General features: G+C 48.1%; 2 protein-coding genes across 3 annotated transcripts; both read right to left on the bottom strand.

The window, feature by feature from the left end:
• Positions 1-20,030: 20,030 nt before the first annotated feature.
• CD101 (CD101 molecule) lies at positions 20,031-42,542 on the bottom strand. Its single transcript, XM_068144690.1, has 9 exons — positions 42,432-42,542; positions 40,437-40,814; positions 38,564-38,980; positions 36,996-37,379; positions 35,396-35,779; positions 34,101-34,505; positions 28,517-28,921; positions 26,310-26,690; positions 20,031-22,264 (listed from the first exon to the last, which is right to left on the bottom strand). The coding sequence occupies exons 1-9, from the start codon at positions 42,535-42,537 to the stop codon at positions 22,068-22,070; spliced, it is 3,057 nt and encodes a 1,018-aa protein (XP_068000791.1). The 5' UTR covers positions 42,538-42,542; the 3' UTR covers positions 20,031-22,067.
• Positions 42,543-54,562: 12,020 nt separating this feature from the next.
• PTGFRN (prostaglandin F2 receptor inhibitor) lies at positions 54,563-140,940 on the bottom strand. Of its 2 annotated transcripts, none has more exons than XM_068144689.1 (9): positions 140,695-140,940; positions 106,256-106,621; positions 104,946-105,365; positions 101,718-102,095; positions 96,696-97,121; positions 85,467-85,886; positions 72,912-73,019; positions 61,250-61,555; positions 54,563-58,067 (listed from the first exon to the last, which is right to left on the bottom strand). In XM_068144689.1, exons 1-9 carry the CDS (start codon positions 140,747-140,749, stop codon positions 57,901-57,903), a joined length of 2,646 nt encoding a protein of 881 aa, XP_068000790.1. In that variant the 5' UTR covers positions 140,750-140,940; the 3' UTR covers positions 54,563-57,900. The 2 variants fall into 2 exon arrangements, with proteins under 2 accessions (XP_068000790.1, XP_068000789.1); XM_068144688.1 differs by having other exon boundaries at positions 101,718-102,101; positions 140,695-140,938.
• Positions 140,941-143,693: the final 2,753 nt, after the last annotated feature.

The raw sequence follows: 143,693 nt of genomic DNA, 5'->3' as shown, positions 1-143,693 counted from the left end.
TAACTCAGTCCCTTCAGAGTGTGATGGGCCATAACACTTGTGAAACAGCTGCTACATGCTGAAATAATAATCAAGGAAGCAGAGAGCGGAGCTGATAATTGACTCTGGTAATGTGCAAGTTGGGACTTTGAGTTATTGATCAGATGTGCTCCGGTGGCTCAGCAAAAGCCCAGTCCTCCCTGGCTGGAGGTTATTGACTTGGATATTACCAAAAAGGCATTCATCTGTTCTCCCTACATACTACCCCTTTTCAGATTGTCACCTACTCTGGATTCAACCCTGTGACTGGTCTAACATAGACCCCTGACACTGCCCAGCAAAGCAGCTATGCCCCTGCTGCTAAGCTGCTGGAGTCCTACAGACCCAGGACTTAAGTATACAATGCTGAGGAGACAATTTCGTTCATCCCTAACCTCTTTCTGTCAACTCCTTTTCCTTCTACCTTCCATGTGAATCCCCACCCCCTCAAGGTCTTCCACCCACCTCCTCTCTTCCTTTTTGACTGACCTAAGCTTCTCTGCAGCTTTGTGCTTTTCTTCCTGTCCCCAAAGGTTGCTGTACATTGATTGATCATGGTGCTGCACCGGCACCTCATCTGTCACACCACCACTGACCACCTTGCTTACCCACCTGCTTCCCAGTGTTAGAGCCATCACAATAAGCCACTTCATCCACTGTTAGCTGGATGTTTGCAGCCATATTGTGAAAGTACCCTTGCAAAAAGCCTGCTAAAAACGATAAATAAATGATGTCAGACAGTGCTTCTTTCCCAGCCAACTCGCTAGTTTGTTCAAAGAATCATAAAATCAATGAGGTTGGAAAAGACCTCAGAGATCATCAAGTCCAACCTGTCACCCAGCACCTCATGACTAACTAAACCATGGCTTCAAGCCCCCCATCCAGTCCCTTCCTAAACACCTCCAGTGATGGGGACTCCACCACCTCCCTGGACAGCACATCCCAATGGCCAATCTCTCTTGCTGGCAAGAACTCCTTCCTAACAGCCATCCTAAACCTCCCCTGGTGCAGCTTGAGACTGTGTCCTCTTGTTCTGGTGCTGGTTGCCTGGGAGAAGAGACCAACCCCCACCTGGCTACAGCCTCCCTCCAGGGAGTTGTAGAGAGCAAGAAGGTCTCCCCTGAGCCTGCTCTTCTCCAGGCTAAGCAACCCCAGCTCCCTCAGCCTCTCCTCACAGGGCTGTGCTCCAGACCTCTCCCCAGCCTCATTGCCCTTCTCTGGACATGTTCAAGAGTCTCAATGTCCTCCTTAAACTGAGGGGCCCAGAACTGGACACAGGACTCAAGGTGTGGCCTAACCAGTGCTGAGTACAGGGCACAATGCCTTCCCTGCTCCTGCTGGCCACACTATTCTTGATGCATGCCAGGATGCCATTTGTCTTATGGCCACCTGGGCACACTGCTGGCTCATGTTCAGCCTACTATCAATCAGTCACTTACAAGAGTTCAGGAAACAAGGTTTCTTTTGTCAGAACCTCTGCAGGCTGCTCCTCTGAGCAGTGTCACCTGTGCAAGCTGCACAGCCAGTTCTCCTAATTTGCTAGGCTCTGCATTCATTTGCATGCATGTCAAACAGGCTTGTAATTCTTCAGATCATCCCCAAAGCTGTTAAAAATGTGAGTACAACATTCTCCATCCTTATCAAATACTGCTTTGGGTTGGGATTTTTTGTATGTGGCTTTTTTTTTTTCCCTTCAGTGAGAGAAGCAATGTCTCTTTTCAAGATGTGGCCCTTTCATCTTTGTGCTCCAGAGAACTCTTGACCTAGCAGCTTAGTGGCACTTAGACAGTCTGCTTATTCCAGCTCCTCCTCTCTCAGTCTCTGATACTATCTCAGATTCATAGAATCATAGAAACAGTCAGGGTTGGAAGGGACCACAAGGATCATCTAGTTCCAAGCCCCCTGCCATGGGCAGGGACACCCCACACTAGATCAGGCTGGCCAGAGCCTCATCCAGCCTGGGCTTAAACACCTCCAGGGATGGGGCCTCAATCACCTCTTGCTCTTGTTGAACCTCATGAGCTTGGCTTGTGCCCACCTCTCCAGCCTGTCAAGGTCCCTCTGGATGGCCTCCCTTCCCTCCAGCGTGTCTGCTGCACCACACAGCTTGGTGTCATCAGCAAACTTGCTGAGGGTGCACTCAATGCCACTGCCCATGGCACCCACAAAGATGTTGAACAAGACAGGTCCCAGGACTGATCCCTGAGGGACTCCACTTGTCCTGGATTGGTCCAGAAAGGTTTGTGTAAGCACCTCCAGAACCACCTTTGTAGTGGAAACTAAAGTGAAGAAATTATTTGGCCCTTCAAGAAAGCCTTTAGTTGCCTTAATTGCTCTTTTTGAAGTACTAGTGACTCAACCTTGATTACTTAAGCATATCTCCTTGTGTGGCTTACTTGGGAAATCCGTATTTTACACATCTAGGCTTCTGCACATATAAACCAATTCTGATCTTCCAAGACTGGGGAAAACGCTGTCCAGTGAAGGGCATGATGAGCTTAGCCTGGGTGGCACAAAAGCACTTGTGAAACGCATTCATCAAGTGCCTTCCCAGAGTCTGTGGAGAAAGGCAAAAGTGGCTGAAAGTGAGAGTCAGACAAGGCCTATCAGGAGTAAATGTCATATGCTCTTAGCTGGAAAGATAATTATCCACTACAGCTCACTCCAAGTGGAGGGCTGGAGTCTCTCCATCTTTGTATCTTCATCACAGCAACATTACTCAGACCAAACATCAGACCTCCGGGTGAAAATCTCTTGTCCTGACCAAGGTCAGCCAAAATGTTCTGGCGGCGTTCCTGACTACAAGTCCCACACACAGGCCTCCTGATACACATCATTACACTCCACCCCTGCTTCCTCCAAGACTCCAGCCAGACCAGCTGCTGGGAACAGCCATGCAATGTGATTAATGGCCACACAGCACCTGACGGAAGCCTCACTCTCCTGCACCACCCTGAAGGAAGCTGAAGAGGGGCAGGCAGTGCCCCCTGCCACTATCCCAGTGCAAACAGCCCTTCAAGGGGGACCTTGCCAGGCTGGACAGATGGGCAGAGTCCAAGGGCATAAGACTGAGCACATCTAAGTGCCAGGTTCTATACACTGGCCACAACAACTCCAGACAGTGCTACAGGCTGGGGTCAGAGTGGCTGGACAGCAGCCAGGCAGAAAGGGACCTGGGGGTACAGGTTGACAGTATGCTGAACATGAGCCAGCAGTGTGCCCAGGTGGCCAAGAAGGCCAATGGCACCCTGGCCTGCATCAAAAATAGTGTGGCCAGCAGGAGCAGGGAAGTCATTCTGCCCTGTGCTCAGCACTGGTTAGGCCACACCTTGAGTCCTGTGTCCAGTTCTGGGCCCCTCAGTTTAGGAAAGACGTTGAGATGCTGGCAGGTGTCCAGAGAAGGGCAACAAAGCTGGGGAGGGGTCTGGAGCACAGCCCTGTGAGGAGAGGCTGAGGGAGCTGGGGTTGCTTAGCCTGGAGAAGAGGAGGCTCAGGGGAGACCTTCTTGCTGTCTACAACTCCCTGAAGAGAGGTTGCAGCCAGGTGGGGGTTGGTCTCTTCTCCCAGGCAACCAGCACTAGAACAAGAGGACACAGTCTCAAGCTATGCCAGGGGAGGTTCAGGCTGGATATTAGGAAGAAATTCTTCCCAGAATGAGAAATTTGCCATTGGAATGTGCTGTTCAGGGAGGTGGTGGAGTCCCCATCACTGGAGGTGTTTAGGAAGGGACTGGATGGGGTGCTTTGTGCCATGGTTTAGTTGATTAGACAGTGTTGGATGATAGGTTGGACTCAATGATCTTGAAGGTCTTTTCCAACCTGGTTAATTCTGTTCTGTTCTGTTCTCAGGGCCAGCTGATGTGCAGCCATGGCTAACAGAGACCCCCAAGCCTCTGTCTCACTGGGAAAGTTTTGTAGAGGCGACGCAGAGGTGTGACTTGTGGCAACAGAGTGAGAAAACAACCACAGTGCTGAGCTGTCTGTCAGGCACCAGCTGCAAGTTCTGCCACCAGAGACCGAGCCAAGAGCTGTGAGCTGCACTTCCCCTTCCAGCACACGCAGCCACCATGCTTGGTTGACCACCAAGGATGTGGCGCTGCTGGTGCACAGACACACCAGCAGGAAGAGGTCTCAGGCACTAGCCAGGAGAGCACAGGACCTCTGTCTGGTGGGGAAATAACCACATTTTATGAACCAAGCTGTAGTGAAGGCCAAGAGCTTCACTGAGGGAGAGAGCAGGCACCTCACAGTATGCCTCTCCTGACCTAGTGTCACCTTCACTGAGCACTGAGTACAGAGCAGATGCTCTTCCAGAACCAGACAGAGCTCCTTGCAAGGCCCGCAAAATAATTCTCTCTCCAATGCTTGCTCCTGAGGCTGGAGGTTATATTGATTTTCAGATACAAACCCCATCAGTCAACAAAGATGTGGCAGAATCCTGCTGGTAATAATGTTGCTTATGAGCACTAAAAGCCCATGGTGGTTCCTTCTAGGCTTATCATGGTCTGGTGATTTTCAACATTCTGAAGCAAGAAATTGTGGGGTTAATTCGACTCTCTTGTACATCTCCCTGCAGCCTTCTTGTCCATCTCTTAACCAGGAAACCCACAACAGCCTAGGCTTCCTTGGGTCACTTCTAGCCGTTCTGTGGGCTGTGGCCCAGGGGCCAGTGTCACAGATTTTCAGGCCACCCTTCTTCAATTCCTCTTAAACAGCACTCAAAACCAGAGGCTCATCCTAACCCAGAGTTAGATTTCAAAGGAAAAATGAAGAATCAACAGTGAACAGAGCTGGCAACAGCTAACATGCCTCAGGTGGAAGTCTGGTACTCTTCCCTGACCACCATCATAGGTAGGGAGGATGGGACAGGTCAAACTCTCCAAAATCTAGCTGAAGAGTCCAAGTGTTGTGCCCACTAGATGACAGCCATCCAATGAGCTCTGCTTCCCCTCTATCTGCAGAAGGGGAAGAAGATAACTTCCCATCCCACCAGAAGCTGCCAGATGATGTGGGATGTGCCTGTGTTCCTACAGCTCTGTATGGCCCTTCTTATTTTCCAACCAGATCCACCTGCTGCCAGATATTGCTCACCTTTTTGGCTCTGTAGGTCATGCAACTGCAAGATTTTCACAAAGGTTCAGAGTTTTCACCAAGAAGAGCAGAAAGTTGACAAGATGTTTGCAGTTTTGCTGTGGCCGACAGAGTGCTGAGTTAAAGCAAGGGAAATGGGAAGGCTCTTGTTCAGCTCACTCCCATGATGCATGAAAAGCTAAGAAAAATTCAGGTAGGTAAGAGAGTGACAGCTGCAGATGGAGACTCAGGATGCTGAGAGTCAGCTGTGCAACTCAGCAAAGTGGAAAATCAGGATTTGAAAAACAAAAAAGGCATTTTACAGAAATAGATATAAAGAGTTTCCACAAAAGCAGCAGGAAAATATTTTCCAAGAGCCATGCCCACTGGACAGAGCCTCGCCCGGAAGATGTGTATGCACAGAGCCCGTGGCAGCAAGCAGCAGATCTGCAAGGAGGAAGCCACAGCTTCCCCCAGCCCCAGCCTCAGCACTTAGAAGCATAGAATTGTTAGGGTTGGAAAGGACTTCAAGGATCATCAAGTTAAAACAGAATGGGATACAATTAACCAAATTGGAAAAGACCTCAGAGATCATCAAGTCCAACCTATCACCCAACACCATCTAATCAACTAAACCATGGCACCAAGTGCCTCATCCAGGCTCTTCCTAAACACCTCCAGTGATGGTGACTCCACCACCTCCCTGGACAGCACATTCCAATGGCCAATCTCTCTGTCTGGGAAGAATTTCTTCCTAACATCCAGCCTAAAGCTCCCCTGGCACAGCTTGAGACTATGTCCTCTTGTTCTGGTGCTGGTTGCCTGGGAGAAGAGACCAGCCCCCTCCTGGCTACAACCTCCCTTCAGGGAGTTGTAGACAGCAAGAAGGTCTCCCCTGAGCCTCCTCTTCTCCAGGCTAAGCAACCCCAGCTCCCTCAGCCTCTCCTCACAGGGCTGTGCTCCAGACCCCTCCCCAGCTTTCTTGCCCTTCTCTGGACACCTTCCAGCAGCTCAACATCTTTCCTAAACTGAGGGGCTCAGAATTGGACACAGGACTCAAGGTGTGGCCTAACCAATGCTGAGCACAGGGCACAATGACTTCCCTGCTCCTGCTGGCCACACTGTTCCTATTGCAGGCCAGGATGCCATTGGCCTTCTTGGCCACCTGGGCACACTGCTGGCTCATGTTCAGCTGGCTGTCAACCAGTCCCCCCAGGTCCCTTTCTGCCTGGCTGCTCTCCAGCCACTCTGACCCCAGCCTGTAGCACTGCATGGCATTGTTGTGGCAAATGTGTAGTTCCAACCCCACTGCCATGGCCAGGGACACCTCACACTACAGCAGGTTGCTCACAGCCACATCCAGCCTGGCCTTAAAACCTCCAGGGCTGAGGCTTCCACCACATCCCTGGGCAACCTGTGCCAGTGTTTCACCACCCTCATGGGGAAGAACTTCTTCCTAACATCCAATCTGAATCTACCCATTTCTAGTTTTGTTCCATACCCCCCAGTCCTATCATTACCTGACACCCTAAAGAGCCCCTCCCCAGCTTTCTTGCAGCCCCCCTTCCAAGAAAAGCCCACTTCCAAGAAAGGAGAAGCTGCTCTGCAGAAGTGGGCAGGTCACACGTACCTTGGCTTCTCAGACTTCCTGACCAAGGCTACAACTGCTTTGTCCACCCTCAATGTGCAAATAATCTCTGCTACCCATGCTTGCTGGCCACCTCCCCACTCCCTGGGGGGATAGGCAAGGCACTGCAGCATGGCAGCCAGCCAACTTGTGCAGTACCCCTTGCAGACAAAGCATCTGCCCCCAAGGGGATCTCCTTTTAGTTCATGGAGGTGTGGGGTACTTAGGGACCAGAAGCTCTTGATAGACAAGCTGAACACGTCAGCAGTGCATTGCTGCAGCAACAAAACCAAACTGGCTCCAGAGCTGCATCCACAGGGACACTACTAGCAGAGGTAGGGATGTGATTATCCCACTCTACTCTCTCCTTGTCAGGTCACAGCTAGCATATTGTGCCCAGTTCTGGTCCCCACAATTCAAAAAAGATGTGGACAGACTGCTGTCTCGGTCCAGAGAGGGAAAGAGCCTCAGTGCTATTGAATATTCCTGTGTTAGAAATTAGAGGCACAAACGAGGCCAAAATATCAACAGCCCTCGAGGCTGTTTATTAACAGAATGAAGTGGCTGGATCAGAAGGAGAGAGGGAGAGAAAATATAGAAAGAGAGTGAAGAGGGAGGGAGAAGAGTAAAGGAATGATATTACCACACCCCTCACCCCCCAAGACAGTTTGGGTCTGTGGAGGAAGGCTGCTGCAGCTTTGGCATGGAGGAGAGGTCATCCTTGTTGGCTGTGCTGTCCTCCAGCGGAGGAGGGGAGAGAGAGATCCCAAAGTCCAAGTCCAAGCCCTTCTCTGAGCAGCCTCTTCAGCTCCATGAGTTGCAGCAGGCAGAACTTAGGACATGGAGAGAGGCTTCCTCCTGGTCTGCTGCCTCCAGGCAGCACGGTAATGTCTTTTGCTGCTGTGTCTGTCCTTTTCTCTCCTGGTATTCTCTTCATTTTCCTTCTGAGCTGCATTGCCCAGATCTTTTCCTTTTCCCTAGCCAGTAGTTGCTCAGATCTTTTATACAGCTTTTAGGTATGTGTCTGGGTGGTGACTATGCATATTCCAGAGAGTATCCATAGCAGTGGCCTCTGCCCATTATTTCAGGGCAGCTGCAGTCCGGTGAGCAATCTTTATCTATGCACATTCCAGAAAGTCATTATCCAGTGGCCTCTGCCCAATACCCATCAGCTATTGTCTGGGCCAGCAGCAAAGGTGATTCTATCTTTGTTGAGTCACATCAAGAGAGACAAGATTTAGTCTCTCACAACTGGAGGTGATCCAAAGAAGGGTCACAAATGTGATCAAAGGATTGGAGAACCTCCACTGAGGAAAGGCTGACAGAGTTTGGTCTTTTTTGATCAGGGGGTACCTAATCATAGTTTTCTGGTACCTAAAAGGTGGCTACAAATTAGACAGGTGCCTGCTTCACAGGGAGCAACATGAGGAGGACAAGAGGCAAGGACTGCAAGCTATATAGGAGACATTTCATCTTGAAGTAAAGTTTTTACAGTGAGAACAATCAACCACTGACACAACCTTCCTAGGGATGTGGTGGAGTCCCCATCACTGCAGGTTTTCAAGATGTCACTAGACAGGGTGCCAAATACTCTCACCTAGATTCCATTTCCCATGAAAACTTGGACTGGATGATCTTTTGAGATCCCTTCCAACCTATGCTTTCTATGCTTTCATGAGACTCATCCTGTCTCCACATCCCAGAATTCTATTCACAGCTTGTCCCCTGTGCAGCTCACTTCCCAGGCAATTCTCACAGCATCACAGTATCACCAAGGTTGGAAGAGACATCAAAGATCATCAAGTCCAACCTGTCACCACAGACCTCATGACTAAACCATGGCACCAAGTGCCACATCCAATCCCCTCTTGAACACCTCCAGGGACGGTGAGTCCACCACCTCCCTGGGCAGCACATTCCAATGGCAAACGAATTTCTTCTGCTACCCAGGGATGCTGCTTCCAGCCATTCCTCTCCTCTCCCCTGCCTCTCATGAGGGTGAATCATGACTGAACTGTCCCCAGAGAGAATGTGTCCTTGACAGCAGAAGTGTTCAGTGTTCTCTTTGCCAGCAGGGTGCTGCTTCTGCAGAAGGATTTGTTCCCTTGCTCATCCTCCCATCTCCTCCTGAAAAAGCAGAGAATAAAAAGGGAGACTTTTGTTTTGGCCACTTTGTTGCCCCGAATCAGAAGGGTGCAGGGAGCGAAGTAGGCTGCATTTAGGAACACATCTGAAGGATTTTGGGTAACCTCCTCACAAACCTGTTCAGCTGGTCGATCCAGACTCCTGTGTGTTTTATCTCAGCCTGTCCCCTTGTGGTGCACAACAATCACCCTTCTCCATGAGATCTCACAGCTTTGACACCCACAGCAGCACCAGTTTCAACCCTGTCCTGGATAAATCACAGCTAATCTAGCTATTGTAGAGGAACAGGCAGCACATCACCCACTGACCAGAGACAGCCAAGGAAGTGCTTTAGGAAGAGTGCTGCTGTATTGGTTTAAGCTGAGTGGCCCCACTAGAAGGGACAAGGGGTAGAGTTGGCTAGGGCTAGGGCTACTCCACAACTCCCCACAGCAGTGCAGTGCAAGACAGATTGTTATTCTACACCCTGCTAACAGGGCAGGGCACATGGGACTTGAAGTATATTCTATAGTTTGTAATGTTTTCTGTTCTGGGCTTTTCATGTGTTGGGGTTTTGTTGTTTCCTTGGGTTCCAGGCAGGGGTGCCTCCTTTTTTCTGGTCCTGCAGTTTCATGGGTATGAGTGGTTTGCCTTTTGTCTGTTCCCCAGCTGCTGCACACACTGGTATTTCTGTCTTCTTCTGTGCCATCTGATTTCCCTCCCATAGAGTAGTAATTTTTTCTTATCTCAACTAACATCTCTGCCTCCTGGATCCTTTTCCTCCTTGCCCACCTGGAGGGGAGGGAGGGGGGCAGGGAGAAGGATGTCATGAACAGACTGCCAGGGCTCAGCTGCCAGCTGAGTTAAAACCAGGACAGCTGCAAACTGTGCCCAACATGGAAACATAGACTCCAGATGCCAGGCAGCTCACAGCACTGGAGAAATGGTGCTGGTAGTTACACAAAGGTTTCATCACATGTGTGTGTACCTCTGTTGCCCATGCTGCCCTGCCTGAATTCAGCAATAGCTCCCCTCTATCTCAGCAAGGAATGTTTCTACATCATTGTTTCTAGCCATCATGTCAACAGGGACCAGATCTGGGTGTTCTGTTCTGGATTCTTCATCCCACTCCAATGGCACCTGCAAAAGGGATGGAGGTGGAAATGGCTGACCCAAGCCTAAAGCAAATTGCCTTGAAGTCTCAGAACATGCTTTTGGTTCTAATCCATTACTAAATGCTGGGAAGTTCAGAGTGCCTTACAAGCCTGCTAATGAAGCAAGTGCAATAGGGAGAGAAATACAAATGCCACTTCTGTGCCAAAAAGTGAATTCAATTTTGTAGAGTAACTGCATATTCAATACCAGGCATCCTGTGATCACTCGGTTCCAGTCTGCTCTTTTCCTTCCCTAACAGGATTTTCCCAGCTCTACTTACCTCATCAGCCTTTCATTGCTACTAAGCCAGGATTCCCAGACAATCTGTCTCACTGCCTCAAAACAACTTTCTGTCTATCACTAACAGATCTGCAGTGCCCATATGTCCTGTAGCCTCCACTGCTAGCAGCAGTCTTAATCTTCTTCCTTAAAGCTGGTTATCAAAGTAACACTCTGAGGCAGGAATAGATGCCACATTTCAGATCATTAGCAGAAAACAGAACCCATTATGGAAAAAATAGCCGAGAGTCCTTCTCAATACTGCAATTTGGCATGCAAACACCAGGCACTGCAGGCTCAGAAGGAAAATGTGCCTGGACAGGAGGCTGGCAGTGGTGGCCTGCCTCATGTCTGTAGTGTGAAGAAAGGTATGTGCAGCACCACAGCTTAGAATCAAAGAATCAATAAGGTTGGAAAAGACCTCAAAGATCATCAAGTCCAGCCTGTTACCAACACCTCATGACTAAACCATGGCTTCAAGTGCCATGTCCAATCTGCTCTTGGATACCTCCAGGGATGGTGACTCCACCACCTCCCTGGGCAGCACATCCCAATGGCCAATCTCTCTTGCTGGGAAGAATGTTCTCCTCACCTCCAGCCTCAATGTCCCCTGGTGCAGCTTGAGACTGTGTCCTCTCGTTCTGGTGCTGGTTGTCTGGGAGAAGAGACCAACCCCTACGTGGCTACAACCTCCCTTCAGGGAGTTGTAGAGAGCAAGAAGGTCTGTCCTGAGCCTCCTCTTCTCCAGGCTAAGCAACCCCAGCTCCCTCAGCCTCTCCTCACAGGGCTGTGCTCCAAACCTCTCCCCAGCTTTGTTGCCCTTCTCTGGACACCTTCCAGCAACTCAACATCTTTCCTAAAGTGAGGGGCCCAGAACTGGACAAAGGACTCAAGGTGTGGCCTAACCAGTGCTGAGTACATCTTCCATCTCCCTGCCAGAGAAAATGCTGAGAAAGAATAGTTTTGGTGGTAAGGGAGAACCAAAGTCCAGCAGTGCAAGGGAGCAGTTTTGGCTGCTGCTGCCCCTCTACTAACAATTCAGGTTCCAGCAGCAGCTTCACCATCAGCGGCTGTCACCACCCCCATGCTATCGAGAGCCCAGGGCAGTGACAGCACTGGTGGCCTGACAGGTAACAAGCCAGGGAGATTGTTCATAGGGACTCCACAGCCAGTCAATAGCTTCCACGTGGAAGGCTACATTAAGATGGATTGTTTACATGCCTTGAGAGTTTATTTTGGCTGGGACAGGCACAGGAGCTCAGGAGAGGGAACAGGAAAACCAGATACAATTTCCTGGAGGACTGTTTGTTCTTCAGTATCTGAAGAGAATCCTAAGGCACTGTCATCAGTAGGCTGAAATTCATTATGTGGGACTACAAAGTGCTCCTTAGAAGTGTTTCAGGGTGGTCTACAAATAGGCACTTCCCCAAATTAAAAGTTTAAAGTCAGTGTGAAATAGAGAGGGATTGATAACGTGAACAGTTTGTGTGAAGAATTGCCACAGCATGCCCCCACAAAAGCTTCATCTAGTCCAACTATAGCAAATGGAATAGAACTCTGAAACAGACCATATTTGTCCTATTAATTTGGCTAAGCATAAAGTCACAACAGAGGGGAGAAAAATATGCACAAACCAGTCGTAAATAGCTTAAACTGAACCAAATAATTTGCCAGCCCACAGTCACAATAAAAGCAATTAGCATGCAAGATATTAAGAACCTATCTCGTCTTTAAAATGTCTGTGAGCCACAAACAAAGGTACATCAAAGATAGATTAGGAACAAATTTCAACCTCTTATGTCATCAGTTCTCAACTTAATTCTCTGATAATCACCATGGTGTTCATTTACAGAATAAATATCTCCTGTAACTTTAAGTCCGTGTGTAAATAGAAAAAGAGTTAGTTAACAATAAAGGATCCAAAAATATAAACACTCTGCTGACTTCACTTTCCACTAGAGAGTGGAGTCTGCTGAAAGGGACCTGGGGGTACTGGTTGAGAGTAGGTGGAACATGAGCCAGCAGTGTGCTCAGGTGGCCAAGAATGCCAATGAGGGAGTTGTTAGCTGTTGGCATGTGCTGCTCAGGGAGGTGGTGGAGTCACCATCCCTGTTGTTCAAGAGGGGATTGGATGTGACACTTGATGCCATGGTCTAGTAGGCATGAGGTCTTGGGTGACAGGTTGGACTGCCTGCAGGTCCCTCAGCCTTCCCATGTCTGGCTGGTCTAACACAGAAGCTTGCAGAGCCACCCAAGCTTCTGAATACTCACATGAGATATACAACAAACTGTCTCAACCCATGAGGAGAGGCTAAGGGAGCTGGGGTTGTTTAGCCTGGAGGAGGCTCAGGGAAGACTTTCTTGCTGTCTCCAACTCCCTGAAGGGAGGTTGTAGCCAGGTGGGGGCTGGTCTCTTCTCCCAGGCAACCAGCACCAGAACAGGAGGACACAGTCTCAAGCTGTGAATCGGCTGCCCAGGGAGGTGGTGGAGTCCCCATCCCTGGAGGTGTTCAAGAGGGGATTGGATGTGGTACTTGAAGCCATGGTTTAGTTAGTCATGAGGTGTTGGGTGACAGGTTGGACTTGATGATCTCTGAGCTCTTTTCCAACCTTATTGATTCTATGATTCTATGAATCCTAGGACCCAAGAGCCTTGTGTTAGTGAAGAGTGTAATAAATATCCCTTTAGACATGCAGTCTTCAAAACAGGTCAGATCTGTGCCCAAAACAGTGTTAAGAAGATGTGGTTGTCCAGGGTGAGCTCTCAGATTACTGCTTCTGGCTTGATGACTCCTTTCCAAGGAGCCTCTGGGTCTGCCACAAAACAGCCTCATTAGTCACAAGTTTTGTCTTGATCAAGTAGAATAGAATAGAATAGAATAGAATAGAATAGAATAGAATAGAATAGAATAGAATAGAATAGAATAGAATAGAATAGAATAGAATAGAATTAACCAGGTTGGAAAAGATCTTTGAGATCATCCAGTCCAACCTAGCACCCAGCACCATCTAATCAACTAAACCATGGCACCAAGCACCTCATCCAGTCTCTTCCTAAACAATTCCAGTGATGGTGATTCCATCACCTCCCTGGGCAGCCCATTCCAATGACCAATCAACTTAGGCCCCCATACTTTTGTCTCACCTAGGGAATGCACCAAGTTGATATTCACACTCTGAGACCAGGCAGCAGGATGCCAGTGAGCAGGATGCCTCCCACAGGACATGTGCCCTAGACATGTAATAATACAACAGTACGTTCATAGCTCCTCTCTAGGCACAGAGTGGCTATGAGCTTAGCCACAGGTATAGCTTCCCAGGGACAGAAAACACTGTCAGTGGCAAGAATTACCCTGTGACATCCTTACTCTTCCCTCCCCCCTCCATCCCCTCCCTCGCTGTCTCTTTAGACCTTCAGTAATTCCTCTGTGAATTGCTTGCCTCTCCTGACACTATCAGGCAGAAGCGTACGTCCCACTTCATTAAGCCTGTAAGCCACTCGCTGGCCGCTATCTGACTCGCATCCGTTTGCAATTTCAAACGGGCATTTGCTTCACATCAAAGCGGCAGCGGCGGCAGGAGCAGGAATTAGCATCTCACGGGCTCCCTCTCCCCGGCTCCGCCACCACAGTGTGTCTCCCTCATTACCGGGGAAATGAAAACGTCTTTACAGTTCAGGCTGCCTCTGCCTTTCATCCTGTGGCCCCTGCGTGGGGCACGGCTGCCACATTTAACAGCAATTGGTCATAGCCCTCCTGTTTCAAATGCGACAGTGAGCCTCTCCTCCCCATTAGCAGCCCAGGAGGGGGCTGTGAGGAGACGGGGTCCCTCATGGTTTGCCGTGCTGCTCCCAGCACTCACCCATCCATCCCCTCACGCTTAAAGTGACAATAGAACCCACCGGCTCCCTGCCTCATAGCTGAATTTTTGTACTGGGTTGACAGTCCCAGAAACAAATGTTCCTCCCACACTCCTACATGGAAAGTAGACAAAAATTAAACAAATCACTCTTGGGTGTGGAAAGGAAAACAAAAGATTATTCTAAACAAAGTCATTGGGTAACTATCTGGAATAAGAGGAGCTGTACCATAACAGTTCTGCCCTCTCCTCTTTTGATCTCTGGCTGTTTTGCTTTGCTCAGGAGAGATAATCTGCATGCTTTGGCTGGCCTTGGCTAAGTCTAACTTCTCCTTTCTCTTGTCCCTTTTGTACAGGGGGGTAAGGGGAGGGGAGGGGGGGAGAAGCTGGTAGCTTCCCCTGCTCCTTGGCCAGGGGGGTCCTTGTGCTGTTTATTAACTGTAAATACCTGTATAATATTGTAACTCCTGTCTATTTTGCACATATTGATTGCATTCCATTGTAGAGTGTAGTTTTGGCTTGTAAATACAGCTCCATTTGCTTCTAACTGAGCTGGTCTGGCAAAAGTTAATGCTGGGGGGGAAACTTCAACCCACCACAGCAGGTAACAGCACACACAAGGCCAGAGCCAAGGCCATCTCCTGCTTCACAGCCACTCCCACCATGCCTTGCCTTCATGAAGGTCCACAAGGAGGGGTCTGAGGACAGTATCCATCTCAAGGACAGACTCCAGGAATGCCAGAGGAGCAGCTCCCTTCCCTCTACCCTCACTTTGATCAGCTGGCAAGGCAGACAAATGAACACAATGGCAACTAGAAGACAAAACATGCCCTGCTCAGATTATTCTGTTAAACAAAGCTGCTGATGGAGGTTAGTGGTTTGCAAAGGCAGTAGCAGGGTTACACCCACACATCCCTGGAGAGCTCGCTGGCACTGCCTGTAGCGGAGGGCTCAGCTCTCTGCCACTGTCACTTACATAACCCTCCTTAGAAACATACAGTAAAATAATGTAATGAATGAATGGAACTAGATGGCCCTTGTGGTCCCTTCCAACCCTGACTGATTCTATGATTCTAAAATCAAGAAAGCCCAGATGAGCACATTTGAATTTGCTGCTTGTGGTGTTGGTTCCTGTTCGAACTGCAGAAGCAAATCATGTCTGGACCTCACTTTGTAGTCTGCATTTCTAAGTAGAAGCTGCCAGGAAAGCACATTTGTGTGTGGTTTGAATGGTGCCCACGAAAATAGTTTATCTTTTGTAAATGCCCAAGCAGGTAGGGGATGATTAATCTTGTTAGCCTCACACCACCAGAACCAGGCTCTCAGCTGGTGAGTGCAGCTGGCTGAAAGGATGCTGACTTGGTCTCTACCGCTCGCTGCTGTAGCAAAGCAAGCCAGATGCCACATAACCTCTCACACATCCTTCCCACCTCAAGCCTCACAATTTGTGCTGCTTGGGCCTTAGAAAGCATCACTCTAGAGCAAGGGCTGCCTTTTCCTGTGCTGCGCAACAGGACTGTAATCCCATATATGCTGAAAGAAAAGAGGGCGGAGGCAGGAGATTGGAGGAGAAGGACCAGAAGAAACAGCAGTGGGTAGATACAATGCAGCAGTTTCCTAGTGGTTAAGAAAGTTTTGGAGTCTCAGGTGCCAAATACCAAGGTCAAAGGACACACAAAACAAGCAGATGCTGCAAGAATCAGCTGGGATGCAAAATGGCATCAAGTGAGAGCAAAACACATCAAAACCGTGTCTTTTATTTCCAGTTTTTAAATACTGCATCCCAGGAAGAAAGTGGAATGCCAGATTTCAAAACCAACTCAGAGTTAACAGGAAGGAATTAAGAGACACTGCTTGAGAGGGGATGTCCCAGAGGAACCCCAAGTCATTTGTTTGGAAGTATTTCTTGATAGTTTGGCAACCTTCCTCAACAACATTGCCCTGGCAGTACAGGTCAGCATGCTGCCTCTGTGCCCACTTCTCCCAGGGAGCTGGACAGGCCAGGAAGCACTGAGCCACTGGCTTCTAGAGGATGCAAAGTATCTCCTTTCTTGCAAGCCTATTCCCACTGCCCATGTGCCATGACTAACTCATCACCCACCCTCCATTCTCACAGAACAGAGAAGCCTTGCAGCAAAAGATCTCCTGCCTTCAGGTGAGAGATTGACTGGTGTGATCCTTTGTCCCACTGTGTGTTGGGTAAGCACCTCAGTGGTCACTGAGTACTGGCCTTGCTACTGCCCAAAGGCAGCTCCCTTCAAAGTATTCCAGGAAGGCACTAATGTAGAGTGCATATTCCCACCCATCCTGCTCTCAGCTCATCCGTTTTCTGAACACTGAGGGTCTGCCAACCTGCTGAGCTGTGCTCACTTGCTTGAGTTGTGCTCTCCCCTTGCCTTATAGTTTCCTTACTTTCCTGCAGAAACACAAGAGCACAACACAGCTATGCAACTGCTTCCCAGTGGATTGATTCCTCTTATATCCAGCTCTGCATTGCCCAGTAGCCCTTTCAAGCAGCTTTAAATACTATGAAAGGACCCTGGACCTCCCCACTGGGCAGTGCCCTCAACACAAGATGTTACCTGGGCAAGGGCACATCGAAGAGACTGTATGTGGTGGTGACTGTTGTGTTGCAGAGTCTGTGCTGTTACACTGCTTTTCCCCACAGAGCTATAACAGGTAGATATACATGGGGGTACTGGTTGAGAGTAGGCTGAACATGAGCCAGCAGTGTGCCCAGGTGGCCAAGAAGGCCAAGGGCATCCTGGCCTGGATCAGGAACAGTGTGGCCAGCAGGAGCAGGGAAGTCATTGTGCCCTGTACTCAGCACTGGTTAGGCCACACCTTGAGTCCTGTGTCCAGTTCTGGGCTCCTCAGTTTAGGAAAGATGGTGAGATGCTGGAAGGTGTCCAGAGAAGGACAACAAAGCTGGGGAGGGGTCTGGAGCACAGCCCTGTGAGGAGAGGCTGAGGGAGCTGGGGTTGCTTAGCCTGGAGAAGAGGAGGCTCAGGGGAGACCTTCTTGCTGTCTGCAACTCCCTGAAGGGAGGTTGTAGCCAGGTGGGGGTTGGTCTCTTCTCCCAGGCAGCCTGTGAGACAGTCTCAAGCTGCACCAGGGGAAGTTTAGGCTGGAGGTTAGGAAGAAGTTCTTCCCAGCAAGAGAGATTGGCCATTGGAATGTGTTGCCCAGGGAGGTGGTGGAGTCACCATCACTGGAAGTGTTTAGGAAGAGATTGGATGAGGCACTTGGTGCCATGGTTTAGTTGATGAGATGGTGTTGGGTGATAGGTTGGACTCAGTGATCTCAAAGGTATTTTCCAACCTGGTTAATTCTGTATTTTTATTAGTTGTTCTAATTTACATCAGAGGACTTGGAAAAAAGTTGGTGTGGGTGGAGGTGGCCAAGGGATCCAGCCATGGGTCTCTCTCCCTCACTTTCATTTATCTCAGCCGAGTAAAACATTCTCTTTGAAAATAGGAATCTTTTGGAGCATTTTATTTGGTAAGTGACAACTCTAAGTTAACTCCTGGAAAAAAAAAATCCTAAAAAATTATAGCTAAAACACTTGAGGCTTTGGGGGGGGGGGTGGGTTTGTTTGGTTGTTTTTTCCCACTGAAATAAAAAAAACCCAAAACCCAGAACAACAAAAAACTAAGAGAAATGAAACCCCACCACTGCAAAACCCCAGGCACACTTTACAAACTTAGATTAAACCCTCTAAACCTGCATGAATAGAACTTTTCCACTTACACAGGCTTCTGCTTAACTGAGTGAAAACCAGACAGAAGAAGGAAGTGCTCTGTTGATGAGAAACCTCCCTCCCTCTCTCTGCCCAGCTTCTTACTCTTGTCCCCTAGACACACAATCTCACATTGCAGTAGAGCCTGCAACTTTAATCATAGAATCAATAAGGTTGGAAAAGACCTCAGAGATCATCAAGTCCAACCTGTCACCCAGCAACTCATGACTACTAAACCATGGCTCCAAGTGCCACATCCAATCCCCTCTTGAACACCTCCATGAAGGGTGACTCCACCACCTCCCTGGGCAGCACATTCCAATGGCCAATTACTCTTTCTGGGAAGAACTTTCTCCTCACCTCCAGCCTAAACTTCCCCTGGCACAGATTGAGACTGTGTCCTCTTGTTCTGGTGCTGGGTGCCTGGGAGAAGAGACTAACCCCCACCTGGCTACAACCTCCCTTCAGGGAGTTGCAGACAGCAAGAAGGTCTGTCCTGAGCCTCCTCTTCTCCAGGCTAAACAACCCCAGTTCCCTCAGCCTCTCCTCACAGGGCTGTGCTCCAGACCCCTCCCCAGCTTTGTTGCCCTTCTCTGGACACCTTCCAGCAGCTCAACATCTTTCCTAAACTGAGGGGCCCAGAACTGGACACAGGACTCAAGGTGTGGCCTAACCAGTGCTGAGTACAGGGCACAATGACTTCCCTGCTCCTGCTGGCCACACTGCTCCTGATGCAGGTCAGGATTCCTGCATCAGACTGAAGATCAGACTGCACCAAAGACTCCTCGACTGACACCACAGAGTAAGGAGGTGGTCAAGCAAGGGGCAGTGCAGGCCTTGGGGATGCACCAAACTCATCCACTCACAGGGCTTGCACAGTTCATGAAGCCTGACCCACGTGTGATTGCTGCAGCAGGGTAGAGGCTGTTCCCTGCCCCCACCCCAGCACTCTAGTAATGAGTAACAACCTCATAGACTTTTGAGCAGAAGGCTGATCTCGATGAGGTTCATTCTAAACCCCACAGAACCTGGGCTGTCAAGCCATCTGTTAGTGGCTTCTGTGGCTTCCCCTGAGGAGGTGTGAGTCACCAAGGGATAAGAAAAGGGCAAAAAGAATCTTAAAAAGATGGGGACAATGAGCACTTGCATCCTCTTAACTGCAATTCTTATGGAGATGCAGGCAGAAAGTTCTTAAAAGCAGCTAGAATAATGGAAGGGGACAAAATAAACTTCATTTTTTGTTTGTTTTAAATGAAAATTGAGCCTCCCAGACCTGTCTAATCTTCCCCTGAAGAAGGCTGCAAGCCTTGTGGGAAGGGCTAAGCAGTTGGTGTCACATATTTTGCCAAGGCTTGTGAAGTGTGGCCTCAAGGCACTCTTATGGGCACATTAAGGAAACAATCCAAACAAAAACCCCAAAGAGACAGCACAAAACTATGTGCACAGCTCAATTGTTAATAGCTTATCATCAAAAATAGTTCCATTTCCTTTCCTATGTCCTAACACACCCACATCTCCTTTCTGTAGCCTCTAATTACAAGCTGGGTGCCAGACACCCACTGTATGGCTGGCCTGGGACTGGCCAGCAACTGACAGTGCAGCTTTCCCTCGGTGGGAAAACTCTCCTGCCCCCTCTCCTTCATCCAGCTACCACTTGTATGAAACTTTCAGAAGTTTAACGTCCTGGGAGCATCTGCCTGTCTGTCTGAACAGGTTGAAACCAGTCCATGAGTTAAAACACTATCAAGTCAGGACTAAGACAGACAGCAGGATCTCTCACAAACTGGTGCAGAAAGCTGTTCAACATCCCCACGTTAACAGCACCTCAGTTGGACAGGAAAAGTCAACAGCCTGAACACACAGTGGAGAAACAACTTGCTAGACAGCAAATCTGCATGAGAGAATCCTGCTGATGGCGAGCCAAGTGCAAACAGTGCTGTGCTGGCACACGCTCACACAAAGCCAAACATCCTACTGACATGTGTAAATTGGACATAACCCACAAGGCAGGGGGGAAACCTCTGCAGAGCCTCCCACGTGTGCCTCTGAGCACTCAGGCCACAGGAGAGACGGCTGGGGTCAAGGCAGCAAAGGGAATACCATGGAGTTCAGAAAACACAACCCACAGGAAAAGGCAGAGCAAGATAGAGCCAGCCAGTTCAGATGGAGGTGGCTGAATAAGGAAACGAGCTGCAGTCTTCAAACTTGTGCAAAAAGTGCTTTTATTTCAAGGAGAAAGGGACTGAAGCACCTCCCAATTTCTTGGGATACAGGCTTGGCAGCTTTTCTCCTGAAGGGAAACTCAAATACTTAAACATCTAGAGGAGCTGTGGTGTCCTCAACCCTCCCCCTGGTCAAAGGAGGCAGGCTCATAAATACCTGCCGTGATTGGGAGCTTCTGCCTAAGGCTGCTTTTGTCTGAGGATACCTCTCTGCATGACCTTACAAATTCCTGGGACCACATCCCACTTTGCATAATTAGGGGCTGAGTATTATCCCTTGTCTTATAGGAACAGATCAAAATCTCCTTTCCTCTAATGCATCAGCCAGCCAAACTTTGGGCAGTAAAGCTCCTCAGCCTTGAAAACAATGAGCCTGAGCTGGATCTCAGAGCACAGAAGAGCTGTCCTACAAGCACAGACAAGACTTTTTTATTCCATAGTATAACCTGGAGGCATTTCAGTCCCAGCCATGCAGCTTCCTGACCCACAGACCATCTAGGCATGAGAAGCTTGATGCTGTCTCCTCCTACAGTGATGTCAACAAAGGGAGTGGCTGGAATGTCTTTGTACACTCATCTCAAAGATGGCTTTGTGTCCACTTCTTCCTTCCGGGACTCAGGAGGTCTGGAGCACAGCCCTATGACGAGAGGCTGAGGGAGCTGGGGTTGCTTAGCCTGGAGAAGAGGAGGCTCAGGGGAGACCTTCTTGCTCTCTACAACTCCCTGAAGGGAGGTTGTAGCCAGGTGGGGGTTGGTCTGTTCTCCCAGGGAACCACCAACAGAACAAGAGGACACAGTCTAAAGCTGTACCAGGGGAAGTTTAGGCTGGAGGTAAGGAGAAAGTTCTTTCCAGAAAGAGTAAGTGGCCATTGGGATGTGCTGCCCAGGGAGGTGGTGGAGTCCCCATCCCTGGAGGTGCTCAAGAGGGAATTGGACATGGCACTTGGAGCCATGGTTTATTTAGTCATGAAATGTTGGGTGACAGGTTGCACTTGATGATCTTTGAGGTCTTTTCCAACCTTGTTGATTCCATGACTCCATGCCAGTTACGCTGGGTCAACAGGATTCAGGTTTTTTGAACAGCTGTGGTACCCCTGCTACAGACTTTCTTTAGCATCAGTCACCGTAATGAGTCTTCATGTTCCTGCCGCAGCTTTTGTGAAGACCCATTTCCTTTTGAGAAGATGCTTTTTGGGCACAGCCACAAGAGGACACAGTCTCAAACTGCACCAGGGGAGGTTTAGGCTGGATGTTAGGAAGAAGTTATGCACAGAAAGAAAAGTGCTGCCCAGGGAGGTGGTGGAGTCACCATCACTGGAGGTGTTTAGGAAGAGCCTGGATGAGGCACTTGGTGCCATGGTTTAGTTGATGAGATGGTGTTGGGTGATAGGTTGGACTTGATGATCTCAAAGGTCTTTTCCAACCTGGTTAATTCTGTATTCTGTATTTGAAATTCTCAGGACAAGGTGTCTGAGAGCTTCACCAGCAAAGGCTGGCCAAATGCAAGAGCAGCACCTTCATTAATAATCCCTTTCCAGCTCTGCCTCTGGTTTTGTTTTGGGGTTTGGTTCGTGTTTGGTTTTTCTGCCAGCACATCACATGGATTTTGTCAAGTACCTAAAATGAGTAACAGTTTGATACTTCTGTGTTGCAGTTCAAAAAGAGCTGATTTTTCCCTTACCCTTATAGAGAAATGACACCACTTCCACCCACAGTGGGAGACACACACAGCAAGGGTGTCAAGTATACCACAATGAGCACAGTGTGAAATGAGTGGGTACCTAGGCTCAGAGAGAAGAACACCTGTTATGAAAACAACTGAAAGCTGCTTTGTTCCATTAAAAGTAAACATGCAATTAAATGGATTCATTGCAAGAGCTACCATAAACCAGTAAAACTCACTCCCCTGCAAGCAGTTGGTCCTTTCTCAGCTGTCCAGCTCTGCTCCTTCAAGTTACATCTGCCATTACTGGCCAGCTAAGTTTTCTTGACCCCTCCAGCCCCTTGCAGTTCCATCAGCTCATCTCCTGTGCTGCTGCCCTTCTTGTTTTTTCTGAATTTGAAGTACCAGCAGAAGACAGCAAGGGCCAGGAGAAGGATCAGAACCAGTGGTAAGGTTAGGATGAAGTTCAGCAGCGGTGGGGATGAGCAGATCCTAGTCAAAGCAGTTAACTCTGGAGGGGGAAAAAAGGGAAATAAATGTGAGGCCTGAAGGTAGTTTTGAGCTTCTCTCCTACTGTTTCCATAGGTTATCTTCTTATCACTTTCCTCTCAAGCCTCAACAGCTACCAATTGTTTAAAATTCATAGAGGCTACCTGAGGAGAAGGGAGAGAGAAAAAGGAGAAAACAGGCAATTTGCCTCAATTTCTTGTTTTGGGAGGTCAGACAGAGCCCCATCTTGTTCAGCTAAAATTTCCCAGCTGAAACAGCTTGGCTCTTCAGTTAACCTATTCCAGCCTGGGCTCGCTAAGGAAAAGCCAGATATCCTTCATGTCCTGGGTCCTTGCTGGGCACCAGTGATGGCAGGGGGAGATAGAACTGTATCAGTGGCTGCACCACCAAACAAGGAGGGACAAGGGGAAAGCAGAGGAAATCAGATCAAGGAGTCCCTGTCTCCCGCACACAACTGCTCCTCTTTGCTTCTACTGCTTTGCTATCTTATTTCAGCCATACCAAGCTGCTGGCAGCTGTGAACCCTGCCCCTGGCAGCTCCTACAGGACAGCTCTCCAGGTGAAGTGGAGGCTCTCTGTACTGCTGGAGAACCCTCTGAGTACTTAAGAAAAAACATGATTGATCAGTCATGCTAGCTGAAAAGGTCTCATTTGCAGCCCCCACAGTTTAGGAAAGATGTTGAGTTGCTGAGAAGGGCAACAAAGCTGGGGAGGGGTTTGGAGCACAGCCCTGTGAGGAGAGGCTGAGGGAGCTGGGGTTGCTTAGCCTGGAGAAGAGGAGGCTCAGGGCAGACCTTATTGCCCTCTACAACTCCCTGAAGGGAGGTTGTGGGCAGGTGGGGGTTGGTCTCTTCTCCCAGGCACCCAGCACCAGAACAAGAGGACACAGTCTCAAGCTGTGCCAGGGGAAGTTTAGGCTGGATGTTAGGAAGAAGTTCTTCATAGAGAGAGTGATTGCGCATTGGAATGTGCTGCCCAGGGAGGTGGAGTCCCCATCACTGGAGGTGTTTAGGAAGAGCCTGGATGAGGCACTTGGTGCCATGGTTTAGTTGATGAGATGGTGTCGGGTGGTAGGTTGGACTTCATGATCTCAAAGGTCTTTTCTAACTTGGTCTATTCTATTCTATTCTATTCTATTCTATTCTATTCTATTCTATTCTATTCTATTCTATTCTATTCTATTCTATTCTATTCTATTCTATTCTATTCTATTCTCTCAATTTTTGCCCTGGCCACTGTTTAATCCTGGCCATCAAAATCTTCTTACTTGATGCACAGCTTTAACACTACAAACTGACCCCAGATGCACCTGGCCTACCATGAGTAGTCACATAAACTCCTTTGGGTCTGTTTTATCCATCTCAAAGTGTTGCTCCTTGACTGTCTTCTTTTTACCCAAGACCCATATGCAGATGTTTTACACTTGCTCTGCAAAACCATTCTGTCTGCTGATCTTGAACTGTCCATGGGGGCTGCACACAGCTTGGTGGGGTAGGTGTGACTTTAGGGGACAAACCAACCTAGGAACTACTCTTGACAGTGAAATTGGCTTTTTTACCTTTCTACCTTGGAAGCTCCAGGCCTCATTCATACAGATGGAAGTAGCATTTACTCTCTCACAGGAAAGCAGGGAGAAGACTCCACTACATGAATGGCTCTATCATAGACTCAGAATCAACAAGGTTGGAAAAGACGTCAGAGATCATCGAGTCCAAGCAATCACCCAACACCTCATGACTAACTAAACCATGGCTTCAAGTGCCATGTCCAATCCCCTCTTGAACACCTCCAGGGATGGGGACTCCACCACTTCCCTGGGCAGCACATTCCAAAGGCCAATCTTTCTTGCTGGGAAGAACTTTCTCCTCACCTCCAGCCTAAACTTCCCCTGGCACAGCTTGAGACTGTGTCCTCTTGTTCTAGTGCTGCTTGCCTGGGAGAAGAAACCAACCCCCACCTGGCTACAACCTCCCTTCGGGTAGTTGTAGACAGCAAGAAGGTCTCCCCTGAGCCTCCTCTTCTCCAGGCTAAACAACCCCAGCTCCCTCAGCCTCTCCTCACAGGGCTGTGCTCCAGACCTCTCCCCATCCTCGTTGCCCTTCCCTGGACACGTTCAAGTGTCTCAATGTCCTTCTTACATTGAGGGGCTCAGAACTGGACACTGTAGTACTGGGGAGCTAACGTCTGTGTTGCTGGGGAAGCACAGACATAAACTCCCAGCCAATTAATCTCTTGGGTTTTGTGAAAACCACAAAAATCAATCAGCAAAAAAAACTTAGACAAAAACTGGAGGAGAATTTTCCAGCAATTCCTGAGCAATTTCAGCAATTGCTACTGCATCAGTAATGTGTAACAAGAGACAGAGGGAGCTAATGGAGGAGAAATCTGAGATCTAAAGGGAGCTGTGATGGACAGCAGCAGGAGCATAACAGCAGGGAGACAAAGCGCTGTCAGTCCTTCCCTCTGCAATTAAATCCAGATTAGCTCTGCTGAGGGTGTAGAGGCGTGAGAGTGGGCTCCATGCCTGCCTGTGCCAGTAGCAGGCACAAGGGAGGGCCCTACAGGTCCCACTAAGATCTTCCACATCAGTCAGCGTTTGTAATTGCTGCAGAAGCTATAACCACACTTAGGCACCCAGGCTGCCCCTGGGCACGGCAGCTACAGAGAGGAAGGCACAAGATCCGCAGCATTCTCTCAGCTGGGTGCAACACCATTGCTTTCACAGTTCATATTTTTCCTTCCACATGGGTCATTTGAGCCTCCAATATCCCCAAACAGGCAACACAAGGGTACCTTCTTACTGCTTGTTACTCCCCTAAAAAGAGTGCATCTGGCTGAAACCTTTGCTATTGTTAATCCAAACTTCTGCATGCAGAATCCAGCTCTGTCTTTGCCCACAGCATGCACCCCAGCTCCTGCCAAGAGGATGAGGCTCTTTGTGGAGACATCACTGGAGATGGCTTGCCATAAAAAAAAGCCAAAACACACCAAGAATTTTTTCCTCAAAAGAATGAGAATTCAGGTCACAATGGTGCACCTGAGTTTGTGCCCACAATCCAGCAGGGAGCTCACAAGCTGCAATGCGCTGCAGAGACAAAGTGCACTCAGTGGTATTGCTGGGACCACACGCCTCACAGTCACAGCTCTTGGTATCTCACCTCCAACCTTTACAATGACAAGCACCTGAGTTTCAACCCTGGCAGATCAACAGCACTGGAAATGGGATCTCATTGCCTCCTCCCACCAGGCCTATAGCATGTGTCTCTTGAAGGGCTCCCCTCCCTTCCCTGGTTCCCAATATAACTCTGGCAACCTCCCCAGCACTGAACCCCTCTGCATCCTTGTTATTGCAGCTGGCACCATCAGCAGAGAGCTGCTACTATCTCCCCCGCTGTGGTGGGTTAACACCCATCATGAAAAATACAGGGGGGAGGGCTTGCGAGTGCTTTGCCCTCCCTGCAGAGTGTTTTCCCCCTGGGAAACTGAGTCTGTTCCGCTCCCCCCTCCCTGCCCAGCTAGGGTATAAAAAGTAGGACATTGCAGCCATTAGCTCTCCTTTTTGGCTCCTGCCTCTCCTGGACAAGAGCTACTGCAGCTGCCTCTCCTGAACAACTGCTACTGCAGCTGCCTTCCTGCTCTTCTGCCACATGGTCAGGCCTGATCCTTCTCCCTGCTGCCTCTGTGCCTTTTCAGAGAGAGACTGGTTTTGTATTCTTGGTTGTTTTTTCCCCTCCTATCCATCCTTGTTCCTTGCCCTTGTGAACCTGACCTGTTATTGTTATATATATACTGTTTAAAGAAAACTCTGTACCTCTCTAATTCCAAGCCAACTCCAAATTATTGCTTGGTGGATTTGCTCCCTCCCTTTCCCTTTATTCCTCTCTGTTGGGAGGGAGGAGAGGGGGGCAAGGGAGAGATTCTCAGCCTTGCCCCCATCTGAGCTGTTAATTCCCAGTTAAGGCTCAAACCCCTACACCCCTAGAGCCCAGTATGGATAAGGGTGAATCGGTGTGGGGTGAGCAGCCCCTCACAGTCAGAAACATTACCTGTTGGGATGGTAGTGAGCTGGGTGTAGCCTGAGCGCGCCAAGGCTTGCAGAGCCCAGCCCTTCTCCTCACTCAGCTCCTGCCACTCCTCCACCTGGCAGAGGTAGACCCCAGCATCGTGCCCCTCCACCCTGCTCAGTGTCAGGCTGAAGTCACCGGCAGCAGGGCGGCGGAGGTGCAGCCTCCCTGCCAGGCTCTCCCAGGGGTACTCGATGGTGCCATCACGATGGAGGGTGAGCAGCCTGTCCTCACCCCGGAACCAGGTGGCAGAGAGGTGGGTGGAGGGCAGTCGGGCACCTTGCAGCAGGCAATGCAGCGTCACATCCTCACCTTCCCTTGCTGAAATGCTGTGGTTTGCTTTCTCCAGCTGCAGCTGACGCTCTGGGGTGGGATGCAAGCAGAAGGAGACGTTGTGTTGTTGCATTGCCACAGCAATGCTCCTGCCTGCACCAGCAAGCAGTGAGAAATCTTCAGGATTGGGGATTACGATGGCCTTTTGCAAGAGCCTTAGCAGGACATTCACAGGCCCCTTCCTCTCATGACTCCTTCTGCCTGGGATGCTTTCTCCCCTCACCATCATAGAATCATAAAATTGTTAGGGTTAGAAGGCACCTCAAGGATCATCCAGTTCCACACCCCCCTGCCATGGGCAGGGACACCTCACACTAGTTCAGGCTGCTCAGAGCCATATCCAACCTGCCTTTAAAAACCTCCAGGGATGAGGCTTCTACCACCTCCCTGGGCAACCTGTGCTAGTGCCTCAGCATTCTCATGGGGAATAATTTCTTCCTAATATCCAATCTGAATCTACCCACTTCTGGTTTTTTTCATTACCCCCAATCCTATCACTCCCTGACACCCTAAAAAGTCCCTCCCCAGCCTTCTTGTAGCCCCCTTCAGATACTGGAAGGCCACAATAAGGTCTCCTCAGAGCCTTCTCTTCTCCAAACTGAATAACCCCAACTCCTTCAGTCTGTCCTCATAGGAGAGGTGCTCCAGCCCTCTGATCATCCTCGTGGCCCTTCTCTGGACACCTTCCAGCACCTCCAGATCCCTCTTGTAATAGGGGCTCCAGAACTGGACGCAGTACTCCAGGTAGGGTCTCACCAAAGCTGAGTAGAGGGGAAGAATCACCTCCCTTGACCCGTGGCTATGCTTCTCTTGATGCATCCCAGGCTCTGGAGCTTCTCATCCACCAGCACCCCCAAGTCCTTTCTTTCAGGGCTGCTTTCAAGCCAGTTGCTGCCCAGCCTATATTGGCGCCTGGGACTGCCCAAACCCAGATGCAGGACCTTGTACTTGGTCTTGATGAACCTCATGAAGTTGTCATAGGCTCACCTCTCCAGCGTGTCAAGGTCCCTCTGGATGGCCTCCCTTCCCTCCAGCTGTCTGCTGCACCACACAGCTTGGTGTCATCAGCAAATTTGCTGAGGGTGCAACAAAGATGGGATGGGGTTTGGAGCACAGCCCTGTGAAGAGAGGCTGAGGGAGCTGAAGTTGCTTAGCCTGGAGAAGAGGAGGCTCAGAGGAGACCTTATTGCTCTTTACAACTACCTGAAGGCAGGTTGTAACCAGGATGGGGCTTGGTCTCTTCTCCCAGTTGCTGTCTACAACTACCTCAAGGGAGGTTGTGGCCAGGTGGGGGTTGGTCTCTTCTCCCAGGCAACCAGCACCAGAACAAGAGGACATAGTCTCAAGATGTGCCAGGGGAGCTTTAGGCTGGATGTTAGGAAGAAATTCTTCCCAGACAGAGAGACTGGCCATTGGAATGTGCTGCCCAGGGAGGTGGTGGAGTCCCCATCACTGGAAGTGTTTAAGAAGAGCCTGGATGAGGCACTTAGTGCCATGGTTTAGTTGATCAGATGGTGTTGGGTGATAGGTTGGACTTGATGATCTCGAAGGTCTTTTCCAACTTGGTTAACTCTGTGTTCTGTAGTCTGTAAAAGCCATAACTGACTTTCATATGAAGCCTTAGACATCACCTGCCAGTGGCAAGAACACCAGCCTGGTTACTTTTGGAGAACGTGGTAAATCCTCCTCATTCTTTGTTTCCCCTAACATCTCCTGCATCCCTAAGTCAGACCCAGTGCTGGAACTGCTGCTTCTCCTAAGGCCTACTGGCTTAGGGGAGGCCTCGTGGAGGCTCCAGCATAAATGGATCCACCTTTCTTTGGAGACACCTCTACAAGAGAGAGCTGCCTGCTCACCTGGGAGCTTCAACTCCAGCATGGTTCTTCCCGACGTTCCCTCTCCGAGTTGGTACCAGCCATCACCCAGCCACAGCCACTCCTCCACCACACAGTAGTACCTGCCCTGGTCCCTGGGCCTTGCAGAGAGTATCTGCAGCCAGAAGGCAGAGCTGGACGCTCTCTGACTCAGGAACCGAGACTTCTGTGCAGGAGATCTGAACTCAGCCCCATATTCCAGTACGCTGCTGTAGTCAGCCCTCACGATTTGCAGGGGAGCTGCCCCTCCTGGAGGAGGTAGGAGGTACCAGGTAACAGCCAGCTGAGAATTGTTGTGGGCAGACAGGATTCTGCACTCAATGGCTGTGTCAGCACCGGCAGCAGTCTGCACAGAGCTCTCTTTCGCAGCCACCCGAAGCTTGCTTTCTGAAAAAGGAGAAACAGACCGATCAGGCTGGCTTCAGCTGCCAGCACGTGGATGAGGAGAGGAATAAGGCTGCTCTGAGAGATCTGCTGAAAGAGGAGGGACAATGAGGTTGCTCAGAGGAAAAAGACCCTTTAGGGGATGATGGAGCAAGAGGGATGGGGAAAGGAAGAAAAGAGTAAACCCACACAGCCTTATATCAACTATGGAGGGGTGCTACTGGGCAGGGCAGTGGTGGAGGGAGCACCTGAGGGACCATGGGGCAGGAACAGGGAGATGGAGACAGCCACTTTGTTGGAGTTTGGTGGTAAAGTGTCTGAAGCAATGTGTGTGTCTACCACTGCTTCTGTTAACAGGCTCACACCTAAGTGACAAAACCAGCCCACAGCTTGGGAGGCTGTGAACAAGTGTCTTATCTCAGACTGACTATAGAGCCTGCATGAGGTTCACTAGCAGTCACCATCTTAGGGTTTGCTGTGGTTGTTAATCAAGAGGCATGGAACACAGTCCTGAATATCTGCTGCCATTACACCCAGAAATTGTTCAGCTTAGTGCTGAGCAGTTCAGGAGAGCTGTGGTGCTGTCCCCCTACCAGAGTATAGAGTTACTCCCACTGCTCCTGTGTTGCTCCTGGTTTGAGGGACTAGAATAGACTAGACTAGACTAGACTATAATAGAATAGAATAGACCAGACCAGGTTGGAAGAGACTTTCAAGGTCATCACATCCAACCTATCATCCAACCAACCTAATCAACTACTGTACATTACCCCCTCTCCTCCAGAAGCAGCAAAGCTGCAAACTAGTTCCTTCAATGGGCCTCCAACCACCTGCATTTCCCCTCAGCCCTCCCCTCCATGCTGAGACACCATCTCTGTCAGGTGGGGACAGCAGTCAGGTGAAGAAGCACACACAGAAAGCTGCCTGTTGGTAGATACAAATTTCTCAGCACAAGACACCATCAGGGTTTTAAGGGACTGCAGGCTGAGTTTTCATTCTTGACATTTTCCTTATGTATGAGCAGGGCAGCAGAACACCCTGTGCCACAGAGGCTGGGGGCAACCAAGCTCCCTGGTTTGGGGACAGGCTGCAGAAGACATGCAGAGATGCTCCCACAGAGTGTCTCAGCCCCGTGTTCTCAGCAGCAGGCCAGCAGGGCCCTCTCCTCCGTGGTACATCCCTGAGGGGAAGCAATAGGTGAACTGATCACCATGGAGAAAACAAAGCACTTGGCTGTTAACTTCAGTTGCTCAGTACAGGGGAGTATCACACAGCCTGCTGAAGTCCAGGAGCTTTATTCAGGAGCCTGGAAGTGAGCTCTGAGAAAGGGAAAGAAAAAAGACTCCAGTATTTTAACTGAAGAATTTACTTCCTTTTCAAAGGCCACAGGAGAGGAGCAGACAGATGTCAGGGATGGCTTTCCTTATGTGCCATCCCCAGTCACACCTACCAGGGAGACCACGCTGGCAGAGCAGCTCCACTACTCATCACAAATAGCTCTGTCACCTCTCCCAGCAAAAAGGAGCTTCAGGGAAGTCAGCTGTGGGGCTATGCCAGACCAAAACGTGTGCCTCCCTCCACCTGAGCTCCTCTGAGCAGCAGTGCAGTAGTCAGGGGCAGGCCAGTAAAACCCAGGGACTTTCCCCAAACCCAGAGAGGCTTCCAGCACAGAAGACAACAAACTGCCTGAGGCATGGGTCTCTCACCAGTGGGTCTGGCACCCACTGAGGTACAAAATGCTACTGGAGCTTAAAGAGGAGCCATGGGAGTCACTGCTATGAGCACTTGATTTCAATGAGAAAATTGCTGTTGTGCTCTTGGAGAAGATCACCTCAAGCACTAGGTGCAAAGCTCCTTTGCTTCAACCCCAGGTCTCTTCTCCTTACTGCTAAAGATCAATTACTGAAAAGGGCAGAGCAGCTGCCTCCCTCTTTCTCTGGCACAGAAGGATGTGGTGCTGTTTTTCTTTCATTTTCAATTTGATTAATCAGCTGAGCCTCTAGCTGCCCAGCTCCCTGTGAGCCCTGCCTACTGACACCACAGGCAGCTGCACTCAGGGAGCATCCCCTCTAGGGCTGGGCAGCAGCTGGCTGTCCAGGGCACTAATGATGGGAGTCCACCAAGAGCTAGATGCTGAACTACTTCAGAAGCCAGAAATGGGAAAGCTCTGTCTCCCTTCACCTCATGTTATGACCTTGCACACATCTCCCTCCTGTCTTCAGACAGATCCAGATCCACAGTGGCGTTTAAACTCCTAAAGCACCGACTGACACCGAGTGGTAAATCAAGTGCTGAAGCAAAAGTCAAGAGCTCCAGTAGCTCTGTAGGCTTCAGGCATAAGGTTTTATATATGAAGAAACAGGCTGGTGGTTTTCATGATTTGCAGCTTAATTTTCTGCAGCTTTGCCTCATCTCAGTGCTGCTAGAGCCAGCTTCCTTCCCAGACTTACTTCTCAAACATCCTTCACTGGTTCTTGCTGCATTTCCCAGGGAGATGGCACTAGAGCAAGCAGAAGCCTCCCATTGCACATCATCCCCTCCCAATTCCCACCATCTGTACAGTATCCAGTAACACCTGCAACACATATGGAGGCAAATGCTGTAATATCTCACTGCTCCATTGCTACTATCTCCTCTGGGTAGAATCATAGAATCCATAAGGTTGGAAGAGACCTCAAGGATCATCAAGTCCAACCTGTCACCCAACACCTCATGACTAAACCATGGCACCAAGTGCCACATCCAATCCTTTTTTTGAATACTTCCAGGATGGGGACTCCACCACCTCCCTGGGCAGCACATTCCAATGGCCAATTACTCTTTCTGGGAAGAACTTTCTCTTCACCTCAAACCTATTGGGTGTAAAAAGGAAAATAATGATAGTTCTAAACAATCCAATTGGAGAGACAATGGACTAAATGATGGCATTTAACAGGTCCAAGTGCCTGGTGCTGCACTTTGGCCACAACGACCCCATGCAGTGCTACAGGCTGGGGTCAGAGGGGCTGGAGAGCAGCCAAAAAGAAAGGGACCTGGGGGGACTGGTTCACAGGAGGCTGAACACAAGCCAGCAGTGTGCCCAGGTGGCCAAGAAGCCCAGTAGCATCTGGGCCTGCATCAGGAATAGTGTGGCCAGCAGGAGCAGGGAAGTCATTGTGCCCTGTACTCAGCACTGGTTAGGCCACACCTTGAGTCCTGTGTCCAGTTCTGGGACCCTCAATTTAAGGACATTGAGACTCTTGAACGTGTCCAGAGAAGGGCAACAAGGCTGGGGAGGGGTCTGGAGCACAGCTCTGTGAGGAGAGGCTGAGGGAGCTGGGGTTGCTTAGCCTGGAGAAGAGGAGGCTCAGGGGAGACCTTCTTGCTGTCTACAACTCCCTGGAGGGAGGTTGTAGCCAGGTTGGGGGTTGGTCTCTTCTCCCAGGCAACCAGCACCAGAACAAGAGGACACAATCTCAAGCTGTGCCAGAGGAAGTTTAGGCTGGAGGTGAGGAGAAAGTTCTTCACAGAAAGAGAGACTGGCCATTGGAATGTGCTGCCCAGGGACGTGGTGGAGTCACCGTCCCTGGAGGCGTTCGAAAAAGGATTGGATGTGGCACTTGGTGCCATGGTTTAGTTAGTCATGAGGTGTTGGGTGACAGATTGGACTTGAAGATCTCTGAGGTCTTTTCCAACCTTGTTGATTCTATGATTCTAAAGCTAGTAAACTATCTTCTTTTTTTGCTCCTTCACTCTGGGAGAGAGTAACTCAATTCTGCTTGGCCTTGGCTGCACTGCTCTGTTGTGGCTGGTATTAAGAACAACTTCTCTCTGCTCGCTTTTCTCTTGTCCCTCAGGGGGGTTAGGAGGGGGCAGGAAGTGGAGAATCTGTTGCAGTTCCCCTGCTCTCTGTCCAGGGGGGTTCCTGTGCTGTTTATGAATTGTAACTATCTGTAAATACTGCAAATGCTGTGTATTTGCACATATTCATTGCATTTCATGCTAGATTGTAGTTTTGCTTGTAAATACAGCTCCATTTACTTCCAGCTGAGCTGGTCTGGCAAATTTAATGTTGGGAGGCATTTTCAACCCACCACAAGAAGAGAGGAGCAGCAGTGGAGCAGGAGGGAGAGCACCATGGAAACCAGACAGAATAGGGAAGGAAATGTGTCAGTTTATGCTACCACAAACCCATCAGATGAAAAAAAAAAACACAGAAAATGCTTCATTTCAGTTTGCTGGGGTGTGATCCCAACATTTCAGGGATTAGAGGAAGGAGCACTTAATGCACAAAGAAAGAATAAGAACACTTTTCTGGCAGAACAGACATGAGGGGGGAAATAACCAACCACATCCTTACACTTGCCTCCACAGAGTCAGGGGTTTTGGACATAACGACCCCTTCAGTTCCCCCAGCAGCCCCAGCCGTGAGCAGGACAAGCCAACACCATGCTGCTGCCAGGGGTGGTGGGGAGCAGGCACACAGCAGGCTGGCTGGCACAGGCTGTGGTGCATTTGCAACATCTCTCTTCCATAACAGGACACGACTCCCTGCACAAAGCTGGCAGGCACCGTGGCAACACAGACACTGCCTGCAGAGGTGGCCATAAAAGGGAATCCTGGGCAGGTCCCCCGGCTGTGCCATCCAGCCATGCCTGGGAGGAAATACCTCCACACAGAGCCCCTAGCACCTTGCAGCTCAGTGCTGGCTCCCAGCCTGGCAGAGAGCCCTGGTGCTTTCTCAGCGCATCTCAAATATCCCAAGGGAAGCTCAGGGGGACACAGACATATCCTCGTACCAGCTTTAGGGGCTGGTCTCTCTTCATCACTCTCCAACCCGTGCAAGCCCACACCATGTGAGGCACCTCACACTTCCAGCGTTCAACCGGGCTCCTTGGAAGGGACTACTGCTTTCCAGAAGCAAGGCTTGAACCCTAGGAGCAAGGCCGTTCCCTATATGTTTGGCATAATTTGCGAACAATTTGACCTTGCCACTGCCCAATTCCACATTCGCCTCCAAGAACATCATCAGGAGCTGCGGAAGAGCCAGGACAGGCAGCACCATCTCATGTGGCCCTGAAAGGTGACCCTACTGGGGACACCCCAGTCACCAGTGGTTCTGGTTGCTCCTGTTCATGTTTGATTGATTTAAAGTTGCAGAAGGAGATACCTGTGCTGAAGACATGCCTATGGCGCTGCTTACCTGGCAATACCACCTTTATCCCTACGGCATTGGACCTGGTGGTGGCTGCAGGCTGCCCCAATGGCACAGTACTCCTCCTCCAGACCTCCACCTCACACCGGTACGTTCCCTCATCAGCAGCCATGGCATTGTGGATGTGTAGCCTAAAGGAGGGAGCTGTCTTCATCAGCTGGGCTTTACCCTGGAAGTGTGGCTGTGCTGCCCCCCAGGCCACAGCGCCACTGGGAAAGACCTGGACCAGCTCATAGTAGAGGCCAGTGGGAGGGCTGGGCTGGAAGAACCACCCCACAGACGTTGGCACTTCTTCGAGGCTATAGTTGGCGCTCACTTGGCAGACAAGTTCAAAACTCTTCCCATACGTGACGGTGGCAATTCTGCTTCTCAGCGTGGCTTGCAGACCAAGACCTGCTCAGGAGGAGACAGTCCTTGGTGCTGGGACAGAAATCCGGCCCCTTGTCACCACCCTTCCCAAGCAGCACCAGCCCCACTGTCCCAGCCACCTCAGCCCCATGACAGCCAGCAGCCCTGCTGCTCCTCTGCCAGTGCTGTTCTTCTTCAAGTTGCACTGTGCTCTTCCAGCCTGCCATGGCACCTGGCCCTCTCATACCCCCACTCTCCATTCCCCCTACAGCAACCTTGAGCACCCTTTCTTTCAGGATCTAGTCCCACCCCACAGCAGGGAGCCAGCAATGCTCTACTGATGCTGCTGCCCTGTTAGCTGTTTCTTTTCACCCTCCACACAAGCCTAATGACTCCTGAGCCCGACTGGCGCTCTCAGGCACACAGCACAGCAGTAAAAAAGGTAAAATACCGCAAAACACAGCTAAAAGCTGCCTCTCCATAAAGACAACCATTCCAGCAATCAAAAGAAGAAGCAGTGGGGGAATTGCATGCTGGGGAGGTTAATGGCTCTGTGCTCAAACAGGAAGGTAGGAGAAGCAATTAGATAGACCAGAGGTGTATCTTTGACAAGGGCCATCATGCAACTCCACAAGTGCCTTTGCTGAGCTTAATTACTGTAAGTAATTATGCAGCTAGAATAGATGTTTTGTATTTCAAGGAGACAGTCAGAATGACCTGCTGAGTAAGTCACTGCCTCTTAGCTCTCTGGTCATTTTAGACATTGTGTCCCACTTGTCTGTCACAAAATCTCTCATTGTCAGGTCACCCCACACCGGCAGTAGAGGTCATGGCACAGAAGACCTCTATCCTACTGACAAGTGTCCACTGGCCTCCCCAGCCTGCCGCCAGGGTGGCCATTCTGAAAGACCAGAGGTAGGGGTGGCTCAACTTACCCATGGAGCTGACTCTCACTGCTGTCTCCCCCTCCTCTGTCCAGCTCTGGGCTCGGAACCATTCTGTTGCTTTGCACCAGTACTGGCCGCCGTCGCCCTCATCCAGCGTGTTCGGGATCACCAGGGTGAAGGCGCCGGAGCTCGCTTTCTCCAGCCGGAGGCTTCCCCGAGCCCTGCTGTCCCGGTAGGTGCTGCCCAGGCTCAGGGTGCCGTCCTGCTCCATGGTGGCCACCAGCACCCGGGCACCTGGGTGCTCCGGTGGCAGGTGCCACCACTGCACAGACACAGGGCTGGTTGCTCCTTGCACCTCACAAAGGAGGATCAAAGCATCTCCAGCCACAACCTGCGGAGTACTGGTGGACACGGAGAGGTGCATGCGGCTCTCTGCAAACGACAGTTACTGCATGGGAGGGGACATGGCTGTGCTCCTCAAAGCAAGCCAGACATACTCTGCCATTAAAGGAAGAGGCTAGACAAACCTCGGCTTTTGAAAAGGAAAGGAATTATCTAAAACTCTTAGTCAGCCTTGTCTTAAAACTCTGGAGAGGACTTTGTGGTTGCTTTGTTTCAGGGTTCTGTTGGGGGTTTGTTTGTTTTGTTTTTCTTTAATGCATTTCCTCAGACACTGATACATAAAGAAATACTTAAGGAATACAGAATTAACCAGGTTGGAAAAGACCTTTGAGATCATCAAGTCCAACCTATCACCCAACACCTCATGACTACTAGACCATGGCACTAAGTGCCTCATGAAGTATCTTTTTAAACACTTCCAGGGATGGTGACTCCACCACTTCCCTGGGCAGCACATCCCAATGGCCAATCTCTCTTGCTGGGAAGAACTTCTTTCTAACATCCAGCCTAAACCTCCCCTGGTGCAGCTTGAGACTGTGTCCTCTCGTTCTGCTGCTGGTTGCCTGGGAGAAGAGACCAACCCCCACCTGCCCACAACCTCCCTTCAGGGAGTTGTAGAGAGCAAGAAGGTCTCCCCTGAGCCTCCTCTTCCCCAGGCTAAGCAACCCCAGCTCCCTCAGCCTCTCCTCACAGGGCTGTGTTCCAGACCTCTTCTCAGCCTCACTGCCCTTCTCTGGACACATTCCAGCAACTCAACATCTTTCCTAAACTGAGGGGCCCAGAACTGGACACAGGACTCAAGGTGTGGCCTAACCAGTGCTGAGTACAGGGCAGAATGACTTCCCTTCTCCTGCTGGCCACACTGTTTCTGACCCAGGCCAGGATGCCATTGGCCTTCTTGGCCACCTGGGCACACTGCTGGCTCGTGTTCGGCACACTGCTGGCTCGTGTTCAGCCTACTCTCAACCAGTACCCCCAGATCCCTCTCTGCCTGACTGCTCTCTCTTACTGCAAAGCGACTGAGATAAAGGTTTACACTTTGTTGACAGCTGTTGCACATCATGCTAATGTTTGCCAGAACAAGTGCTTTTCCCAGTATTGTCTACCAAAACCCCCTGTGGTGCATTTACACTCTTGCTGTGAGCAAGTGTGTTGCCCCTGTTGAGATGAGGCCAGACCTGAAGCATTCTCCAGTTAGGGATCAGTGCAGGTGCTCCCAGAGGAGCAGCCATTAGGATTCACTAACCTTTTGGCTTCACATTGACTTGGATGCCTGATGACAGATTCGTTTGGTAGCTGTGAAAGTCTCCAGGAGTACTCATCTCAGACACAGAGCACTGGTACATACCATTGTCCTTCAGCCCCACCTCAGAGATGGTGAGGACATAAACCATATTGCTTTGCTTGAATGCTCGTACTTGCCCCAGCTTGGCTTTCTTCTCATATTCTTCCTCCCAGACCAATACGCCCTTGGGGTCCACCCTGGCCACTTCCATGCCATCAAGGAGCCAAAGCACTTGGAAGTGCCTGCTGCTGCTCTTCTGGGATCCCACTGTGCAGTGCAGCTGCAAGGTATCACCTTCAGAGAGGGAGCTTTGGGCAGCAGCAATGTCCACGGAGAGGTCTCTGCCTGTGGGCAATCAAAAGCAAAGCAGGTGCTGGGTGGCCCTGCCCATGTTTCCCACCCTCCAGGCAGCACCAGTGGCTCCCCAGGGGGAAATGGGAGGGAATTCTCCACTGAAACATTTTCTTTCACAAGAAAAGCAACGAAGATGGAAATTTTGCCCATGAGGAGATGGTTGCTAGCTCCAGGCACTAATCAACAGTTGCAGGTGAAGTCAGAGTCTTGAGGAGCTGAGCTCCCCCCTGTCAGAGCAGCTAAATCCCCCAGAGCAGAGCACCCGCTGGGACAGCCTTAGGCCACAGTCACCCCCTGCCCAACTCAGTCACCTGCACTGAGTGCTGTCCTAACCCAGAGGCCTTGGGTGATGCCAGAGGGAACAGGAGGTGCCTGGCAGAGACTGAGTAGAGCAGGGGTGGATGGGCAGCACTGACAAAGGGCTATTTTTCAAACTTCCCGATTTTAATCCATTTCACATGTAGTAGCAGGCCTAAGTCTCCTCTCTCTAAATACCTAATATGTTTTCCTACAGCATAATCCTGGAGCTTGGTGTACTCACTTCAACACACAGTCTGACTCACAGTCCTAGTGCCACCATATATGAACTACTTAGGAGAAGACACAAGAGATGGTCTAAAACCCAGCACCCATTGCTCTGGAGGGCAGCAGACTCATGATGGCACAGACAGACAAGCTATCTCCAGCAGGCATCAGAGCCATGCAGCACACACAGCCTGTCCTTGTATTCCACAGTGCACATGACTGAGGCACTGTGACAGGCAGCTGACTGTTATCTATCTCAGGTCCTGAGGCCGTGAGACCCTCAAAACAATCCAACAGTTGAGGTTTTCTGCATGCTGGAGCTTAACATTGCCAAGGAGCCAGCCTGCTGGGGGCACATGTTCTCTCTGCTAAAACCTCACGTAAACCCACAGGGTTGCATCATCACTGCCAGCATTCTAGATTCCCCTCCATGAACCTCCAAAGCAAGAAACACCAACAGCTCCTGAACCAGGGGCTGCTACGGCCTCAAGCCTAGTTTCCTGCCCTCAGTGCCCACAGGAAGTAGCCAGACCCACAGGTGGGACCCTGGGCTGCAGTAGAGGCAGGCAAGAGCCACTGAAGACTGCTGCTATAGAACCTTATATGCACAAAGTAGTTGAAGTGAACATGTGAGTTTGCAAGGGCCTTACCCCAACTCATGACCACTAGTGAAGTCCTCCCTGTTTGCTTGTGGGAGATGTCCTTCCACGTCTCGTCAGGATCCTCAATCCACTCAGCTGCCTCACAGTACAGCTGCCCCTGGTCACGCAGCTGCACTCCTGAGATGAAGAGCTTGTATGTGGTGTTCCCAACCTTGTTCAGCCGCACGTCTCCTGCCAGAAACCTCTGCAGGTAAGATGGTCCTGGGCTCAAAACAAAGTCCTTGGAGAGGGTGAGGACCTCCTCAGCATGGTGTTCTCCTATTCCCTGAAGATGGTACCAGCCAACAGAGAGGTGTGTGTGCTGGGCAGTGGACTTGGACACCTCACAGGTGAGCTCCACCATGTCCCCTTCAGTGCGGGTGAGGACCTGGGGTGCCATGGAAGCTGAGAGGGTGTCTGCAATCACTGAGCACAGGGAGAAAAAAGAGAGTGGAAAACATGGGAAAAAATCATCTCTTGGCCTCAACTGGCAACCTGCCACTCCAAAACCATAGCCAGGCCCTAAGGGATCTGTCAACATCGGAGCAATAGCTGACTGACAAGGCCTCCATCAGCCTATGCCAAGGCATGAAGTGATTAAAACCACAGCAGGGAAGAAAGCATGGTAAATATCTCTGCAATAGCCTCTTCAGTCAAACTACAGACAGTATTAATTAGGCAGCCCTAAAGAGATTAACATACAGCCCCTCACAATGTGAAGTGCAGTTCTGTACGACACCAGAACACAGGAGGCAGCAGGAGCGAATACCAAAGTGGAAGTACCATACCACCATGTTGACTTGGCTGCCTCACAGTAGGGCCTTTCACTTTTCCTTTCCATCAGGTTGCCTTCCCTCTCCCAGTGCTCTGCAAGACCACTACTTCCCTTTGTCTGTGGGTGTCCTGCTTGGGTCAAGTCCTGCACCCTGCCCTGAGAGGACATCAACAACAAATGCACAGGGACCGAAAATTCCTGCTCTCCCACGTGCTTGGCTGTGAAATGTGGTGGTTTTGTCAGTAGCTGTGACAGTTTAGGCTGTGCTTTTAAGAAAAGGATAGCTGCAGAATTCTCTAGCTGAAGGTTTGGGTGTAAAAAGGAAAACAAAGATTAATTCTAAATGAATTTCATTGGTCAGACATGAGATGTACCATAGCAAATCTCTCTCACATTCTTTTCTCTCACTCACTCCAGCTTCTGTCTTTTCTCTTGGCATGTGTGCTGACCCTAGACAGAAACTGATAAGATAAGCAGCTAACTTCTTAACAACTGCCTTAAGCTAACTGAACTTCTAATGTTTTTCTCCTTTTCTCTTTTCATCTAATTAACTGGAGGGGAAAGGGAAGGGGAAGAGAGGTTGGGGGGAACCCGAGGTGGAATTCTCCTGCAAGGAGGATTTCTGTGTTGTTTTCTTTCCTGTATATTCTTGTATGATATCATAATTACTGTATATTCCTGTACATAGTCATTGCATTTCATTATTGCTTGTAAAATACAGCTACCTTCGCTCCTCTGACTATGCCTACCTGAGTTGTGTTGGTGCGTGTGGGCTAAATCATCACACCACTACAGTAGCCGAAGTTAACATCAGGCTGTGAGGCAGCAGAGGCTTCCTCTCCCTTCCCTTGTCCTGTCTTGGAAGCAACAGCCAGAGCTACCTGCAAGGGGGCATCTGGGCATCCTTAACTTGGCTGCTCAGAAGTAGGGTAGCAATCCCTCAGTAGGGAGAGAAGGAAACTTTGTGCTCACCAGTCCCATTAATCACCCCTTTTCCCACTGCCCCTCTGTCAGAGACCTAGAGATGAGCATTTCTCCCCAGGGCAAAGGCAGGGGCAGCAGCAACCTGCCTGCAGCCTGCTGAGCAAGGGCTCTGTCAGGACCCACCTGAAAGATTTGTCTTGGCGCTGTAACTCCCGAAGTACCTCTCGTCAGTGTTGGGCGTGTGGCACTCGTACTCGCCAGCATCCCGGTCCTGCAGCTCAGTGATGTGCAGCAGGACAGCGTCCCCCTGCACTCGCTCCACATAGATCCCTCGGCTGCGCACGCGCTGGGTGTAGATGGCGTAGGGGAAGGAGGGGTCCACGGTGCTGACGATCTGCACCTCCCGCTCCGGGGCAGAGGGCAGGTAGATGGACCACTGGAAGTTCTGCTCTGATGGTCCCTGGTAGCCGCTCACCTTGCACCACAGAGTGATGTGGGACCCCCTCACACGGTAGAGAGGTCCCTTCTGAACAGTCACCACCCGTTGGCCAGTGCTGAAACCTACCAGCAAACAATCAGCACATGTGGTGTTTACAGGAGTAGATGGTACCCAAGGGCAGCATATGCTACCCAAAGCAGCAGTGGATCTGGCCATGCAGGGGACTACAGCATAGCACTGGAACGAATTAGTGTGCAGCCTCAATTCTTTGAAGCACCCCTTGCTGGTGAGAGGCCTCGAGCACAGCCCTGTGAGGAGATGCTGAGGGAGCTGGGGTTGCTTAGCCTGGAGAAGAGGAGGCTCGGGGAGACCTTGCTGCTTTCTACAACTAGCTGAAGGGAGGTTGTAGCCAGGTGGGGGTTGGTCTCTTCTCCCAGTGTGGTGGTGTAAGCCTTAACTGGGAGTTAAGAGCTCAGATGGGGGCAAGGCTACACCCAGGCAACCAGCACCAGAACAAGAGGACACAGTCTCAAGCTGTGCCAGGAGAAGTTTAGGCTGGAGGTGAGGAGAAAGTTCTTCATAGAAAGAGTTGTTAGCTGTTGGAATGTGCTGCCCAGGGAGGTGGTGGAGTCACCATTCCCTGGAGGTGTTCAAAAAGGGATTGGATGTGGCACTTGGAGCCATGGTTTAGTAGTCATGAGGTGTTGGGTGATAGGTTGGACTTGATGATCTCTGAGGTCTTTTCCAACCTTATTGATTCTATGATTCTGTGAATTATAAGAGTAGATCTTGTAACAATGGACCTCCAAACTTTGTCTTTTAGCATACTGTGGGTCACACAAGAAAGGCCAGAGCATCATGGCCAGAGGGCTGTCAAGCCTGTTCATGGCTGGAGAGCATCTCTCAGGCAGCTCTTCAGAGAGAACAACTAGGCCGAGGAAGTCTGTGGTGTGTCAAAATCAAAAGGACCAAGCACTCAGGTCCTGCATAGACTTGTGGGGAAAGGGAGCAGGTACCAGAGTTGACTAATACCACAGAAAGCGATAGAATGCAGAAGCTAATGGACACAGGACAGCAGAGGGAATTGGCAGACTGCATGCTGCAGAGGTGGTCCATGGACAGAAACTGGGAAGGGCATGGGAGAGGGGGCCAGCAAAAGCTCCCCTGAAGGCAGAGGGCACCTGGAGGCATCAAAGCCTCCCTTCATTTCTGCCTGCAAAGTATCTGGGAGGTGATGGCCACCTGTGCACTCTCCTCTCCCAGAGAGGTCCTAGGGGTGGTACTTGCTCTGTTCTGGTGCCCAGCATGCACACCCAGCAAAATGCTCACAGGATGTGGGTACTAAGTCAAAACACAACCATGGAGACAAAGCCAGGAAAGAGAGCTAGTGGCAGCACAGCCCAAGACACCCTCAAAAAGCTCTCTCAAGGGAAGGTGATGTAACCCCCTCTGTACCTACCCCATGCAGCCACGAAACAGAGGCATGCACATCCCCTCATCAAAACCTTGCTAAGCTCCAGGCAGTGGCTTTGGAGAGAAACCTCAGTGCCAGAAGGAATGTGCCATTGCACTTTTTCCCATGGCCCCTGAGCCAGAGCAGCACTTGCCTCAGTGGGGCCCTGCTGGCCCTGCAGCTCCAGCAAGGCACTCCATTAAGCCACCCGCCTGCACCAAGAGGGTCCTTTACTTCCCCCTCACCTAACCCCAGGAAAGCTCCCACCACCAGGCAGGGCACTCACCCAGGAGGAGGAGAAGAAAGGAAGGCAGCTGCCAGACACCTTTCCAGCCCCATGGGAAATGACTGTGCTTGGGTCCTCTCCCAGAGGGGTGATAGAAGGCTCTCATGGGTGATGGTGACAGCCACTCTGCTGGTTTGAAAGCAGCTGGGAGGAAGTTGCCCCACATACGTGGTTTCCTCTGCTTAGAAAGGGTGGGGAGATGCTGGGGAGTGGGAACAAAGTAGTTACACGCCTCTGGGAGGTGACAAGTGGCACCCCATCCCCATGCCACCTGGGCAAGGGTGATGCTCAAGACCCTTCCTGCTGCTCCGTGCATGCCAGGTACCTGGCACTACCTGCTGTGGCTTTGTGCCTGACAGTCATTCAGAGGCTCAACCTCAGCCTCATGACTTTGTTGCATGGAGTAGTTTGCTCCCAAGGAGGGATATGGGCAGATTCCAAGGGCTGAAGCTCCTCCCAGCTATTTATTTTCACAGCTTCAGACAGCAGCATGATGCCTTAGGTATATGTTGGAGTTGCACATTGCTCCCTGAGGAGCAAGCTCTGCCTTGAGGTGCAGTGGGACACCCTGAGCGGAGCGTCTCTCCATAGCACACCATGGGTCAGGATGCCAGGGGTCCCAGACCAGTGCTACTCACAGGGGCAGGAAGACCACAGGGAGCTGCACTGGGAGGGCTGAGGCCAGGAGCCTGCTGCCCACAGCCCCAGTGGCAAGCACTGTGGTGGCATCAGTTGCCATGTGGCATCATGTTGTTGGCACTGCATGGCCTGGGGCACACTGTTTCTCTGATGGCAGGTACCAGAGACACGATGGGAGGCTGACAGGGACACATCCTGGGCAGGGGGAAACTCAGGGAAACTCAGGCACGCAGTCAAACACTGGTAAGGGGCTGAAATCGGAGATGCTCTCTGACAGGATTTGCCTGGGGGGGGGGTTGGGGAGGGTTTATATCAGTTATGGTTATTTTTGTGCCTGGAGGTTTTTTGGTTGGTTAGTTGGGGGTGTTTTGTTTGATTGCTGGTTGGGTCTTTTTCCCCAGAAAGAAGGGTGGCACAAAGCATTTCCCCCTGAGCCACGCTGCTCCCACCCTGCTGCTGGAGTGAATGATTAAATTAGCTCAGGGATTCACAAGCAAAACCAAGCATAAAACAAGTCCTTTCACTTGATCCCATGGGACTCCTTGAGGGAACAAGCTTCATGTAATGAAGCAAAACAAACACAAGGGCTCTCCTTTCCCTGTTTAATGAACTGATTCACGTGACAGCCTGGAGGGCCAAAAGACAGCAAGAGAGGCTCCTGACTCGCTGTAAGGCTTGCACCTCCATTAGCAGGCTCCTCAGCAGCCTGTGTGTGCAGCTCCCATAGCACTGTGCAGGCCACCAGAAAACCAAATACAGTCGGGGGGGGATGAGCTAATGCAGCAAAGAGGACCCTGTGGGATGGCACCTGTCCTTTGCCACCCACCCTCACTGCCAAAAAACGGAGCAGAAGAGCAGCTCCTGTTCTGGGGGAAGTGGGTGCAATGCAAAGCTGAAACCCATGCCCTGCATCTACAGAGGAGATGAGCAGATACAACAGAAGCTGGTGAGTAGTAGAGTGCCCCAGCCTGTTGGTGTGGAGGACCCTCATTGCTATGGCAGTAGGACACAGCCATGCATATAGCCACAACTGCATGGTAGGCTTCTGCTCCCTCCTGCAGGATGAAGTCCTCCTGTCTCCGAATTAGTTTGCTTTCCAAGAGCAATCCACTGCCAGTAGGGCCCTGGGGATGCTGCTGCTGACAGTAAAGCCAACCCACTTGCCACTAAAGCACCTCTGCTATAGCAACAGAGCAAATGGAAAGGAAACTTGGAGTTCAAGCTGAGTGAGCTCCTGACAGTCAGTGTGCAGATAAACACACACACGAGGACAGTTTCACTCCAAGCCTGCGACGCTAATGATGCATGAGTCGCTGCTTACATCTGCAGTAGAGGACTGGGGAGAACAGGATTGCCTGGCCCAGCTCTATCACTACTAGTGGAGATGCTCTGTGGACAAAACCAACAGCTCCCTCTTCCCAGGACTGTGCAACCAAAAATTGCTCTCTTCCTCCCTGGGATATCACAGCAGGCAGCCATATGGAAGGGCTATTAACCACACAAGGCAGGGTAAAGGAAGAGGGTCAGAGAATCCTTTAGAAAGATAGCATTGCCCTCAGAAAACATCAAGGAAGCCAAATCCATGAGGAGAAAGATCCCCATACTCTATTTTCTTGAGGATGACATCAAATGGGAAGTGAGGGGGAAATATGCTTCTAGGATAGCATAAGAGGTCCCTGCCTGTACTTACAAGGAGCAGGGGATTTGCCTCTTGTGAGCCAAGCAGTGCATGTGCCCATGCCCCCCACTTAGTGAGGTGAAGTGCTGCACCAGGACCACAGGCATGAAAAACTGTGGATATCTAGCCCTTGACACAACCTGGCTACAGCCAGTGTCTGAGCAGTAGGCTCACCTCTCAGCACACCCCAGCAGGGTAACACCACCTCCCACTCCAGAGCACAAGGCCAGAGATCGGGCTTTGGTCTTCATGCAATGAGGCTGGGGAGAGGCCTCGAGCACAGCCCTGTGAGGAGAGGCTGAGGGAGCTGGGGTTGCTTAGCCTGGAGAAGAGGAGGCTGGGCTGAGGTCAACGGGCTGAGGTTTAATAAGACCAAGTGCCAGGTCCTGCACTTTGGTCATCACAACAACCCCAAGCAACACTACAGGCTTAGGGAAGAGTGGCTGAAAAGCAGCCCAGGGGCAAAGGTTCTCTGGGTGCTGGTGGATGGCTAGCTGAATACGATTCAGCAGTGTGCCCAGGTGGCCAAGAAGGCAAACAGCACCCTGCCCTTTATCAAAACCAGTGTGTGCAGCAGGAGTAGGGGAGTGATCGTACCCCTGTAATTGGCCCTGGTGAGGCCACAGCTTGAGCACTGGGTTCAGTTCTGGGTGCCACAGTATAGGAAAGACATTGAGGTCCTGGAGCATGTCCAGAGAAGAGAAACAAGGCTGGTGGGGGTGTTGGAGAGCATGTCATGCAAGGAGTAGATAAGGGAGCTGGGGCTGCTTAGTCCAGAGAAGGCTCAGGGGAGATCTTATCGCTCTCTACAATTACCTGAAAGGAGGCTGTGGTGAGGCTGCTGTTGGTCTCTTCTCCAAAGTAACTAGCAATAGAATGAGAGGAAAAGTTGTGCCAGGGGAGGTTTAGCTTGGACATTACAAAAAGCTTTACCGAGAGACATTGGAACAGGCTGCCTGGGGGGAGGTGGAATTGTCACTTCTAGAGCTGTCTGAGAAGCTTGGAGATGTGGTGCTTCAGGATATAGTTTAGTGGTCATGGTAGTTGGGTTACAGTTGGACTTGATGATCTTAGAGGTCTTTTTCAACCTTTATGATTCTGTGGGTGAGAGCTCCCTAGAGCTGTTTGGAGGGGAAAGGCATGTGGTGCCTGCTTGGCTGTAAACACCTCCAGCACCTTGCAAAGGGCAGCCACAGAGAGCTCCCTACACTTCAGGCTGCTCTTGCAACCCAGCAGGGAGGAAGAATACAGCCCAGAGAGGAAAGCTCTCCAAAAACATCTCCCCTGCCTTTGCTTCACAGCTCTCAGGAGGCATGTCCCCTGCCCAGAAATGTCGCTGTCGCATACCCACAGTGGCTGGTGACAGCAGGACAGGGAGTGGTGGAGGCTGCAGCCTCAAAAAGAGAGGGGCTGGCACCAGGCAGGGTGAGGGAATGCAGGGAAGAGCTCAGCATTAGCTGGGATAATCTGGCAGTCTTGGGGGATGTGCCAGAAGCCTACAGATAATCAGGCGAGCTGGCACAACAGACTTTGAAGTCTGCTGTCAGGTTTTCTCAGTCCGGCTCAGACATCAAAGGCAGCTGGTTACTACCCCCAATTACAGAGCAGGAGCTGGCCAGCTGCCTGGCTTCCCCAGGGCCAGCCAGCTCAGCCACAATCCCCCAAGCATGTTCTCAGGGGCAGAAACCTCCTGATGCAGCACAAATGCCTGAATCCTCCAGCTCCCGCCGGAGCCAAGCTCACTCTGCTGGGGGTTCACCTCACAGCCACGTGGGCTTTCACCTTGGGCCACTGCAGCCAAGCAAGATCTCCCTGGATAAAGATCTCCCCAGTGACAGGCTGCCAAACCAAACTGCTCAGTCCCAGGGAAATCAGATGGCCAGGAAAATGGAGGAGACTGGCTAAGGTGGAGAAAATATCTACCTTTTCTCACTGAGGTGGAAAGGACTGCTTCTGTTACTCAAATCTGGTGTGTCCTAGCCACTGTGGGACATGGCTCCAATGCACAGCAAGAGCAGGGTATTCAAGAGCAAACCCCACAGCAGCACAGAAAGGTTGCTGCACTTGTTTTGCACTGAAAAAGCACAGTATCCTGGGTATGGAAACTGAACCAAATCACACAGACAAAAAAGGCAACTGAAATCTAAGATCAGGACAGGCTGGGAAGCAAAGAAACACCCATCCTATGCAACCACAACTTTCCAGGTCTCTGTCTGCTGTCAGTACTGAGCTGTCAGGGCTGGCCTAGGAGGAAAATGCCCACAGCCCTGGTGTTTGCTCACATTGGTTTCTGTCTCTCTCCCATCACAACAGAGGGCACAGCCTACCAAGCCTCCTGGAAAGCAGCAAGGAATCCTGCCTTCCAGAGGAAGTCAGACCTCAAACCACGTCTTGGGAAAATGTTGCATTGCACAGGAAAGGCAATGTGTTTGCAGCATCATTTCTGCTGCAGAAAGTCAAACAAGAGCAAAACTTTCCAGGGCACTGACAAGAGACCAGAGTCCACCAGAACTGTGGGATGGGTTATTCCTGCTTCACTGCTACAGCAGCAGGCAAACACGCTCATTCTGAATCTGCTCTGCCAGTGGGGCATAATCAGAACTTAAATCACACCCCCAGGTCTTATCCTAATAAAAGGTGCTCTAACTCCTCTCCTCCATTATCATTTTTTTTTTAAGATCTTCTGCCCACATAAAAGAGCTAAGCCCCCTCACCCCTCTACAGCCACAGCTCCACCAGTCTCTGTAGTTTGGGCCAACAGTGCATTTCTGACTCTTGACACCTTCACTGCAGGCAGCAGAAAGCTCAGGGGAACAAGATGCTGCTGGGGACCAGGAGGAACGCTGCACAATGGAAGTGTTTAAAAAGAGGATGGATGTGGCACTTAGTGACATGGCTTTGTTGATTAGATGTGTTGGATGATAGGTTGGACTTGATGATCTCAAAGGTCTCTTCCAACCTGGTTAATTCTATTCGATTCTATTCTTGTAAGCCTGCCAACTCCTTGCAGTGCCCAAGGAAAGGGCCAGCAGTGTGGCACCTCAGCAAAGAGGCATTACCCAGCAGCTGCCCTTTCCTGCACCTCATCAGACCACTCTCCTCTGGCTGTGGGGCTTGGCTCTAAGGGAGTACAGCCTGCCCTCCACAAATCCTGGCAATCCCCCACCACAGCACCTGTGGGGCCTGATCACATCACCACACAGCCTGCAAGTGCAGCTGCCCTGCCCCGCTCAGCTCCTGTGTGGCACAAGATGCTGAGACATGATCAGAGGGCTGGAGCACCTCTCCTATGAGGACAGACTGAAGGAGTTGGGGCTGTTCAGTCTGGAGAAGAGAAGGCTTCGAGGTGACCTCATTGTGGTCTTCCAGTATCTGAAGGGGACCTACAAGAAGGCTGGGGAGGGACTTCTCAGGATCTCAGGTAGTGATAGCACTAGGGGGAATGGAATGAAGCTGGAGGTGGGGAGATTCAGGCTGGATGTGAAGACAAAGTTCTTCCCCATGAGAGTGGTGAAGCCCTGGAATGGGTTGTCCAGGGAGGTGTTTGCAGCCAGGCTGAATGAGGCTCTGGCCAGCCTGATCTAGTGTGGGGTGTCACTTCCCATGGCAGGGGGGTTGGAACTAGATGATCCTTGTGGTCCCTTCCAACCCTATGATACATGCTGCCCCCAGACCTCTCTGCATTGGCATTGGAAGAGGCATCAGCATCTTTTAAGCAAGCAGCATCATGATAGAGTGTTTGATGCAGAGCAGGAGGGGGCTGTGCATGGTTGTTTCAGCTCCCGATGGACACAGCAAGGGCAGAGCCTGGGGAAGAGAGGAGGAGGAGGTTAAGCAAGGGAAAGAGGGAGAGCAATCACAGCAGGCTGCTGTGCAGAAGGAAAGTCTGTTGGGAATACAAAGCAGTATTACATGTTGGGAGAGAAGCTAGGTTTTCATATTAAGCTGCTTATTTAGGTCTCTAAGTTATGGAGATGCTGCACTTCAAAACTAATTGATTGACAGAGCTTGGATTTGATTACAGGATTGCCACAAGCATCAGGGTTTAAAATTAAAGACTCATGGAAAAAAAACTAAAAATCAAATAGCTGCCCTGGAAATGTTAGCAAGGGAATAACACAGTCACTGCTGCAGCCAATTGTTAAATACATCTCAGCTGGGAAAAGTGACAACTCCAGCTTCCACGAGCCACTACACCAGTGGATGCAGCAGGGAGATGATCTCCTAACTGGTTTGAGTGGAAGATGCACAAAAATATGTGTTTCCCAGTTCTAGAGGTAGACAGAAGGTCCCCAAGACCCTTCAAGATGCACGTGCCTCTCTCTGATGCCTGTGTGAATCTCGAAGCACATGGATTTTTCCCTGCCTTGAACCCACTGCAGTGAGCAAAGCATCCAGGAACTGTAGGTAGGCACCTGCAGGGCTGAAGAGGCAGAGCCTACAGGTTCTAGAACATGAAGGCTACACAGGGAAACTGTCACCTGCATGGACAGAAAGGCCCATCCTTCCCAAGCCAGGACACTGAAGTGCTGCCTCCACCAGAGGAGCAAAACCTGGCCTGCATCAATAGTGTGGCCAGCAGGGCAGGGAAGTCATTGTTTCTGTACTCCACACTGGTTAGGCCACACTTTGAGTACTATGTCCACTTCTGGGCGCCTCAGTTTAAGAATGACATTGAGACACTTGAACGTGTCCAGAGAAGGGCAACGAGGCTGGGGAGAGGCCTTGAGCACAGCCCTGTGAGGAGAGGCTGAGGGAGCTGGGGTTGTTTAATCTGGAGAGGAGGCTACAACCTACCTGAAGGGAGGTTGTAGCCAGGAGGGAGTTGGTCTCTTCTCTCAGGTGGCCAGCACCAGAACAAGAGGACACAGTCTCAAGATGTGCCAGGGGAAGTTTAGGCTGGAGGTGAGGAGAAAGTTCTTCCCAGAAAGAGTAATTGGCCACTGGAATGTGCTGCCCAGGGAGGTGGTGGAGTCCCCATCCCTGGGGGTGTTCAAGAGGGGATTTGATGTGGCACTTGGTGCCATGGTTTAGTCATGGGGTGTTGGGTGACAGGTTGGACTCAATGATCTTTGAGGTCTTTTCCAATCTTGGTGATTCTGTGAACCAGGCTCAGCACTATGAACAATGTGGGTGTGAGACACAGATATGCTCCTGAAGCAATAAATCAAGGTAGCAATGTCACAACCACATTTACAGCTTGCTTAGCATCAAAGCCTTCACTCACCCACCCAAAATAACTCCCTCCTTCCCACTCCTCTGTGACCATGGGAAGAGTTTTGCAAAGTCCAACAGCAGAGCCAGCATGTCCCTTTTAAAATCTCAGAGCTGACAGCTTCAGTTCTTCTTGAAGCTCTGTAGTCATCCTTCATCTGTGAATATGAAGCTTCTCTCCAAGAACACATATGCAAGTGTCAAAACTCAGTTCAGGGCCTGAGAGGTTGCCAGGGAGACCTTGACTCATAATGTAGCATTAGCCTGGAGAAGAGGAGGCTCAGGGGAAACCTTATTGCTGTCTACAACTACCTGAAAGGAGGTTGTAGCCAGGTGGGGGTTGGTCTCTTCTCCCAGGCAACCAGCACCAGAACAAGAGGACACAGTCTCAAGCTGTGCCAGGGGAGGTTCAGGCTGGATGTTAGGAAGAATTTCTTCCCAGCAAGAGAGATTGGCCATTGGGATGTGCTGCCCAGGGAGGTGGTGGAGTCACCATCCCTGGAGGTGTTTAGGAAGTGACTGGATGAGGCACTTGGTGCCATGGTTTAGTTGATGAGATGGTGTTGGGTGATAGGTTGGACTCAATGATCTTAAAGGTGTTTTCCAACCTGGTTAATTCTATTCTATTAACATGCTATTCAGTGGTCTAGAGGTGCTTAGCTACCAGACAGCTCTATCACATCTGTTCTTATTTGTCACCTTGGGTTTGGGTAGAGCACTCTGGACAACACCATCCCATGTTGCCCTCACTGGCACACAAGCATCCCAAGAGCAGAACAGCAGAATGTGGTGTAGGCAATACTGATGCTGTTGCTGCTGGTGCCCTCCATTTGCACTAAAGGAAGACATCTGAGCTATAGTCACAAAAAAAGCTAAGCTATATTTACACCAAGTCAAACTAATTTCCTTCAAACAAAAGGCAGGAGCTGCAGTGAACTCCAGGGAAAGCCTACAGGGGTACCCAGCTTTGATTAAATGGAGATGTCAGGAAGAGTTGAAAATGTACACACAAGGTCTCACTTCTTTGTGCTCAGTCTCAGTGTGAAAGCAACTCCCCTTCCAGTGTTGCCACTGAAGGGCTTGATGAAGCATGCAGCCTTTTATTGCAACACAGCAGCAGCTATCTTACTTTTGCCTGACACCTTCCACCTAAGGCAGCCTGTAGCATCTCCCCTGCTACTCCCAGACTTGGGAGAACACTCAGCACTGAAACATGGTTTGGGAAGAAGTGATGCTCAGCAGACACACTGCCACCACCTCTGACACAAGGTAAAGGAGGGTTTAAACACAGCCATGCAATGTCCAAAGGTTCTGAGAGGCTTCTTGTTCACACTGTGTACAATCAGGTCAAGGAAGAGACATTTAATGAACAGCAAAATACAAAAGATCTTTCTGAACAAATGTGGGGGACTGTGGGAGACAGAAGGAACAGAGAGAGAGAGAGAAAAGAAGGTAACAGCACCATGCAAGGACATCTCAGGACTCACCTGAAAGGCTGCAGGAAAAGCCATCAGCTTCAAAAGGACCTTAACATCTTATTTCTAAAGAAAATGTACCCTTCCACCAGGCTGGGCACTCAGACCCTGCTTGAAACATCAGAGATGGACATCCCTGAGCTCTTGGAAAAGGCTATGCTTGTCAGCACACAGTGATGGGCTTGAGGGGAGAGAGTGGGCAGTGACATAACACAGCTGCTAAGGTCTTCTCCTGCGGAAGAAGGCCAAGTGCCAGCTAAAGTAGAAAGACAAATTATCCTTTTCATTGCTGGAAGATTCACCTTATGGCAATGATATTGCTCTGTAAACTTCAAGAAACATCACTATTGGTGTGCCTATGAGAAGAGACAAAATCAGAGGGACTGGCGGCATAGGTAACACCCCAGGGACCTCGGGATGAGACTTACTTGTCTCCAGCAGTCACATGGCAGAGAGGTTGCATGGCTAAAGGCTAGGAGTGCAAGAATAAAACCCACAATCAGAGAAAACTGGATCTATCCTGCTGATTATTACCCAAGGACTACTCTTAGGCAAAGGAAAGATGTTACCCAAATAACAAAACAAAGATTAGAATCCACCTTGGAGCTGTTTTCACAGATAAATGAGAATGGCATTAGAGATCCTGAAAACTCTTCATCTCACAGAATAGAATAAACCTTGGAAAAGACCCAGAACTGGACACAGGACTCAAGGTGTGGCTTAACCAGTGCTGAGCACAGGGGCAGAATGACTTCCCTGCTCCTGCTGGCCACACTACTCCTGATGCAGGCCAGGATGCCATTGGCCTTCTTGGCCACCTGGGCACACTGCTGGCTCATGTTCAGCCAGCTGTCAACCAGTATCCCCAGGTCCCTTTCTGCCTGGCTGCTTTCCAGCCACTCTGACCCTAGCCTGTAGCACTGCATGGGGTTGTTGTGGCCAATGTGTAGAACCTGGCACTTGGATGTGTTCAATCTCCTGCCCTTGGACTCTGCCCATCTGTCCAGCCTGGCAAGGTCCCTCTGCAGACCTCTCCCACCCTCTAACAGATCAACTCCTGCCCCCAGCTTGCTGTCATCTGCAAACTTACTGATGATGGACTCAATCCACTCATCCAGATCATCAATAAAGATATTGAACAGGATGGGGCCCAGCACTGATCCCTGGGGGACACCACTAGTGCCTGGCTGCCAGCTGGATGGCACCATTCACCACCACTCTCTGGGCTCAGCCCTCCAGCCAGTTCCTAACGCAGCTCAGAGTGCTGCTGTCCAAGCCAGGGGCTGACAGCTTGGCCAGGAGTTTGCTATGGGGGACGGTGTCAAAGGCCTTGCTGAAGTCCAGGCAGACTACATCCCCAGCCTGCCCCACATCCACCAGGCAGTCACCTGGGCATGGAAGGAGATCAGGTTGGTCAGGCAGCACCTGCCCTTCCTAAATAGTGACCACAACTATCTGCTGTGGCTTCCCCCCTCCTTCCCTAGTCCATCACTAGAGGCAGTTTGTTACCTGAACACCAAAGGGGAGGTTAGCTCTACTGTACTTGTATTCAAAACCCGCACTCTGCATTTGGCTGTAGCCACATACAGCTGTCATAGATCCAGGCAGATGCTGAGCAGCATGGATGCTTTCCCTAAAGAGGGAAATTACAGTAGCCACCACAGCCCTAGCATCCCAGGCAACAAAAGCCACAAAGGCAACACCAGTCCTGTCCTCTCAGCCATCTCTGTGGGTTCTCAGGTGCCCAGTAACTGGGATGCTCCTATTGCACGAGCCAGATTAAGTTGCCAACAAGAAACAGAATTTCATTACCTGCAGCTTCATTTCCATTTCTGAAGCCAGATGAGGTAGACTCAGTCTGGGGTCTAGTCTAAGGCCCAGAACACACTGGAGTTTATAGAATCTCACACAAAGCAAGTATGATACAATACTAAGTTGCTTTCACAAGGTTTGCTGTGGAAAGCCCTGCCTCTCTACCCGCCTGGCAGAGCCAGGAGCACATGCACTTACACTTCTGGCACTGCATGGAATGCAACTTGGCTGCCAGGGAAAGCAGAACAGCTTGTCTTCGTGGCACCCCTTCTGAGAGACCTGGAAATCCACAGAGCCTGGCTTCCTCAATAACACAGGCATTCCCCTGGAGCTCTCAGTATCAATCATCTGCTGGATACAGTCTAATGCTGTTTTCCTCAGTAATGGAAAGAGATCACGGGCAAAGGGCTGACAGAAGGCTGTGTGCTGTATTTAAGGTTTCTTTACCTTGCACAGGAATGGACAGTGGCTTTTTCTCCAGTTGGCAGGTCCCACAGCTTCGATGAGTGGCTTTCTTGTAAGACCATCTGCCCCAACACCTGTGGTGCAGACCTTAGTCCCCTGTAATCACAGGAATGTAGAAGCCCCCAGAAAAGGCCAAAGCCATGTTTCCTTGGAAGATTTGCATGACTGAGACTCACCTTCACATGACAGAGGAGGCAGGTTTCCCCAGGCATCATAGAATCAACAAGGTTGGGAAAGACCTTTGAGATCATCAAGTCCAATCTATCACCCAACACCTCATGACTAACTAAACCATGGCACCAAGTGCCACGTCCAATCCCCTCTTGAACACCTCCAGGGATGGTGACTCCACCACCTCCCTGGGCAGCACATTCCAATGGCCAATCTCTCTTGCTGGGAAGAAATTCTTCCTAACATCCAGCCTGAATCTCCCCTGGTGCAGCTTGAGACTGTGTCCTCTTGTTCTGGTGCTGGTTGCCTGGGAGAAGAGACCAACCCCCACCTGGCTACAACCTCCTTTCAGGTAGTTGTAGAGAGCAAGAAGGTCTCCCCTGAGCCTCCTTTCCTCCAGGATATGCAGCCCCAGCTCCCTCAGCCTCTCCTCATAGGGCTGTGCTCCAAACCCCTCACCAGTTAATTGTCTTTTTCCCCAGTTCAGCAGACAGAAGCAGGCAGCTATTATTAACATACTGTAACAGAGAGCTCATGCTTGTTTTACAGGGCAAGCAGCGCTGGAAACAGCACCGTAAGCTTCACATTTGCTATCCTTCCTTCAACAGTAGTGTCTGCATACAAGGAAAGTCCTGCCCAGAACCACTCAGAGCCCCAGAGCCACAGCACAACCATAATCAAAAAGGCTCTCTCTTTATTTTAAACATAAAAAGAAACATTTTACACAGCACTGTTGGAACTACTCAGTACCTGCATTCCAGGATCGTGCCAAACACGTTATTTTATAACTCTGAAATTAAAACCAAACAAAGAGAAGTAGCTTGGCCTTCTGCTACATGATGTTCAAGCTTGTCCTGGATCAAAATTCTAAGTGCCTGGAGGAATTCACGAGCTTCACCAGGAGATGTTGCAATGTGAACAGAGGAAGATCAATGTGAGCCCTTAGGATACTTTGACAATACCACAGGTTGCAGCAGGGAGGTTATGGATGCTTGCAATGCATCTTAGGCAGCTTACTCTTCTGATACTCTGCAGGTTTAATACACAACCAGATGCACACACACCTCCACTCACACAAACCCTGCTCACACAGGAAATAAAAACATGGAAAGTGACTTCTTTTTTTCTCATCAGAGATACAATTCCCACTCTATTTTGTTAAAAAAGGGGACAATACAAAATTGGCACAAGTAGAAGGAATTGGGGGGCAGGGGGGTAAGTCTAGCCCCTCAGTTTCTATCCTTCCAACTACAGCAAAGACAGGGTGGAAGAAGATGCAGCATTGCCTTCCGAGGGGCTGGCAGCAGCACGAGTCAGAAGTGATCAAGCATCAACTTGCTTCACTTGGAATGACAAAAGTGGTTTGTCTGGGGCTATGGAGGAAGGTCAGCATTAGCTAAGGACATGGGGACCTTTCTCTAGAGGAGCAGGGAGCCCTGACCAAAATAACCCTGAGATTTTTCCAGCAGGGAGAAAATGTGCTATTATCGTGTGCTTGGGAAGAGCTGGCGGTTCCCTGCTCATTCATTCCCTAATTATTGCATTTCAGTCATGATCCTCTCCACCTAAAACTTAACTAAGAGCACCTAAACAAGGAGGCAGCCTGCAAGGACAGAAAGTTACTGATGCTGTGCTTCCAGCCTCATCCCCACTACGCCCCCTCCCAAGACGCCCCAATGCCACAGGCCTTCCATGAAGAAAGCAAACATTAATGCAGGAAAAAAGGCTGCTAGACCAGCATCCCAAACATCAGCACGTTGTTTCATAACATTCAAGGAAAAAGCAAGATTTCCCTATGGCAGATAGACAGGAGAGGAAGAAAAATCCTTGCTGGCAGAGTAGTATCTCAGCGAATCCTTCCCTCACCTTCCTTCCTTTGGAAAGCGTCACTACAGATCTCTCAGCTTTCACAGCAAAAGCTGGAGACTGCTTCTGCCCTCATCCTCCACAGAGATGGACACATCTGTCTGCAACTAGGCCTTCTGAGAGCTCTTCCAGAAAAGATGACACCAGGCCAAAAAGAAAAGTTGCTGTGAACGCTCAGGCCATGAGGCTTACAGGTTTGGGGTGTCCCAGTTTTGGAATACCACACAAAATGTCTTAAAGACTCAATGCATCACAAGCCCCAGCTGTAAATCAAGTCTGTTTTGAAGACATCCAGCATTCAGCTGCCAAAAGCCAGTGGCCACCTCTGTGCATACAGATGTATGTGTGTGCCACCTCCTGCACGCTCACACGTGGGAAGTGGAACAGCCTAAGCCCTCACATCGGCCTCAGAACAATGCAGAACTGGGGCAGAAGGGAAACACACAAAGAAAACTCCCTGCAGCCCCCCCCAATTTTGGAATAGCAACAGTGGTGACTGCAAACTTGCACAAACACTACAGCAAGACAAAGCCTTTGCAGCAGAGATACTGGACCTGCCGCGCCCCTGGGACGCGCAGCGAGGTGAGCTGTTAGTGAGGCAGGCTGTCCAGTACATAACTCATGTCTAGACTAACCAGCACATCACAGCCACCACCTTCCAGGGGTGCTCTCATCTAACATAATTTATTCTCTAAAAACTCTAGAAAAGACTGAGCTCTGGCCTCAGCTCTCCATTTGTCACCCTTCTTGATGAGAGCCAAACCAAGGCTGTGACATCAGATTGTGGTACAGTCCTCCTTCCTTCCCTGCATATACACAGTATCTTTATCCTGACTTTTATTGCTTAAAACACCAGCTGTGCTTGGAAGACAGAACTGCCTGAAACAGAAGCTGCTCCCAGCTCAGGAGCCAGGTCAGTGTGTGGAAGACAAAAGCACAGCCTCTGTACTACAGCACCTAGGAACAGTTCTCAAACCCATGAGGGAAGTCCTGCTGCAGGCCCACGCACAAGACCAGGAGCACTGGAATCTGAAGGATTCTTGCTGCCCTCTTGGGCTTGACCTTACAAGCTGCACTTCAGCTGCTGCAGATCTGACTCTGTTCACAGGTTCAAGAGTTATCACTGAGTGACTGGCAGAAGCAGCATCAGTATCTGGTTTGTGCATCTAGTAATACATAATTTACTATGCTTCTCTAAACATGATCAGTTGGCCAACTGCAGACAAAGATCCAGCTCTTCTTTTCTTTTTTCACCATAATCAGTGGGGCAAGGCCTTCTACCTCTCTGCCAAGGCCAGCAGAGAGCTGGGCTTCACTCCTGGACATCATGTGCCCCCCCTGCCACAAACAGAACAGGGTCTTGGGCACAACATGAGCAGCTGTAGTGAGGCAATAAGATGGAAGGGTGGGAAAGAAAGTGGCTGTAAGAGGACATCCAACAAATGCTTGTCTGAGGATTGACTCTTCTGGGTTGCCAAGGTAGCCCCTATACACCACAGCTGAGAGCTCTGAGCACTGAAAATAAAGAAGAAGTTTAAAGTGTCTCAGACCTCTAGGCAAGTTATGTTTTGGGGTTAATTGCAAACCTTTTGAAGGCCAGAGAAGAGAAGGCATGCTGACAATGATGAACCAATTCTTTGCTGGACCAGCCTCATGAGGCACCAGCAGAGAAGCCTTCTCTAGCCTTCAACCTAACACAGAAGTCTGTCAAATGCCAAGGCAGAGAAAGGGAACAGGGATGTTGTGATGGAGTGGAGGCAAAAAGTAGACTGGTTAATAAAACTGAAGCCTAACACTTCTACTAGCCCCTTTCCCAGCCAACACCCTGCCCATCAGGCTTTCTTGTGGGGACATCCCCAAAAAACCAACACCAAAAAACCCCAAAACAATCTTGGTGAATTTTGTCACAGGGCCCTGTTGAAGGAAGGGCACAATTCCTACGCAGAAGGTGCTGCTGGAAAAGGAGTCACTAAATCTGGCCTGAGTGCTCTCAGGCCATGAAGTGTAACAAGGAGAAGCTTGAGGTCCAGGTTGAAATCAGAGAGGAAACGCACTGTCTTGTCTGGTCCTGTGAGCAAGTGTCTCAGCATAATCCAAGAGCCCCCAGGCTGAGTCTCTTCCCAGATGCAAGCATGTCTGGCTCCCACACTCAGTCCATCTCCATCGACATCAGCCGGCGACGCTCCCGTCTTGTTTCCTGCACTTCCTTCTTGCAGCACCAGCGGGAGCTGCAGTAGCCGATGAGGCAGGATAGGAGTCCAATGACAGTGGCCAGACCGATGCCAATCAACAGGGGATACTTGAAAGCATTCAAAACTGAAAGAGGAAAGCAAAGTTGTTATTATATCATTGAGAAATTCCCAACTGACAAAGGAAGACAATCCCAGGTTATTCACAGTAAGGATGACAGAAGGAAATGACACTGTTTCTCCTTCCTTTCTGTCTTTTGAGGTTTGGACCATTGGTCTCTTACTGGACTCACTCACCTCCTCACTCTAATTCCTCCTCTACTATTTCAAAGCCTCAGGGAGGCTGGAAGCACTAGAGGAGTCTTCACAGTATCACAGTATCACCAAGGTTGGAAGAGACCGCAAAGATCATCAAGTCCAACCTGTCACCACAGACCTCATGACTAAACCATGGCACCAAGTGCCACATCCAATCCCTCTTGAACACCTCCAGGGATGGGGACTCCACCACCTCCCTGGGCAGCACATTCCAATGGCTAACAACTCTCTCTGGCAAGAACTTTCTCCTCACCTCCAGCCTAAACCTCCCCTGGCGCAGCTGGAGACTGTGTCCTCTTGTTCTGGTGCTGGTTGCCTGGGAGAAGAGACCAACCCCCACCTGGCTACAACCTCCCTTCAGGGAGTTGGAGAGAGCAATGAGGTCACCCCTGAGCCTCCTCCTCTCCTGGCTAAACAATCCCAGCTCCCTCAGTCTCTCCTCATAGGGCTGTGTTCCAAACCCCTCACCAACTTCGTTGCCCTTCTCTGGACACCTTCCAGCATCTCAACATCTTTCCTAAACTGAGGGCCCCAGAACTGGACACAGTACTCAAGGTGTGGCCTAAACAATGCAGAGTACAGGGGCACAATGACTTCCCTGCTCCTCCTGGCCACACTATTCTTGATGCAGGCCAGGATGCCGTTGGCCTTCTTGGCTGTCTGGGCACACTGCTGGCTCATGTTTAGGCAGCTCTCAATCAGCAACCCCAGGTCCCTTTCTGTTTGGCAGCTCTCCAGCCACTCCGACCCCAGCCTGAAGTGACCCCAGTCTTGGAGTGAGACAGCAAAGTACAGCTAGTTCCAAGGGGATATATCCTGTTACCTGTTCCTCCAAACAAAAGCCTTGCAAATTTTCCCCATCAGAGGATGACTGCGGCTGCACTCTTCATAATATGTTTCCAAATGGCAATGAGTAGACTCCTTTACACTTGGCTTGATTAGAACTACTTGTACAATATATTCACTGCCACTCAGCAGCCCAGTCTAATCAACCTCCAAAGTTGGTACCTAAACAAGAAACTTGATTTGCAAGCGTGCATTGCTCAGTTAAAATGCAGGGCCAAGAAGTGTAAGGAGTTTAGAAAGCACAGATATGAAAGCTGGTTTTGTACAGCATGGAGAACAAAAGCTTCTGATTGCTTTTGAGTTCATGGAACTTTCCAATATGACCTTTCCTGGAAACAGTGAGAAGAAAACAACTTGGTCAAAACCCCTCCAGCATTCAGTTTCCTGAACGCAGCACCTAGCGTGCAGCTTGCTCCTCATAACGTCAAGCAACACTTGCAGCTCGGGCTGGAAGGCAGACAAGGCATGAAGCACAGGGAGCAGCACGTCTTGTGGTTAGGAGAAGCAGGAAGGAATTACAGTTCTGACTTTCTGCTCTCTGCTGCTAACCACAATGCAACTCTAATTCAGCACACTCCATCTGCAAACCAAGGCTTCCTCCTGCAGGCAGCAGAAGGGTTAACGCTTGGAGGGAACAGCTATGCCTTGATTGAAAGATGCCCCAGCTACAACAAACACCAAGAGCTGATCAGGAAAGTAACCAGTCCAGCCTTATAGCTGTGATCTGTTCAGGACTTCTGTGGGGGTTTTGGGCTATGTCTTTAAAATTTAGTTACAGATTTTGAACAGAGAAGTAAAGAAATATAAATCAATCACTCTTGGGTGTAAAAAGGAAAACAAAAGATGATTCTAAACAAATTAATTGGGTAAATGTCTGGAATAAGAGGAGCTGTACCAGAACAATTCTGCCCTTTTCTCTTCTGATCTCTGGCTGGCTTGCTTCCATCATGAGAGATAACCTGCTTATCAGCTGGCCTTGGCTAAGTCTAACTTCTCTGCTCCTCTCTCTCATCCCCTTTGTAGAGGGGTGTAGGGGAGGTAGGGTGGGGAGAAGCAGGGAGCTTTCCCTGGTCTTTTTGACCAGGGAGGGGTTTGTGTTGTTTGCTAATTGTAAGTATCTGTAAACATTGTATCTCCTGTCTATTTTGTACATATTCAGTGCATTCCATTGTAGAGTGTAGATTGTGCTTGTAAATACAGCTCCATTTGCTTCTAACTGAGCTGGTCTGTTCTTGGTAATGTTGGGAGGAGGAACTTCAACCCACCACAACTTCCCAGTCTGTGGAATCTGAAGTTACAAACCATAAGAAAAAAAAAATGTAACAAAATCTAATGAAATTATCACAGGCACCTTCAAAAATAGTCATGGGGAATATCTGTCACAGAAAGATGTAAAAAGGTGTTTAAAAGAAACCTAAAAACTTAATACTTCGAATAGAATACAATTAACCAGGTTGGAAAAGACCTCTGAGATCCTTGACTCCAACCTATCACCCAACACCATCTAATCAACTAAACCATGGCACCAAGTGCCTCATCCAGGCTCTTCCTAAACATCTCCAGTGATGGGGACTCCACCACCTCCCTGGGCAGCACATTCCAATGGCCAATCTCTCTTGCTGGGAAGAACTTCTTCCTAACAGCCAGCCTAAAAATCCCCTGGTGCAGCTTGAGACTCTGTCTTCTTCTTTGGTGCTGGTTGCCTGGGAGAAGAGACCAACCCCCACCTGGCTACAACCTTCCTTCAGGGAGTTGTGGAGAGCAAGGTCTCCCCTGAGCTTCCTCTTCTCCAGCCTAAGCAACCCCAGCTCCCTCAGCCTCTTCTCATAGGACTGTGCTCCAGACCCCTCCCCAGCTTTGTTGCCCTTCTCTGGTCACCTTCCAGCAGCTCAACATCCTTCCTAAAGTGAGGGGCCCAGAACTGGACACAGGACTCAAGGTGTGGCCTAACAGTGCTGAGTACAGGGCACAATGACTTCCCTGCTCCTGCTGGCCACACTATTTCTGATGCAGGCCAGGATGCCATTGGCCTTCTTGGCCGCCTGGGCACACTGCTGGCTCCTGTTCAGCCTCTTGTCAACCAGTCCCCCCAGGTCCCTTTCTGCCTGGCTGCTCTCCAGCCACTCTCACCATGAAATCTCTTACCATCCATTTTCACAGACACAAAGATGGGTTTGGCTTTGATGTCAGGCTCCTGCTGCCATACTCCAGTGGCAGATCTCACCCAGGGGGTCACTACACAGTAGTGGTTCCCAAAGTCTTGGTCCTCGCAGCCGTGCAGGCGGAGGCGGAACTCCAGTGGGCTGATTCTCTCCAGGCTGAGATCGCTGCTCCCGTTCCTGCGGCTCTGGGTCACGATCCCTCTGCGATCCAGCGAGGCCAGCAGGATGGGCTCTCTGTCCAATGCAAAGGAGTGCACAGCAAACCAGGAGACATCAAAGGACATATCATCTGCATTTGTGGACAAAGAAGAATTTAGACACGTTGATGAGCTCTGCAAAGTATTCACAGTGCCAATTCTCAGCAGGAAGGTTTACCTGCAAGCAGTACAGCCAACACTTGGTCTGACAGCAGAAGGGAAAAAACAACAGAAAGAAAAAGGAGTAAGAGTGCCCTGAACATGTCTTTTCTAGGAGGATTCAAGCAGTGAACTGCAATGAACTCAGCCTGCAAGCAGTGCTCCTGCACTAGCAGCAGAGTGAGGGGAGATTCCTTGCCTCTCTGCTTGTTATCCAAAACTTTGGTTTTTAATCTCTAAGTTCTAACCATGCTGGCCCAGTGTTATAAGAACTTCTGTAACTATGCTGAATCCACAAGGAAAAGCCAGTGGAAGTGCTAGCACAGAGTGACTTGCAACCACTGTCTTCATATGTAATCTACAACAACCACAAAGTCAGAATACTTTGATGATCCTGAAGGTCCCCTCCTTATACTTACACAGCCTAAATGAATACTGAGATTCTACACAAAGCACCAAAAATTGACTGAAAAATACAAAGTATTCAGGAGCAAAGCCTGACCTTGATGTTTTTGTGTGGTTTTCTTATGGGAGGACTGGTTGATAGCAGGCTGAACATGAGCCAGGCACATGCCCAGGTGGCCAAGAAGGCCAGTGGCATCCTGGCCTGCATCAGGAATAGTGTGGCCAGCAGGAGCAGGGAGGTCATTGTGCCCTGTGCTCAGCACTGCTTAGGCCACACCTTGAGTCCTGTGTCCAGTTCTAGGCCCCTCAGTTTAGGAAAGATGTTGAGATGCTGGAAGGTGTCCAGAGAAGGGCAACAAAGCTGGGGAGGGGTCTGGAGCACAGCCCTGTGAGGAGAGGCTGAAGGACTTGGATTGCTTAGCCTGGAGAAGAGGAGGCTCAGGGGAGACCTTCTTGCTCTCTACAACTACCTGAAGGGAGGTTGTAGCCAGGTGGGGGTTGGTCTCTTCTCCCAGGTAACCAGCACTAGAACAAGAGGACACAGTCTCAAGCTGTGCTAGGGGAGGTTTAGGCTGGAGGTGAGGAAGAAGTTCTTTCCAGAGATTGGCCCTTGGAATGCGCTGCCCAGGGAGGTGGTGGAGTCCCTATCACTGGAGGAGTTTAGGAAGAGCCTGGATGAGGCACTTGGTGCCATGCTTTAGTTGATCAGATGGTGTTGGATGATAGGTTGGACTCAATGATCTCAAAGGTCTTTTCCAACCTGGTTAATTCTATTCTATTGTATTTAGTTTGGGTTTGTTTTGGTTTTTTTCCCCAGCTTTGCAGATTTCCTGTCACACATCATCAAGCATCATGCCTTGTACAAGTTTTACCACCCAAGGAGGCAGTCTATAAAATGCATTTGCAACACCTTCCATATTTAGTGTCACTGCCAGGTAGTCAGTGTTCATCAGTACATCCAGCTCGTTCTACATTCATGCAAGATTCTATTGATCCCATTAGCAGATCTCAGCCTTAACCCTATTAGGCTGATGTAGCTGAGCACCTACTTTAAAAATCATTGCTATTCTTTGCTAGCACAAGCCATGCAACACCTGCCACAGAGTCTGAAACCTGGCATGACCTAGTGCATAGAGACAGGATAGGCTCCTCACTTGTGTCATCAGCAGGACTTCTCTCCTGGCACACTAGCAAACTGAGGAGACCAAAATGGAAACAGGTTTCTGGTTTTGTGCTAAGATTTTGGTGCTAGTAGAATGTGCTTCACCTTTTCATACCTAAGGCAGTCCCAGTGATTATGGCAATGTATAGAGCCTGAATTTCCTAGCATTGAGATCTCTGAAAAATACAGGATTAGCAGCCTGAAATTTAAAGCTCCCTTTTAGTCTAATTGAGTTCTTGTCTCTAAACTTCCACATCTGACCTCCAGACTAATGGAAAAATTAAAGCCCTAAACCTGCTGCTATACTCATATTCTTTGCAGATGTAAGTGAAGATAGTTTTTAAGCCTCTATCAGGCAAACTAACACTTTGGAGAAGAAGGGAACTCTAAAGCAATGTTTTTAAGTAAAGTGACATGAAGGAACATCCTTAGGTCTGCTATTTCAAACACAGCATCAGCTGGGCAGGTAGAATACTCCTCCTTACCTCACACAAAATTATACCCCAAACAGTGGGTGGTTTTAATTCCCTTGTAAGGTGCACTGCTTTTTACACACTTCAATTACAAAACAAAGATGAGAATGCAGCTGCTGTTTTTGGAGACACTGGCTGACCAAACTCTTTTGGGACACCACAGAGTTTCCTGCCTGCTACGGCCAGGTGCTCTGCGTGACAGTATAGAATCTCAAGAGAGTACCTGGCCTGATCTGCAGGCCTACAGCAGAAGGAACTCTCCCAGTCCTACATGGGGGTCAGCATAGGTCATATGGACCAGTAGCCCCCATAACAATCACTCTTGCCTATCACACTACAGGAGTTGATCTGTTAGAGTGCAGGAGAGCTCTGCAGAGGGACCTCGACAGGCTGGACAGATGGGCAGAGGCCAAGGGCAGGAGATTGAACACATTAAGTGCCAGGTTCTACACATTGGCCACAACAACCCCAGGCAGTGCTCCAGGCTGGGGTCAGAGTGGCTGGAGAGCAGCCAGGCAGAAAGGGACCCAGGGGTACTGGTTGACAGCCAGCTGAACATGAGCCAGCAGTGTGCCCAGGTGGCCAAGAAGGCCAATGGCATCCTGGCCTGCATCAGGAGTAGTGTGGCCAGCAGGAGCAGGGAAGTCATTGTGCCCTGTGCTCAGCGTTGGTTAGGCCACACCTTGAGTCCTGTGTCCAGTTCTGGGACCCTCACTTTAGGAAAGATGTTGAGTTGCTGGAAGGTGTCCAGAGAAGGGCAACAAAGGCGGGGAGGGGTCTGGAGCACAGCCCTGTGAGGAGAGGCTGAGGGAGCTGGGGTTGTTTAACCTGGAGAAGAGAAGGCTCAGGGGAGACCTTCTTGCTGTCTGCAACTACCTGAAGGGAGGTTGTATCCAGGTGGGGGTTGGTCTCTTCTCCCAGGCAACCAGCACCAGAACAAGAGGACACAGTCTCAAGGTGCACCAAGGGAGGTTTAGGCTGGAGGAGAGAAAGAAGTTCTTCATAGAGAGAGTGATTGGCCATTGGAATATGCTGCCCAGGGAGGTGGTGGAGTCCCCATCACTGGAGGAGTTTAGGAAGAGCCTGGATGAGGCACTTGGTGCCATGGTTTAGTTGATTAGATGGTGCTGGGTGATAGGTTGGACTTGATGATCTCAAAGGTCTTTTCCAACCTGGTCAATTCTATTCTATTAATACCAGTCCTAGTTACCTGTCATAGCACACTGAGTGCCCTTGAAAGCAGTGTTAATAGAAGTTACCATAAACACGTTCAGTTAACAGGACCAGAGTTTAACCTCTGCTTTGTGTACTCATCCAACTGGCTGTGGGAAATGGGGCCTCTACTTTGTTTCTGTAAACTACTCCTCCTCTTTGCTGCCTGTTTATGCCAAATATGGTAACAGCACCAGTCCACAGGCAGTCACATTGGAAGCAACCAATTCCTTCCAAACAGGATAAAGGCTGCCATTAGCTCCTGTGTTTCCAAGTACCATAGCAGCATATGGACACTTTCCAGGCTAAGTTCAACTGTGCTGAACACACCGTTGCTCTTGCCAAAAATATAGTTAAACAATAGATATAAGCAGATATATATAATAGACACAAAACCTCAGTAACATTCCAGTCTTCAGAGTCCCAGCCAATTTGCTACCTTTCAAGAATTCCTTCTTTCAGTATCAGTTAACTTGAGGTTCCCTTCCCTCCACATACCAAGATGAGCACAGGCACTTGCTGTCATTTTGAAACAGCTGAATCTATCTTCAGTAATTACAACATGGGACAACAGTATTATGCCAACATGTTTTACTAGTCTGCATGCACAGCATACAATTAGTGACTCACTACAGAGGGAGGATTTGGCTCTCACTACTCTTTGTCGCTACCCTCCTTGAAACAATGCAGCAAAGTCATCTCATTCATGCCTATATATCTCTGGTTGTCATGCAATAAAAACACAGAAAAATTTAGCAAAGCCAGGGCATAAATCAGGTGCTCTCTAAAGGTCAGTGAACATGTCTAGCAGCTCCCAAGTGCTAATAAATATGTAGTTTTACTGACACAGAACAGGTCACACTTTAGACTTCCCAAAAGCATCTGTACAATTCCACACACCTTGCATCAATGTTGAGCAGTCACTCACAATTTGTGTCCCTTATCTACAAAACCCCCCAAACCAGATCATAAGGCTCACACTCAACAGTGCAAAGGTTTCTTTCACCCTTTCCTTCCATGATCCACAACGCTGTAAGTAATGTGGGACACCTGGACAAGGCGCCTCATGTAGAGAAGTGTCATAATCCCAGCACCAAGCTCTGAAGGCCATCGAGAACCTCAGTGCCCCCAGATCACACAACTCAGCTGTTTTCATAAAGGAAGTTCAGGCTGGATGTTAGGAAGAAATTCTTCCCAGCAGGAGAGATTGGCCACTGGAATGTGCTGCCCAGGGAGGTGGTGGAGTCACCATCACTGGAGGTGTTTAGGAAGAGCCTGGATGAGGCACTTGGTGCCATGGTTTAGTTGATTAGATGGTGTTGGGTGATAGGTTGGACTCGATCTCAAAGGTCTTTTCCAACCTGGCCTATTCTATTCTATTCACTGGGAGCTGGACAGTTCCAAGCTCTGTGAGCAGAGTAATAGTAGTGCTATGTTTCCTGCTCTCCCCAGTTAGCGAGGATCATCAACATGTAAAGCACATCTTTATGTACATTTCAATTTGACACACAGGACTAAGCTGTCTGGGCCTTAGCTGCTTCCCTGGCCAATCACTCCTCAAAAAAACCCAGGGAATCCTATTTCTAGACTAGGTCTTAGGAGCTATACAGTTTTGCTGCTTAGCATGGAGCTCTCTCGGCATCTTGTTAAAGCGCTGAATCACAGTTTTGAGACTCTTTGTTTGCTACATTTAAATAAAGTTGAATAGGGCTTCCTAGAGAGCTAAGCAAACCACTTCAAGCCATACAAGAAGTAAACAAGCTGGTTTTGTTAAATTCTCCAGAGTGCCCACTGGGTCTGTCTGGAGCAGCTGAAAAAAACCCATCTCCTTTCAGGCACAGTAATACTTTCAAATCCCTAAGCACACAGCTCATGAAGGGGTGATCTGGGAAGTCTAGAGAGATGGTTTGTGAAAATGTGTATTCAAGAGAGATATCAGAAGCAGCTTTTATATCTTCAGGGCACAGAAGAACTACTATTCCCCTTGACACACACACACATGCTCCCCCTCATATCAATTCAAAACGCTACCCATGGCTGCCAAACCACAGGAGCACTTTTCAGATGGGGCAGTTGCTGCCATGTACTTGGGCTTAGTAACACACACTCCATTTCAGCAGGGTCTCAAACAAACAAAGGGAGTTAAAGCATGCAGCAGCCACGCCAAAACCTTTTCCACCCTTTTGGAAATTTCCCACAGGGTGTGTACACACAAGAACATGCACACAGAGTACTGTGAACTGCCTCTACCAGACAAGGTTCCAACCCGTAAGTGATGCTCCTAGAAAGAAACAGATTGGTCTAACTGTAAGAAAGAGACTGATGGTGAATGGTGCCACAACCAGCTGGTGGCAAAGGAACTAGTGGTGTGCCCCAAGGATCAGTGCTGGGCCCCACGCTCTTTAACATCTTTATTGATGATCTGGATGAGGGCACTGAGTCCATCATCAATAAATTTGCAGATGACACTAAGCTGGGGGCAGGAGTTGATCTGCTGGAGAGTAGAGAGGCTCTGCAGAGAGACTTCGACAGGCTGGACAGATGGGCAGAGGCCAAGGGCAGGAGACTGAACACATCCAAGTGCCAGGTTCTACACATTGGCCACAACAACCCCATGCAGAGCTACAGGCTGGAGTCAGAGTGGCTGGAGAGCAGCCAGGCAGAAAGAGACCTGGGGGGACTGGTTGAGAGTAGGCTGAACATGAGCCTGCAGTGTGCCCAAGCAGCCAGGGGGCCAATGGCATCCTGGCCTGCATCAGGAACAGTGTAGCCAGCAGGAGCAGGGAAGGCATTCTGCCCTGTACTCAGCACTGATTAGGCCACACCTTGAGTCCTGTGTCCAGTTCTGGGCCCCTCAGTTTAGGAAAGATGTTGAGTTGCTGGAAGGTGTCCAGAGAAGGGCAACAAAGCTGGGGAGGAGTCTGGAGCACAGCCCTGTGAGGAGAGGCTGAGGGAGCTGGGGTTGCTTCGCCGGGAGAAAAGGAGGCATTATTGCTCTCTACAACTCCCTGAAGGGAGGTTCCAGCCAGGTGGGGGTTGGTCTCTTCTCTCAGGCAACCAGCCCCAGAACAAGAGGACATAGTCTCAGGCTGCGCCAGGGGAGGTTTAGGCTGGAGATTAGGAAGAAGTTCTACACAGAGAGAGTGATTGCCCATTGTAATGTGCTGCCCAGAGAGGTGGTGGTGTCACCATCATTGGAGGTGTTCAGGAGGAGACTTAATAGGGTGTTTGGTTGATTAGGTGGTGTTGGATAACAGGTTGGACATGATGATCTTGAAGGTCGCTTCCAACCTGGTTTATTCTGTTCTACTGAGCAGCACTGACAAAGGCCATTGGTTATTTACCTTTTCTTCAATTCCTTGGAAGTACTTTTATTTTTCTGATTGTGCATTCAAGCAGGGAGGAGAGGTGGCACCTCACCCCTCAATTTAACACAGGAAGCATACATATTAATCCACATGTATGGTTGCAAAATGCTTATGTGCAGGAAAGCACAGCTGGCTGGCATACCAAGTGTGTTAAAAAGGTTTTGGATGCTTATTTAACAAGAGTTTCTTTGAATTTCCCTGATCCTTCCTGGCTCACAAGAGGACCAAAACCACCTCCCTGCAGCAGGTCTGACCTCAGAAGAGTAGATGGCCTTTGAAAGTGACCATGCTCCTCAGAAGAGTCAAATGCAAATACTTCGCTGTCTTTTCCCATCACACTCCTAAATGGAAAGATGATGTCTCTACTGGTGTCATCTGTTTTCTCTCAGGAGATGCTGGGAACTCTTGCCCTGTTCATTCAATTCTTTCCTGTAGGCTTTCCCTAAGAACGTGCCTCATTTCCCCACTGAGATGTGACAGCCCTGTTATTTTCCATCTGGCTAATGTCTGGCACTCATTTGAAAAGCAAGTTCTCCATTCCAGTTGTGAATTAAATTGTGATGCTGATTCAGCATAGAAACTGCTCAAAGGTGGGACAGAGAGTGTCTTGGGTTAACACAGTCTGCTCTAACAAGCAAGTCCCACACACACCGATGGGAGGGGAAGTAACACAAAGAAACTGGGGGCTCAGATAAGGAGTTTATTGAGTTACCTTAGCAGAAAAGCACAGCAAAAGCAGAAGCCAGTGATAAAATGGTTCTCTCCACCCAAGCACACAGCAACCAGCACAAAGGAAAAGACCAACACCCCAAAATCGGAAGGAGCAAACGGAACAGGAAGCCTCTCATGTTATGATCTGAACTCCAAGCCCCAAGTGCTGGGTGCTGCACATTGGCCACAACACCCCCATGCAGTGCTACAGGCTGGAGTCAGAGTGGCTGGAGAGCAGCCAGGCAGAAAGGGACCTGGGGGTACTGGTTGACAAGAGGCTGAACATAAAGCAGCAGTGTGCCCAGGTGGCCAAGAAGGCCAATGGCATCCTGGCCTGTATCAGGAACAGTGTGGCCAGCTGGAGCAGGGAAGGCATTCTGCCCTTGTACTCAGCACTGGTTAGGCCACACCTTGAGTCCTGTGCCCACTTCTGGGACCCTCAGTTTAAGAAGGACATTGAGACACATGAACGTGTCCAGAGAAGGGCAAGGAGGATGGGGAGCGGCCTTGAGCACAGCCCTATGAGGAGAGGCTGAGGGAGCTGGGGTTGCTTAGCCTGGAGAAGAGGAGGCTCAGGGGAGACCTTCTTGCTCTCTACAACTCCCTGAAGGGAGGTTGTAGCCAGGTGGGGGTTGGTCTCTTCTCCCAGGCAACCAGCACTAGAACAAGAGGACACAGTCTCAAGCTGTGCCAGGGGAGGTTTAGGCTGGAGGTGAGGAGAAAGTTCTTCCCAGAAAGAGAGATTGCCCATTGGAATGTGCTGCCCAGGGAGGTGGTAGAGTCACCATCCCAAGAGGGGATTAGATGTGGCACTTGGAGCCATGGTTTAGTTAGTCGTGATAGGTTGGACTTGATTTCTGAGGTCTTTTCTAACCTTATTGATTCCATGATACCTTGCTCCAGCCAGCACTTTCATTTTGAAGATGGCATGACAGCAGCATGGTATTGAATACATATCAGTAGATTCAAATCAAGCATGACATGGGGAATAATGGTACTACTGATCCCTGTAGGCCCTTCTTCACCTAACCTGCTCCATATCTCACTGCTCCTTCCATCTCTCAAGGCCAAGCAGGCAGACTGACACAGTAAGTCTGAACATCCTACAGCTGTTGCAAAGATTCCAGCACCTCCCTGCAGGTCTTCTGCCAGTAGCATCCAGAGGACCAGCAACTGCTGGAGAGAAGCCAGACTCTCACACCCATATGAAAGGCCCAGATAGGGTTTCTCCACTCAGTATGGCTCATTAGGCCCCCAACTCTGCTCATGCAGCAAATAGAGGCTCAGAGTCTCTAGGCTCCCTTAAAAGGTTCCCTCAAAACCAGTCATATTGTCACACTTTACTCCATTCTAGGTGTATCTGTTGCCTGTGCCTCATAGGCCCCATTACAGACTCAAAAAAATCACAATACAAAGCAAACAAAACCCCCAAAACAACAACAAAACACACACACACACACACAACCCAAATGCCTCACACAAACCAAAAATCAACACAACACAAAAAAACACAAAACCAAAGCAGAGCAGCAGAGCTCTGCCACGTTCAAGACGAGATTACCCAGCTATGGAACAGATTATAGTGCTCAAATCCAAAACTCTGCAGTGGCTGTTCATGACTACATTATTTCCACCTCCTGGTATCAACTACCAATTCAACAAATATTCATGAACCCTTATGAAGCTGGCCAGTTAAAACTTGATTGTGCTTATGAGCAGCTCAGCAGAGGAGAGTGTTTTACTTCAGTTCCTTTCATTATCCTCACCTCATCAGTGCTTCTAGTCTCAAGCTACCAAACACACAAAACCCATCACACAGCCAACAGCAGCAAAGGACTGACAGGACAGCCCCAATATACTGAATGGCTTCTTTTCAGGTTTTAAGTGAGTCAGAGATGCTGAGGCCTCTTTCACAAGGCAACCCCAAGGTTATTTTAGCTGTCAAACACCAGCAGAAGCAGCAGCTGCTCCCTGCCAGCAATTACTGCTTTGAAAAGGTAGCCAGCTGCTGTGGGTACTGCCTCACAACAATACCCCTAAGAGACTGGGCACACCTCAATTTAGAGGAGGCTTCCTGCTGAGCAAACACTGCAGGACAGACTGAGATATACATACAGGCATACACTGCTACTTACTGTGTCTGAGGGTATGAATCTTTTGACAGCCATGAAGTTCACTCAGCTTTTCCTCCCCACCAACCATTTCAGTAATACAACCTAGAGCATTCTATCACTTTTTCACAGGCAGCACACAACTGTAATCTAGCAAATTGCTTCCCCACTGCACTCAGATTTAATGTAGAACAGGTGATGGGCCCATCAAAGTGATGGGCCTTCAGTAAGCTTGGTACTTCATCTCATTAGCTACTACATTATAGCACCATTTTCTGCACAGCTCCTCTTTTGCTGTGGCTTACACAGAGATCTCTAATTGTGGCATGAATCATTGGCATCTTTGTGTTTTGGTGTATACATTTGTATTTACATAACTATTTAGAGATCTATTTTAAGTATAATTTTATAGTCCTATAGATGAAATTAAAAAAAAAGCCTAGACACAAACTTTGGCTAAAATAATCAGATCTATTCTTGCAGGGTTTCGATGACAGGCACCTCAGGCAATGCTTAGCAAGCAGCTAGGTTTCAAGCAATTCTCTGAGCTTTTCCACTCTTCATAAATATTTGCCATTCAAGTGTCCACTGTCCTTTTCACAGCACTTTATAAAGTGCTGCTTTCTTCTTCCACACAAAAAGGAAGGCTTACCTCTGAAGGCAGTGGCATTAAACCTTCATTTTTTGGCATTTAGGCTGCAGTAGTCAATTATTTAGACTTATGATAAGCCCTAAATTCCCTCTAAAGTCTGAAGCTGACTGGCCAGGTGACTTCAAGATTTGTTTAAAGATTACTATTTCCTCCTAACAGGCCTTGCCAATAGACCCCCTTTCCAACTAAAGGAAATAGGAAAAGCTTTCACAGCCCATCTAGTGGTTGCAGGCTAAGACTGCCAGCAACGGGGGCTTTAGCAGTAAGAAGAGGGGCTAGGGCCAGAGTGGCTGGAGAGCAGCCAAAAAGAAAGGAACCTGGGGGTACTGGTTGATAGTAGGCTGAACACGAGCCAGCAGTGTGCCCAGGTGGCCAAGAAGGCCAGTGGCATCCTGGCCTGCATCAAGAATAGCGTGGCCATCAGGAGCAGGGAAGTCATTCTGCCCTGTACTCAGTGGTCAGGCCACACCTTGAGTCCTGTGTCCAGTTCTGGGCTCCTCAGTTTAGGAAGGATGTTGAGTTGCTGAAAGGTGTCCAGAGAAGGGCAACAAAGATGGGGAGGGGTCTGGAGCACAGCCCTGTGAGGAGAGGCTGAGGGAGCTGGGGTTGCTTAACCTGGAGAAGAGGAGGCTCAGGGGAGACCTTCTTGCTGTCTACAACTCCCTGAAGGGAGGTTGTAGCCAGGTGGGGGTTGGTCTCTTCTTCCAGGCAACCAGCACCAGAACAAGAGGACACAGTCTCAAGCTGTGCCAGGGAAGTTTTAGGCTGGATGTTAGCAAGAAGTTCTTCATAGAAAGAGAGACTGGCTATTGGAATGTGCTGCCCAGGCATGTGGTGGAGTGACCATCCCTGGAGATGTTTAGGAAGAGCCTGGATGAGGCACTTGGTGCCATGGCTTAGTTGATCAGATGGTGTTGAGTAATAGGTTGGACTTGATGATCTCGAAGGTCTTTTCCAACTTGGTCAATTCTACTCTACTCTAAGACTTCCTCCCCTCTGCCCCACCTTGGAATGTGAAACTGTTTCAAATTGGGCTGTCTGAAGCAAACATGCTTGCCAGTATTCATCTAATTCTACAGGATTCTCAGTGCTGGCTCTCAGCTCTCCAGTCCCACTCCAAGGAGATAGGGTTGCACTGCTGGGGATATTCTGTCTAGTGAAAGTGAGTAAGTAAAAAACAATTTAGCTGAAGTACCTGGTTCAAGTGCCACTCCTTCCATTGTGACAATGCACAGCAAATCTGCCAGCTCCCCCTGGTAGATCGTTGGGTTGTCAGAATGCACTGAGACATTAAACACAGGCCCTAGAAAAGAGAAACCACAATTACTCATGACAGGTTTTAATTCAGGGTCCAAAACTTTTCTTGCATTTTCTTCTCTGCTGGTTTGAGGAGACAGAGCTCTGAAGTGAGGATAAGCAACCATGGATAACTGTTTTGTGAAAACTTACATTTGCACTAAGACAAAGTACCCAAAGCTGTCACCCAACAGGCTGCTGCCCAAGTCTGTGTTCTACTATGCTGCACACAAAAGGAGCTGGTCTTCCACCAGTAACTCCTAAGGGCCCAAAGGTTCAGGTGTTCAGGATAATCCAGCATGGGTCTTTAAGGCTGATGCTGTCAAGAGGAATTCAAGTTAGATGAAACCAGTATTTCAACAGTACAGATGGTTCTGCTACAGACCTGAAACACAATGTAAAAACTGCATCTGGTAACACTTGTCTGAGTTTTCCTTCAGGCTCTGCCACAGATAGTTTCTGCTGTGGAAGATGTCTCAAAGCCCAAGGGTACAGTAACTCCTTCAGCTGCAAGGTGGTGATGATATTGGCTAAAACCATTAGGCTGTTATGAAATGCTCAGGCACCATAACAACATAGTGTTTGGCTTCTGTGGTATGTAAGCTAAAAAACAGAACTCACCCAAATTTTTATGACAATTGCTTCTCTGGAGCAAAATTAACCCAAACTGCAACTCCTCAGACATGCCAACATCTCTAGACAAGTCTATGTCACAGGACAGAAGCTCAGTATGCCACAATATTCTACACTATTGTTCTATTCAACAAGGCAAAGAGAGGAATCAGAGGAAGCATGATGCTACCTGTGGCCTCCAGGATGGAGGAAGGGACCAGGGAAATCAACAAAGAACTTGGGACTCAGATTAAGAAGTAACCTTTCTTACCCTCCCTGGATACCATTAGCTGCTATCATAACCCTGGCTCAGCTATTTCTGGGGCTCCACCAGCATCATAAAAAGAAAGAATGAGAACGAAAAGCTTTTGGAAGATTTGTCCTCCCCCACTCTCCCATGCTACTGTTTTAGCACAGGGATTGTACATTTCAAATCCACTGAGCATCAGTGGTGAACAATGCTTCTGAAGGAAAATATTTAAGGAAATCATCCTGGACAGCCCACTCACCCTTTGCTCTCCCAGGAGATTTCTCTGGAAAGCAATGCTGGTAACTCACCAGACTGCACACACTTAACCACATCACTTCCAAACTGAGGCTCTGGAAAGCAATTTGGATGTGCTGTGAAGTTGGAACTGCCATTTTTGGAGAAGCTGTTCTAGACTACAAAGGCCTGGCTTGTTTTGGTCAGCAGAGATTACACAGCACACTAAGAAATTAATTCCAATTACAATGCAATAATTACTGCTGTGGCTTCCAAAATTCTCCTCACAATTTCAACTGGGCACAATGTGCTGCTCTTTGTTATACCATTAATTTTTAACAGTCCTCTGGTCTGCCCCAGAAACAGCTGTGCTTTGTAAACAAAGGCAGTGTAAAAAGATACAATCCCGGAGCCATGTAACCATTCTGACACCAGAAGTCCCCTCTGTTAAAAATTAAGATTGCAAGTTACCCAAACAAAGAAAGAAAAAGGGTGGTAGAGATGCAGTAGAGGTTATGTGTGGATTACCAGCCCCAACCCTACACTTATGCTAGAACATATTAAAGGAATTAAAGGAAACACATTAAAGGAATTCTCTCAGGCCTTCTGTCCATGTGGCCTGGGCCTTCCACTGCCCTCAAAGGACAGTGTGGTGTGTGGTGCAGCAGATATACTGGAGGGAAGGGATGCCATCCAGAGAGACCTTGACAGGCTGGAGAGGTGGGCACAATACCAGCCCAAACCCTACACTTATGCTAGAACATATTAAAGGAATTAAGAGATCCAGATTAATTTGAAGTTCAGCTGTTCCAGGAGTGACTTCACAAGCAGGCTGCAGCTGTAACTTAAGATCAGCACCATGGGATCCTCTTCTGGGGAAATGGAGAGAGATTAATCTGATTGCTTCCTCCGCTTCTACTCAAACTCTTTCTATGTTAATTCAGTGTTTCCTGACATACACACACACACAACAACCATATTCCCCTTACAGCCTATTTGACTATTCCTCTTCAGATAAAAAACCAAAAGGGCATTTTCAGTAATTTTTTTTTGAGTTGTGCAGACAGAAGTTCAAGGTCTTACAGGACTAAAAGCATCATGGATCAGGGCATTCCAGCCAGCTATAACCAGAACAGGCTCAAGTCGTGTGTGAACTGTCACAGAAACAAAGAGACTATCAATATCTGCCAAGAACATCCCTGTATTTCCCAGAACTTAACCTCTGTTTCACTGATCAAAGGCAGAACGCCACCATAATAATCCTGGCACTGTCTAGGGCTTGGGGTCTATCTTAAATCCCAGCGGCGAGTGAGGTGACACTGTGGCAGGAGCACAGAACGTGCTCTAATCCAGCATACAGGCTCTTGGCTAGATGCTGGCAGGGATTGCAGCAAAGGAGATGAACTGCATGAGCTCAGCTTTGTCAGGCTAAGGATGGCAGAGTAAACAAGGGAAGACAGAGAGTACACACAGACAGGACTTTTCAGGCCTTATTTGTAGCTCGAAAGTCCAGGCATCTATTGCATTCAGCAGACACTGGCTTCAAATCCCGGCATGCCAGCAAACAGCTAATGCACTGAGCACTCCTGGCCACTGAATGTCACAAGGGTAAAAGCTCATTTGGTCACTCAGCCAGGAAAGGCCATGTACTCTGGTAACAGAGTTTTGGGTCACTGACCACAAACCCTGCCTCCCACATGAGAGTCAAAGCTTCCTGGACACTAAGAAGGCTGCTGGGCAGCAGCTGCTCTGTCATTTCACGATCACACATGCCCCCTTGGTAAGCCACAAACACTTATTTTTCTTTGGTTATCTCCCTACTAGGGCAGCTCTGCAAATTACCATCTGTACCTCCAGGGAAAAATCATTCTCCTGTGCTAGAAGAGCTGGATTTCAGAGTCAAGAGATGTGCAAGAGGCCGTGATCTTCTCTCTCCAGCTGAAGAGGGAAAACAATTATCTCTAGCTTTTTTAAACCTAAACAAGCATCTCCATAGTGAAGGTTCCTCAGTTCAGTTTTGAAAACTCTCTGGTTGCAGCTTCGTAGGAGGATCACCTTTCTTCTCTGGAATTCTCTCAGGCCTTCTGTCCATGTGGCCTGGGACTCACACTGCCCTCAAAGGACAGTGTGGTGTGTGGTGCAGCAGACACGCTGGAGGGAAGGGAGGACATCCAGAGGGACCTTGACAGGCTGGAGAGGTGGGCACAAGCCAACCTCATGAGGTTCAACAAGACCAAGTGCAGGGTCTTGCATCTGGGTCAGGCAATCCCAGGCACAAATCCAGGCTGGGCAGCGACTGGCTGGAAAGCAGCCCTGAGGAGAGAGACTTGGGGGTGCTGGTGGACGAGAAGCTCAACATGAGCTCTCAGTGTGCACTTGCAGCCCAGAAAGCCAATCAGACCCTGGGCTGCATCAAGAGCAGTGTGGCCAGCAGGTCAAGGGAGGTGATTCTCCCCCTCTACTCAGCTCTGGGGAGACCCCACCTGCAGTACTGCCTCCAGTTCTAGAGCCCCTATCACAAGAGGGATATGGAGGTGCTGGAAGGTGTCCAGAGAAGGGCCACGAGGATGATCAGAGGGCTGGAGCACCTCTCCTATGAGGACAGACTGAAGGAGTTGGGGCTGTTCAGTCTGGAGAAGAGAAGGCTCCGAGGTGACCTCATTGTGACCTTCCAGTATCTGCAGGGGGCCTACAAGAAGGCTGGGGAGGGACTTCTCAGGATGTCAGGTAGTGATAGGACTAGGGGATACAGGTTGACAGCAGCTGAACATGAGCCAGCGGTGTGCCCAGGTGGCCAAGAAGGCCAATGGCATCCTGGCCTGTATCAGGAACAGTGTGGCCAGCAGGAGCAGGGAAGATATTCTGCCCTTGTACTCAGCACTGGTTAGGCCACACCTGGAGTACTGTGTCCAGTTCTGAGATCCTCAGTTTAAGAAGGACATTGAGACACTTGAACATGTCCAGAGAAGGGCAACAAGACTGGGGAGAGGCCTTGAGCACAGCCCTGTGAGGAGAGGCTGAGGGAGCTGGGGTTGCTTAGCCTGGAGAAGAGGAGGCTCAGGGGAGACCTTCTTGCTATCTACAACTCCCTGAAGGGAGGTTGTAGCCAGGTGGGGGTTGGTCTCTTCTCCCAGGCAACCAGCACCAGAACAAGAGGACACAGTCTCAAGCTGCACCAGGGGAAGTTTAGGCTGGAGGTGAGGAGAAAGTTCTTCCCAGAGAGAGTTGTTGGCCATTGGAATGTGCTGCCCAGGGAGGTGGTGGAGTCACCATCCCTGGAGGTGTTCAAGAGGGGCTTGGATGTGGCACTTGGAGCCATGGTTTAGTAGTCATGAGGTGTTGGGTGATAGGTTGGACTTGATGATTCCTGAGGTCTTTTCAAGCCTTATTCATTCCATGATTCTATGACTCAGCTTAAGGATTCCCATATTGGAGAACAAAAAAATGGAGAACGAAAAAATCCTGATCCCTGTTTTCCTTATGTCATTCCACTATCCCTGCTCAGCAATCCAAACACCTTAAATCTGCAAGAAAAGGGAAGGGAAAAGGAGGGAGGAACAACCAAAAGGCTAGATTTACAACAGAAGAGATCCCAATTACCTGGGTCCTAGGTGACATTTTGACCTTTTCTATACCATTTTAGCCAGTACTTCTCTGTAAAAACAAGGTACAGCCTCCCCACAGACATGAGTTACCTTTATTTTCTAGACAAGCAAAACAGATCGGAGAAAGGTCAAGTACCATGACTGACAGCAGAGATCCAGAGCAAGCCCTTGCACCCAAGAGGCCTACGCTCAGTTCCTTACCCAGCAGGGAGGCCACAATCACTGCATGCAGCTTCCCTGCTTGCAGTCAGCCAGCACCACAAACCACAAGTGGGGAAAAAAGCCTGATGCAACCCACAGCTTCTCTGTCTTCCAAAGTATTACTCATATCTGCCCTGGCACCAAATAATTCATTCTTGCACTGAGGATCCCATGACCTGCCTTTCTCCAGATAATAAGGTCCTTCACCTACACTATATTCCAGCCCCCTGCCCTCTCTGCTTCTTCATGGAGCTATTCTCCAACAAGTTTTACCCCAAGCCTCATAACAACTGTTACTGGAAGAAGTTCCCAGTAGTTTAGTCTGTGGTTCCTATTTCCAGCTACAAATTAAGGCACACAGGCACACAATGACTAAGCAAGTTCCTGTCCATTAACAGTGCCTGGAAAATACCAGTCTTTCTTGCCAAAGAGTTTCTGCTGCATTGCTCTTCATTCATTTCCATGATTAAGGTTTCTTTCCTTTAAGAACATTTCTATTCTCCTTTCCTGAAACTGAGCACATCTCAGGGTCACTGCAGGGCATCATTTAATTTTAATTGCAAGTTCAACATCAATCCTCATGTCGTATTTCAGCAGCCCTCAATTCATTTCAGCTTCTTCCAGAGTGAATGGTAATACATTGCTCTGCAATGAGCTCACATGCAGATGGAATTCAGAGTTGAAGATTTCATCAAGACATTTCCCTTACTGTTTTATTTTTGCCTCTCCAGAGCTTTCCCCCCTCCTCTGCTGCATGGGACAGAGGGAAGCTAGCTCAGAGCACAACAAACAAAAAACGTTTCTCTCTCATTATGAGAGAGACTTCTCAATGTGAGATTAAAAGCTTCCTTCTCCCTGCTTCCTTAAAGGGAAATGAAAGTAAGTCACTTCTGTGAAAATTCCTAACCTGGGTGGCCAGATTCAGAGTAAAAAGAGAGAGAAAATTAAAGAACAAATGCCAAAGAAGAATTTTTGGTGCCAGGATAAACCAGGTGAATTTCAGAGAGACCAGGTGCTCCAGTATGAAAAAAATCCAAACTGCTGTAGGCCAGCTGGAGCAATTTGAACCACATACCTGTACAGACCCACATCAGATAAGCACTCTGATCTCAAGCCAGTTTCAACCTATTCGACTTCCACCTTTGCTGCCCTGTCAACTAAGACTGAGGGCAAATCAGAGCATGAAAAAAAGACACTCTGTCTCATTCACTGTTCATCCCTTGCACTGGAGCAACACCTCCAAATTACCAGAAGACAAGCAAGAGATTTCAGTGTGGGTGGGTAGGATCACAAGTCTTTCAAGAAGCTGTCTTGATATACTGGCTGCAGAAGAGTAGCAAGCAAAAGACATGTGTGTTCCAGACTAAAAGAAAGGCTACCTACATCAAAGCACCCAGGAGGAAAGAGGATGCACTTGAGTTCCAGCAGTTCAGCAGATACAATGAAATAAAGAGAACATTTCCTGACAAGCACTAGCACCTGCTTGTCCCTCACACTGCTGGGCAGCCTCTGAAAAAGAGATGGAAGAACCTCTGCTCTAGACTGGGAAAACCAAAACGAAGCACTGAAGATCATTAAAGTCTTCATACAGGGCAGCTTCCCTCTGCCCCCCAAATAAGCTTAGTTTGCTTACAGCTACTGGACATACAGCAGGCATTCATTGCATGAAATTAGTATTCAGTATTCCTAAGGTTGGAAGGGACCTCAAAGATCATCGAGTCCAACCTGTCACCACAGACCTCATGACTAGAGTAGGGAAGACACTACTGCCCACTGCAGGCTTGAACTCACGACCTTCCCATTAAGGGTCTTATGTGCAACCAACTGAGCCACCTGATATGAGATATTAGTCCAGTGATCCACGTTATTCATAAGGCCAGAACAAAAGATTCACAAAATCACAGTATCACCAAGGTTGGAAGAGACCTCAAAGACCATCAAGCCCAACCTGTCACCACAGACCGCATGACTAAACCATGGCACCAAGTGCCACATCCAATCACCTCTTGAACACCTCCAGGGATGGTGACTCCACCACCTCCCTGGGCAGCACAGTCCAATGGCTAACGACTCCCTCTGTGAAGAACTTTCTCCTCACCTCCAGCCTAAACTTCACCTGGTGCAGCTTGAGACTGTGTCCTCTTGTTCTGGTACTGGTTGCCTGAGAGAAGAGACTAACTCCCTCCTGGCTACAACCCCCCTTCAGGGAGTTGTAGAGAGCAAGAAGGTCTCCCCTGAGCCTCCTTCTCTCCAGGCTAAGCAACCCCAGCTCCCTCAGCCTCTCCTCATGCTCAAGGCCTCTCCCCAGCCTCCTTGCCCTTCTCTGGACACGTTCAAATGTCTCAATGTCCTAACACTGAGGGTCCCAGAACTGGACACAGGACTCAAGGTGTGGCCTAACCAATGCAGAGTACAGGGCACAATGACTTCCCTGCTCCTGCTGGCCACACTATTCCCAATGCAGGCCAGGATGCCACTGGCCTTCTTGGCCTCCTGGGCACACTGCTGGCTCATGTTTAGGCAGCTGTCAATCATCACGCCCAGATCCTTTTCTGTTTGGCTGCTCTCCAGCCACTCTGACCCCAGCCTGTAGCTCTGCATGGGGTTGTTGTGGCCAAAATCCTCTCTGGTCTTAAAATATATCCAGCAGAGAACAATGCCATTGAAACAGTATTTGAAAACTAATGATCTACCAGGCTCCTCCTCACCATCACCACCACCCTCTAATTTCCAATTTATAGATATATATATATTTCAGTGGACAAAATCCATTCATTTTTCAGTGCAGGAAGTTTCAAACAAATGCCTTTACATGAACATTTCAGCTTGTTAAACAAATGGAATACACACAGCCCTCTGCAACACCAAGTGGAGGAAGAATAGTGGAGGCCTCTGCTTGCAGCCAGCAAGTTTTGCCTTGAATGGAAAGAATCCCAGCAAGACATTTTCCACAGATGCTCATGGAGAAACATTTCAGAGCACTGCCACATTTCAAGCCTATTGTGTGAGGAAACATTGATGCTTCATGTGCACAGCCCACAGCTCATATGAAAAAAAAAAGCTTACAGGCTTCCTGCCATTTAGACAGATCACAACACACAATGCCTGTGCACACTGAAAACTCCTTCAAACACCACTTAGATCTGAGAGGGAGTCAAACTGAAGGGAAGGTTTTCTAATCCTAGCAAGTGTCCCTAGTCCTGCCAAAGGAGAATCAATACAAACAACTGAGAAAGAAAGGACTACTGCTGCTAAAACCTTTATGTAAAATCCTTTAAGGGCTTCCTTCTGATGAAAATGCTGCTTCCATATTGATCACCACCCTGCTTCATCCTCCATGCTGTAAGCTGAAAATGCTGTCCAAGTCCAGGTCTTCCAAGTAGGAGGGAGACAGGAATACTCTGGTTTTCAAAAGTTTATTACCATATTATACCCTCTCACAGTTAAGATGTCTTTGTTACACTTTAAGAAGCCCAGAAGTCACTGCAATGGACTTATTAATAGTTTTCCTATTAGGGAGAAACACACAAACTACTCATCACAACTCACCCTCCCCTTATTCAGTATTTAGCAGAGCTGTGCTCCCCAGCTTTCAGAGTTGTCTGGAGAGCTGCATCCCTCTGCTTTTTCTGAGCCACAATTTCAGGGATACTCTCATTCTCCCTGCAAACCACTCAGCAGTTCAAGTCCTTCCCCATTCCCATTAGGGAAAATCTGGCACCACCTTTTTTTCCCTGAAGAACAACTCTGACAGCTGCCTGCATCACAGGATGCAAGACAAGAGTGTGGTGTGTGAGCTGTGCTTTGAGAGATGCTCCACAGCTTTGCCATTTACCTCAGTCTCAGTTTGCAGAGAGAGCACACCTTAGCAAACAAAACCCAAGTGACACACTTATGAAACATCTTTTTGTCTTGTAGACCTGATTCCAAGTCATTCTCCAAATGATGATTCCACACTTGGTCTGCTCTAACTGTGCTCATCATATGTCCTTATCATGCCCAGAGATGAATGCCCAGCAAGGATATCCAAGAAAGAACTGAAGGACACACAGTTCATGTACAAATTGAAGAAAGGAAGGCATTTGAAGTCAGGTTTTGCCACATGCCAAGATTATTTTGGGAATCAGGTCTCCAGTAAATTGTGCCTGGGATCTCATTTCTCTCTTCATTCTTTTGTAAAGAATGAAAGGCTGAGAGGGCTTCAGGACCACCCCTCCCTCTGCTCCAGCCCTACTACTGGAATTCACACATTCCCAGGGCAGTTTTACAGGCTGCCTCCCTTTCTTCACTGCACGCTCCAGAAATCCTATCTGGGGGAAGAGGCTGAGAGTAGAGAGTGACAGCAAGAAGTAGTCAAGACTGCAACATGCACACTTCCCTCCCTTGCATAGCTCACAGATTTCCATCTGAAGCATGGATATTAATAGCATCCCACCAAAGGGCTTGGATGGGAGTTCAAAATGACACAACATGAGCAATGCTGGGAGCATCACCAGCCACCACTTTTGTGCAGGAAACCTCCCATGTAATAACTTTGAGGAGAGGATAGAGGTCTGGGATAGATTGCATTCTTGCATTGCTGCTCCGCAAATGCTGCTCACCCCCTGTGTCTGACCCAGATATCAAAGTAATAGGGTTATAACTATAGCCCATTAAGCCACCCTGAGAAGACAAGTCTACAGCAACAGTCATCTGTGACAGTGCTGTTCTGAGAGGCATTTGGATCATATGCAACTTGCAGATAATTCTCAGAAAGTAACTCACCATAAAACTAAATACAAAGCCAACTGGCAATTATGTGGAACTGAAAGCAGCACTGAGATGAGTCAGTGCTGCTGACTCTCTGGTTGGCATAGGTCAGGCTGCATCTTCATTAAGGCGTGTGTCAGAATGCTGTATTTCAAAGCATCTTACAAAGTGATGCACTCATTGGAAGGCTACCTGCTCTCTGAAGCCCTTGGCCTTTCCCCAGTATGAATCACAGAATCAGTAAGGTTGTAAGAGAACTCAAAGATCATCAAGTCCAACCTATCACCCAACACCTCATGACTAACTAAACCATGGCTTCAAGTGCCATATCAAATACCTTCTTGAATACCTCCAGGGATGGGGACTCCACCACCTCCCTGGGCAGCACATTCCAACAGCTAACAACTCTCTCTGGGAAGAACTTTCTCCTCACCTCCAGCCTAAACTTCCCCTGGCACAGATTGAGACTGTGTCCTCTTGTTCTGGTGCTGGTTGCCTGGGAGAAGAGACCAACCCCCACCTGGCTACAACCTCCCTTCAGGTAGCTGCAGACAGCAATGAGGTCTCCCCTGAGCCTCTTCTTCTCCAGGCTAAGCAACCCCAGCTCACTTAGCCTCTCCTCACAGGGCTGTGCTCCAGACCTCTCCCCAGCCTCACTGCCCTTCTCTGGACACATTCAAGTATCTCAATGTCCTATGGACACAGCACTCAAGGTATGGCCTAGCCAGTGTTGAGTAAGCCTCCTATAAGGAAGTTGTCTTCAGAAATCATCACAGAGAGAACAATTTCCTTCGTTATAGATGCAACCAGAAGTCAGGCTGCTCTTGCCCAGTCACAGGCAGATCTTCAAAAAACCTTACAGCCCTGCTATTATAAGGAGATGACCTTCACCCAAGCTGTGCTTGTGGATAGGAATGGAAGAGTGCAGAAGGTTTGTGATAAAGCAGCCAACTAGAGAGCTCCAACACAGGGAGCTCTCTAGTTGTGCTACATTGAGAGCTCTTCAAAGCTGCTCAAGAGGTCACCAGCTTTGGTTTATCAAATCATGAGATGAGGCCTTCACTCAAAGTGCACCACCATTACAAAAATGAGACCTGTGACACTTTGCACCCACACAGCACAATAGGAAGCCAGTGTCAGCACAAACCTCTGAGGATTCAGTACAATGCTGTGCCTCTCTCCCTCCCCCAAAAAATATACCAGGACAGGCAGGCTTTTCTACAGGCATCTCAGGCAGGCTATGTTATGGCTGAAGATGAGGGTTTCAGCAAGGATGGGAGGAACAGTGTGCACTTCTGGGTACTGAAATCCCAATCTGTGGAGCTCTGTAGCCCAGCCACAAGGGGTCTCTAAAGTCTTCCAGTGGCAGGATATGCTTGCAGAGGTGGCTAAAAAGCTACCATTGCCTTGACCTGACCATTTTATGCAACTGCATCAACTGAAAGGTGTGGTCAGGCAATTTAATGTTAACTGAGCCTGGTTTGGAACACAAATTCAGTTTAATGTTCTTCCAGAGCAGCCACTAGCTAAACAGCAATCCAGTGACAGAGCTGGCAAATGTGTCAGCAGTTATTCCATACTGAGAACAAGCTCTGAGCCTGCAGGATCATAAAAGCTACATTAGTAAAGAAAAAGCCAGGGGTTATGCTTACAGCCAATTCATTAAACATATTTCTGTGGACAATCAATAGCACAAAGGGCACACTAAAGGATAGAAGCAGAGCTCTCTGTCATCATACCATTTCGAGACCAATTCCATGTTCCAAAGAATAGAATAGACCAGACCAGGTTGGAAGAGACCTTTGAGATCATCAAGTCCAATCTAACATCCAACACCACCTAATCAACTAAACCATGGCACCAAGTGCCTCATTCAGGCTCTTCCTAAACACTTCCAGTGATGGTGACTCTACCACCTCCCTGGGCAGCACATCCCAATGGCCAGTCTCTCTTGCTGGGAAGAATTTCTTCCTAACATCCAGCCTAAACCTCCCCTGGCACAGCTTGAGACTGTGTCCTCTTGTTGTGGTGCAGGGTGCCTGGGAGAAGAGACCAACCCCCACCTGGCTACAACGTCCCTACAGGTAGTTGCAGAGAGCAAGAAGGTCTCCCCTGAGCCTCCTCTTCTCCAGACTAAGCAACCCCAGCTCCCTCAGCCTCTCCTCACAGGGCTGTGCTCCAGACCCCTCCCCAGCTTTGTTGCCCTTCTCTGGACACCTTCCAGCAGCTCAACATCTTTCCTAAACTGAGGGGCCCAGAACTGGACACAGGACTCCAGGTGTGGCCTAACCAGTGCTGAGCACAGGGCACAATGACTTCCCTGCTCCTGCTGGCCACACTGTTCCTGATGCAGGTCAGGATACCATTGGCCTTCTTGGCCACCTGGGTACACTGCTGGCTCATGTTCAGCCTACTATCAACCAGTACCCCCAGGTCCCTTTCTTTTTGGCTGCTCTCCAGCCACTCTGACCCCAGCCTGTAGCACTGCATGGGGTTGTTGTGGCCAATGTGTAGAACCTGGCACTCAGATGTGTTCAATCTCCTGCCCTTGGACTCTGCCCATCTGTCCAGCCTGGCAAGGTCCCTCTGCAGAGCTCTCCTGCCCTCTAACAGATCAACTCCTGCCCCCAGCTTGGTTTCATCTGCCAATTTACTGATGATGGACTCAATCCCCTCATCCAGATCCTCAATGAAGATATCAAAGAGCATAAGAAGAGGAAGATATTTCCCTGAGACAGGGAAAGCATCACAGAACTCCTTCCCTTTGTGGTTGAGCCACAGAGCTGCCAGATTCCATACCAACCTGATGTCTGGAAGTCTATCTGAATAGGGTTGGATAAGCCGTTCACCGCTTCCCGCCACATGCCGCCGCCGCCTGGAGACCAGGCGGTCACCACGCAGCGATACAGCCCCGCGTCAGAGATCTGCGTCTGGTACATCCTGTAGCGGAACTCATTCTCCTGCACCTTCTCCAGCACCACGCCGTCCACGCGGGCCTGGTCCGTCCAGTCCTCCAGCCGCACCACCGAGTCCTGGCTGAGGGAGATGATGCGCGTGGTGCCGTTGGGACTGGAGTGATCGGCAAGCGGCTTCTCGGCGGTGATGAGGACAGAGTAGCGCGGGGTCTTGATGTTTTTCGAAGACACTTTGCAGGTCATCTCAAAGGTGTGGCCTGCTACAAAGAATGGCTTCAATTTCACCGCCTCCACTGTCAGCGTGTAATCTGAAGAGGGATGGAAAGCAGTAGCAAGAGAGGGATTAATGAACAGGTGCAGGTACTTCTGCAGCACCTTTCCATCCAGACCATAGAAACACAGCAACATAGAACCAACAAGGTTGGAAAAGACTTCAGGGATCAAGTCCAACCTGTCACCCAGCACCTCATGACTAACTAAACCATGGCTTCAAGTGCCATGTCCAATCTGCCTTTGAACACCTCCAGGGATGCTGACTCCACCACCTCCCTGGGCAGCACATTCCAATGGCCAGTAACTCCTTCTGTGAAGAACTTTGTCCTCACCTCCAGCCTAAACTCCCCTGCCACAGCTTGAGACTACATAAGGACAGTAGTGGTTTTGGGGAGACACATTCCAGCATGTTCATATGGACATCCCAGAATGCTACTCAACAGTGCACACAAACCAGTACACAACAGCTTGACTCAAATAATCAACATTAAAACAGACACCAAATACTGAACAAATAACATAACACACAGGTCACAACATGACAGGACCTCCAGGACGCTTTTTATTCAGGAGTAAAGATATTAGTCAGACAAGACTCAGAGTCCCAGTTTTACAATAGGTGTGGAAGGGCAGCATCAGAGGCAAGGTATGAGGATACTGCTGAAGTACTCACAGATAGTGACAAAAGCTGACACTGAGTCAGCAGCACTTAGTGTAGCTTTTATATTTCCTTTGCAAATAGACCCTAACAGAAATCCAGATATTTTCAGCTGAACTCTCAAGAAAGTTGGAATTACATCACAAAATCAGTGGTGATAACAGAATCATAGTCATAGAGTCAATAAAGTTGGAAAAGACCTCAGGAATCATCTAGTCCAACCTATCACCCAACACCTCATGACTAACTAAACCATGGATTCAAGTGCCACATCCAATCCCCTCTTGAACACCTCCAGGGATGGTGACTCCACACCTCCCTGGACAGCACATTCTAATGGCCAGTTACTCTTTCTTGGAAGAACTTTCCCCTCACCTCCAGCCTAAACCTCCCCTGGCACAGCTTGAGACTGTATCCTCTTGTTCTGATGCTGGTTGCCTGGAAGAAGAGACCACCCCCCACCTGGCTACAACCTCCCTTCAGGGAGTTGGAGAGAGCAAGAAGGTCTCCCCTGAGCCTTCTCTTCTCCCAGCTAAACAACCCCAGCTCCCTCAGCCTCTCCTCACAGGGGAGTTCAGCCTTCTCTGCTCCTGCTGTTTCTTTACATAGCTTTGTACTGTGGTCTGCTTTATGCAGCACTGATTTAAAGTTGTCATTCCAGGTTTCTCATCTTGTGGGCCATGTTTACTCATTGTGAAAACTGCTGCTTGAAGGCAAAACAGTGCACAATGTAATCCTGACAAGTATCTTGTTGCTCTTATGGGGAGGGCATTGAGTTCAGTTTTGGGGAATATGTAATGATCTCACCATTGCTCACTCCTCTTTTCTTGAGAAGTTTCACCTTGCATAAAAGTGACGTGTGAAGTTTTTTGTTCAACATGTCTGTGCTCTTTGGGGTTTTTTTGTTTGTTTGCTTTTAATAAAGGATGAATGCAGGATATGCTGCAGCAAAAATAAGCCCAGAAAGTCCAACTGGCTGTATTTCTGCAATACAGCACCTTTGGAAAGTGAGCTCTGTATTTCTGCCCCAGCCCTCCCTTCTGTAGGAAGGGCCTGAGAGTGCAGAATGCCTCTATGTCATGGTGCCCAGAAACTAGCAGCTCCCTTTCATCTGCTTCTGATTTCAGTCACTTCTCATTTTCTCAATGTGAGGCTGCATATTTTGTGTCTTGGGTCTCTGCTCCTGGATATGTATTCTTCCCAAATCCTGCAACTGGGGGGACTGTTGGGACCCTCCCTGGAGGTGTTCAAAGAAGGACTGGACGTGGCACCTGAAGCCATGGTTTAGTTAGTCATGAGGTGTTGGGTGATAGATTGGACATGATGATCTCTGAGGTCTTTTCCAACCTTATTGATTCAATGATTCTAGTAGTCCAGCTGAGCACATAATTACTTGATACTCTACAACAGCCACACACACACACACACTTCCACCCACTAAGCAAGTGGAAATACAAGAGTTGCACACTGAGGCACTCACAATTGAAGTTACACACATCATCATTCTCTGCTCCCTTGTCCAAGAACTCATCATGCATCTGATTCTAGACTTCAAGTCCATCTTTTCCCCATTTTCTCCATGAGATTCTGATTCTTCATAAGGGTGCTGCATTTAGGAACTCAGCACAGATCAGCTTGTCACATATTTCAGGAATCATATTTTGCTCCAAAAGCAGAAGCATGTTGTTTTGTGCTGCACGTTGTTGCTATCCTGGCCTTAAGAGGAGGTTCTCATCAAATATGGGGCTGTTCAGTCTGGCGAAGAGAAGGCTTCGAGGTGACCTCATTGTGGCCTTCCAGGATCTGAAGGGGGCCGACAAGAAGGCTGGGGAGGGACTTCTCAGGATATCAGGTAGTGATAGGACTAGGGGGAATGGAATGAAGCTGGAGGTGGGGAGATTCAGGCTGGATGTGAGGAGGAAGTTCTTCACCATGAGAGTGGTGAAGCCCTGGAATGGGTTGTCCAGGGAGGTGGTTGAGGCCCTGGCCCTGGAGATGTTTAAGACCAGGCTGAATGAGGTTCTGTCCAGCCTGATCTAGTGTGGGGTGTCCCTGCCCATGGCAGGGGGGTTGGAACTAGATGATCCTTGTGGTCCCTTCCAACCCAGACTGATAGTATGGTACTATGAAATATCCCTCCTAATGCAGATGTTCATTGTGCTGTCGATCTTCACTGTCTGAGCACTGGATCTGCTGTGCTTCAGACAAATACCTCCATATGAGCTCATCTACATTAGCATGCTGTGAAGAGACAACTCTCCCTACTGCCTGTGCACCAAATTTCCTATTTCAACTATTCCCTGAGCCACAGGTCAAGCAGCATTAGAGAGGAGTGTCTTGGCCCTGCAAGGACAGAGCCAGCTTTGATACTAGACACCATTTCTTGACTTTCCATTTGAGTGTAACAGAAAATGCTGCTTTTACCAATTCTCCTTTTCCTTCAGCAAAAATAAAGGAGTTGTGGCAGCATGGAACAGCAGCAGAAATGCCATCTGTAAAGTTGGTGGAAGACAACATCTGAGCCCCAAAGACACAGCTGGAGAACAGCAGTAGAATTCAGAAGGGTTAGGAATTAAGATGCTGAACAGAGAACAGGGAGATGTGTCCTTATGAAAGTTCTTTCAAAGTACTTCTCTGCCTTTTAAAAACCCAAAGCCCCTTAGGTTGGATGAATAAGGAGGCAGAGGCAGCTCTTCTTATGTAACACCATAAGAAATGCAGACCAGAATAGAGAGGGGGACACAAAAAGCAGCACATAAAGGTGCTGAATCTTTCTTGTTGCATGAAAGGAAAAAAAAATATCAAAAGAACATTTCTGAATCTGCAATAGTATGAGAGACCTGCATATGAAGTAAAACTAAAACCCTCATATCCTATCAACTGAAGAAGCCTAGATTGCTATTCTTATCACTACAATGCTGTGCCAAAACTGCTCTCTCCCCTTCACTAGCAGCAGACAAAATTTAATTAGCACTCCACCACCCCCACCTAGAAAAGCATGGAGTTATCCCTGCGTGTAGCAGTGCATGGCATGAGAAAGGACAAATCAAAGACTCAGCACTTAGGTTAGAAATAACACACCTTGAGTCCTGTGTCCAGTGCTGGGCCCCTCAGTTTAAGAAGGACACTGAGACACTTCAATGTGTCCAGAGAAGGGCAATGAGGCTGGGGAAGGGTTTGGAGCACAGCCCTGTGAGGAGAGGCTGAGGGAGCTGGGGTTGCTTAGCCTGGAGAAGAGGAGGCTCAGGGCAGACCTTCTTGCTCTCTGCAACTACCTGTAGGGACGTTGTAGCCAGGTGAGGGTTGGTCTCTTCTCCCAGGCAACCAGCACCAGAACAAGAGGACACAGTCTCAAGCTGTGCCAGGGGAGGTTTAGGCTGGATGTTAGGAAGAAGTTCTTCCCAGAAAGAGAGACTGGCCATTGGAATGTGCTGCCCAGGGAGGTGGTGGAGTCACCATCACTGGAGGTGTTTAGGAAGAGACTGGATGAGGCACTTGGTGCCATGGTTTAGTTGATTAGATGGTGTTGGGTGATAGGTTGGCCTCGATGATCTCAAAGGTCTTTTCCAACCTGGTTAATTCCATTCTATTCTAATTTGCAAGGAAGGTTAAACTGGAAAATAAAGTATCTTCATGTTTCCTACATAAACAGAAACTACTCAGACTTTAAAGCATAAGATGGGCCTTACAGATCAAAGATTATTCCAAAAACTACAGCTTGAGATCTCATTTTTAATCTCCTGAGAATTGCCAAGGAAGCAATGCCTGCATGTTGACCACCACACTCCATGCTTGCCTCTCCCCACACCTGCCTGCAACCCCATGCAGAGTCTCCTCTCCTCCTTCTAAAACTCCATGAATAAAAAGCCCAGCAAAACAGAACCACTCATATACAGGACTCTGCAATCTGCAGAGTTTATGTTGGAAAGTGGTAGGGGAAGAGATCCTAAGTAAAACACATCCAAAACTTATAGCCAGATAGGGCACCACTCCCAGACAGAGGGCTAGCAGCAGAAGAAATCCTAGCCACATGATTCTGATAAAATTTTGAGTAAGAAACTGTGCTGTGGAGCCTGGCAGTGCCTGTGTCTGCCTTCCAGCACTGGCCAGGCCAAGTGGGGAAGCCACACTATAATTCTCCTGGTGCTCTCTACCACAAAGTGCATGCTCAGCTTCCAGAGTACTTCCTGAACAGTGACCAAATAGACTTCTTGCCTAATGTAAGGAAGTAAAACTTCTAGAAAAGCCTAATAGACACAAGGGCAGGGAGACTTCAGGAAAACAGCAAATGCCTTCCTTGAACTCCACCAGAAAAGTAACACAATGGCCACAAGCTAATGGTAATCTCAAGGCCTAACATCTCAGCAGCAGCCTCAAGTAATGCCACCGCAATATTCATAAAGGCTTCTTCATCCCCAGTGCACTAGCTAGTTTGCAAGAACAGGGAATGCAACACACATTAAAGTAATGACAGCTTTGCCTTTGTAGGAGGCAGCAGCTACACAGCACCCTGAGGAACAACTGCAGCCCTAGCAGCTCTGCTACCAAGTGCTCTGGAAATACAGCAGGCACACTAAGGCCTGCAGCACAGCCTGATACATGTACATACAGCATCTCCTCACTGCTGCACATGCAACTAAACCACCCTCACTGGCCTGCTCTCCTGCCAAGCAAAGAGTAGAAACACCTCACCTGCACGTTGCCATAGGCATGGAGAGTTCAGCCATCCTTGACCAGGGCTTGAACACCTAACTTAGGGTTCTTTAGGGTACTTTTTTGTTCCTGCACCCAAAACAGCACATACACCTGGCAGATGGGTGCATTTCTTTGTTCAAGAGGAACTGCATGTCTGTGCTACCAGTGGCTATTACACACCAGCAATGGTAAAGGTAAGTGAGTGGGCAGAATCATCATCTGTTCTTTATGCACACAATTTTCTGAAAGCCATTGGAATGTGCTGCCCAGGAAGGTGGTGGAGTCACCATCCCTGGAGGTGTTCAAGAGAGGATTGGATGTGGCACTTGGTGCCATGGTTTAGTCATGAGGTCTGTGGTGACAGGTTGGACTTCATGATCTTTGAGGTCTCTTCCAACCTTGGTGATTCTGTGATTAAGATACCCTTGCTTTCAATTAAATATGATAGAAGAGTCTGGGCAATCATTTAGGACAAGGAACATCATGTCAAATACAATTATTTCCTACATTTAGAACAGAAATATTAACAAAGCCTCAAATAACAGTACTTGGGGATTTGAAATTCCAATTACAAAGCTGCGCCTTTACAATTCAGTTACAGACTTCGAGCAGAAAGAGAGAAAAATATAAATCAATCACTCTTGGGTGTAGAAAGGAAAACAAAAGATTATTCAAACAAATTCATTGGGTAAATATCTGGAATAAGAGAATAACAGTTCTGCCCTTTTCTCTTCTCTTCTGATCTCTGGCTGTTTTGCTTCGCTCAGGAGAGATCACCTGTGTGCTCTGGCTGAGTCTAACTTCTCTGCTCCTCTCTCTTGTCCCTTTTGTACAGGGGGGTGGGGAGGCAGGGAGGGAGAAGCTGGTAGCTTCCTCTGCTCCTTGGCCAGGGGAATCCTTGTGCTCTTTATTAATTGTAAATACCTGTATAATATTGTAACTCCTGTCTATTTTGTACATATCCATTGCATTCCACTGTAGAGTGTAGATTGTGCTTGTAAATACAGCTCCATTTGCTTCTAACTGAGTTGCTCTGGCAAAAGTTAATGCTGGAGGGAACCTTCAACCCACCACTAAAGATAACACCCTCTTTTGCAGAGACCTGCATGCAGAACCAAAGTTTACAACACTGATTTAGGAAACAAACATCAGTCCTACATTCCACTGCCAACCTTTAAATACAGGCAGTACTCACACTCAAATCACTAAAATTATCCTTTAAACTATCAAAACACTCACACCTCCTTCCTGCACCCCTTTTTACTTGATAGGAATTTGTACTGTAAATAACCAAATAGTAACAATATAGAATAGAATAAACCAGGTTGGAAGAGACCTTCATATATTTTATACTTTTCATTTTTGAAGTGAGATTAAAATGCTTCCTTTGTCACCTTGGAGGGGGAGAGTGGAGAGGAGAGCAAGGAACTAATCAGGCAGACCTGGTGATAGCAACTGGCTGCATATGCAAAGCTGAGTAAGCAGAAAAGACATGAGCAGTATTGGTTTCAACAGAACAAGACAAAAAGTTACATAAACCTAAGTTAAAATGGCAAACATACAACTTATTACAGAACACACACAAAAAAAGGGACCTTGGCATCTTCACAGGTTTACACTGGAAACAAAGGCTTCCTTATCCTGAGTACTCCTGTGCTGACTGACAGACACAACAACAACAAAATTCTCCTTTCTCAAACAAACTCAGAATTGCCTTTTCCAAAAGGAGATTTCTCCAAAGTCCTCCTTCCCAAGCACTGCTCTACAGCTAACACAGACAATGCAAGTAACGAAATAATTGGAGGAAAAGCCCCCATGTAGGCACAAGCTATCTAAGGAGGCGGCAAATTTCTGCTCTCTCCTTAGGCAAACACGTGGGAGCCTCACTGCTCACTTCTGTAAGCACTGGGAGCAGTTAGGGACTCAAATCACCAGAGATACTCGTCAAAACAGTCTGAGTGCAGAGGCAGCAGCACATTAACTCCTTCATAGTTCCTGGCTACAGCACTGGGCTCACAGCTGAGCCTGGAGATCACACATAGGATATGGCAAATGACAAGCTGCACAGAGAAAGACATCTGGGGCGGGGGGAGGGGGTGAGAGACGGAAGGGAAGAAGCGGGAATCAAATCTCTATATTGCCCCCACCATGCTTTATAGACATACAACGTGCTTTGTCAGGAGGAGGTCAGAATAGCATAGAATAGAATAGAATTAACCAGGTTGGAAAAGACCTTCGAGATCATTGAGTCCAACCTATCACCCAACACCATCTAATCAACTAAACCATGGCACCATCCAGTCTCTTCTTAAATACTTCCAGTGATGGTGACTCTCCCACCTCCCTGGGCAGCACATTCCAATGGCCAGTCTCTCCTTCTATGAAGAACTTCCTCCTAACATCCAGCCTAAACCTCCCCTGACACAGCTTGAGACTGTGTCCTCTTGTTCTGGTGCTGCTTGCCTGGGAGAAGAGACTAACCCCACTGGGCTACAACCTCCCTTCAGGGAGGTGGAGAGAGCAGTAACATCTCCCCTGAGCCTCCTCTTCTCCAGGCTAAGCAACCCCAGCTCCCTCAGCCTCTCCTCACAGGGCTCTGCTCCAAACCCCTCCCCAGCTTTGTTGCCCTTCTCTGGACACCTTCCAGCAACTCAACATCTTTCCTAAACTGAGGGGCCCAGAACTGGACACAGGACTCGAGTTGTGCCCTGACCAGTGCTGAGTGTTTGTAAGAGAACTCACTTTCACACTGTAAATCCCCCAACTCTGTGTTTTGCCAACGAAATCTACTTTTCAGCATGGGGACTATAACGTTGTTATTTGTGTTACAAAATTAGCAGGGTTTGGAATAAAACCAGAAAGAAGGAAATGTTCACACCTGTCACAGTTTGTTTTCCCTCAGAAATGTCAACACAGGCTGAGACTTTTCAACTCCAGCTGGTCTCCCTCGCTGCTTAGGAGGCAAGGATCCATTACGCATGCATGCACTTACACACACACACACACACACACACTCCGTGTTGGGGCATAACAACTGCACTAATTGTGCCCAGCACTGAGCATTAATGAGAGAGCTCACTCTTGCTGGAGAAGCCAGCTTCAGCAAAAAGCACGACCTTTTCACAGACCACACTTGATATGGAGATAAAGGGAGTCCTGAGCAAGCAGCCCACCATTTCTCTCTGCACTGAAGCAGAATCACAGCAACAGCTCTCCAATTCATTGTTCAGGGATTAGCCACAAAAAACTCTAAAGTGATTTCAAACTACTTGCCCCTGAAACAGTTGTCTGCCCGTGGCTAGACTGTTAAATCGATCAGGGGAAATGCAGCTTAGCTAAGCACAGATTCTTCCCAAAGACATTACCACTACCCCCTAGGTTAACCTATTCCTTCAGTCTCTGTCTCAACAGAGCCTCTCACTTGGCCTCACATAAGCTAAAATGGTATCACTCTACAGGACATCCAGGTTATATACACTCATTTTTAAACCACTTTCAAGCAATTCTGGTAACCTAAGAAATGCTCCTGGAGTCAATTTAAATACTGATTAGAGCTAGTTCACTTCTGCCTAAAAAGGCCCAGATCCAAGCAACCCAATACCTTTGCCCAGTGTCTAAGACCAAGAGGGGACTTGGGCTATCTTGTCTCAAATAATTTGAGCTGGTACTGTTATAACACAAGAGGAATTAGGAGAGAGACATATCAAGCCCTGCAGAGGCAAAGCAGCAAGCTGTTTTTCTCTACCCCACCCCCTCTTATGGCTGGAAAACATCAGTGTGAGCATGCACCAGCTGACAGGTCAAACTTCAGCCTGCAGCTGCCCCCATGAACTTTCTCACCCAGTTTCAGTTCCTAGACACAGAGGGCCCAGTTTTGATTCCGTCACTTCCCTGAAGCCCCTCAAACACTCAACCAGGAAAAAGCAAGACAGTTCCTACCCTAAACGTGGTACCAGAACAACACAGTAAGTGTGGTCTTGTAAGTGTGAGGGCATACATTTACCTTTGTCAACCCACCAACCATGGATCAAGAGTCGGAGCCAAGACACCGATGCCAGATCCAAGGATGGTGAAACAGCTCTCTCTCTCCATTCCCTCTTTTCTCTCTGTTTTCTTCTATTTGATTTTCTGTTTTGATAGTCATCACCTAGTTTGTTCTAAAGTAGTTGAAAATGAAAGAACTCTTCTGCCAAAGTGGCTTTATCCTCAATGATTGCTCATAGTTGTTGGGAAGAAAATGATAAACCAGGTTGCATTATACCTCAGGATCATTGCCATGACTTTACTGTTATTTTGGTTCTGGCCAAGCAGGTATAGTTTTTGTTGTCCACCAAGTGGGACAAGCCACTGGACTTCTGTATTGTTCCTCAGTCACTGTTGTGGCTTACTGCTGTCGTGGCCCAGCCAAGCAGGGTTAGCCTATTCAGGGGATTACAAAGCATCACCTCAGTCACTATCCACTGAGTGAGACAAAACATCCTGCCACTCTCATTTTTTTATATCCTGGTATTACTATGGCCATGAACTTCCTCAGAAATGCCTTCTATAAACATGGGCTGGCAGGAGAGGATAAAAAAAAAGCCTCTCAAACGGGTACACAAAGATGAAAAAGTGAATGACATTCATCTCTTCACCCCAAGACAACCCTGTTGCTAGCAGCAAGATGCATACTAGACAAGGGCAACAAAACTGGGGAAGGTTCTCAAGCACAAGCCCTATGAGGAGAGGCTGAGGGAGCTGGGGTTGCTTAGCCTGGAGAATAGAATAGAATAGAATAAACCAGGTTGGAAGAGACCTTCAAGATCATCACGTCCAACCTATCACCCAACACCACCTCAGGGAAGACCACATTGCTTGTCTACAACTCCCTGAAGGGAGGTTGTAGCCAGGTGGGGGTTGGTCTCTTCTCCCAGGCAACCAGCACCAGAACAAGAGGACACAGTCTCAAGCTGTGCCAGGGGAGGAAGTTCTTCCCAGAGATTGGCCATTGGAATGTGCTGCCCAGGGAGGTGGTGGAGTCACCATCACTGGAAGGTTTTAAGAGGAGACTGGATGAGGCACTTGGTGCCATGGTTTAGTTGATTGGATGGTGTTGGGTGATAGGTTGGGCTTGATGATCTCTGAGGTCTTTTCCAACCTGGTTAATTCTGTGCTATTCTAGACAGTGAAATACCTCAAGTCATGAAAGAGTGCATTGGCCCCAGCATCATTGCTGGATGGGACCCCTGTCACAATGACAGACCCGCTCCTGGAAGCCTCAGCAGTTTGACACATCTCTGCTTTGCACTTCAAAGTCTTGCATGGAACTGGTTAAGCAATTACTACCCTCCACAAGTAAGAGGCCTTTACATGTGGCAGTAATGGCTTTGACTCTTCATAACACAGAACGCCATTTCCAAAGCCCATTAGCAGGCCTTGTGGCTGATGGGCCTACTCAGGAGAAAATTAACCTGGGTCTGGGTCTTTCAGTGAGGAAGTGCAAGGTTCCTACCTTGTGTAGCCCAGAAAACGCTGACAGATGGAGAGATGACATCCTTGCTCTTGACCCAGCTGTTGTTGCGGTGCTTACTCCATGCAGAAATGACACAGAAATAATCCCCTCTGTCACTTTCTGAAGTCCACTGGATTCGTAAGCTGAAGATGTCAGCAGCCTTCTTAAAGAAGATTATCTCCCCGTTGTGAGTCCGCTCCCTGCTCCGGTCCCCAAGCAGCAGAGTCCAGTCTGCAGCCATTGTGGCCAGCAGTTCCTCTGCCGCCACATCGTCACTGGGCAAGTGCTGCCTGTAGTACCAGGAAACTGTGAAGCGGATGTTTGCTTCAGTATCCTGCGCATTTGTGATCCTACAGTTGAGCTCTGTGGGGTCATCTGAAAACTTGGGTGTTTTAGAGGCATTCAGAAACACCTCATAGTCTGGCTCTGCAGGGAAGAAAGCCCAGGGGAAATCGGTTAGAAGCTACAAGCAGAAGGGATTAAGTGAGAGAGACTATTAAAAGATTGGTAACTTTTAACATCCAGTCTGAGAAAGCACCTGAGCTAGAAGTCAAGTGCCAGAACACACATTTGTCTTACAAGACATGAGGACTGGAAACTTGGACTCCAGCTCTCAGACTTGCACCAGTCTGATGCAAGTATTCCTAGGCCTGCATTTCCAAGTAAGATTCTTTACCCACTCCGACACTAAAGCCAGGGGTTGTGGGTACCACCACTGGCACTGGCCACTACTAGTGGCGCCAAGTAAATTTCAGCAAGCAGCATAAAAACTAAGTAGGTTAAGAGTCTAAAATGCATAAATCAGAAGAGCTTCACAGTCTGAAGGCAGAATTATGTGCCATACAGCTATAAGGCTGGAATACCTCACACTTGGAAAGAGTGCCTGACATTCATGGGTTAAGAATGGAGCCGTTGTATTTAAATCTGAAATAGCTGGCTGTCCAAAGCCTGAGAGCGATAAGGCAGCCTCATGACTATTTTCTCTCAGACTACAGAGAAAGTAAAGGCAAAAGATTACTGCAAGAACCTCATACCACAAAGAAAATACATATTTATTTACTAGTCTTAGATTTTTTTTTCCTTCTCTCTTGCTGTGTCTACTATAGTTCAGGAACAAGACCAGCTCTCCAAACGTTCAGCCAATACGCAGCACATCGCTTTTACACAGCAAGTGTATTCAGCACTCTATATTTATTTCTTGCTTTATGTTTTGTATGGCATTTTGCCCTCCTAGAGACAATTAGCTGCTGCTATACTTGGGACAGAGAATGCAATCCAAGGATAGAACTCAGACTTAGCTCACCCACGAGCCAAAATAATAAAGCGTCTTAATCGTCCTGCTGCACAAGCTGTGTGTGCACAGACATTTTTGACTTTCAGATGCAAAGGATAAAAACAATTGTGTAAAGCAAGCTGGCTGCTGCTGTGTCAGCTTCCAGAAACAATCTCTCACCATTAAATGCTATGCATGCAGTGTCCTTGCATCTAGCAGGAACAAGGGCATTAATACACACCAGCAACTAGAGTATCTGGTGATACCGAGGCAGTGTCAGGTAACACACAAGCACAGAAATACTGTTTGTGGAGGTCTGTAGTACCTACTGCCAGCAAACACACGTGCAAATTTCTGCACATTTTCAGTGTAAGTAAGGCAAAAGAAAAATACACAGAATTCCTCTGCTGCATCCAAACCAGAGGTCATTAGTGGTGGCCAAAACCCAGTTTCAGAGTAAGTCTCCAAAGATCTTACAGCTACGCTACCCTTCCTCATTCACAAAAGATTAGTCTTCTCCAGGGTCTCATGATAGAGCTCATGCTCTGCAATTTTCTTATCATTCTTCTTGCTTCCCCTTCCCCCCACCAAACAAGGCATTCAAGACCAATTAATATTATACAAGCAACAAAGAGCATGAGCACAAAAACTCTTCCCTACACAGGAACTTCAAGAAACTCAGGTTAGAAAATCACTTTGGGTTTGTTTTCTTTGCAAGCAGAAGGACCACTAAAAAGAGTTTTGGCTTTGACAGCAGCACTCCAGTTAGGAGCTTCACCCTGACAGACACTCAAACAGAGGATTTTGAAAGAATAAAAGGCTGTCTGAATAAACCTCATTCCTCCACTCTGTCAGCTGTCAAAGAACAGCCTCACTGACAACTCAATGAGTTAATACTCCAGAATCTTTTAATTTCCATTAGGGGGAGGAGGCAGTGAATTCTGGATGCAGCTGAAAATTTATTCTCCTTTCCCTTGCCCTAGCAACCAAGCATCTGCTAGAAAGCAGATTTTACTCTCTGCTGTTTCCAAATAATGAGAAATTGGAATGGAAAGGGTGAGGACTAGTCCTGCAGGTATGAGCACTATGAGAGAGTCCATAAGCATGCAGTGCACCTGGACACACATGAACAGGAGGGCATACAAGTGCAAGGGGAACGAGGGGACACTCACAAGTTGAATGTACAATCTGAATGGCTGAATGAAGACAGGAAACAAAGACATTAATCACACAGTTCTAGCACACATTGTAAGTATTCTTGGAAACAGCCACGGCTCAGCTGCTCTGCACAATGCTAAAATTCAACATTTCAAGTCATTCTTGCAGAAATTTAACCTTCTGACAAAGGTATTTATTTCTGAAACACAGGCTTCAGAGTGCACTCTTTTTACATGAGCCTACTTCAGGTACCTCTGATGATGGAGAAGCTCTGCCTGTTTAACTGGACAGTACTAGCAGTTTCTGGTGACAAGAGGCTCTGCACAGGTAGCTTGAGAGGGTTTAGGCCCTGATAATCACATCCAGTCAAAGACTGGGAACTAACAGCAAAGACTACAGCTCTGGCAGTTCTCCCCTACTCATGCTGCCAACACAATCAATATTTCATGAATTTTAGCAGGTGCAGATACCTTACCTACAGCATCCTGCAACACCAGCCTGAGCTTTGCTTCTGAATCATAGAATTAACAGGGTTGGAAAAGACCTCAGAGATCATCAAGTCCAACCTGTCACCCAGCACCTCATGACTAACTATACCATGGCACCAAGTGCCATTTCCAATCCCCTCTTGAACACCTCCAGGGACAGTGACTCCACCACCTCCCTGGGCAGCACATTCCAATGGCCAATTACTCCTACTGTGAAGAACTTTCTCCTCACCTCCAGCCTAAACCTCCCCTGGCACAGCTTGAGACTGTGTCCTCTTGTTCTGGTGCTGCTTGCCTGGGAGAAGAGACCAACCCCCACCCAGCTACAACCTCCCTTCAGGTAGCTGTAGACAGCAATAAGGTCTCAATAAGGTCTCCCCTGAGCCTCCTCTTCTCCAGGCTAAGCAACCCCAGCTCCCTCAACCTCTCCTCACAGGGCTGCACTCCAGAACTCTCACCAACCTGCTCAAAACTATTCCCTCCCCAAGATTAAACTAGGAGACAGGACAGGTAGGCTGACATATCTAGACCTATCCCTGAAATACCAGGCTTTGTAGAAGTTTTGCAGGAGTTTGGGAGAAATACTAAGAATTAAACAACTTCACTTTTAAGGATATCCACATAAAGAGAGACCTCTAAAGCTTAAGAATGCAGCTGGGATAACGCAAAGCAAAAGCTTCACGAACTACAGCATACACATGAGACACTGGATCTTCACAACAGACTTGTCTTTGCAAAGGGGTGCAAACAAAGATAGTGTCAGCCTGCCCTTCTATGCCAGGTAGATCAGACAAGCCTGTTACATCTCTTAACTATAGCTTCTGTTCTTCATTCAGTCAACCAGTCTTAAAAGAAAAACTGATGGTCTCTATTCTCACCTCTCTCTATTCCCCAGCTGCTGGTGGTTGGTCTAATACACATAGACAGAGCTGTAAGAAGGGAAAACCAACAACAACTGGGGAGTAAAGAAAGGTGAGAATAGAGACCACCAAGTTTCTGTTCAAGTAGATATTTTTCCCCCACTACTGAATTAAAAGAACTTGCTGCAGAAATGCTGAAGCAACATACAGAAGCCCTAACTTCAAGTGCACAAGAAATCCTTTGCTTGTCCAAAAGGCTCAAAATCCCCTCACCTCTAGGACTGAATGATAAAAATGCACCACACTGAGGTGCATTATTGTTGTCTACAGCTACCTGAAAGGAGGTTGTAGCCAGGTGGGGGTTGGTCTCTTCTCCCAGGCAACCAGCACCACAACAAGAGGACACAGTCTCCAGCTGTGCCAGGGGAGGTTTAGGCTGGAGGTGAGGAGAAAGTTCTTCCCAGCAAGAGAGACTGGCCATTGGAATGTGCTGCCCAGGGAGGTGGTGGAGTCCCCATCCCTGAAGGTATTCAGAGAAGGACTCAACGTGGCGCTTGGTGCTATGGTTTAGTTAGTCATGAGGTGTTGGGTGATAGGTTGGACTTGATGATCTCTGAGGTCTTTTCCAACTTTATTGATTCTATGATTCATAAAATGAACTTGTGTGTTGAGAGAGAAGAATAAAGCAGTATAGTTACATCCCACGCTAAATCCATCAGTTGGACATCTCTCCAGTGATCAAAACAGCAAAACAAAACCCCAACTTTGAAAGCTCTTGGAGTTCATTCTAAGTTCCCATTATAAACAATTTTCATGGTAAATGACTCAAAAATACAGGGAAAAGTCTTTTATCATGTTCAGAGCTCAAAGAGAACTACTGTGGCTGGATTAGAGCCCTGCTAATGGTACAAGGGAGGTGAAAGGGGGCAAAATGACAACAGGAGCAGCTCCAACCACTGGAAAACAAGGCAGGATTTTAAGTTGCATTTCCCATTTACAGACTGTTCAGTGACATAGGAAAGTGGTGTGCATGGATGGGACACACACTAAGGGATACATCCTAAAAACCCTATAATGTACAGAGCGGAAACTACATAGGACACATCTCTATTTTTATATGCAAGGGGCACCCTACATGTAGATGATAGATACGAATGAAAAAGCTGCACAGAAGCCATTCTGCACGGTCCTCTCCCACTTCTGATGGGACCAAGGAATGAACTCTTAAAGTAGAATCACTCACCTAACGCTGTCACCACCACATTGACTGGTGCAGATGTCCTTTCCACCACCTTATGCCAGCTCCCGTTGTGCAGCGGTACCCAGACGGCTGCTTGGCAGAAGTAGTAGCCGGAGTCCTCCACAGCCACATCCCGCACTAACAGGCGATAGGAGTTCCTATCTATGTGGCTCAGGCTGATGAGAGTGGAGTCACTGACAACAGAATCATGGTCCATGCTCAGCAAAACCTGAGCATCTGACAAAGTCTCATCAGGTGACACAGAAAAATACCACATCAGTCCCGCCTGGAAAACACCGCTCCTGTCTGTCGTGATGTTGCACGTAAGATCCAAGGAGTCCCCTTCAGTCACAGACACATTGCTTGTTGAAATGACCACATCTAGAGCTTAGAAATGAAGAGATGTTAAAAACCAACAACAGAATCAACAACAAAAAATACCAAACAAACCCCATTGGTTGGTTTATTTTACAAGAGCCTACTGTAAATTACCCAGGACTTCACGTTTCAGAGCAGAAGTTTATGCTCAGTAAGCTCCACCTCCAAATGTCTGTTGGGTATTGAGCTTCATGATCTACTATTACAAGGGAAATACACATCAGCACTTGAGAAAAGGATGCCTGAAGAGGGCTGAGGGAGTAAGGGAAGGAGAACAGGATTTGTACAACCCAACAGCATGACGGCTTTGTCCCAGTCACAGACCACACGTCACCTTTGTCTAGCAGGAAAACACATACAGGATTTTCTGTTCTCACAAGAGGGTCAAGGATTATCCCTCAGAAGAGAAAGTGTCCACTGAAATCCCTAGGAACTACATTAGAACTCAGCTTCATTTCTGCTGAGATGGCTTTGAGCTCCTCTAAGAAAACAGATTTAGATGAGAAGCAGCCACAGCCACATGTCAGAGTCCTGACTGACCTCAGGTGCATTGCAAAAGCATGAAATGGAAGCTAACAGAAGGCAGAAATAACTCCTTAAACCCTCACTTAGGGTTATATACATGGTGTACAAGGCACTATTGAAAAAGACATATCAGAGCAAAGTCAGGCCCAAAGATGTCATGATTTTAGGAGATGAAAGTGATGAACAAGTAGATAGAAGAGCAACAGCAGAAAAAACCCCACAGTTAGACAAAGAACCTTTGACATGACTTTTTTCATTAGGTATGTGAACTCAATCTTTTGGTTTTGTGGGGGGTTTGTTTGTTTTGGGGTTGAGGTTATTTGTGGTTTGGAGTGTGGGGGTTTTGGTGGCAGGTTTTGTTTGTTTTGTTGGGTTTTTTCACTTCTGTTTTTGTTTACACAAATTCAACCCCATAGTTTACAGCAGGTGAAGAAGTCTAGCAGCAGACAGGCATGGAATGAAGCTGGAGGTGGGGAGATTCAGGCTGGATGTGAGGAGGAAGTTCTTCCCCATGAGAGTGGTGAAGCCCTGGAATGGGTTGTCCAGGGAGGTGGTTGAGGGCCTGTGCCTGGAGATGTTGAACACCAGGCTGGATGAGGCTCTGTCCAGCCTGATCTAGTGTGGGGTGTCCCTGCCCATGGCAGGGGGGTTGGAACTAGATGATCTTTGTGGTCCCTTCCAACCCTGACTGATACTATACTATGATACCATTTACAGTTCATGTTAATTTTAGCATGAGGTTTCAGATGTTAGCACAAGATGCTCTTGAAGTTCAGCTACAGGGTGTGTGAGTAAAAATTCTCACAACATTTTGCTGGAGAATAGCCTATCCCATTTAGCATCACTTAAAAACCCTTCATGCCCCTAACAAAGTGCCAGTGCTGCCAACAACTGAGCTAAAAATCACAGAATACTTTGGGTTAGAAGGGACCTTTAAAGGTCACCCAGTCCATGCCCCCTGCAGTGAACAGGGACATCTTTACATTGATCAGGTTGCTCATGGCCCCCATCCAGCCTAACCTTCAATGTTTGCAGGTGTGGGGCTTTTACCACCTCAAAAAACACCCAACAAATGGAATAAAATAAATCCCACAAACAAACCCACACTCCCAAATCACACTAAAAAACTGCACTAGTATTGGTCCTGGCCATCCTCAAGCATGAGGAGCTTTCAGCTGCTGATTAAACTTCACTTACTTAAAGCAAACTCTTCAAAAGTGAAACAAAATAGTGAATTACAGTTCCTAACTAAGCAAGCCCTGCCTCAGCAGAAAGCACCTGCTGTGCAGCTGACACCCTGAAAAGAGGAAGCAGATTGATGCTGTCAAATTTCACAGGATACTAAGAGTGCATTCAAACAAGTTAGCCAAAAACCTCAGAAGTTCTGGGTTCTCCCTACAGTGATTAAAGGATCACAAGAATGAAAAAAAAAAAAGATATCCTTACTGTCTGAGCACTTCCAAATCAACATCACAGTCTCACATTTCTGAGGGACCATCATTGCCTGGTTTTCCACCTACTGAATGGGAAAACACATCAGCCTCCTCTGCTCTCCCTCCTCCCACTAGCAGTGGTAGTGCTAATGCAATTAAGTGCTTACTGCATCTATTCCTGAAATCTATATTGGCAGGGTTATCTGGATATCCTCAGCACAGCACTATATGTATTTTTGTCTCCTTAGTCAAGCATGTAGTGATGTGTTTAACAGAACCATTCCTGTGCTAGACCCCTGCCAACATGGAAGCCAGGGATCCACTGTCAATCACAAAATGACTGGATTATTTGGCCTGTTGAATTATCACTGCCTGCCTTCATTCTCTTGGTCTTTCTATGCTATTTTGATAAACAACACACAGAAAACCTTTACATCTGTCACAGAATCACTTGGCATTTTCACATAGCCAGCGCCGCCGTGGGGCACTTTCACACAGCCAGCGCCGCCATGGGGCACTTTCACGTTAATGAGACCAGAGGAAAGTTTTGGGGTGCTCAGGGGTTAAATACAATGTTTATTTATGAAATATGAAAACTAGAAGCAATCTGAAGTGAAGTAAGGATGAGGTAAAACCCAGGTCTAGGCATCTAAGAGATTTCAGTTAATCCTTCCATACCATCACATCCTCCTTCTCGCCAAAATAAAAGCTAGAAATATCATGCCAGGCATTTTCTAGCACCTAAGTTGTAAACAGGCCAGTTATCTAAAACAGCACTTTAGTGTCTCCTGGAATATGTCCTCACTTAGTTCAGTTTACCCAACTTCTGCTCTCAAATTCTCAGTCTGGACATAACACTGCTGTAGGTACCAGCTACGACATCAGTAGCACTCACCGGTCCTCTGGATTATCACATTTGCTATCTCCACATTCTTCTCCTGAATCTTCTGCCACGAGCTATCCGCCCCTCTCACCCACTCGCTCACAAGACACCTGTAGGCTCCTCCATCCACTGAGGAGGCCTGGGACACCGATATCCAGTATGTGTCATTCGCTCCCGTGTCCAGGCGGACATCTCCGTTGCGGTAGCGCTCTTCATAGCCAGGACCCGGCTGGAATTTGCCTTCGTGAGTCAAAGATAGGATGTCCTGCCAACCCGATCCACTTTTGATCTGCCAAGTCACATGCAGGTGAGTGTGCTCCGCTGAGGTGGTAACTGCTGAGCAGCGCAGCTTGAAGGAGTCGCCCTCAGACAGCCTGAGAGACATTGAGGAACGTGCTTTTGAGCCGCTCACTGACAAGCCATCGGAAATCACTATTTAAAGAAACAGACACGTGCATCATGAAATGGAAGCAAACAGAAAACATCCACACTCACCAGGTCAGATATGAGGCAGTAAAACCACCACAGAGCAACACATGGTCAATCATTCCTTTTCCCACACAACTATATTCCAGGAACGAGGAAATTCAGTCAAAAAAATCCATTGGAAGAAGGGCTCCAAACAAAACGCAACAAGCGTTCAAAGTCTTTTACCCTTCCCTTGGCTTTAGCTTCTTATCCACATAACATCACTCTGACTACTCCTACCCAGAATCATCATGATTTTCATGGGAGTAAAAGACAAGACACTTCAAAAAAACCTGTCTCACAAGCTACTACTGCAAAAGCTTGCGTGACAGAACAAAGCTGGAGTATGACTACAGTATCAAATGCTCAAGGAGAAATGGAAGGTAACCTCCTTCACCCAGAAAGACTCTCTAAAGGACACTATAAATAAGAGAGAGAAGACAAGCTAAGGTTTTGTAACTGAAGTCATCCTCTTTGCCCAGAGTTTCAGGGACATTAAATATTTGCAGACACTTTTAGAAAACTCACTGCTTAGTTTTCTCATTTTTATTTACATATTTACCATACAGACAAGAGAGAAAGTGGTATTCATAGTAAACAGCCTCTCTTCACCTCACTTGTCTTTGTTATCACACTTGCCAGTTTTCAATGTTGGCTTTAGGTGAATTAAAAGGTCTTTTCCAACATGGTTAATTCCATTCCCCTTCCCATTCCATTCCCCTTCCCAACAGTAACAGGGAGAAGAAACAACTAAATAAAATGCCCACAAGCAGCAGGATTTCACCACTCTTACAGGTACATCCACAATCAGTATCCATAACAAATTCAGAGCACCCCTCACTCCTCAGAAATACCTCTCACTTGAACCTCCGCATCGTAGTTTCCCTGAACGGTGGCATCAGTGCTGGGCGTGGAGCATTTGTATCTCCCCTGGTCAGCCGGCTGGATGTTTCTAATCACAAGCTCCACAGCGTCGTTGCTGCTCCGTCTCAGTTTGATATCCCCGCGGCCCACACGCCTTTGGTACTCTTCAGAGGTGAAGGTAGGATCCCAGGTACTCACTATCCGCACGAAGTCAGACTCCCGGGAGAACTCCCAGTCAAAGTTCTGCTCGCTGGGTCCATCGTAGTCACTAACACTGCAAGGGATCACCACCTCTGTGCCTAGGACACGAATGAGAGGACCTTGCGGCACCCTCACGATGCGCCCTCTGCAGAAGGCTAGGAAAGAGAATAAACAGAGAGTGAACAGACAATTAAAGACGTTACCAGGATAAACTTCAACCACAGAAACAGAGTAAGGCTGGGCACCCCATTCCACAAAAGCTAGAATTAATAACAGCAGTGTTTTCCATTAACATTTATCATAGAATCAATAAGGTTGGAAAAGACCACAGAGATCATCAAGTCCAAGCTGTCACCCAACACCTCATGACTAACTAAACCATGGCTTCAAGTGCCACATCCAATCCCCTCTTGAACACCTACAGGGATGGGGACTCTTCTCCAGGCTGAACAACGCTCCCAGCCTGTCTTCATAGGAGACATGCTCCAGCCCTCTGATCATCCTTGTGGCCCTCCTCTGGATCTGCTCCAGCAGGTCCATGTCTTTCTTGTGTTGAGGGCCCCAAAGCTGGACACAGTACTCCAGACAAGGTTTCACCAGAATATAGTGACAGAATCACCTCTCTCAATCTGCTGGCCATGCTTCTTTTGGTGCAGCTGAGAATACAATTCATCCTCTGGGCTGCCAGTGCACATTGTTGGCTCATGTCCAGCTCCTCATACACCAGTACCCCCAAGTTCGCAGAGTGGCTCTCGATCTCATCATCCCCCAGCCTGTGCTGGTAACATGGACTGCCCCAACCCAGATGCAGGACCTTGCACTTCACCTTACTGATCCTCATGAGGTTCTCCTGAGCCCACTTTTCTAGCCTGGCTAGGTCCCTCTGGATGGCGTCCCATCCTTCAGTCCTGTCAACCATACCACTCAGCCTGGCATCATCATCAAACTTGCCGAGGGCTCACTCAATCTCACTGTCTGTATCACTGATAAAGATATTGAACAACGCTGGTTCCAACACATACCCCTGAGGGACATCACTAGCCACATTAACATCACTATGTGGCATTCATTACTACAGTGGAAGCATAATCTAATCAGGTGTTTTTGTAAGTCTTCTGCTGACATCAGGAAACTAATTCTCCCCTAACTTGAGGGCCAGAAGAATGCTAAGTCGACTTTCTCCAAAAACAAGTATAGTGACTTCTGCCCTGAAGGGCCACAGTTTGCCTAACACAGGTGAGCTTCCCTGCCTACCCAGCTATTGAAAAGGAAGAACTGATTTCAAGAGACATAGTTTGCTTGGCTGGATTTCTACAGCTACACCTGTTTCTAACACACATTTCCTCTTTCATGGAAGTCTCAGAACATTGGAGCATGAGCAGACCAGGCTCCTTCCAGAGCAGAGGAGCACACAGTGTTCAGACCACGCTTTGTGGGACTGCCTCACTAGGACAGAACAACAGCAGTTCTCTGCAGAAGGCTGGGAAAGCAGCATGTCATGCTCCAGGCAAAAGAGTGAACCACTTAAACTAGCCAGAGGACCTGTCAAAGATGTAGCAAGAGGCTTTTCTGGTTGATTTGGCTCTCTAGCACAAAGAATAACCCCAGCAGATGCACACAGATTTTGGCAGGTTCCTACTTCCCAAAAGAACAAACTGCTTTGGTTCATAGTTCCAATCAGAGACAGTTTTTCAGAACTAGAGGAATACTACCTGAATTCAGACTCCAAACATGAACAGTCTGCTGCATCCCACCGGCTCTACATCCACACCAAAATATTTTACCAGCCAGGTAGAACAGGAGAAGCCAAAACACCAAAGGGCAGATCTTGCTGAAACCAAATAGGTGTTTATAACAGCATCAATAGCAACTAGACCAAAAGGATGATCTGAGATACCACAGAGGCAGTCACATTTAAGCAGACACCTCCCCCTTCCCCCCAAGTGCACAGTCCAGCAACCCACAACTGCTCTAATTTACCAGCTTTATTGGGAAAGCCACCAGCTAACGACATCAACACCAATATACTTGCTGAACCTTCCCCTCCTATCACTCTGCGTGTCTTCTTGATGCAAAGTAAAACTCCACTCATTGGCTCAGAACTATCATACCAATAGGTATGCAGGTGTGGGCAAAGTTAGTCTCATGGAGAGAAATCACCCACTGGAGAACCTGTTTTAAAGTGTAGCCTGTCCCCTCCAGAGCAGCATGGAGAAGTATCAAGATTTCTGTGGGTATTTAAAAACTGCAGAAGCAGCTGTACACAATGATCAAAACTACAAGAGAAAGAAGATTTTTTGCACATCAGTTACAGTTCAGCAAACAGTTGAACCAAGGGCTGACACTGCCTTTACCTCTCCAGTTCCTAATTCCCTGCACGCCGTTTTGCTTTTCAGGCTGTTCACATGTACAAGCTCAGTCATAACAGTGCCATCACCTTTTGTATTCAACACTAGTACTGCTTTAAACTCATCTGTAACATCAACTGGGGCTAATCTCTTAGCCCTTATACCCCTCCCAGAAGATAGCTATGTACCTGATCAAGTGATTGACAAGTCCTAAGAGGGAAGCTGGACTTCTCTCCACCACTCACATGTGAATCAGAGAGAAAAACCTCCACTGCTTATGCATTGCTCCACAGCCAGTTGTCTTTTGAGATCTCTCTAAACACAAGCACCATACAGTAAATCATTGGTACAGAAAGATAATGAACAAAAAAAAAACCTAAAGAAACGTGCAGGGCTTTGACATTTCCTCAGTAGGTCTTAAGTTGCAGCCCCAATCAATCCTTCAACTTAGCCTCTTAAGAAAGAGCAGTAAGAGCAGCAGGTAAGCTTTAAAGCACTGCCTGACAGCCAAACCAGCTTCCATCAGCCCACTGTGAGAAGTCACCTCAGAATCCTGAGGGCACTCCTCAAATGCTGATGTTTCTCCTGTGACACTAAAATAAGCAGACAACACTGCCCTGCGTGTCTCCAGCGGTACACCCGCACACCGTGCGCTGCGCTAAGCCAGTCCAGAGGTGACAAAGCCATGACTAACATGCCAAGGGCTGCAGAGTTACTTATTTCTTTTTTAGATTAGCACCAACAACTGAATTTCTCTCCTTCCAAGGTCACTACAGGTCAAACTTGATCTTTGAGGTCTCTTCCAGCCTAGGTGATACTGTGATACAGACCCTTTGACATGAAATTGTGGTCCCTTCCAACCCTGACTGATACTATGATACTATTGGGGAGGGACTTCTCAGGATCTCAGGTAGTGATAGGACTAGGGGGAATGGAATGAAGCTGGAGGTGGGGAGATTCAGGCTGGAGGTGAGGAAGTTCTTCCCCATGAGAGTGGTGAAGCCCTGGAATGGGTTGTCCAGGGGGGTGGTTGAGGCCCCGGCCCTGGAGGTGTTTAAGCCCAGGCTGGATGAGGCTCTGGCCAGCCTGATGTCATGTGGGGTGTCCCTGCCCATGGCAGGGGGGTTGGAACTAGATGATCCTTGTGGTCCCTTCCAACCCTGACTGATACTATGGTACTATGAAATAAGGATGGGGGTGATAAGTACCTTCATTAGAGGCAGGCCAAAGGACACTGGGACTGCTCAACAGACTGTTCAGAGTGCATAACCTATATTGCTGCAAAGCAATGATGATAACCCCTCCCCACAGCACAGTCCTACAAGCAGTTTCAGTTTAGCACAAAGTTGGAAGGAGTACAGTGGGAACAGGCTGCAGGAAGGAAGAGGGACAGCCTGTAACAGTCACTATTTTATACTTTACAAACAATAAGACTCTAAGACAAATTAGGATTCTTCCAAGGCAGAAGCACACAGATACAGCATCAAGATATGAGAATGAGAACTTACTGCAGAACATCTGCTGTGCCTTGCCCATAGTTAAGGAGAAAAATGAACAGGGCAGACACTCCAGCACAAGCTGCACTTCAAGACGACCCAGGAGGCTCAGTACCTGGCAAGCTGTGAATTCACAGCTCTGCCTTTTGTCCTGCAGCAGTCAACAGCAGAGTATCCCTAGCTACTAAATAAGGTGTGATATTCTTTGCAGTGCATTAGAGATTAACATTTCATGTGGCTGTAGAGGAAGGCACTGCTGCAGACTGATCTTGGCAAGATGGGAACTCCATTTTACTCTGGCAGCTAAACAAGGAGCCTCCACAAATACCTGATTCCTGCAGTGCCCTGTGTTACTCATACACACCCCCTGCATATTCCTACAGCAATCTCATTGCAGTTTTCACGATACAAAAGTTTTGAAACTCTGTAAATTTGTCAGAAGCATTTGTTTTTTCATGACACCTAATACATCTCACTGTTAATACAAGGTGACATGTTCTTAAATTCACTTCCATGTAACAGTAGAAATAGATGAAGCAGGACAGAACAGGATACACTAGTGACAGAAAATAACAGAACTTTGACAATCCAGTGTCTGCCAGTTTCACTGAGCCCTTCCAAGATGTGTTTAGTAGGAACTCAGTATCATAAACTGCAATGTTGGACATCAAACCTGCCTGAGCACAGGATTACTTGCCCAAATACAACAGTTTATCTTTACTGAGTTGCCAAACACCAGAAGAAATTGCAAGGAGCTATTTGAAAGGCTGGACATATGGGCAGAGTTCAACAGGATGGCATTCAACAAGTCCAAGTGCCAGGTGCTGCACATTGGCCACAACAACCCCAGACAGTGCTACAGGCTGGGGTCAGAGTGGCTGGAGAGCGGCCAGGCAGAAAGGAACCTGGGGGGACTGGTTGACAGCTGGCTGAACATGAGCCTGCAGTGTGCCCAGGTTGCCAAGAAGGCCAATGGCATCCTGGCCTCCATCAGGAATAGTGTGGCCAGCAGGAGCAGGGAAGTCATTCTGCCCTGTGCTCAGCACTGGTTAGGACACACCTTGAGCCCTGTGTCCAGTTATGGGCTCCTCTGTTTAGGAAAGATGTTGAGCTGCTGGAAGGTGTCCAGAGAAGGGCAACAAGGCTGGGGAGAGATCTGGAGCACAGCCCTGTGAAGAGAGGCTGAGGGAGCTGAGGTTGCTTAGCCTGGAGAAGAGGAGGCTCATGACAGACCTCCTTGCTGTTTCCAACTCCCTGAAGGGAGGTTGTAGCCACGTGGGGGTTGGTCTCTTCTCCCAGGCAACCAGCACCACAAGAGGACACAGTCTCAAGCTGTGCCAGGAGAAGTTTAGGCTCCAGGTGACGAGAAAGTTCTTCACAGAGAGAGTTGTTAGCTGTTGGAATGTGCTGCCCAGGGAGGTGGTGGAGTCCCCATCCCTGGAGGTGTTCAAGAGGGGACTGGATGTGGCACTTGGTGCCATGGTTTAGTAGTCATGAGGTGTTGGGTGACAGGTTGGACTTGATGATCTTTGAGGTCTTTTCCAAACTTATTGATTCTATGATGTCCCTGCAAAGAGGCCAGTATACAAAGGATGGGACCTGCTCCTTTGGATCATTAGACAAGTGACAGGACTACCAGGGAACAGTGGTGCTTTTGCAGAAATAAGCCAGAAACATCCAAAAAGCAGGGTAATCACATGGCTCTTTGCCAAGTACTTCATCAGAGATTCCTCCCAGGGGAACACACTAAATACTCCTCCAGCAACACAAAGAAACTGTGGCTCAAGGTAGAACAATAATCAAGGGCATGTTGTATTAACAGATATAAGATAGTTGAATAGAACAGAATAGACCAGGTGGAAGAGACCTTCGAGATCATCAAGCCCAACCTATCACCCAACACCATCTAATCAACTGAACCATGGCACCAAGTGCCTCATCCAGGCTCTTCCTAAACACCTCCATTGATGGGGACTCCACCACCTCCCTGGGCAGAACATTCCAATGGCCAATCTCTCTTTCTGGGAAGAATTTCTTCCTAACATCCAGCCTAAACCTTCCCTGGCACAGCTTGAGACTGTGTCCTCTTGTTCTGTTGACGGTCATCTGGGAGAAGAGACCAACCCCCACCTGGATACAACCTCCCTTCAGGGAGTTGTAGACAACAATAAGGTCCCCCCTGAGCCTCCTCTTCTCCAGGCTAAACAACCCCAGCTCCCTCAGCCTCTCCTCACAGGGCTGTGCTCCAGACCCCTCCCCAGCTTTCTTGCCCTTCTCTGGACACCTTCCAGCAACTCAACATCTTTCCTAAATTGAGGGGCCCTCTAGGCAGTTTTAAGCTAGTGTTTGTTCCCTAGCAATGGTGCATGAAGGTACTTAAATTAATTTGTCCCATCACCTAGATGCACCATCTCATTGCTGTCATTAAATGAAATCCTTTCAAAGAGAACAGTGAAATCAGATGTCTGCATAGATAGGTTGTGAAGTCAATCCAAGTACACTGAATAGCAACTTGTCATTTTTAGGATAACCAAGAAAACAAGGCAGAAAATTTGTGCAGGATCTACAGAACAGCTGCTCTGTTTAAGCTCTCAACAAGCTATATTATTCCTTGAGGAACAGGCTGGTGAGGATTTGCTTTTGCATTAGGGACATTGCTACAGATGACAAAAGCCTTCTAGGAGCTTCATCTTCACACAGGTTTTGTATCTACATATCATTTATGAAAGGACAAGATGAGAAGCAATTTGTGGAGTGGCCCACAAGGCTGAAAAGATAATATCATTGCAAGGAACACCCTTCTGCTTCAGCACTCTTGCACAAGGTGCTCCTCTCCAGCCTGCACTAGACAGCTCTATCTAATTATAAAACATGTTCTTTTAGCAGCCCAGAGAAGGAGGTCGACTCTACATCCGCCAGCCAAAGGAAAATGCAATGTGACATGCAGTAGGAAGCCAATTAAAGCCAAAAAAGTAAGAGCTGAAGAGTGAGTAAATTGGCTCAGACTAAGCACTTGAGCTTCTGCATCAGAAACACTCAGAACACACAGTCCAGCTCCTCAACGAATGCAGTCACGGGAGACACAGCCACAACTTTGCTGATGCCTTTCATCTCAAAAGAGCTTTTCAAACAAAATGTTGTTTCATTTGCCAACTAAACACTGCATGTCTGGGAAGGAAGTAGCCCTTTCAAAATCACAACAGTTTATGACAGGAAAAGAAAAGAAAATATATATATAATAGTGCAGCCAACTCTGCAATGGGAGTAACAATTTCCCCTCCCTGAACTCCTGCATTTATTTTAAACCTAGGCACTGCTCTGCTTTAGCACTGTGTAAACGAAGCCCTTGAGCCTGGACAACCCTGCTGGTGCCACACTAGAGAATAAGCAAGATTCCCCACTACTGAAGCTGTGCACTCTGCCTCCTGTCTCTAGAAAAAAACCAAGTATCTAACTTCTGCACTGCATGGTGTGGTTTTAGGCTATGCCTTTACAGTTCAGTTACAGATTTTGAGCAGAGAAGTAGAAAAATATAAACAAATCAGCACTGGGTGTAAAATGGAAAACAAAAGATTGTTCTAAACAAATTCATTGGGTAAATATCTGGAAAAAGAGGAGCTGTATCATAACAATTCTGCCCTTTTCTCTCTTCTGATCTCTGGATGTTTTGCTTCTCTCAGGAGAGAGAATCTGCATGCTTTGTCTGGCCTTGGCTATGTTTAACTCCTCTGCTCTTTTCCTTTGTCCCTTTTGTACAGGGGCGTAAGGGGAGTGCAGGGAGGGAGAAGCTGGTAGCTTCCCCTGGTCCTTGGCCAGGGGGGTCCTTGTGCTGTTTATTAATTGTAAATACCTGTACAATATTGTAACTCCTGTCTATTTTGTGCATATCCATTGCATCCCACTGTAGAGTGTAGACAGTGCTTGTAGATACAGCTTCATTTGCTTCTAACTGAGTTGATCTGGCAAAGTTTATGTTGGGGGGGAACTTCAACCCACTACAAATGGTTTAATAACCACAGTGTTTATGATGCATGAAGCCATTTTACAACATGGACAAAAAACAAGGTTTTCTTTTTGCAGGTTTTCGGGTGTTTTTTTTTTGTTCCAAAGAGAGACATCCTCTTTGATTTAGAAAGAGAACTGATCAGGGTCCCACTGGGAGGCATTCAGCAGGTTTTCTTAGCAAGCAGACAGGTGAAGGGACACACAGCATGCCATGCATTCACAGGCTCTTCTCTAGAGAAGGAGAGCCACAGCATATCAGCATGGGAGATTATGACCTTTATCTCCCATCTTCCCCTTGCCTCCCCTCCCAGCTCCAATTATCATCAGGCAGCTCCACATCAGCAATGTCATCTGTGACTATCTAGCAGAGAAACAGCAAGTTATAGCAGACATGCCTACCATGTTTAAAAACCTTTCAATACTTTTAGTATTTGGGGTTTTTTTAATAGACAACAGGATTTTCCTAGAAGAGGCAGATTTACACAAATAATGTGGAATTAGAATTAACCAGGTTGGAAAAGACCTTTGAGATCAAGTCCAACCTATCACCCAACACCATCTAATCAACTAAACCATGGCACCAAGTGTGCCATGTCATTGTGCCCTGTACTCAGCACTGGTTAGGCCACACCTTGAGTCCTGTGTCCACTTCTGGGCCTCTCAATTCAAGAAGGATGTTGGGACACTTGCACATGACCAGAGAAGTGCAACGAGGCTGGGGAGAGGTCTGGAGCACAGCCCTATGAGGAGAGACTGAGGGAGCTGGGGTTGCTTAGCCTGGAGAAGAGGAGGCTCAGGGGTGACCTTCTTGCTCTCTACAACTACCTTAAGGGAGGTTGTAGACAGGTGGAGGTTGATCTCTTCTCCCAGGCAACCAGCACCAGAACAAGAGGACACAGTCTCAAGCTGTGCCAGGGGAGGTTTAGGCTGGATGTCAGGAAGAAGTTCTTCATAGAAGGAGAGATTGGCCATTGGAATGTGCTGCCCAGGGCGGTGGCGGAGTCACCACCATTGGAAGTGTTCAGAAGGAGACTTGATAGGGTGCTTGGTGCCATGGTTTAGTTGATTAGGTGGTGTTGGATGATAGGTTGGACTCAATGATCTTGAAGGTCTCTTCCAACCTGGTCTATTCTATTCTCTGACTGCAATGCTCCCTGCTGGAAAAGAGCAACAAAAAGACTGACAGATTTTCATAGCCTGGAAGATCTGCAGCATATCTTCTGCAGCTATCAGAGCAGAGCAGAGCAAATGAAAGGGTTCCATGAGATACATTTACATTGTTCTTTCCCAGGCGGCTGGGATTCTTTTTTTAGATAATGTAGAGCTCTTATCAAAAGGAATTAGCCTGGGTGTAATTGCTTAAAACCCATTATCTCTATCAGGATGAAGAAACACATACTGCATCTTAAGCAAAGCCTCAGAAATGCTATCAAATTCCAAGGCTGCTGGATTGCTCTAATCTCCATGCCATCTGAGTTATCTCAGAGAAACCACACCTGCAGCACTGGGTGGAAGCTCGGTACCTTCCCCGCTGGACTGTGTCTATACCACACGGGTTAAGATGAGCAGGAAAATGTTAAGCAACGTATTTTGCAGTACAGTGACTACCTACTGCCTTTCACATTCAACCTCCTCACCTACCACTCCTCCACCTATCCCCCTCTAACCCCAAAAAAAAGGAATTTCAAGTGCACTTACGGAAACCACAAGGGTTTCACTAGGACATAGTCCTTTGTTTTGAAAGAACCACAGAAAAGTTCCCTTTGGAAGGGACCTTTAAAGGTGAGACAGTTCTGACCCCCTGCCATAGGCAGAGAGATCTGCCACTAGATAAGGCTGCTCAAAGCTCCAGCCAATCTGACCTTGGACAAGAAGTCAGGCTCCATCTTTCCCGTAGGCCACTTTCAGGTACCAAAAGGCTGCAAGCAGGTCTCCCTGAAACCTTACCTTCTCCAGTCTGGACCAACCCAACTCTCTGAGCCCATCCTCGTAGACAAGGTGCTCCATTCCTCTGATAACCTTTACGGCCCTACTCTGTACCTGCTTGAGCAGGTCCCTGTCTTTCTTATGTTGGGGTCTCCAGAGCTGGACACAGTAGTCTCACCAGAGTGGAGCAGAGTGGCAGAATCACCTCCCTCAACGTGCCAGTCACACAATTTGATGCAGTCCAGGATACGATTTGCGTTCTGGGATACAAGCACACAAGTAACCCCAAGTCCTTCTTGGCATGGCAGCTTCCAAATCCATTCATCACTGAACCTGTACTGATACTGGGGATTGCCCTGGCGCAGGTGAAGGACTTTGCACTTGGCCTTGTTGAACCTCTTGAATCATAAAATCAATAAGGTCAGAAAATACCTCAAAGATCAACAAGTCCAATCTATCACCCGGCATCTCATGACTAACTAAACCGTGACTTCAAGTGCCACATCCGATCCCCTCTTGAACACCTCCAGGGATGGGGACTCCACCACCTCCCTGGCCAGCTCATTCCAATGGCCAACAACTCTCTCTGGGAAGAACTTTCTCCTCACCTCCAGCCTAAACTTCCCCTGGTGCAGCTTGAGACTGTGTCCTCTTGTTCTGGTGCTGGTTGCCTGGGAGAAGAGACCAACCCCCACCTGGCTACAACCTCCCTTCAGGGAGTTGGAAACAGCAAGGAGGTCTCCCCTGAGCCTCCTCTTCTCCAGGCTAAGCAACCCCAGCTCCCTCAGCCTCTCCTCACAGGGCTGTGCTCAAGGCCTCTCCCCAGCCTCACTGCCCTTCTCTGGACACATTTAAGTGTCTCAATGTCCTGAAATTGAGTGGCCCAGAACTAGACACAGGACTCCAGGTGTGGCCTCACCAGTGCTGAGCACAGGGCACAATGACTTCCCTGCTCCTGCTGGCCACACTGTTCCTGATGCAGGCCTGGATGCCATTGGCCTCCTTGGCCACACTGCTGGCTCATGTTCAGCCAGCTGTCAACCAGTTCCCCCAGGTCCCTTTCTGTTTGGCAGCTCTCCAGCCACTCTGACCCCAGCCTGTAGCACTGCATGGGGTTGTTGGGGCCAAAGTGCAGCACCAGGACCTGTTAAAGCACTGTTCACTGGTTCACCACTCTCCTGAACACCATCTGACTGGCATCTCTCTCTCAACTGCACAACCCATTTCAATTCTCTGCCAAAAGGAGCCATGGGAATTTGCTGTAAGTGTGTTTGTGTATTCTTCTTGCTATGACTCAAGGAGAAAAGACCAGCTTTTATGGTAGAAATAAGGTTGCATATGCTGCAATAATTAGTTTAAAACACTGCCACTGGATGCTGACAGCACAGATCCACAGCACACCACTGCATCCCAGTCATGGGGAAAGGTATGCTGCTGGAAGGTAGAGCAAGGAATACAGCACGTAGAGGGGAAAGGAGAAGCCATACAAACCTTCCCCAGCTGTGCAAAGCAGGTAGCTCACTTGTCTGAGTGGACCTTCACAGGCAGAGAACCACCAGGGCAAACAGTAGAAACATCCAACAGGCAGAGATAATACTAAGAGTTGGGATTTAGATTCCTCTGGATGTCAAACAATTCCATCACAAAGGATCTCTATTCCTTTTTCCTACCCCTGACTGACAGTTGAAGATAAAAGGTTGTATCTAAAGAACTACTTTTGGTAAGTCCCAAAAACGCAGCTGGGAGCAAAAGGGGAAGAACAGAAAAAAACAATCAAACCAAAAAACCACAATGAAATGCAAGAGTCAGCTTGCTGCTCCCTCCTGAGTGTCACTGAAATGCCTGTCCCTGCTAATGAAACTTTATTTACTGTCATCCAAATAGTCTCACACAACTCCACTTTTAGCCTAATCTGACAGAGCAACCTGTTTATGCTCCTTGGGATCCTGAAATTCCAGGGACACTGGAAGTGGTATTTAGTCTGTCATGAAGATGTGATTTTCTGCTGTTCTGCTTTCAGAGACGTTTGTGTTGCCAAGAGAGGTTAAACGTGCTACGTTGTAAAGAAAACAGTTGACAGCCGATTAAAGCCCACAGCTCAAAGCTGAAGAGCCAGCACAGCTGGAAGCAGGGTGCAAAGTAGAAGAGAATAGAATAGACCAGGTTGGAAAAGACCTTTGAGATCACCGAGTCCAACCTATCACCCAACACCATCTAATCAACTAAACCATGGCACCAAGTGCCTCATCCAGGCTGTTCTTAAACACCTCCAGTGATGGTGACTCCACCACCTCCCTGGACAGCACATTCCAGTGGCCAATCTCTCTTGTTGGGAAGAATTTTTTTCCTAACATCCAGCCTAAACTTCCCCTGGCACAGCTTGAAACTGTGTCCTCTTGTTCTGGTGCTGGTTGCCTGGGAGAAGAGACCAACCCCCACTTGGCTACAGCCTCCCTTCAGGGAGTTGAAGAGAGCAAGAAGGTCTCCCCTGAGCCTCCTCTTCTCCAGGCTAAGCAACCCCAGCTCCCTCAGCCTCTCCTCATAGGGCTGTGCTCCAGACCCCTCCCCAGCCTCACTGCCCTTCTCTGGACACCTTCCAGCAGCTCAACATCTTTCCTAAACTGAGGGGCTCAGAACTGGACACAGGACTCAAGGTGTGGCCTAACTAGTGCTGAGCACAGGGCAGAATGACTTCCCTGCTCCTGCTGGCCACACTGTTCCTGATGCAGGCCAGGAATACTTGTGGCAATGCTGTATATAACATATCTTCACATTTTCCTTAGTGGGGAGGAAGAATGTGGGTTAGACACTGTTATACTAGTTCCACTCAAGTGGATACTTTTCCCAGGTTCTTTTTTAAGTCCTCATAGTGGAATATACAGAATTAAAACCAGGGCTGTTCTGCACCATCATTAACTTGCACTTATCTGTTATCTTATATCTTTCCCAAAGCAGTTGGCACAAGAACTTGTTAAACTATAAAAGTTAATACATTTTTCAACTAGCATGGCTTTTTAAAAGACATCACCTAGCAGGAGTGAGAAAGCTGGAAAGCTAGGGAAAAGTATATTTGCCTAGACTTTTTAAAACATGCATGTGCAGCAATATCCAAAGATAATGAGATTTTAAAAGCCACATTTTCATATTACAACTATTGTTATCTTAACCTCCACTTCCCCAAAAACTGGTTTGGGGGATCATTTGAAATATGAGTACACAGAGACTCATTTACCAGTAAGGATTCCACTGCATGAGTGAAGGCATGACACAGACAGGGACCTCGACCGACTGGACAGATGGGCAGAGTCCAACAAGATGGCATTCAACAAATCCAAGTGCCAGGTACTGCACTTTGGCCACAACAACCCCATGCAGAGCTACAGGCTAGGGTCAGAGTGGCTGGAGAGCTGCCAAACAGAAAGGGATCTGGGGGTACTGATTGACAGCCACCTAAACATGAGCCAGCAGTGTGCCCAGGTCTCCAAGGGCATCCTGGCTTGCATTAAGAATAGTGTGGCCAGCAGAAGCAGGGAAGTCATTGTGCCCCTGTACTCAGCACTGGTTAGGTCACACATTGAGTCCTGCATCCAGTTCTGGGGCCCTCAGTTTAAGAAGGACATTGAGACACTTGAAGGTGTCCAGAGAAGGGCAATGAGGCTGGGGAGGGGCCTTGAGCACAGCCCTGTGAGGAGAGGCTGAGGGAGCTGGGGTTGCTTAGCCTGGAGAGAAGGAGGCTCAGGGGAGACCTTCTTGCTGTCCACAACTACTTAAAAGGTGGTTGTAGCCAGGAAGGGGTTGGTCTCTTCTCTCTAGCAAGCAGCACCAGAACAAGAGGACACAGTTTCAAGCTGTGCCAGGGGAAGTTTAGGCTGGAGGTGAGGAGAAAGTTCTTCACTGAGAGAGTCGTTCGCCATTGGAATGTGCTGCCCAGGGAGGTGGTGGAGTCACTGTCCCTGGAGGTGTTCAAGAGAGGATTGGATGTGGCACTTGGTGCCATGGTTTAGTTAGTCATGAAGTGTCGGGTGACAGGTTGGATTTGAAGATCTTTGAGGTCTCTTCCAACCTTGGTGATACTGTGATACTCTGACTTCAGCAAAAGCAGTAACAGAGGAAAGAGCCATTACAGAAGTTGACAGCCACAACACCAAACAATGCAATAAATGTGGTAGGCTCTCTGGGTCTCTGGTTGGGATCCTGAAGGGCAGTTTCAGCCTGCATGTGCTGTTGTGAGAGAATGGAGGCGGCTGGGCAGCCAGGATGCCGGAGCTGCTGAACAAGCCAGCATAGGATCCAGCTTGGCTCTCCGCTTGTCAATTGATTTGTGGCTATAGGAGCCAGTGGAGGGATGGATCTCAGCGTTTATAGAGTAATCCTTTCATCTGTAATTTAATTATCTAAAGGTCTCATCTTCACCATAAATAATCTCCAAGCCAAGTGGCCATGTTACAAATGCCAACAACAGATGCACAGAGCGTGGGTGTTCCAGCATGGGAACCAGCGCCTGTGCCTTGCCGGCACATGCAGCTACGTACAGGAGCACAGCTGTTGCCAACTCTTTTGCTGCAGAAGAGGTACTCGGACAGATTAACCAACTAAACCAAACTCATGCAGCAGAACAGGTACAGATCACAGGAACTCCTGGTTTCAGGCCCAGCATTCATTTCACTGTATCACACTGTTTCCTTAGGTAAAGATTAAAACAGAAAGGTATCAGCTAGGCAAATACAAAGCAGTTTTAGCTTGTGCTCTATCAAGTGGTGGACCTGCAGGTCCTCAGGAGCATTTGGGCACCTACACCACCACCATATCCACACTGCTGTCTGCAACCTAGAAAACCAGAGACCAGTGGTTTCCAACCCCTTGTCTCAAAGCACTAATAGACCCAATTAGCACTCGAAAGCCAATCTCAGGTCATGCAGAGCAATACTGTTCAGTATGCTAATCTCTGTGGAGCTAGGTATCTGTGCCTCTAACTTGCTTTCTCCTAGACAAGAAGGAATTGTATGCATGTATGCACACAGAGTGTGATTTGAGAGACATAGGGCCCATCCTCCTTGCATACATGATTCACATAAGTAATTCTGTAATTGAGAACAGGACCACAAGGTATTTATAGTACTTGTTGCTGATGATCTTCCATTATTCGCTGTGGCACTGCAGATGAAAAGCTCTCTTGCCCCAGAACAGGCAGTTGGTCTCTGGCACAAACAACAGTGGACACATGAAATTACCCACTTCGAGAAGAGAAAAATTTCATTACAGTATTGTTTCCCTCCTGCTAAGGAGAGTTCAGAAGAGGCAAGAGGAGGAAGAGGTCCAGATAGGAAAAAGACAAGAGGTCAGGGACATAAAATATCATCTAGAAGACACACAGGGATCCCAAGACAAGGTCTCTTAAGAGAGGCTGTGTAACCTGTATACAGACCATAAAATACAACTGCCCCCAGATGGATCTGGAAAACAGCTGGCACTAAAAACAGGCATGCCACAGCACTCTTATTAGTTGAAAGACACAAGATCCAATACAGAGAGTTCTGGAAACAGGAAAAAAATCTTCACAAACTACATTCATATCAATCTGCTTGGCTGCATTAAGAGTCTTTACAATTTAGAGTAAGGCACCAGGTGAGTAGATGGAAGTCGAGATGGCATGCTTATTTATTTCACTAATATTTAAACAGCCAAAGAAAGGCTAACAGAACTGTCTACATTGACACCTGACACTCCAAAAGGAGAAAAGGCTGTAGAGGGCAGTTGGTGCCAAGGCCCCAAGAATCACAATAGGCATGTTTGGGCATTTGCATTGGATCAGGCTTGGTACCACAGGATAAAGACCTAAGGGCACTTAATGCACAGGAGAAAAGCTCCTAGAGTGACACCTCTGGTTCAGCTCTATCTAAAGGAATCCTAATCATGCACTCAGATTGCTTCACAGTAAAAAGCAATGCTCAGAAAGAGGGACACTGAAGAGCTTCACCTCAGAAATTTAATCCTCACCCCAATTAAAATGGTGATTTTAGAATTAACCAGGTTGGAAAAGACCTTTGAGATCATTGAGTCCAACCTATCACCCAACACCATCTAATCAACTAAACCATGGCACCAAGTGCCTCATCCAGGCTCTTCCTAAACACCTCTAGGGATGATGACTCCAGTGGTGCTCCCCAGAGCAGCACATTCCAATGGCCAATCTCTCTTTCTGGAAAGAATTTCTTCCTAACATCCAGCCTAAACCTCCCCTGGTGCAGCTTGAGACTGTGTCCTCTTGTTCTGATGCTGGTTGCCTGGAACAAGAGACCAACCCCCACCTGGCTACAACCTCCCTTTAGGGAGTTGTATACAGCAAGAAGGTCTCCCCTGAGGCTCCTCTTCTCCAGGCTAAACAACCCCAGCTCCCTCAGCCTGTTCTCACAGGGCTGTGCTCCAGACCCCTCCCCAGCTTTGTTGCCCTTCTCTGGACACCTTCCAGCAACTCAACATCTTTCCTAAACTGAGGGGCCCAGAACTGGACACAGGACTCAAGGTGTGGCCAGTAATCAGTGCTGAGTACAGGGGAAATGATCATGCAGCCTGCATGCTCTTGAAGGCTGCTTAAAGGGCTGTTCACATTGCACTTCAATTGCAGTGTGGAAATGGGAACTCTTCCCTAAAATACATGGCTGAGCCATGAACAATGGTATAGTTAGGATATGAAATTCACCCACACTTCACAGTGAGGTGTATCCCTGCTCAACAAGTTCAACAGCCAAATTTTTCACACAAGCCTGCAAGAGTCAAAAACATGCTGGCATTCACTGCCTCCAAGAGCTTGAAGGCAAATTAGCTGTGTAATTACCTTTCTGTGCCCCTGAATTTTACCTGGATAAAAGCTGTTCTCACATGTGAAAGGAAATGGTAGTGCATGCAGCTGCTGTTTAATTTAATAGAAGATTAATTGTACTGGACAAAAAGATGAGACTTTCTGGAATGGGTGGGGAGGTATGTGCATGTGGGCAACACACAAGGCATTCAGAAACCAAGAAGAGGTACTACCTCATGCAAGACACACACCTGACAAATCCACTCCCAGTTACAGTAGTCCTGCAGAGAAACAAACTTTTTATTTATGCCTGATAGAGTAGAAGGGAAAGGAACACTCCACTCCTGTGGGCAAAGTTAACTAGTGCAAGAAATTAAGAGGTTCAGATTCCAAAAAGCCCTCAGCATTAACCTTTTGAGGAACCAAGTCTCTTTGTAAAGTTTCAGGCTCACGGCCTCAAGCCTTCCACCACCTCCAAAAACACTGTCCTCTGTTCAATGCAGGCATTTTGTTATCTCCAGGAGCAGAGCACTAAGGCACATCAATCCAGAACTGGACTGAAAAAGTCCAGCAGTCTTCTCATGTTTCCTATCACAAATTGAAAGTCTTTTCTCCCCCCTTTAGACTATATGCCCACAAATTTTCACTGTTACCTGTTAAGAATAGAACAAATCACGTTGGAAAAGACCTTAGAAATCATCAAGTCCAACCTGTCACCCAACACCATCTAATCAACTAAACCATGGCAGCAAGTGCCTCATCCACTCCCCTATTAAACACCTTCAGTGATGGTGACTCCAGCACCTCCCTGGGCAGCACATCCCAAGGGTAAATCTCCCTTTCTGTGAAGAACTTCCTCCTCAACTCCAGCCTATACCTCCCCTGGCACAACTTGAGACTGGGTCCTCTTGTTCTGTTGGTGGTTGACTGGGAGAAGAAACCAACCCCCATCTGGCTACAGCCTCGCTTTGTGATTAACTCACAGCATTTGTAGTAGTACTCTTACCTCTATACCCATACTGAACAGCCTCCCTGCTATACACAGTAATACATAGCACTAGAGAATGTCACATGCATTTAAGATTTGAGGAGAATTTAATGCCATTAGGCATTTAAGAAAAAATCATCTGTAGCCATGTAATGAAAGAATGCATCACAACATAGTACTTTTCAGAGTCTCAGTGAAAGGTTGGCATTCAGCCATTAGCTACTAATTTTCAGATAAGCATGCCTAAGTATACATTTTTAGATGTTTCTTGTTACTCCCACTTTAAATAAATGTAACTCAAACATATTTACTTTGCTGCTGTCATTGGTGTGCTGTGTATTGGAAGGTCATAGAATCAATAAGGTTGGAAAAGACCTCAGAGATCATCAAGTCCAACCTGTTACCCAACACCTCATGACTACAAGACCATGGCACCAAGTGTCACGTCCAATCCCCTCTTGAACACCTCCAGGGATGGTGACTCCACTACCTCCCTGGGCAGCACATTCCAATGGCAAATTACTCTTGCTGGGAAGAACTTTCTCCTCACCTCCAGCCTAAACCTCCCCTGGCACAGTTTGAGACTGTGTCCTCTTGTTCTGGTGCAAGTCCCACCTGGCTACAACCTCCCTTCAGGTAGTTGTAGACAGCATGAAGGTCTCCTCTGAGCTTCCTCTTCTCCAGACTAAGCAACCCCAGCTCCCTCAGCCTATCCTCACAGGGCTGTGCTCCAAACCCCTCCCCAGCCTCGTTGCCCTTCTCTGGACACATTCAAGTGTCTCAATGTCCTTCCTAAACTGAGGGCCCCAGAACTGGACACAGGACTCAAGGTGTGGCCAGTAATCAGTGCTGAGTACAGGGGCACATGTGACAACAGAAAAAGTTAACACACTGAGATGACCTAATACACATCATCAGCCAGAGCTTTTCTGAAACTTGAACTTCTGCAACACCCATAAGACAGCAAAATCTTGGAGGAAATATCCAAGGTTAAATATGAAGAGATCACAAATAACTTAGGAAGTCTCCAGGCTAGAGATGAACATGAGATGATACACTAAGATTATAACAGGTTGTGCTCACACTTTCCTGTGTATTTGCCCTTGGCCACTGTCAGAGGCAGGACACAAGGCTGAAGGAGTGTCAGCCTGCCCTCTCTTTCTACAGCTCTAGGAAGTAGGAGTTTGGAAGTACTCTTTTACTTCTGCTGTTCCACAGTGGCACCCAGGCTGGTGACTAGGCTGCACTCAGCATCAAGAGAAGAAAACAAACACAAAAACACACAACATGCAAGAACACTGAACAAAAGAACATGGATTTTTCAATTAACTTACAAATCAACAGAGAGAAAAGTCTTTTTTGAGCATGAAACAAGAGAGTAAAGCAGGTAGAGAACCAACACAACATTAAAACAGCAGGAGGAGGAGAACACAGTTTTTGAAAGACACCCAGAGGGAAAATGCTTAATTGTTTCTTCTCACCTCCAATCTCCTTGCAGAGCTGTTCTAGGTTACCCAATTTAGTAAGACAATCCCCAAAGAAAACAAGCACCTGTTAATATTAGAGCGACACTCAGATACCCTGAAATTATTCAGTAACTAACATTCATAATCAGGTTGCACATAACAGATTGCATTCACCCTAGGCATCTTCACATTTGCTATACTGGGAAGAAAAGTTATGTCCCATAGAATGCTGTCCTACAGCTCAAAAGACTCCATAGTCAAACTTTATCCCAACAGAAAGCATGATAGCCATTCCCTGGGGCCTGAAGTGGTACACATCTGTAACAACAACTAAATACAACATTGCAAGTTCCAAATATCCATTGTAAAACCAATAGAGAACTGCAGGCTAAGGTCTCAGAACGCTCTACTAGCCACTGTATTAATGCAAAGGAGCGATTTTAACATCAATCATAATTATGCCTAGTGCAAATTCAGCAGTATACAGGCCAGCATAGGAACAAAGTTAAGAGTCCACACATCTGAATTGTAAGAAAAGATTCTTAGTACCTTAGTAGCTTTTAAGTACCTCTGAGATTTCTAGCTGAACTTCCCACTTCACTTCAAACAGCCCTTGGGTAACAAAGGAGATGCACTCAATGCACAGGGAGAGCTAACTCTCCCAAAGTACTTCTGACTAGGCCTAGAAAGCTGGAGCATGAAATATTGGTGTCCAATGTCCAGAGCAAGGCATGACTCCTTTATCAGACCATATCCTGGAAGCCACATCAAGTCCAAGGGACCTGTTTACCCAGCCTTAGCACCAGAGATGATTTGAACCAACATATCCTTCAGAATGTAAACACAAAGCACACACCCATACACATGGGAACAGGAAGAAACAGAAGCATGACATAAAAATCATACAATGCCAACCTATGCCCAAGAAGTGTTCACTTGGTGCTTTGGCCTTGAACTCAGGCTGCAAGAAACCAAAACTGAAAGCCTGACCTCACTAACAGTAACAAAAAGAGGAGGAGCAGGAAAACACCAAGTGCTGTGCAGTATCAGGACATTCCCCTTGCTCTCATGCTGTATGATAGCATCTGAAATGATAGCATTGCTTGAGAAAGTCAGTGCTGTATCTCAGCCCCAGTAGGCAAAAGGAGTTATGCCTTCATTAATACTGTGAAAGAGACACAGTATACATGTAGGCAGATGTCTCAATGGGTGGTTTAAAATGTAAAGGCTCCTCCTCCCATCTTTGCATCAAGCCATGGTCCAATGTCAGCACCACACAACGATTCAAGAAGCATTACATATATAAAACAAAACTGTTTGTTTCTCTTCTAACTTCTTCATTGCTAGTAAAATTGTACTTCAAACCTTCAACATACTATTGATACTCCCTGCTCACTTTTTATTTTACTCCATCCCAAAATCAGCAGGGTTTAGCTCCCTTGTTGGTATGGCAATCACAAATCATTTTAACAGCACAATCCTGTAATGAAGTTTGTTTATTTTTAGAGAGGAACCATTAATAATACTAATTAGAGATTATTATTACTGTTGTAAGGAAATAAACTACCTAGAAAGCACCCCTGCTGCTAATGAAGACCTAAACAGAAAAGAGGTATATGCAGTATTCCCAGGCCTATAGATAAGGATAAAATTTACTTCTCACCTCATCCCTGGCCTCCCCACATAGTTTTTCAGAAATGAGAACAAGTTTTTAGAGATTAGTGATATAAAAAGCATTTCCCAGGAGATTAAACCAGTGAAAACCCACAAGAAACTAAGATATCTCAAAGAATTCAAGCAGAAGAGCACCCACCGAAATGCAATGCAAGAGCAGCCTACAAATGCCTCCACTGTTTGTAGTTTTAAAGCCTAAGCCTATGAAAAGTCAAAAAAGAGGCCACAAAGGACACAACTAGATCAGGTTTTGCCTTTCCCCAGACAAAACACAGATTATTGCAAGATCTTCATCCCTTTCACGAGGAATAAATAAGCCTTGGACAAGGGATTGGCAGGAAGGCAGAGGTCCAGTCTGTCCCTACATTGAAAAGCACTCTTTGCCTTTATCATAAAAGGAGGTCCTCTTTGCAAAGGAAAACTAGTGTAGGGTTTGTTTTAACTAAGTCATTTTAACACTGAAGTAATTACTTTCCCATGGCAGTTTTAAGGTACTTGTATTGTTGCCTGCTCTGTTCACACTGCTGTACTTTTCAGCTACTAAGCAGTTCCATGCAAGAAATTCACTCTATGTCCATCACCTACAGCTGCTCAGTACAATTAGTGAGATCTCCCAGAATTCTCCAAGCTCCTATTGAAAAAAATACAATCCATTGATGAAAAGAACCATCTTCATTAATCCACCTGGCAGATGTATTCTTCCCTTGTAATCATTATGGGGATTCACAATTATAACAAAGCTGCACTCATGTCACATTATTCAGATTACAGAATCTCTGGAAAAAGAAAGCTCTCAAGCACAGTGCTGGAAATCATCAAAACCACTTCTTAGCCCTAGCTGTTAAGCACTTCCTAAACACCTCCAGGGATGGTGACTCCACCACCTCCCTGGGCAGCACATTCCAATGGCCAATCCCTCTTGCTGGGAAGAACTTCTTCCTAACCTCAAACCTAAACCTCCCCTGGCACAGATTGAGACTCTGTCCTCTTGTTCTGGTGTTGGTTGCCTGGGAGAAGAGACCAAGATCTAGCTGGCTACAACCACCCTTCAGGTAGTTGTAGACAGCAATGAGGTCTCCCCTGAGCCTCCTCTTCTCCAGGCGGAACAACCCCAGCTCCCTCAGCCTCTCCTCACAGGGCTGTGCTCAAGGCCTCTCCCCAGCTTTGTCGCCCTTCTCTGGACACCTTCAAGTGTCTCACAAGTGCCACAATGAAACAAACATCTGTTATTCAGCAGAACTCAACTGAACCCTGTATTTCCTACAAAAAAAAAACCAAAACAAAACAATAAATTTAAACAATTATACACTGTCTAGCCCAAACTTTGAATGGAAGCAACCCAAACAGCTGTATTGTAATCCAAGACTGTAAATTATCTGCAGAGAGCCAGAAACAACAGCAGAGGTAAAAGCTGTGTCCTTGAATGTCAGTGCTCAAAGCTAATCATAAATTTAATATCACTAACAGAAACTGCTGCAGCATTTGTGTACTTTTTGTGGAAATGCACAAATCTGCAACACTTGAATACTGAATTGCAGACACCACAGCCTGACTAAGAGAACGGGACAGTACTGGAGTTACAAGAAACATTCTGCAGGGAAAGTTTAAAATGAGGCTCTCTAAGTTGTCTGTAAAAGGGAAGGAAAAAAGGATGGACTTTCTCAGCCTAACTTCCCAAGTCTGGATGTCACTCAGTTAAGTGTTTCTCTGGGGAAAGAAACATTAACTTGCGTCAGTTTCTATCTCAACAAAAAGCACAACCAACTGCTTTTACCACAATCTGATGGTTAGATGATGTTAAAGAGGAGGGGAAATGCAGACAGTGGAATTTCTATGACTATCACCAGAAATTCAAAGTCTGACAACTATTACATTTTTCGAGCTTAACTGGTTTTAAGCTCCAGTTTTTATTATGACTTTTGAGTTTCCCAAAGGACAAAACACTCAAGATGACCTGACAAAATCCTTGCTGGTAAGAAAGGAACAGAATAGAACAGAATAGGACTCCTCCGAGGTCATCAAGTCCAACCTATCACCCAGCACCATCTGATCAACTAAACCACGGCACCAAGTGCCTCATCCAATCTCCTCTTAAGCACCTCCAGTGATGGTGACTCCACCACCTCCCTGGGCAGCACATTCCAAATATTGCAAAGACTGATTAGGTAAAATTGGATTGAAAAAAGGCAGCAAGCAAGAGAAAACTTCATGCACAGAAACACATTCTAAAAGTAAGCAAGAAAGATTGCACTCCCCTCAAGATGCCAATAATATATACCACCAGATAATCAGAATTCTGTCTGAATGAGTGCTGCTCAAGTTTCCCAGCAGGTATTCACTACCCTTTATCTATTTGATACAAAGCACTCATGCCATTCTTTCCAAGGAAAAGGGGAAGCACCTCAGTACAGGCAGGCAAGCTAGGACACAGAGGCTACTTGAGACAGAGGCTCCCACAAAGCATCCAAGCTGCACCTGATGGACAAGCCTGCTGTCTCCAAAGAATGCCACAACAAAAGAAGAACACAGGTAGCCATAGTTGCTCCACTTTACACATGGGTCTGCAAATGTCCGTCTTACCCACACATTTATCCTGTAAACCAGCAGCATGGAACAGCAGTGAATGCTGTATCAACTTAGAGTGGCTACACACAATTGTCTGTGAGGAATTTAGGGGCCCTGTTAAACAGAGAATCATCAGGGTATTTCCTGTCATAACCTGGTGGCATGTATTCAGGACTACACAGAGGTTCTAAAGATAGGAAATTAATTACCACTCTCTTTGACTATAGGTATTGAAAGCAATCATCAATTCATGAGTCTTTCACATTTATGATGTGTGTAGAAACAACTCATGGGCAGATGTAGAGAGGTGGTGACATTGAATGGTACTGAGAAGCACTCAGGTAGCTTTGAAGGTCAAAATTCTTCACCCACCCATGTTAACAAAACATTCAAGGACAAAGCAAACAGGTTGTCCCCACAACAACCTCCACATGCATGTGTCAGCCACAGCCAACATGTATCTGGATGTTTTGTATCATAAACTGGGTAGTGAGCCTTCTTCAGGGCATGACCTTGTTGATCAAAACACCATCCAGTACCTACTACTATTTTGCTTTGACCAACTGACATATGCTCACCCAACTGAAGCAAAACCAATCATTCATCTTACACAAGCCAAGCAAAAAGCAGACACGAGGCTGGATTCATACCCACACACCGAAAAGCAGACGGCTCTAGCTTCACATTGCCAAACTCCCTGAGACTAGCTGTCTTCCACTACCAACTCACAGCATGCACCCTCATGCCATGTATCTTTGTCCTCCATCAATTAGCACAAGGCTATAGGCCCAAAGCTGTCCATCATGCTAACCCTGTCAACATGAGAGTTTCACACCTAAGCAAGGAAGTACAGGGAAAGAATACTTAACCTACAATCAGTTCTCAACAGGCCTTGCCTTCTCCCTGTCAAAACCTCCAAACATCTTCCCATTCCCATGCACAGCCTGCTCTTCTTCAAGGCTCACTCTGTAGCTCTGTGACTGATTACCCAGAAAACAGCTTGTCTGAACACATTCGTTCAGCCCAAGTCACAGGCACAGGATATCTCCTGTTAACAGCCTCCTCTGAGGTGGAAATCTTAGTTACAGAGCTTTAATATCAAGAAACATCCACGTACTTGTGATGGTCTCTTGACCAAAATACCACTTTGGACTGCAAGCAAGACCCTACAGCAACAAGGAAACTCTGATATGGGAGGATTACTGCTGACCCAAGATTGTCATTCATGTGAGGACAGTATTCACACTGGACATTGGCCAAAACCATACATGCAAAGCAAGTCTTTGCCCAAAAGTGTGACAACAGGAAGTACAGAATTAAGAGAAGCCAAGAAGTTATTTGGAAGCATATGCATGATCCATGAAAGCACTGCTAAGATGGCTAATTTCTTATACCAGGTAGGATTTGCCAAAACAAGAAAAGGACCCACCTTGCAAGTCAGGGTGCAGAAGTGCTCACTGAATCTGCCCTGCATTCCACATGCAGTTACTACTAGCCTTTGCCCAGATGGATGAAGAGGAGAGTGTCTTTCTACAGCTTCAGACAGGGGGAAAAAAAGTCTCTCTATATAGAATAGAATAAATCAGGTTGGAAAAGTTCTTCCGAGGTCATCGTGTCCAACCTATCACCCAACACCATCTAATCAACTAAACCATGGCACCAAGCACCCCATCAAGTCTCCTCCTGAACACCTCCAATGATGGTGACTCCACCACCTCCCTGGGCAGCACATTCCAATGGCCAATCTCTCTTGCTGGGAAGAACTTCATAGTTTCATAGTTTCATTCAGGGTTGGAAGGGACCACAAGGATCATCTAGTTCCAACCCCCCTGCAATGGGCAGGGACACCCCACACTAGATCAGGCTGGACAGAGCCTCATCCAGCCTGCTCTTAAACACCTCCAGGGACGGGGCCTCGACCACCTCCCTGGACAACCCATTCCAGGGTTTCACCACTCTCAACTTCTTCCTAACCTCAAGCCTAAACCTCCCCTGGCACAGCTTGAGACTGTGTCCTCTTGTTCTGGTGCTGGGTGCCTGGGAGAAGAGACCAACCCTCACCTGGCTACAACGTCCCTTCAGGGAGTTGGAGAGAGCAATAAGGTCTCCTCTGAGCCTCTTCTTCTCCAGGCTAAGCAACCCCAGCTCCCTCAGCCTCTCCTCACAGGGCTGTGCTCCAGACTCCTCCCCAGCTTTGTTGCCCTTCTCTGGACACCTTCCAGCATCTCAACATCTTTCCTAAACCGAGGGGCCCAGAACTGGACACAGGACTCATGGTGTGGCCTCACCAGTGCTGAGTACAGGGGCAGAATGACAGTAGCAAAAGGCAAAGGAAGATGCATCGTCTCTCCATCCTCCAGCACTCAGGAAACAATCAGAACATGCACAGAAAGACTAACACCTCTGTGCTTATTCCAACAGTTTTCATTAACAATTACCTATTTTCACCTCAGCATCACTTGGCTGTGTGTGAGCACAAACGGACACACGTACTGATTAGACAGCTATGTCTAGGGCAAAGGCACCGAATTGGCACAAATATTTACCATTTTGGTGAATTCTGAATTTTTCCTCAAAAATAATTATGTTTGGCACACTGAACATTTAAGCTGTGTCCTCTCTTCAACCAGCATCTGTTTCCTATCTGGAAGCTGTTCCTTGCAGACACACGGGTCATGCTGCTTTTAAAGCAGCTCCTGCCAATTCTCTTTTGCGGGGCAGATTTAATAGCGAATTCCACTGCCACAGGATTCGCTGTGTAATAACGAAGGGTAGTGTGTCAACAGATGAAACCAAACACATCAATAAGAAGCTGGCAGAGGTCCCCGTGGATGCCTCTCTTGCAACAACCATTTTAATGCACGTAGGAGAACAATGCCGCTGCAGCCTGCGCAAAGATTCCCCACAGCCACACTGCATCAAAGACCGACTGAAATACGACGCTGAATCTCTGCAGTTGGAGCTAGCAGCGGAACATGCAGGGAAACAAAGTCCTTTCACTGGCAGCTATTCTTTTTAAGACTGGCAAACCTAAGCAGAACTAGCTTTTGTCAGAACCGGACTCTAGCTGGCCAACACAACCCCCAGCTCGTGTTCCACCAAACTCTTTTTAAGGGTTACCGACATGACAAGCAAAGAGTGCCTAGAAGCCCATGAGCACATGCAAATCGCAGGCATCATGCAAAGACTAAGCAGCACAGCTAAACCACATCTTTAAGAAAGTCAGAAGAAAGGCAAGCCCAGACTAATCAAGCCTGTTAAACAGAAAGTGGCATAAGTCCTTCCCTTTTTTTCTCTTGAGAGCAACCACAGCAGCAGGAGTTGTTTTACAACCAGCATAAAGTAAAGGACAATGGGGAACACCTGGAAAAAAAGCCTAAAGGAAAGAACTGAAGCCTGAGAACAAAAGTTTAAAACCACATAAAGTGTACATTGATATTTTTTTTCCCAAAAGCCACATAGAGTGATGAGATATATTGTGCACATAGATAGATATATAGAGACAGATCTATAGATATGCACGCTGTGTGTGCTATAAATAGCAAGATATGATCAGCAATTCCCATAGAACATCAACAAAGCTGGGGAGGGGTTTGGAGCACAAGGCCTATGAGGAGAGGCTGAGGGAGCTGGGGTTGCTTAGCCTGGAGAAGAGGAGGCTCAGGAGAGACCTTATTGACCTCTACAACTACCTGAGGGGAGGCTGCAGCCTAGTGGGGGTTGGTCTCTTCTCCCAGATAACCTGTGACAGAAGGAGAGGACACAGTCTCAAGATGAACCAGGGGAGATGTAGGCTGGATGTGAAGAAGAAATTATTCACAGAAAGAGAGACTGGCTATTGGAATGTTCTGCCCAGGGAGGTGGTGGAGTCACCATCACTGGAGGTGTTTAAGAGCCTGGATGAGGCACTTAGTGCCATGGTTTAGTTGATTAGATAGTGCTGGATGATAGCTTGGACTCGATGATCTCACAGGTCTTTTCCAACCTGGTTAATTCTATATTCTGTTGCTCTAGCATGGGCCAAGCTGGCCAAGAAGGAGAAAAACAAAAATCAAAAAGCCCACAAAAAAAAAAAAAAAAAAAAAAACACCAACCACCAAAAACCCCACCAAAAACCCACCCCCAACAAGTTCACAGTACAAAGGAGTGCTTTCTCTGGGGACCCAAGACTAATTCCCTAACAAGCATTTATAAACTGATGCTTTTCCAAGCCTTATAATGTCACCAAATTTGGACATTTTTCCTCAGAATAGAAAAAGGCACATTCCTGATGCAAAGTTAATTAGCCAGCCAAATTTTCCACTTTCTCTAAAGCACTGAGGTGCATGAACTTCTCATCTTAACAGCTGAGATGATTATTCATTCAAGAGTGAGGAGTGAAAACTGATCAGCACATGCAAGAATTAAAGAGTTCTGCCTCTCCCTGTTCCCCCCCCTCCCCAAGTGCAACAGCTGGAAATACTGGAACTGGTTGGGTTTTTTTGGTGTGTAAGAGGGTGGGGGATGTATTTCCTAGGAAGCTAAGTCAACCTGCAGTAGATAGGCAGTCCAGAAAATTTCAGTAGGAATGCCCAAAGTCTTGCAGAATAATAAACAATTTAAAGATGGCCCTCAAAACAACAAAGCAGCAAGCAGATCCATTACAAGCACTGCTGGCAGTCTTGCCTATCAGCAGCCGTGACAGCTTGCCCAGGAGCCCCAGTCTTTAATTAGTTTTCATTCCTTAAGTTCACAAGTCAATTAATTAACAAAAAAAAAACAACAACCATCCTCAGATCCTTTTTTAAAGGAAACTCTGCCCTGATTTGGTGTCTTTCTTACTTATTATTCCCACAGCTCACCTAACAGTTCAGATCCACTAGAGCATCCATGCAAACTCCATCTGGCCATGGAGATCATCAATAGTCAAATACTTCAGCTTGCTTCAGCACTTCTTCCTATTTCTGCAGCAGTATTTTGCCATGGCTGCATACAAGAGAGATTTTTTTCTCCAGGATGCTTCTTCAGACCTTGCCACATAAGACTTGTGTGCAACTTTGCAACTCCCTGCAATGTGCCTCACCTAGTGCAATGAAAAGGAGCACTGACTGCAACACCCTACCACAGGTTTCAAGAAGTCCTCACAGCAAGTGCACTGACTCAAACCTACCAGCACTGCTGTGCTGCTTTAAAACTTTGCAAGACTCAAAGGCATTTTGCAACACTGCTTCTACATTCCATCTAGCTTGCTTTAAACCTAGTTAAGATAGCCATAGTTAAAGTTGATAGCGGTTTCCACTGGAAACACAGCTTTGAAACAAGTCCTAACTCCAGAGGGCAGAAGGGAAGAATAGAGACAGCTTTTTTTTTCCCCTCAGACTTCAGTTAGATGATACTAGGTATGTTTTACAATTATGAAAGCTCACATGTAAGCCAGTTTCTGGTAAGAAACTCAAAAAATAAAGAAACTTTTTTCATGTTCCCTAACTTGCCTTGCTTCCTACCTTATTTTAGATACACTGATGCTCTGAGCAGCTATTTTTCAGACAAACCTATCCCCAAAGCAGTTTTGTCTCAAACTCACCTTTGCCCTTCGCAAAACCTAGTGCAGAAAGGAATTAGAAGCGTATGGCATTCTTTTTAAAGCCCTTCTCTGCAGATATCCAAGCCTTGAAAGAACACTACAATTTGAGGTTTTCTAAAGAACCAACTCACAAAACTATGGACAACTGGAAAACTTGGTGTCTCATTGATACAAGCTTTTACCTTCTTTAGAGCAGGAGACTCTAGCAACCCAGACAAAGATCTGCTTATGTTACAGTCATTCCTTGTTCTGTTCAATGCAGTTCCGGGGTACCTTGTTCAGGTTAGGAATGGAGGTCATGAAGGAAACTGCTTATTATTTTTGGACAGAAATTTAAACATTGGTGTCTAGACAAATTCACTTTAGAGATCTCTAGAAAACAGACTTTATCACTTAGTACTGCAGAGCTAAGAAAGCAGCACACTACCAGAGGCCTGGGAAGTAACTGCAACATTTCCAATAAAAGTCAAAAGCAGAGTAGGGAGAAATTTCTCTTCGCATTCTGAGAGATTCTTACTTTACACTCCACCTAATATCTTTCTTTCAAAGCTGCTAGAAACCTTGATAGACACTGACATAACTCCTACTATGATCCAGCTCATGTTAGGAGAAGGACCACGAGGATGACTAGAGGGCTGGAGCACCTCTCCTGTGAGGACAGACTGAAGGAGTTGGGGCTGTTCAGTCTGGAGAAGAGAAGGCTCTGAGGGGACCTCATTGTGGCCTTCCAGGATCTGAAGGGGGCATACAAGAAGGCTGGGGAGGGACTTCTCAGGATATCAGGTAGTGATAGGACTAGGGGGAATGGAATGAAGCTGGAGGTGGGGAGATTCAGGCTGGATGTGAGGAGGAAGTTCTTCACCATGAGAGTGGTGAAGCCCTGGAATGGGTTGTCCAGGGAGGTGGTTGAGGCCCCATCCCTGGAGTTGTTTAAGACCAGGCTGGATGAGGCTCTGGGCAGCCTGATCTAGTGTAGGGTGTCCCTGCCCATGGCAGGGGGGTTGGAGCTAGATGATCCTTGTGGTCCCTTCCAACCCTGACTGATTCTATGATTCTATTCCTCAAGTTCTTTCCAGCTTAGCTTTCGTGATTGATTTCTCTACACAATCAGAAATAATTCAGATAATTTTCAGATGTGTCCATCTTCCTTCCTTCTACAACAAAGAACTCCACATATGAAAAAATACACCAGTGAAAGCCATCTAAAAACAGACAACTGAAATGTTCACTTCCTAAAAGTATGTAATTGCAATATGTAACCATTTCACTACTAAAAAAATACACCAGTGTGTTTTGCAGGTAAATGTTTGACACAGATTACAAAGACTGGCGGGGGGAGGGGGGTAGGGAACCCCACCACACCACAACCCAACAACAAAAAACAACCATACAACCCCAAATCAACCCATAAATTCATCAATGTGAAAGCTGAAATCACCCATGTCCCTGAATGTTTGCTTATGTAGCTAGACAGATGGATATACATTATTCCTTAAGTGCATTCCCCTCTAATCAAGCATGTGGCTGCATTTTTAAATGACCCCCTACTGCTTCCTTCAAATCTTGTTCAGGCAGGTTTATACCTCAGTTCAGGGATTAGAGCCAAATACAACAGAGGCTACCTAAAGAGAGCAAGCTGTTGCTATGTTGAAATGTAGCAGTCCACAAACCTGGAGAACAAGGTCAAAGAACTTCAGACAAAGCACCCAGACTCCCTAAAAAGGAGCCCTGGACAGGAACCTACAAAGACACAAGAGAGAAAAAGGTGCCTAACCTTTGCCAACCTGAAAGAACACAGGATGTAAAGGAAAAAACACTCAGCTACACTGCTTGCCCTTTGATTTCCACATTTTCCCATAGCCTACACACTAACACATCAGCATGGCAAAAACCACACAGAAAAGGCTTCCTCCTCAGCAACACCACCTGCCCTTCAGTGCCTCACCAATCCAGTTCCAATGCTCACTACAGACTTCTTTGCTTTGGCAGCCTGCAGCTGCTATGATCAAGACAGGTTTGCTGTTATTTCCCCTTTGGGAGCCTTTTTAACCACCTCTAAATCTATAACAGAGATAGGCAGGCCCAGTTGTCAGCTCCTTCTCCAAGTACCTGTAAGGATCAGAGCCTGCATTACTGCAACAGCAGGCAGGCAAAGGCCACCAACACTACCTGGCTCACCAAGAGGCAAGCAGGCATTAGAAGGAGAACAGGAAGCAGATTCCACTCTCGAGGACCTTGAATGCTCCAAGGGCAATTATCCTTACACCACCTACCTGTCCTAAACGTTGAGGCTGTCTCATTTTCTAAGGCTTTCACTCTAGCTGCAAACACCAGGAAAGATTAAAGCATGTTTTTTTCCTGAAGTCCACAATCGCCTCATTTACACTAATTACCACAAGCTTTCTATTGCAGAACTTGAATTAAACCTTGATACAAATGACTGATTGTTGTAACTTCTGAGAAAAATAAAACTTTAGGTATGAGTTGTAGGAAGCAATTCTGTTCACATATCCACTCCTGGAGATCTGACATGCTGGAACTGACTTTCATCATAGTGAAAAGCAAGTGTCACGTAAGTCTACATAGTAGTAATAACAAGGCCATCTGTGGGAAGCTCATCATCAATGATTTTCCCCTCAGATCTACCTGAGTGCCTGCTCTCCCCTAGCCCCACAGCACTTAAACAACACCTTTTATTTCCTTAGATACTGAAATTTTTAACCTTGAATCTCAAACAAAAGGGGGGGGGGGGATAAGTAAAATTCAGTAGCTGCAAGGCTTACTTTTTACTTTAAAATCTGAGCTCTAGTGACCACCAGATACCTGTTTTGGTTTTGGCTGTCCTGTCCATGGATGGATGCTTTCGTTTCTACAGCATTTCACAGACTGACTGCAGAAATTATACATAAAAGAAACAGCAGTAGTGCAAAATGCCCTCAGTGGTGCCCTCTCAGGATCTAACCATGCTAGAGGAGGAAAGAAAAAAAACCCAGATCAAGCCTTAATTTCAGGATCCATAATCTTGGAACCAAACAGATTATTACTGCACAGGATCCAGGAGAAAGGGTGAAAAAAAGTCTTATCTGTCACAACCAAACACTTCAGCCATTTGCATCCTTTGCTAGGTTCTTTTGTAAAGCTCTGAACTAAATAATCAAGCCTAAGTACCCACAAGGGATGAACTCTCCTATGTTTGGACTTCTTCCCTCCATCACTTTAGCACAAGAATTCCTCAACCCTTACAGCACATTAGTTAACAAAAGCCCCAATCTGTCTCTCTGTTAAAGACCTGCTGTAAGACAAATTTCACCAAGACATCCAGAGAGAGAGGAACAACACCTTCCCAAACTCTTACCATTTGTAACACCTCACAGAAGCTACCAAGTAATGGTATCAGAAGATAGCCACACTGCAACACAAACCATAAGACTAAAAAGCTTAGGGGTTTTTTCCTGCAAATTAAAGTACTTTCAATTCTCACAGCACCATTTCAAAAAACAGAAGCCAAACCCCAAACACCACCCCATGCAAAAAACAACCCCGAAAAGAACTCCAAATTGCAGACAAACAGTATCAGGAACACTGGCCAGGTATCTGGACATGCAAATTATCTTGTCTTGAATTAAGAAGAAAACAACCTTCCTGTTGCACATCATCCTTAACAGTTTCTACTTTTCCATGCATGACCTGGAGTGCCTGAGAATCCTGATTTTCTGCTTGTCCTACTAAACCACTCTCTTGAAACAAAAGTTTATCCCCTTTCTGACTCTAAACAAAAACACTAAAGGTGTTTTCTCCAGCTCATTGTTTCACCAGCCAGCAGAATGCCTATATTGTAAAGATAAACTAAATGACTAATCTCAGCTGCAAGTAAAAGAAAGCACAGTGGACACTTTTCTGTGGTTGGATCTGGACTTGTGGATAGACACCTCTCTGCCCCAGCTGTCTCACTGCCTGCAAGCAGCCTCAGCTGGGAAGAGCACAAGCTTAGAAAGCTGACTTTCTGACTCCTAACTACCTGCTCTGCAGACCTGTCTATGAAAGATTCAACATGAGGAAAATGCTCTGGTGGACTTTAAAAATAAAGAATTAGTCATAGCAATGTCAAAAGTGCAGGCACAAACTCAGTCAGCAAATAGAGTTTTGTTTAAAGAACAGCGTAGCAATGGGAGATTGGGGCACTGTTTAATTACTACTCACTTCTTCCACCCCAAATCTGGAAAAGGCTTAACTACCTGCCATTACTCAAGTGCTCTGAATCAAGAACTGTGTATAGTGATCTGCGGGGCATGCCAGCATACCAGCACCTAAAGTGCTTCTGGTCGCAGAGAGCTGACACAGAACCACGTAAATACTACACACAACTATCTTACCTGAGCAATCTTCTCATTCCCAGGTAAACTCAGTTATGTCAGTAGCACTGGCAGCAACAAAGCTACAACTCCAACGTTGAATAAAACAACCACAAAAGAAATGAAAAGCAAAAAAAAACCTAAAATCCACCTCCCACCTTTTTGTACAGCTCTCCCTAGCCTTTATTTCAGCATGCTGCCGGCCCAGCATTGACACCGTTAAGACCACATCTGAAGCCACGCTATCGTGAAAGCATGGCATAAAGCGTCACCTACGCAATTACTCGTTATCTTTCAGTGGGAGAAGTTCACGGCAGAGGTAGCAAAACCCGACAGCCAGAAGGGAGGCTGCGTAAGTATCCCTTCCCCCAACACACCTGTGCGTGCCCGGAGAACCTGGGTCTCTGCTGCCGGCAGCCTCCCTCCCGCAACAGGCAGAAGGAGCAACCCCTCGGCCATGAAACGAGCCACTTCACGCTCTGCGACGTGAAATTTCACTGTCCTCACCTCAGAGCGGCCACAGACCATCCACCAGGTCGGGTACGAGCAACTACGGCTACTACATCGTCACGTTAGCCTGGCCGGCGTACCGCGGGACCCCGGTGGAAACCCCTCTTATTGGGGAACGGCACCCAGCAGCACGCCCCACCGCTAGTGTGAGGATATCCCTTTAAGTTTCGGGGAGATACCCGGCCACAACCCGCGCCCCGGCCCTCAGAGGGAGCAGCGGAGCCGGGAGAGCTGCGGCGGCAGTTAATGCTCGCGGGCGAGCCCGGAGGAGGCGACGGCACAGCCCGGAGGGCAGGCGGCGCTGCTCGCCCCCCCCATCCCCCGCTGCCCCTCGGAGGGCAGCGCTCCGGCTGAGCTCTAGCGCGACTCAGGCGGGCATGGCATGGCAAGGCGGGCGTTTCCTCCTCGCCGAAGAGCCCGCGCCCATGGGCCCGGCCCTCCCTCACTACCTGCGGGCGAGGTGGCCCTGCCCTGCCCGCCCGGCCTCCCTAGACGGCCCTCCCCGCTGCCCCCCATCGCGCAGCCCTCGGGCTCACCGAGCAGCAGCAGGAGGAGAGGCAGGCAGCACGCCTTCTTCCCGCGGTGCCCCATGCTGGTAGGGCTGCGCGAGAGGGGATCGCCGGCGCACACGCTCGCCTCGCCCGGGGACCGGCGGCAGCGCGCTCCTCGGCCGGCCGCTCTGCCTCCCGCTGCCCTGCCAGCACACGGAGCCGCCCGCCCCAACCGGCCGCGCCGCGCGGCGCAGCCAACCACAGAGACAAACTTTCCCCAGCGCCCGCCTCCACGCGCCCCCGCCCGCAGGTAGCGGGGGCGGCGCGGGGCTCCGACCCGGCCCCGCTCCCTGCGAGGGGAGGAGAGCGGCTGCCCCTAGCCTGGCCGCCTGTCCGCTGCCAGCCGCGAGGTGGGGCGCCCCAGAGCCGAGCGGGGACGCTCGGAGGGCGGGGCAGCTCCCGGCTTCTCGGAGCCGCCTCGCACACGGAGCCCGGGAAAGCGCCGGGTCCTTGGGCGGGGTGGAGGAGGGGTTCCCGACACGGGGCGCCCCGCTGCTGACAGCGGCCTCTGGGCCCGGCGGGCGCGGGCAGCCGTCATGGCGCCGCTTCTGCCCCAGCTGCGGGGTTCTCTCGGCCCCGCCACTGTGGAGTGCGGTCTTCTCTTGTCTGCTGCCCTCCTCGCACAGGCGTGGAGGTCGGCCGATGCCCCTTTTCCTCACAGGCACAGCCCCGCGCAGGGTCTCCATACGCACAACCACCGCACAGATGTGGGGAGGAGGTAGCACTCCCGGCCCGGCCCGGCCCTGCCCTGCCCTGCCCTGCACACAGACCCTGCCCGCGGCCTGGTTGCTGTTGCGCGCACACCCCTTACACGCGGAGGCATTCTTGCACCTATTCCCACAGCTCTAGCTGTAGGGTGCACTTGTGTTCCCCATCCATGCATGCATAGTCTCAAAAGTCTCTGACGGGCGGGCCCACTCCTGCCCCCTTACTTTCACGGGCACACGTGGCAGCCCAAAGTCTGCCTGCAGCCCTGCCTCACGGCCTGGGTCAGCAGAGGGAGAGCGGGAGAGCTCAGCCGGGGCAGTGCTCAGCCGGGGCAGCACAGACGTCCTCCACCACGCCTGGTGTATGGGCAGGGCCGATCCGCCGCACCGATACCAGGCAGCTGTGTCACAAGCAGCGCTGCCCCTTTCTGTGGGACTGGGTGTCTTTTCCCCTGCTTGCACCCCTGCTTGACTCAGTAAGGGGCTCACGGCATCCACGCCACCATTCAGCTGCCTTTCTTCCCGGTCTGCTCAGAGAGTTTTTTGTTTGCTTGGGGATTTAATTTCCTGTTTGTTTCTAAAAACAAGGAACTGAGGTGTTGGCCTGCTGTCTGCTAACTCAGACAGTTATCTGCTGTTTCAGTCCCCTTGCCATATTAACTGTAAAATCAGTGCTCTCCTTGTGTGTGTTTTGCAGTTTGCTGCCCAAGCTTCCTCAGGCTACCTGATTTTCTGTTATTCGATTGGAGCCAAATACCCATTCCAGAACCTGCTGCTCCCACACATAATGGCTGGTTTAGGCTTAATTCTAGTGTCTCCTGTGTACCTTGGTCTTGAGTGTGCTTTGACTGGGGTGAGGTTATTTGCTCCCACTAGCAGGAAGTGCACACTGTGTTCGTAACCGAGCAGGATTATCAGACTGGATTTTAGGTTGGACTTTGTTATTAATTCTGTAGTGCTTTACAATAGAGAGAGTGTTGCCTGATAGGAACAAAACAAAACCCTCCAAAAACTGATGAGGAGAACTTTGACCCTTTACAGAAGATCTCTTTGAGAAGCTCATCCAAGTGGTGCCTGGGAGACGCTTAGTCCTGTCTACTCTGAAGTCGTCCAGTCGCCCAAACCACAGATGAGGCTGAATCCACAAGCGTGACTGAGAGCGTGTTGCCCAAACAGGACTCTCTTCATCGTGTTTACAATACATTTATATGCCTGTTTGTTCTTGCTGCCTGTTTCCGATCATTCTGCTCTGCCTCCTCCTTTGGCCAGCACTCAAACACATTTTTTGTTCACTGGAAAACATCACTTCTGTAAACCAAGACACATCACTTACATCAAGTTCAGAAAACAGGTTGGAAGATCTCACCCTTTCTTTTCAGCGTCCATCATGCTGTTTAAACTTGCTGATCCCTCATCAAACACTAGTCATGAAAAGATATCTCCTTGTGCTTTTTAAGCCTTGCAGCAGCAATCCTTGCATGTACACATGAATGTAGTCAAGGAGGCAAAGTTTACTGTATGCACGAGGCCTATGATTTTGGAGGAGACCCAGTCCCTTTTTTTGAGGTGCTTCCTGTTTCCTGGGCTCTGTTGTTAGCTGAGGATCCAGGACCTGAATTACAGTGCTAAAAAGTTACAGCAGAGCACAAGCCCTACAAGGAGAGGCTGAGGGAGCTGGGATTGTTTAGCCTGGAGAAGAGGAGGCTCAGGGGAGACCTTATGGCTGTCTGCAACTGCCTGAAGGGTGATTGTAGCCAGGAGAGGGTTGGTCTCTTCTCCCAGGCAACCAGCACCAGAACAAGAGGACACAGTCTCAAGCTGCGCTGGGGGAGGTTTAGGCTGGACGTGAGGAGAAAGTTCTTCCCAGAAAGAGTAATTGGCCATTGGAATGTGCTGCCCAGGGAGGTGGTGGAGTCCCCATCCCTGGAGGTGTTCAAGAGGGGATTGGACGTGGCACTTGGTGCCATGGTTTAGTCATGAGGTCTGTGGTGACAGGTTGGAATTGATGATCTTTGAGGTCTCTTCCAACCCTGGTGATTCTGTGATAATTTCCATTATGTCCTTGGAGAGATTTAAATTTTGATTGTCCAGTTTGGATCTCCCTATTGCTATTACTGTAGCTGCCATATAACAGCAGCTTCACCCATGCTCCACACCGTTAGTTACACTAGTGAAAGGAATAGGTAAAGCCCTGCTATCCTGAGCTGTGGTGTGTGGTATTCTCAACAAGTGTCATGTCACTCTTTTACTTCATATTTAGTAAGAACTGCTTTCCCT

This window comes from Melanerpes formicivorus, unplaced genomic scaffold, assembly GCF_026170545.1.
Source record: "Melanerpes formicivorus ecotype bairdi unplaced genomic scaffold, bMelFor1.0.p_v2 SCAF_11, whole genome shotgun sequence".
NCBI lineage: Eukaryota > Metazoa > Chordata > Aves > Piciformes > Picidae > Melanerpes > Melanerpes formicivorus.
Note: the sequence above shows the minus strand (reverse complement) of the source record. Positions and strands in the feature narration are given on the sequence as shown.

Coding starts and splice junctions, on each gene's coding strand:
- CD101 (XM_068144690.1), bottom strand. CDS start 42,537: ATGAGAGCCTTCTATCACCCCTCTGGGAGAGGACCCAAGCACAGTCAT. Junction 38,981..40,436: donor CGCCAAGACAAATCTTTCAG/GTGGGTCCTGAC, acceptor CCCTGTGCTCAG/TGATTGCAGACACCCTCTCA. Junction 26,691..28,516: donor GCTGGAGTTGAAGCTCCCAG/GTGAGCAGGCAG, acceptor ATCCCACCCCAG/AGCGTCAGCTGCAGCTGGAG.
- PTGFRN (XM_068144688.1), bottom strand. CDS start 140,749: ATGGGGCACCGCGGGAAGAAGGCGTGCTGCCTGCCTCTCCTCCTGCTG. Junction 106,622..140,694: donor TCTCCTCCTGCTGCTGCTCG/GTGAGCCCGAGG, acceptor TCTCTTTCCTAG/CCTTCTGCAGAGGGCGCATC. Junction 61,556..72,911: donor AGGAGTGGCACTTGAACCAG/GTACTTCAGCTA, acceptor CCACAAATGCAG/ATGATATGTCCTTTGATGTC.